At 32.5% G+C, this 112,303-nt stretch overlaps 3 protein-coding genes across 9 annotated transcripts; 1 reads left to right on the top strand and 2 right to left on the bottom strand.

Moving 5' to 3' along the window:
- Positions 1-5,551: 5,551 nt before the first annotated feature.
- Positions 5,552-11,842, bottom strand: LOC143225376 (T-cell immunomodulatory protein). Its single transcript, XM_076454659.1, has one exon. It carries the CDS (start codon positions 11,438-11,440, stop codon positions 9,596-9,598), a length of 1,845 nt encoding a protein of 614 aa, XP_076310774.1. The 5' UTR covers positions 11,441-11,842; the 3' UTR covers positions 5,552-9,595.
- Positions 11,843-17,264: 5,422 nt separating this feature from the next.
- msk (importin-7 msk) lies at positions 17,265-74,715 on the top strand. Of its 7 annotated transcripts, none has more exons than XR_013013820.1 (24): positions 17,265-17,484; positions 22,408-22,643; positions 22,983-23,141; positions 23,433-23,679; positions 29,473-29,567; positions 36,569-36,742; positions 40,446-40,491; positions 40,633-40,732; positions 41,809-42,002; positions 42,597-42,686; positions 44,762-44,927; positions 45,170-45,330; positions 46,209-46,398; positions 47,415-47,540; positions 49,099-49,196; positions 53,465-53,557; positions 54,211-54,294; positions 56,151-56,287; positions 59,182-59,327; positions 60,372-60,434; positions 62,623-62,859; positions 64,671-64,790; positions 71,132-71,196; positions 71,739-71,810. XR_013013820.1 is itself a non-coding variant. In XM_076454660.1 (23 exons), exons 1-23 carry the CDS (start codon positions 17,401-17,403, stop codon positions 72,754-72,756), a joined length of 3,135 nt encoding a protein of 1,044 aa, XP_076310775.1. In that variant the 5' UTR covers positions 17,265-17,400; the 3' UTR covers positions 72,757-74,715. The 7 variants fall into 7 exon arrangements, 4 of the variants coding, with proteins under 4 accessions (XP_076310775.1, XP_076310777.1, XP_076310776.1 ...); XR_013013819.1 differs by having other exon boundaries at positions 64,662-64,790; XR_013013818.1 differs by having other exon boundaries at positions 64,656-64,790.
- Positions 74,716-75,899: 1,184 nt separating this feature from the next.
- On the bottom strand, positions 75,900-106,167 carry LOC143225378 (ATP-dependent DNA helicase Q1-like). The gene is given in 13 exon segments (XM_076454664.1): positions 75,900-77,669; positions 78,816-79,082; positions 81,241-81,276; positions 81,279-81,334; positions 82,104-82,242; positions 83,140-83,406; positions 87,572-87,653; positions 90,803-90,969; positions 93,218-93,523; positions 94,110-94,289; positions 95,737-95,904; positions 100,810-100,876; positions 106,018-106,167. Coding segments are annotated over 12 exon segments (2,100 nt in total). The 5' UTR covers positions 100,820-100,876; positions 106,018-106,167; the 3' UTR covers positions 75,900-77,247.
- Positions 106,168-112,303: the final 6,136 nt, after the last annotated feature.

Genomic DNA, 112,303 nt, shown 5'->3' with positions numbered 1-112,303 from the left:
AAGGGCACTTTGAAATTATTTGACCACCTAAAATCACTTTTCATCTTATCATTATCGTCTGGACACATACCATTTTCTTGGAAGCATGCTAATATATTAATATTCCGTAAGGAAGGAAAGCCAGGCAATAGATCTAACAGCTACTGACCAATCAACTTGACCAGCTATGTAGGCAAAATTTTAGGACACATAATTAGTGACAGACTCCACATACTTGGAAATAACTTCTAAGGTGTCTGAAGAACAAAATGTGTTCAGGAACTTTAGACAAACAATTTACCATTTAGTCAAACTAACAAAAGAAATAATAAATAGCTTTAACAAAAGACTATACACTGTCGCCTGCTTTCTTGATATTAAGAAAACATTTGACACTGTATGGTACGATTGTCTACGGTTCCGTATGCATGAAATGGGACTATCGCGTGGAATTATTCGGTGGTTATCTAACGTTTTGGAAAACAGAAAATGCAGAATAAATGTAGAGGGAACCTTTTCTGAGTAATTTACTCCAAAAGATGACGTCCATCGAGGGGAGCCCTATATTCTTCATCATGTATGTAAACTATGCCACTGAAGGATCCTAATCATGGATTTTCCTCACAGTTTGCTGATGATGTGGCAGCCACAAACATACAACCACAATTAAATAGAATAAGTGAATACTGCCAAAAAATATAGAATCAAAATAAATACAGCAAAAACACAACTAGTCGTATTTACCAAACTGACAAAGCACAAAAAAGTACAGCCTGAATTATATATGAATGGAACATTACTTCAGACTGCCACGTCAACAAAATTTCTCGGTCTAACCTATGACTCAAAATTAACATGGAGTAACCACTTAAATGAATTTGAAAGTAAAGTCTGGCGAAGAACCAACGATGCTAGGAATCTAACTGGCAAGAACAACAGAACTTCAACAGGCAATATACTAAACATTTACAAAACATACATTAGACCAGTAATTGACTATGCAGCTCCAGCTTGGATTATTGTAAGTGACAAGATAATAAAAATCAAGCTACATGTTTGTTTGTTTTTGAATTTTGCGCAAAGTTACACAAAGGCTATCTGCGCTAGCCGTCCCTAATTTAGCAGTGTAAGACTAGAGGGAAGGCAGCTAGTCATCACCATCCACTGCCAACTCTTGGGCTACTCTTTTACCAACGAATAGTGGGATTGACCATCACTTTATAACGCCCCCACAGCTGAAAGGGTGAGCATGTTTGGTGCGATGGGGATTCGAACCCTCGACCCTCGGATTACGAGTCGAATGCCTTAACCCAGTTGGTCATGCCGGGCCTAAAAACCAAGCTACAAACAATACAAAACACACTTCTCACATCAGCATACAGAGTTCCCAGAACCACATCATCTAACTTCATACACAAATATACAAACATACCAACGACAGTAGATAGATTCCTACATGGTACAAAAACGTATTTCGATAAAAAAAAAAAGAATTATTTTGCGAACTAGATAGGTGTCGCATACATTATGAAGATAGTCCTAAACATCTCTCTCCATCAACATATATACTCTTCAAAAAAAAAAACAAACGCAAAAGGGATATTTTTTATTTTAAAGAGAAATATATGTAATAACGTTACAAGCTCAGAGTATGTGATGTTATACGTGTTAAGGCACTGATTGTCGGACCAAAATGACAATAAAAGTTGTGCACTTTGAAAACGGAGGAAAACAACGGCTTTTTCGCCAAGACGCATTCGTGTCTAATAAATTTGTTTGAGAGATCTGCATGTTCTGCAAGTGAAACATGCACAAAATCCCTATAAAAGTGACGGGTTCTCGGTTTCCATAGCTCAGTGTTAAGCCACCGACACGCAATACAGTTACGCCAAGACTGACTGAAGCACAACGCAACAACGCCATTGGTCGATTGGAGGCAGGCGAATCTCGATCAGATGTTGCCAGAGTTGTGAATGTCCACCCAAGCACCATCATGGGGCTGTGGAACCGTCACCAACAACATGAATCAACTCATGACCGTCCACAATCTGGCAGACCTCGTGTGACCACGCCCGCACAAGATCACTACATCCGGTTACGTCACCTTCGGGATAGGACCACCACTGCGACGTCTACTGCCTCAACCATACCAGGGCTGCGTAGGATTTCCGATCAGACCGTACGCAACCGTCGACGAGATTCTTAGGCCCCATGTGCAACCCATCATGGTGAACGTCAACGACGTTTTTCAACATGACAACGCCCGTCCTCACACAACCCGACTCACCACTGTCTTCTTGAGACACCACAACATCAACGTTCTTCCCTGGCCCTCCAGATCACCAGATTTAAACCCCATCGAACATCTTTGGGACGAGTTGGACCGACGTCTGCGACAGCGACAACCTCAACCGCAGACTCTATCTCAGCTTGCAGCAGCTTTGCAGGCTGAGTGGACAGCCATTCCACAGGATGTGATTCGTCATCTCATCGCTTCCATAGGCAGGAGATGCCAAGCAGTTATTGATGCTCACGGGGGGCATACTCGTTATTGACGTTAAACTTCAACTAGTGAGCGTGGACTTCGCCTTTGCAGACTTTGGATGTTCAGCAGTGAATGTGCAAAGTTTCACACATGTCACACAGAACTACCCGGAATAAACCTGTTAACAATATGTCTCAAATTTTGCCTTTTCCGTTTCTTTTTTTGAAGAGTATATTTTAAACACAAAAATAAATTTAAAAAATAAATAAAATAAATAAATATATATAAGTGAGAAAAAATGTCGTCATCAAACAAGACTTCCTACTGATAGGACAAATAATATCGATAAGTGTACGAAAACAGTACATGGACATTGCCCTGAAAAGGGTCGGAGTGAACTCGGACCACTCTGACCCTAAAGCAGTAGCCATACCAACTCATACTGAATGATTATGAAAGTGAAGGAAGGAGGAAGAGGTCATTCTTGTTGACAAGAAGCCCACTTGAAATAGAAAGGAAGAAGTCAAAACGTACTTGACAGAGAGAGGTGTATTAAATCTCAAATGCATGGGTTAGTCGGTTCAACGCAACTATGGTACGGCTTGTTTTATTGTATTACTAAAAGAAAGATACTCCTGTTTAAAACTGTTTGACATTAACATTCTATATAATTATTTAGCGTCTACCAAATAATATAGTTTATTTTCATGCGTAATACTTGTACGAAATTTCTTCGAAAATTTGAAGGAAACAATAAGAAATATTTATTTTTCTCCTAAGTTTCAGTTATTGTTATCTTTTGTTTTATAAACTATTAAATTCTATATAAGTTTTGATTGGCAAATACCTTACAGTTTTACTGTATTTAATATTGATGTCTAATAAAGGTAACACTAGCCGTTTCGTCATGAGCTCTTTCTGACCCTAAATCATGAACAAAAAACATGTACACAACTAGAAACTTTAATGTAATGGTTACGATTGTTATTTCGAGAAATATTTCTTTTTTCTCTTTAAAGTATTGTTATTATAGTTTACATCTGGTCATTTCATCACAATATCGTAAGCCTAGTCAACAAGAAGTGGTGCCATCTAATGGCTATATTTTGTATGAATAAGATAAACTATAAGTTTCTAATATTTATGCACTGTTTTCTTTTATCTTTACACGGTACGTCATGATCAAGATACTTTATTTATTCTTTAATTATATATGTGATTAGATAATGAATGAATCAGTATACGATAATTAAACAATGATTTCCCTCTACAATTCAGGTTTTGGATGAATATATAAACACATCAAACTCACATCTAACAAATATTTACTGAGTTTCTTATTACTCCTACATTTTAATCAGCTCCATCTTGTTCTAATATTTGTTTATATTACATAATGTTTAGCTATTGACAAATATTTATGTAAAGAAGCAGGTGTGGAACTACATAATTTGTAAGATACATGATACAAATAGTTATAACATTGTTTGGTTTCATAAAGTATAAACTTACCTTTCAGTATACTTATTTTTATTGCTAATTTGTTTAAGTAATTTGTAATTTCAGAGAACCGAATTATTTTTATATTGCACAACCACACTTAGTAAAGAACCGAGCTGTTTCTATACTGCAGTTGCATACCACAACCACATTTAGTGAGGAACCAACTTGTTTCTATGCTATAGTTATATACCACAACCACACCAAGAAAAGAACTGAGTTATTTCTATACTACAGTTATGAACAACAACCACACCAAGTAAAGAACTGAGTTGTTTCTATACTACAGTTATGAACAACAACCACACCAAGTAAAGAACTGAATTGTCTTTATATCTAGTCATTTACCTGCTGTTTTGTTATAACATCTCCTTTGACATATGTTCTTTCAAGCTAAATACACCAAATTTTGCAGAATGTAACCAATTCACTCATTTCATAGCCATACACATACACATGATCCACTGGGTGCTGTAGCTCTCAATAACAACCAAATATGTTTTATGTAGTAAACATTTGTATGTTTATGTGTTAGTGCATCTTATGGCTGTACTGTGTGATATTTATTCATGATTTTCTTCCCTATTATGTAAGGATTAATTTCATGGTTATATCATGCAGATCAGTAAATCCAGTGATAAAGGATGTAGTATTCTATGTTATATCACTGCTAAGAAGTTTACTTCTAAAGGTATCAAGGTTTCCATTTTGAAGGATCTTTACTTAAAGTGTTGTACATGTTGTTTGACAGTTGTTGTGTTAATGTTACTCCACGTTAAATGGTTTCAGTTAATGAAAGATTCTGCTTTAAATGCAGTATTTCTTGTAAGGTATAGGGTACTTCATTGTTGAAATGGTATTATTTCATGTATTTCTCTATTACATATTTAGATTTTTTATTTGTGTGGTTTGTCAGACAACCCTCTTCTAAAGTGGGTAGGTAATCTTATTTAAGGATTTTTTTCACATCTTTATCTGTTTATTTTTGTACTTTAATAAGAAAGTTTTTGTAGACTACCTCCTCTAAAGTGTGGGTACTTGAACCATGTCTTTATTTAGTAGTGTTGTTACTGGGTGAAGAGTTTTATTGAGTTACAAGTGACTTGCTTTCAACACACATAGACCACTCCCTTGTCATGGGGCTGGGTGCAGAATTGGCTTTCTATTTGTAGTTTACTGTTATACTTAAAACCAGGTTTGCCATGTATCACATGCCCACTCTAGTTTAAGGAAAAATAAACTCTTGAAACTGGAAATCCAAACGTTTTCAGCTAGTAAGCCTAACTGATTACTCTGAGGTGTATCCATGAGCCCTGAAGTACCACAATACCTTATACCATGAGCTGTAAAACACCACAATACCTTGTACCATGAGTTGTACAATACCACAACACCTTGTATCATGAGTTGTACAATATCACAATACCTGGTATCATGAGTTGTACAATATCACAATATCTGGTATCATGAGTTGTACAATATCACAATACCTTGTACCATGAGTTGTGAAACATCACAATACCTTGTACCATGAGTTGTGAAACACCACAATACCTTGTACCATGAATTGTGAAACACCAGAATACCTTGTATATATATCTGTAACTTAATTTGTTTCAAGTTAGTTTATTGTCAATATTTTCAAACTGTGAATACATAACAAAGCTCATGGTTTGAGCTGTTTACCAGATATAAAATGTTTGAACTTTATTTTACTTTTACAGGAATGAAGTCAACAAAATTTATTGTTCAAAATTCTAACTTTTATAGTTCACAGCTTTTCATTCATGACATCACTAGAAGTAAAACTCAAAACACAGAACATAAACCATGGAGAGATACAGCTGTAAATTATATGTTAAAAATGTGACAAATTTGTTTTACAGAAACAGTCAGTGTAAAGTTGTACCAAGTAATTTATCTTTAAATTAGTAATAAATTCCAGTTTTTAAAGTGACTGAGAGAGTTTAATAAAAATAATTATCTTGAAAAACTCTGACTACAACAAACCAATAAAATAAACACTGAATGTATTCACTCAAATGTGTTAAAAATGTTTTATAAGTTATCAATTTTTATATGAAACTCTAAATAAGACAAACTCACACAATATACGACTTAAAGTTGGATGAATATTAACTTATTATATGACACCTTCTGTTGACTAGCATAAAACCAGTTTTTAAATCACCATTAGCTGAAGAAAATTAGTGGATACAGGAGTTAACGAAATGACAATGATAACATTATGATACCCAAGAGCCATGTATAATTACATTAGCCAACTCACTATCTTAATATGTAACATCTCATGCTTAAACTTTATCTTATTAAATGCAATCTACAAGTCATGGGATCAAAACCTGGCCCAAAAAATGCACTTACTCTTTCAGCCATGTGTAATATTATAATGTGACACTCAATCTTATTATTAGTTGATAAAGACTAGCTTAAGACTTGGCAGTGAGTGCTGCCAAACAGAGCCTTTGCCATTGTCATCAGCTAAAAATCAGGGGCAACAGCAAACAGTCTTGGTAGCATTGCCATAACCACAACAAAGTTATAAATGGAACCATGGCATTAATAGATTAACTTTACTCTCAAGTATTTCAATTAAACATTCACTTTAAAAAGTGGAAGCCCAAGATATGGCATGAACAATAAATAGTCTAAGGCTACTTTAGAAATAAAAATACTGGAATACCAGAATATGACACTAGAAATAACCAAACTTTTACAAAATATACAGAAAGATTATAAAGAAACCCTTTACTAAAAATTTAATTGCCTAAAACCAATTTGTCCTAAAGAAAACTTCACCAGAAAAGATTAAGAATTAAGTTTTATTTTAATAAAAAAAAAGATTTAAACATGGTAGAGGACACTTTAAAACAGCATTCCACCTCAATAATTTATCTTGGACACTAGCATTTCTTTTATGTCTATGTTCTCTTTAGAGAAAACAATATTGGTAATTAGAATACATAGAAGTAAAAGGATATTTGTAAGGATTGGTGAATATATTGAGAACAGGTGGTAGCTTACATACAATACAACAGACAGATCCTGAATCATCCTATACCATATCAATTTGCCTCAGCCAATAATTTTTACAAAAATTTTAGTTGGAAGTTTCATTCATAATAAAACATATTCAGAATAAAACCAACAGGTTTTTTTGCTACATAATATTCCAATTAAAAAAATGTTTGTAATAGCCACTGCATATTCTCAAAATTTAATTTACTCTGAAGAAACATATACAAATACATGGCTGAAAAGTAACTGAACAGTCTGGTCCATTTCAGTAGTAATACAAACACCCTTCCCTAACTCATACAAAATTAAAGTTTAATTTCTAGGTTTAGAGAAGGTAACAGTTTCAAGCTAAGTAAACCATCCATGCTTTAATTGATAGATTTTTGTATTATAAGGATCTGTTTAAACTGTTACTTATTCATGTCTTCCACTGAAACATATCAGCATGTACAAAAATAATCAATTACAGTAAATCTTGAAAATGAAATAACTCAAAATAGAAAAAAAAACTTTTTTTTAAACATACAACTTAAAGAGAAAATAGAACACCATAAAATTACTTTCAACCTTCTCTTTAAACACAGACAAATATTACATGCATCTTGTCTGACACATTTAAGTTCCTTGTTTCATTCTGGTGCTTTAATTAACTGAAGTTTCTTCTTTTGAATGTACTATTACATACGTGATAATGTCTGAAATGCACCCTAGTTGGCAAGTTTCTGCTAAACAGTAATTTGTAGTAGTGAAAAGTTAAATAAAAATGGCACTTAACACACCTGCAATTAGAAATCCGTAAAGAATTAATTAAGAAGGATATTAAGAAAACAGTGTGTAGTTAAAAGTAATGTTATCACTTTAATAAGATGTGAAAACATGTCACTTAAATGTATTATTATCACTTTTATTGGATGTGAAAACATGTCAGTTAAATGTAATGTTATCACTTTTATTGGGTGTGAAAAAGTGCCAGTTAAATGTAATATTATCACTTTTATTAAGTGTGAAAACATCTCAATGAATACTCTCCATATAAGCTGCCCAAACAACCTTGTAATACGGTAGCCAGTCATGATGCATGTGAACCAACGTTATAAACCTGATAGTAATGGTAATAATGCATTTCTTATGATACATGCAGAGATATACACCCAGAGCTTGTTATTTACCTTACACTGAAGTCTTCCTTAATCAACTCTTATGTTTGATAACTTTCTTTATAAACCTGGCCATTCCAGTAGTGGCTGTTGGTCCTCATTTGACATCACTCTTAAAACTAATTTTCAAGCATCTTGAACACAACAGTTCATATAAGGATTAATAATTACCTGTGGTACTGTAACATCATCCATCACTTGGACATGGGGCAAACAAACTGCTAGAAATTCACCAATGAGCCTCTACATTTGTATCACACACCCTCTCATAAAATTAACAAATTACATCCTTATTAACCAATTCCCTGCAACTGGGACATATATTTTCCAGTGCAGTAAAAGGAATTACCAATATAAAATATTTTGTACCAAAATGATTATTTTACCATAATTAATATAAAGAGATTCTTAACTGAATTCTCTACAGTCATATGTTCCAAACTGAATTATACTCACATCTGATACTAAATATATCTATTTTTATACATATGATCCTTCAAAGTATCACAGCTGTGATATACACCACTTAACAGTTGAATAAAATAGTCATAAATTTCATAATATTCAAACCATAGCATACAAAAGTATTCAATAATAACTGTTTTTGTTTAATTGACTATGTTTATGTACTAAGCATTTCATTTATTTCACTGACTTCTAATTCAAAAAATATTTGTACTATAGATAAATGTTGAAATATAACACTGGTCCAATTTGTTCTTTTTTTTCTGTAAAACTTTGGAATAGTCATTTACACATATAATTTAGAATAACTACAGTACCATAGTATACTGGTATGTAATTCAATGGAAGTTAAACTAAAAACCTTTCTGAATTTATATGTGTACGATGGAACTCTGAATAATTTAAAATTTGTACACTGTCTCATATTGTATGTTCTAGTTATATATTTATGTAATCAATATCAAACTGTCTTATTATTGGTATCCACTTGTAATTAATTTTTCAATAATTCATATCACATAAGAGTGAATCAGAGCTATGTTTTGCATCCCTTGTTAGGCCTCTATTTGGATTTCATTCGTGAGCAACAAAGGGAGTGCACAGTCCACATATAACAGGGTCTGTTTTTTAATTGGTTAGGGCAGCAAGGGTTTGTTGTAAAAGTAAACTCGTGGTGGAAGGTTTGGTGTTTGATCTGTAATCTTTCTGTAAAAATACTCCATAGAAGAACCAATTTTAAAGCTGTTCTGCAGAACCTATCACATACTCAGTGAAAAACACCAAGTGAGCCAAAGTTGTCCAATATCCAGGGATATTTTTAAAACAAACTTAAAAAAAATTGGTACATTGCTATCACTGACTAGCATACACAACACAAGATGCCAACTCTATGATAGAAAATATCAAAGATAAATGGAACAAACGTGTTATGGTACTCTTAAAAATTACATAAAATTAAAAGAGCATAAATTTACATTGCATCAAAATGAAAACGGTGAGCTTCCTGCAACTTCTCACGCCTATCTTCTCTTTTCTCTTTCCAGTGTAGTGCACCGATGATTAAACCAATAAATCCACATGTTCCAAGAAGAGCTGCAAAAGTCAGAATGACTAGTCGGCTAGGGGTCACAAAAAGTTTGTTGGTCCACTTATCTGGCTTGTCTGGTGGATGTGGGATTACCACCATCTGTGAATTTGGAATAATTTGAGTCCATTCTCGCTTCTGTATGGCAAAATTTCTGTGTCCAGGAATTCCTACTGTTAGCTTGTCAATGAAGTTTGGGGTCTGTCCTAAGCCAAATACAACGTATGGAAGTTGTAATGAGAAATATGCTGACTGTGAAAGCTGTGATGCACTACTGACCTGTGGTGATCCGTTCGGTCGAGTGGTGTAATACTGAATCAGTGGACCGGGCTGGTTCGTTCCATAAGGCACACGTTCCCCAGGACAATCAACATAACAACGTCCAGTTAACACCAAAACTTTTATGAAATAGGCATCATAATCAAATGTGTTTTGCAATGCATATAATTTCCACAAACCTTCACTTTTCCCTGAAATGATCAAGTCCATAGTTCCATCTTCAAATATGTCATAAAAGGCTGGAAGTTGTGGATTAGGGATCTCACTTAGATCTCCCTGTTTCCAAATTATTTCTAATGTTCTTCCCAACAAACAACTAGAACAAGGAATATTACGTAGCACAACAGCCTGTCTGACTTCTTTACCTTCTGACTGTCTCTTTAGCACAGTCACAAAATCTGGAAAACCATCCATATCAAAGTCAGCAACTCTCAGAGTTAGAGGAAGTGTTAGATTATCAAAAGGAGCTACATCACCATTTGGTAAACTGTAGCTCCACTGTATTTCTCCCTGCTTCAATTCCTGTATCCAATATTGCCATTCGTCATTGTCATTCAACACCATAATACCTCCCGATTTACAAGATGGATCATGACATACCGGAACTACATGTTCTAATGACCCATCAAGATCAATATCAGTAAAAGATGACTGACCAAGCTTTGAAACGCTCTGTGGATTTGGTACAGACTTCCAGAAGCTAAAGTTTCCTTCTACAGAACTTATCCAGTATTCAAACATCTTCTGACCTGTTACCAATAAATCAGCTGCCTTGTCACTATTCAAGTCCAGAAATGCACATGAGTGTGGCATCCGTAATGGTTGATTGTGTGGACTGGGAGCTTCTTGCTGTGTAAAATTGCTGGAAACACTTCCAAGCCAATAGTACCTTCTTCCATCTTCTCCTTCTCCAAACATATCTGCAATCATATCGTTGTTAAAGTCCATGATCAGAGGTTGTCCTTTCATGGTAATCTTAATAGGTGTGTCACATTGTATGGAGTCAAAATTTCCCCACAACACTCTAATGCTAAGCTCTGGGTACAAGTCAGGAGTTTTAATTGTTATTAAAATATCCATTTTAGAATCTCCATTAAAATCAGCTGGCATAACACTTGTGATGATCCCTTCATCAACACTGCACACAATTCTTGACCTCCTCAAAAACGGTTTTATGGAATAAGAAATTAACACCTCGAAACTTTTACCATTATTACTAATAACAAATACATCAGTTAACTTGTCGGAATTGAAATCACCGTATGCTGCTAAAATTCCATAACGTTCACTTTCTGACTGGAACACGTCAGATGAAATATCTTTAAGACAGTTGACCTGGGGTTGAGTGTAAAAACTAACCATTATCACACTAAGTAAATTAATATGAAATAGTGCAAAATTTCGAAAAGTCAAGTCTTTTTGTTTACCTTGGACAAAACTGTTTTTCCACATTGCTAATGTGTTGATAGTAATGTAACGAGAGAAAACTTATTCCTATTGCTGTGGAAGTAGGCCTAGAAATGTTAAAGCTAACGTAAATATACTAAACTTCACCATTATTCCAAACATCAGCTACATCGTCACAGATAATTTAGGCAATACAGTTTCATTAGAAATTATACATTCTCACTTTTTTAGTTTACAAAAGCATTATGGTTTCAAACACTTCATTCAATGATTCAGACTGAACTCTCAAAATTGGTAGAAATCAACTGTTAATTTTTTACCAAAACGGTAACGGTGTATTATTTTTTAAATAATTATATTTTAACTAACAATACAAACAGTTCGTTTAACCTAATTATTACTTTATAATAAACCTATGAGTATGACAAATAAAGACGTTATTCTTAAACATAATTTGTTTATTAGTTCCTGTTTTCTAAAATAATATAATGCATTGTTGTTATGAGAAACAAAATGAAAAGTATATATTTAAATTAGAATGCACCTTTTTCCTCGTAAATTCTTAATTTCAAGCGAATATAATTAAAACTGTTGTTCATTATGCTCTCTATTCAATTTCTCTTTATACAAAATTCAGGTGAATATTTAAAACGCAAATTCATTGGAGGATTTCATTTCTGTTAAAACACATCCACAACTTTTATATATGATACTTACTATAACAATATATTTAAGTATTTTTGTTTGATTGGTCTGTTTTGAAATCTGCGTCAGCCGTCCCTAATTTAGCAATGTAAGACTAGAGTGAAGGCAGTTAGTCATCACCACTCACCGCCAACTCTTAGGCTACTCTTTTACCAACGAATAATGAGATTGATCGTCGCATTATAACGCCCCCAGGGTTGAAATGGCCAGCATATTTGGTGTGACGAGGATTCGAACCCGCGACCCTCAGATTACGAGCCGAGAGTCTTAACTACCTGGCCATGCCAGGCCATTTCTGTTTGAAGTTAAGCACAAAGTGCACAATGGCTATCTGTGCTCTGCTCACCAAGGATATCGAAACCCCATTTTATACATTATAAGTCTGAAGATATGCCGCTGTGCCATTGGGAGCATTTAAATATATAATGGCAGTGGTTAAAGTGAAATAAGGAGGTGGTTGACAATCCTTTATCCACCTGGTTATACCTTTTCGAAAAAAATCTCCTACCTAATACAACATTTTATTAACTCTATATTTAACTTTATGTGACAAGATAAAACGTTCGCCACGGTCATCGGTCCAATATTCACTCAATAGTGAACAGTAAGCCGCAGTTTTATTTATATTTTCGTATCTAATCGTATTCACCTCATCATCGTGCCTCTACAAAAAGCTACATTACACAGTTTATTTTAACCTTTTGTTTCATACAGCTAGGATAGTCTCTCCTCCGTAATTTTCTTAGACTGGGGATGTCCCCCCCTAGACCACAAATGCTTTAACTACTGTATGATGGTCATTCAAGAATTGGACGATAGCGGAAAAAATAAAGTCCAAGAAAACTTCTTCTCTTCTGTGTGTGTTTGTGTGTTTTATTATAGCAAAGCGACTTTGGGCTTACTACTGAGTCCACCGAGGGAATCGAATCTTTTCTTCTGAAGTCATCTTCTCGTTCACGTGTATTACAGACTTAAAACATGATTGTATTGTAAAAATAAAAACCAAAAAGCCGTTTTTCTACAAGGTAAGTATGAAACCTATTAGCTAAAGTGCTACTTAAAATTAATTTTCGACGAACTTTCAAAGAACATAGTTTACTTCTATCTAGGGGCGTAGATCCTGAGGGGATGGGTGGGATACATCCCCCCTTCATTTTAGGTAGAGGGTATGGTGCATACAATCATCCACCTCTACAAGTTGGTCCGTTGAATTGTTTTATTGCATCACAGGACTACAAATTGTGTGTTTGTTCTTGTGATTCTCGTGTTCTTAGCAATCGAATTACATAATTAGGCCTAGATGTAGGCTTTTTCAGCAGCCGAAATGTACATCTTTAATCTAGGCGTTCTTCTAAGCTTTTCGATCTAAGCGATAGTTCGTAAGTATCAGTCAGTAGGCTTAAGTATACAAGCAAGTATCGTGGCAACAAGATTACTCTGGGACTGCATGTTTACAGCTTTCAGGTTCACGTAATCAGAGATTACCAATTTGCAAATTGAACAGTCCATATAAGTAGTTGCAAAAATCATACCCCCCTCCCATCGGGTGTAAAACATCTACGCCCCTGCTTCTATCTCTTTAATCATAATCCTGTTTGTCTTCGTCGAGGGCCCGGCATGGCCAAGCGTGTTAAGGCGTGCGACTCGTAATCCGAGGGTCGCGGGTTCGCATCCCCGTCGCGCCAAACATGCTCGCCTTTTCAGCCGTGGGGGCGTTATAATGTTACGGTCAATCATGGTAAAAGAATAACCCAAGAGTTGGCGGTGGGTGGTGATGACTAGCTGCCTTCTATCTAGTCTTACATTGCTAAATTAGGGACGGCTAGCACAGATAGCCCTCGAGTAGCTTTGTACGAAATTAAAAAAAAAAGTCTTCGTCGAAGACGAGAAACTCCGACCGATGTACGAAAAACAGTGCCATCTATTTCGACAAAAATTCAAGCAAGCTATGTGGCGAATGGTAATGCTGAAGCAGATTTTGTTCACATGTAGTTATATACAAAAGTTTGGTTTTTATCATTTGATCACTTATAAATGTTATATTCTCTGTCCTGAAGGTTACAGTCGACCTTTTGGTTGTAGACATAGCGACACCTAACCACCATTTGTGTAGCTCACTACATGGCTTAGCTGACTCATTAAAATGTTGCCCAGACTTGTAGTGTATAGACCAATTTCACAGTGTTGTGTGATTCTGTATTACATACATCTTTTCTCAGAGATAAACAATTTATTACCAATTACTTTTTTAATTGTTTTCTATTCTTTGAAATGGAATTTAACGCTTTCTTTATCTATACCAGTGGTTCCCAACCAGGGGTGCGAGATAGCATTTGTTTTGGCCATTTATTTTTCTTAAATAAATAATTACTGTGAGGGGTGCGAGAACATATTAAATTTTTTTAGGGGTGCGGGGCATAAAAAGGGTTGGAAACCACTGATCTATATTATGGCTAATCAATGTTCATTTTTTGCACATACTGATATTTTCTTAACAAATATACAACTAAATACAAATATTTAAATAAATTTTTGTTTTGCCAGACCCACATTTTTAATTTTACTATATTTAAGCATGCTCGCCCTTTCAGCCGTGGCGGCGATATAATGTGACGGTCAATTCCATTATTCATTGGTAAAAGAGTAGCCCAAGTGTTTGCGGTGGATGATGATGACTAGCTGCCTAGCTAGCCAGATGACTAGCTAGCGCAGATATCCCTCATGTAGCTTTGCGCGAATTCAAACAAACAGTAAAAATAATATTTATTATACTAAAAACCAATCAAAGTAATATATGCAATATAACAATATATGAATATATTTAATAAGACGTTTTACTTAATATGAGAAATTGAAATTTTTGAAAGAATTACTATTTACTAATAAATAATTCATATTTCATTCACAGACTGAAGGTTTGAGCTTGAGCTAACAAGAGAGAATTAACCAGAAGATCGAAACTTATAAACCAAGTATCTGTAACACCGTTCTCAGGATGCGTGTACTACCTATGTTAATATTGGTCAGCCCCTTTGAAATATAAGGGAAGACGTAATATTGAAATATCATCTAAAGCACCACTGAAGGAAATTGGTACCACTACGCTTGCACAATGTGCACTATGACAGTTATATTCTTTACAGGTAGAACAGGTATTATCCTTTAGGGAATAACAAAGGCAGCAGGAAAAAAACGAGCTCAGTGCCTTTCTTGCCACATGTTATGTGAAACCTTCATATGTAGAGACGTAAAATGAAGTAAATTAAGGAAAATCTGTAATAAATGAAGAAAATAAAAATGCCTTGTATATTCATATGTCACACGTTGACCTCTGTTATACATGCAAATATCTAGTGTATACAATGTAATATGTATATTGTCGTTATGGAAGCCAAGCTAAATCAGTAATATAACCAGACAAGTTCGAATTTACTTGAGATAAATCCTGTTAACAACAGTGATTTTGGTTAAAATACTAATTATTAAGTAACAAAGCTGCGATAAATCTCCTGAATGACTGAATTGTGGTGGTGAATGAAGACATGAGACCAAATCAAATAATATATGAATATTCACAATCATCATTACAATAATCTTTACTTCATAGAATAAAACTTGCATATATATATAACAAAGAATAAACTCAGAATCACTAATGTCACATAAGCTATATTTTAATATTTAAGTTTAAATATTTGTTACTTAGAAAATACGTGATGACCTAAAAAAAGAAAACAATATAAACTCCAGGATTGGTAAGTAATGAGTGAATCCGTTCAGTGTCTCATAGACAGTAAGGGTCGATGTATTTGTGCTAGTAATTCTGGAATTCAGTTAAGTTGTGAGTGAGATAGGAGTATATTAGTTTTTGGGACTTTGTTAAACATTATTTTATAATTTGTATCTGAAATAAGGCCTATGAGTAAATGTTTTTCACTTATTGAAGAAATAAACCGATTCATTATAGTTACCTGGACTGGCATTATTTTTATCACATAATTCAAAAGATGTCGCTAATTAATACAGTATGGTCTACTGCTTAAGGTACTTGACTTGTAGTCTAAAGGTCGTGGATTGGAATTTCTGTCACCGAACGTGCCCTTCCTTTCAGTCATATGTATATTATAATGTTATAGTCAAGCACAATATTCCTTGGTTAAAGTACAATCCAAGAATTGGTGATGGGTAATGTTGTCTACTTGCCTTTCTTCTAGAGTACCACTGCTAAAGCAGTGAAGGCTAGCGCAGATAGCCCTTGTGTATCTTTGTGTGAAATTCAAATAAGTACAATAATAGGCACGTTAAAGTAACACTACAATATTACAATAAAGTATAAATGTATGGTACGTTAATCTAAGAAAAAGCAATAGAAAGGAAATATTTCTAAAGAGCTTGGTGAAAACAAAGTGAACGTGAAGTGTGTATTAAATCTCTTGAACGGCTGGTGACACTTATATCAAAGTTTCATTTTAATCAGAATAAAGCAGACAGTTGCCAAATAAACAAAATGTTTAAGAACCCATTGTCTTTTTTGTGACTTCAGTCAGACAAATAAATAGAAGATAACAAACAACGCTGTACTATTTCACTTAGTTTCGTTATCAGTACTTTTTACCAAACTTTCTCAATCATTGGAAGATTGTGAAACTTGTAGCCATAATATGTGTGTTTTCTTATAACAAAGCCACATCGGGCTATCTGCTGTGTTCGCCGAGGGGAATCGAACGCCTCATTTCGCTTTGTAAATATAAAGATTTAATGTTGTCATACCAGGGGACGATGGCCATTACAACATTTATTGTGTAGCAGAATATACACGGATTACATATTTCAATTACTTTGAAGAAACATAAAATATAATATAGTTTCTTCCCCCTTGCAATGCAATAACAGTGAAAATAATCCTACTATTATGAAATGGATTTGAAATCATTTGGATGCTGTAACAAATCAGGTATCATTTATCAGAACTTTAAACCCATATAACAGAATACCACACACATAATCTGTTTTTCTTTGATGATGGTACCAGTAAAAAATTTATAATTAAACTATATTTTACACATAAATATTGTTGTACAAAGTGAAGATTCACTTGTTTCTAACATTAGTATCAAATTTCATGACACGAAAAATTAAATCTACATTTTGATAATAAAAAAGTACTCTGGTGGATACACTGGGTAAAACGCCACGCATGCTCACATAGTCGTGATTGGCGCGGTCTGTCGTCACTTCTGTGACGACTTATTTGTAGTGTTAGTTAGTGTTACTTAATTACTAACTTTTTAAGCATCAAAATGGACACAGGTAAACTAATTGAATTGCTGAAAGGTACAATAGATCCTGTTCACCGAGAAGAAGCCGAAAAACAGCTGGATCAGGTTTGTATTTTGAAAAGTATTCCTGGCACGTTTTGTGATGGGAATGCGCCATATTTTTTGCCGGTGTTAACTTGCACGTATTAACATAACAAGAACGTGGAAATAAGGTTTAAGGATAATTTTTATGTGTCAGTAAACTCATTCTAATCTTCATTTTTCCTTGGTTGAATAGTCTTCTGATTTCTGCTGTGAAACTGACTGAAGTTATGTGTAATTTCAATGTGAATTGGTTTTTAGTTGTCCATTAAAACCCTTGTAATTGTACATTAGACTTGAAACAAAGATATACTGTAGAACTGTGACTAATAATCAACGTTCTTTATCAAGAAAGTTGAAAATGAAATGTTTCTGGTATATTGTAAAATGTTTCAATATCATCTGAAAGTTAAATTTAGTAATGTGAACTGCATATGTGTGTTAACACTGTTGTATCCCAGCTGGCTTGATGAGTCCTGGTATTCGGGTAAAGGCCCTGCTGGCATTGATTATAGCAGGTGTAATGTGATTGATATATTACAACGTATTTTCCTTTGCATCCTCAAGAAATCTTAGTAAAAGCTACACATCTTGTTTCCACATGTAGATATTACCAAGGATATTTTCAACAAGTGTGTACTGGTATTTTGCAAACTGATAAAATGTTATAAAATCTTTATTTACTTCGTATTATTTCAATAAAAAATTAACTTAAAATATGTGAGCAATTATCAGTGAAAGACTATTCGTTTAGGCCTAATCAGTAAGCAGCTCGTTTTAACGTTTAGAAACAAATTAACAAGTTTTTGAAGTTAATACTATTTCAATGTTAGAATAGTATTGTGTATTTTATGAAGATATGTAATTAATATTACAGAAGAAACACTAAAATTATGGAATGAATACTATTGGTGCCAATACATTCAATTTCATACCTTTGTTGTTGTTTTTTGTTTAATAAACACAAATCTTTCATTTGGAGCATAAAGGCACAATGTTCTTTTGGTGTAAACTTGTGTTAGCTTTTGAGACAACTTATCTGCCAGTTCATGGGTATTTTGGAGAAAGTTGAGGACATCATGTGGTAGATGAGTAAACAGTGGGCAAAGCTGTGGTAATAGTACTTCTACTTTCAGATGTAGTAAAGAGTTACTTGGAAGTTATTGGTCAGGCCATCTTGTATATTAAGAAATATTTTGGAGGGTTATAAAACAAGTTTAGCAGAATAATTCAGGGAAACATTAAATCCAACATAGATTCATCAAAGTTTGATCATGCCATTCTAATATGTTGTGATTTTTTGATTTGTTTCTTGTCTAGACATGTGGGGTGTTGACTTAGTATGCTAAGATTTAGAAGGAAAAAAGTGCCTCACAAAAGACCAGTTAAGGAAGTCATATGAATAATTGTTGGAAAAGGGGCATTTAATTGATTTGTAGTATTAGCAAATGGGAAGAGAAGTTTCTGAACTGGTGAAACTGTATCCTTGTTACTAGGAGTAGGAGTACCTCAGGGGTCATTGGTTGATTTCTTTTTCACATTTATATTAATGATATTGATAGGGTCATAAGAAATTAGTAAAATGATGACATTAAACTTTTGGTGTTACTGTATGACCTGTCATTTCAAAACAAAGAATGTTTGATAAATTGCTTTTAATAATGGTAAGCTATAGAGGTTGATGTCTCCAGCTATGAGATGGAGAAATTACAAATACTGTAGTTAATTTTAATAGTGGTCTAATGCTAGATTGTATGCTTAACTTTTTTCTTAAGTATTAATATTAACCCTTTTGCAACAGGCTTGGTATAATACAAGTTTGTCTATGTATTTACACAATAACGTTTGATACGGCAGGTATTATCTTCACAAAATTTGGTAAACTTTCAGTAAATATTACAAGCTTTTTGCATGCAAAAAATCAAATTTTTTTAATTAACTGTTTTTACTAAAGATTTGTTAGTGAAAATATGTTTTGTTACCAGTTTGAGTGCAAAGTGATTTCATGTTATGATAAAAACTATTTTTTGTCCCAAGAATCTTGAGTAGTATTTGCATAATCTCTAAAACCACCTAAATACATTTCAAACATTTGTTTTGACTAAAACTTTAAATTTTATTTTCAACTGTGGGGTCTGTCATTTAATCAAATTTGTAACCATCATAAAAATGAGGAATTATAAATTGTGTTTTTACAAGCCAGTATGACTATGTACACGAAAATACAAATGTTTACTCCAAGTTGCTTAAATCACATAATATTGTGTATATGTATGCATTTATTATTTTGTATTATAGTGATTATTCAGTCTTACCTAGCTAATATTACATAACTTGCATTTATGAGATGTACTTGCATATATTGCCATATACTGTACTACAGAACTGACTTTTAGTCTTGATTAAGTGATTGTGTCTTGGCTTTGTTTTTGTGGACTAGTATTTTGTAATGTATAATTACATTTATTATACATTATACAGGTATGTAGATTATTACTATTTAGAAATAAATTAAACTTATTTTTCTTAAAATATAGAACAATAAATAAAGAAGTAAAGGAAACAATTATCTCTTCTCACTAAAGTCTTTGAACTCAGTTGCTGCTGGACATAAGTTGCATATTTTTTTAGGTTTCATATATAGTTCAATAATAAAAAAAATCATGAATAGTTATATTTGTACCACAGAATTTTACTATAATTTATTAAGCTTACTAAGTTGTATTTAGATTTAAAAAAGTATGAAATTTAGGGCAGGCAAAAGACATACCTTGCATCCTTGAAATCTTGGTTTGAAAGAATATGTTTGCCTTTTAACAGATCAAAATGGCTGAGAAAACCACTAGGGTGACATTCTAAACTGTTGATTGGTTATTCACATATTGTATATTGAAGTAAGTGTATATAAGGGTCTGTTTCTGAAAATGGGAAGTTGAAACTTGAAAAACACTTCACCTAAACATGATCAAATACCAAATATTATTCTTAAAAGAGTTTCCAGTCTTCTATTAGAACATCTCACAAATATCATGAACATCTCATAAACAACTGGTTATTACCTGACACATGGAAAAAAGACATTATCACCATGATACCAAAGAAACAAACAGGACAAATCCTGATAACTTCTGACCCATCAATCTGTTGTCTTGGCAAACTGATGAAGAAAATCATTTCAAATCGACTCCACAATTTCTGTGAAATAAATAACATCCTACTCAAATCTCAAAATGCTTCCAGGAAAAACAGACAAACAATAGATCACCTCACATGACTCACTGAATCAATTTACAAAGCATTTAACAACAATCAGGTAACCATAGGTGTATTTTTAGACATTAAATTTAACAGTGTTTGGCATAATGCCATTAAGTATAAATTGACTCATCTGAAAATAAATCACATGGTTATTAAATGGATATCAAATTTCTTAACTGATAGAACAGACCAAGTAAAGGTCAATAAAACTTTATCAAAATCTTTCAATATAACTGCAGGAGTGCCCCAAGGATACAACACACTACAAAAAATCCAAGTACAACAAAATAAAATACTAACATCAGCAAACAGACTACCATCATACACACCTGTAAGCTATATACACCAAATCAGTAACTTACCAACTCTTATAAACAGGCTTACAGAAACATCATACAAATATTTAAAAGCAGAACACAGAAATCAACTAACTGCATCATTATGTAAATTAGCCAGTGCACCTACAAAATACATTTCACTATAACATATTTCAACAATCACAAATCACTCAACAAGAAACATAATCACAGACAAGGTAGATTCATGTTTATATTTATTTTTTCAGATTCGGGCACAGGACAGGTAAAACTTTCAGTGCCTGTCCTGTGAAAGTGGGTTTCCTCAGGGCACTCCCGTTTTCCCCCATATCCAAATCTCGGGCATTGGATCTTTAGATCTCAGGAAAGACTATTGTCCAGCCCTGAATCGGGACATTTTGCATTGATATTTACATTGACATCTGCTTGTCTGGCTCCGGCCTTGCCAACTTCTTCGGTGCCACCTTTGTTTTGCTCTTTCTCTCCTGACAGTTTTATAATGTCCCATCTTCACACCTCAAGCAAGTAAAAATTAAATACATGCAAAGTTTCAAGTACAGTTAAACAACATCTCACGTGAGGGTTTGAAGAGGAACCACAACGTTCCTGACCACCCCAGTGGGAGGGAGAATTCTTCAGACTTCTCTCTAAACTGAACCCCTGCTGCATTCATTTGGTTTGGTATGGAATGGGAAGTGGGACCACTGTATGATTCTGTACATTAGTGATATCTCAGCAAAATAAAAAGATACAAGGTCCTTGTTTTACATTCTAGCTAATTTTAGTTCCTAATTTGTACGAAACTATACAGTTAGTATTTTCACATCACAAACAATTTTAACTGGTGCTGTATTCATCATACCATGTGATATGCAAAAATCAGTATTTAGGTGTTTATAATATTAACTTTTAAATTAAGAAATTAATATCTAATACTATAATTTGTTATCAAATTTACAAATGTAAGTTCATAAAATAGTTATTCAGTTAAATTTTTAATACAAGTCAAACACAACATGGCCTTTGACTTGACAGTACAAAGGCTCACATTGGTAAGGTGAAAAATAAGGTACATATGTGAGCAAGTAATATCAGTATAAAGGTTTTTATTTTTAAGAGTTTGATTATGAATGGTTATTGGTTGAAAAAAATTTACATTTTTCAAGGAATGTTATTAGGAAGGTGCAGTAACAACAGAAGGATATGATTGTGTATTACTTTATTTCTCATCTTGTATAATTTTGTTTTCATATAAAATAAAAATATCTTAAAGTTGTTTTTTACTTTAATTTGATATGTAAAGTATTTAAATATTAATATAAAGAAAACATTGTAGTATTTTTCATTATTATAAATGTATTTAAATTTCCAGGCCCACAAGATTATTGGGTTTTGTTCTTCTCTTCTACAAGTGGTCATGATGAGTAATCTAGACATACCAGTTAGACAGGCAGGTGTTATTTATCTAAAGAATCTGGTTGCCCAACATTGGGCTGAGAAGGAACAGGAAGCCGGAAAGCTGATGGTGTTTACTCTTCATGAACAGGACAGGGCCACCATTAGAGATGCTATTGTTGATGCTGTGGTTCATGCTCCTGAACTATTGAGGTTAAACTCTTTTCATTACAGAAAATGAGGTTAAAAGTTAGACTCATAAAAATATTTTTCCAGTTAAGTTATAGATTATTTTTGCTCGTGTGTTGTATTATTTTCAATAAACTAATTTGTGTGAAGAAATGATATTTGAAGCATTGTCTTCTTGCAGGTGTACTTAAAGAATAGTGTCATCGTGGTAAAGATCCAGTAGTACAACTTTAAGAATTTTTATCTCATTAAACATAGTGTAAGAAGACAAATATTTGGATGTAAACAAGATTTTGAGTTAATTATATATATATTAATAGTTTTGTAAGCTAAGATTTAAAAAAAAATCTATTACCTTCCCAGAATTCAGTTGGCAGTGTGTGTGAACCATATTGTGAAACATGATTTTCCTCACCACTGGACAGGAATTGTAGATAAAATCTTGATCTATCTTCAGTCACCTGACACTTCTGGCTGGATGGGATCTCTTCTTTGCCTTCACCAACTAGTCAAGAATTTTGAGTGAGTTTTTTAATGGAGTTAAAACAGTAACAAAGACCATGTTGGACAAAACTTTGCAACTGAAAAAGAAAATATTGTGAGAGAAGTATGATATTGTTCTACTTTTAATTAGATGTTATTTTGTGTACATCTGTAGACTAGTTTGACACACAGCTTTTTTGTAATATCCATACCTAGAGCTTAAAACATACAAGTTATAATGACATTGCAAATGATGTAGAAGGAAACTGACATTTTCTTTCAGTTATAATAAACCCATGCAGTTTTCATTGGTAGAAATAAACTTTATAGATACAAGAAGCCAGAGGAACGGGTCCCACTAAATGAGGCCATGAACTTGCTGCTTCCCATGATGTATCAGAGAATAGTGCAGCTCTTGCCAGACCAGTCAGAAACATCAGTTTTGCTGCAGAAACAGATACTGAAGATTTTTCCCGCACTTGTGCAGTATTTCCTGCCTCTCGAGCTCATATCGAAGGAATCTTTTGCCCAGTGGATGGAAGTTTTTCGAGCTATCGTGGACCAGCCTGTCCCAGAGGTATAGCTGACTAAATAAAACAGACAATTTATGTTATAAATGGATTTCATAATATATTTAATGAATTCTACAACCTAAGTCAGTTTTAAAGTAAAGTAGGATAGAAGATTAGTGATTCAAACTCAAGTTTCATATTTAGTATACTGGTATTTATTTAATGTCTGATTTTCTGGGAGGGATGGTGGGACTTTAATAGTTCCACTGTTCAAAATATAAACCTGTGGCATACTAATGTTTAGTTGTATTAGTTTTAACATACCATAGCACTGTGGTACACTGATGTTCAGTTGTCTTAGTCAGTTGGTATTGCTAGTTTCAATGGTGTATACTTTTGACACATTTCTTTATTGTTGGCTGAACTCCAGTCATGTATTATGCTATGTATCACAAATTTTGTTCCTGGATAGTATGTGTTATTTCTTAATTTCTTATGTTCTAAAAGTACAGAAAATGGGCATTATTCCATTCAAATTTTGCTTTTGTAATCTGGATAACGAAATTTAGAAATTAACTTATTTTCTGTGTAAAAATGGACAAATTTTCACATTTTTATTTATATAAAGTTTGAATAAAACAACACATGAATTAAGATTTACATGTACTTATACTAAAGTTATACAAAAATGTTTAGAAGTGAGTAGTTTTTCGAGATTTGTGACTGTAATGTAAATCACTTTGACTTGTCAGCTCCTAAATATAGTCTCTCATTATGTTTTTGTCATAATTCCTTGCTAGCACCATTCAAAGTCTAGTATATCTTGGTGGAAGCACTCACCTTGGTCCTCTGAGTATGCTCCCATGTTCTCCTTGAATTTATCAAGATGAGTGTCAAGGATATGGACTTTCAGGGACATCTTGCAACCCATTTTGCCATAGTTATTCATCAGAGCCTCAACCAGTTCCACATAATTTTTGGCCTGTGATTGCCCAATAAGCCCTGAACCACTGCAACAAAGCTACCTCAAGCTTTTTTTCCCTTCCTACTTAGCTTTTTGGGGAATTCTATGCACTCCAGGATCTTCATTATTTGTGGTCCAACAAAGACACCAGCTTTGACTTTCTCCTCAGACAGCTTAGGGAAGAAGTCTTGAAGGTATTGAAGGCTGCAGACTCCTTATGAAGAGCTGTGACAAATTGTTTCATAAGACCCAATTTTATGTGCAATGGTGGGAACAACATCTGAAGGTCCACTAGTGGCTCACACATGACATTGTGCCTTCCCACAGAGAACTCGGGCCATTGTGGCCAGTGCTTCCTGTTGTAGTGTTGTGGTGTCCCTGCTGTCCCAAAGGCAAAGATAACAGGAAAACTTGATAAAGCCTCCTTGGAGACCCATTGGGAATGCTGCCATTTTGAAGTCTCCAGTAACCTCCCAGCCATACTCATAGTTCAAGGTTTCTAGCAAGGTCTTGATGCTGTTGTATTTCTCTTTGAGGTGCACCAAATGAGCCAGTGAAAGAGACAGATACTTATTCCTGTCATGGAGCAGCACATCTTTGAGATTTCTACAACATTCTAGAAAATTCTTGTAAGTTTGAGAAAATTCTCTATCAGCTACTCAGCACTGGTTGGGAACCCCTGCCATAGCCATTTGTGTTTCCTTGGGTCATACCATCACTGTTTGTTCTGTCTACCTGTTCCCTGATCTTGATGCTCTCATTGAACAGTTGCTGTCTCCCTTTTTCATCCTGAAGGACTTTAATGGATATCATCCTCTCTGGGGAAGTACTGATATCGATAGGAGGGGTCACTCTGTAGAGCATATGTTTTCTGATCACAACCTTTCTCTTTTCAGTACTGGTTCTTCTACTTATTTCCATGCACCTAGTCAGTCCTTTACTGCTATTGATTTCTCAATTTGCTCCACTTCATTATTCCCCCTTTTTTCATGGAGGGTTGACAATAATCCACGAGACAATGATCGTTGTCCTATAATTTTGAGAGAGATTGGCCATAGTTGATGCCACCTGACCTGCGTGCCTATGATCAGGCAAACTGGCCTTCTTTCACTGCTCTTGAAGACAACTGTGTGGCAGCAGTAACTGACTGTATTATACAGGCAGCTGCTCAATGTATTCCCAAAACCTTGATACATTTTCCACGATATCCTTGCCCATGGTGGAATCCTCCCTGCCACATGGCAAGGAAGACTGAAAAACAGGCCTGGGATACTTTTCGTAGGTATTCCATGCACTTGCACCATATTGCTTTCCAGCAGGCTTATGCACATGCTCAGTGGGTGTCAGAGCCAGAAGGAATCTTGGATAATGTTGACAACCAGCATATCTTCTACCAACAGTTCCAAAGTCATATGGGTCAAGATTCCAAAGGTCAGTGGGTAATATAATTCTGTCCCCCTCTCGATCTTGCTCTCTGATGGCCAGTAAGTAGCTGATACCCGAAGCATCACTGATACTCCAGGTGAAAGTTTTTACTGGATATCTAGCAGTTCCATTTTTTCTTCCACCCTCTAAGCCATCAAGACTTGGGCAGTGTGATTATCCCTTTCCAGCTGATTGTCTCTGTGACTGATCGTCCCTTTACACTGGTGGAACTTAAACTGGCAGTACATTGGTCAGACCTGATGTTGCACATTATGAAATGCTGCACCATCTTTCTCTTGTTTGTTTTTAACCATATCTGACAGGAGAATGTTTTTTCTGATGCCTGGCACCAGGGTATTATCCTACCTTTCTTCAAGCTTGGGATGGATCCCAAGATTCCTTCAAACTACTGTCTAACAGCTTTGATGAGCTGCCTCTGTAAGACCTAAGAGAGGATGGTTAATGTTCATCTTGTTTGGTTCCTTGATTCAAACAACCTTCTCTTGACCACCCAGTGTGGTTTCCGACAAGAGCTCTTCACCATGGACCACCACATTCGACTTGAAACAATAATCAGAGAATTTCTCAAACGAAAACATCTTGTATCAATATTCTTTGACATTGAAAAGGCTTATGATACAACATGGAGACCTACACGCATATGGATTATGTGGCCATTTGCCCATTTTTATTTTTTAATGACAGGTGATTCCAAGTTTGTGTGGGTTTGACACTTTCCCATTCTTTTTTACAGGAACTTGGAGTCCCTCAGGGCTGTGTTTTGAGTATTGCACATTTCAGTATAAAAATATTGCAAATGAACTCTATGCCGACGACTTTCACATCTCATGTCAGTTGTCAAATATGAGGTATATTGAGTGGCAGCTTCAGACTGCCTTCATTTGTTTACAGAAGTGGACCACAGCAAATGGCTTTAATTTCTCTCTCTGTAAAACAGTTTGCATGCACTTTTGCTGCTAATGGGGTATTTACCCTGATCCTGAACTCCATGCTGGTAAAGCTGTACTTCCTGTGGTCCCTGAGGCAAGGTTCTTGGGGCTTATCTTTGACTGTAAGCTTACCTTTATACTATGAGTCAGATGTATAAGAGCACTGAACATCCTCCATGTTCTCTCTTCCATCACTTGGGGAGTGAATCGATGTTCTATGCTAAAGATGTATCGTGCTCTTATGCAATCGAAACTTGAATATGGATCACTGGTCTATGGCTCTGCCAGACCATCGGCCTTAAAGATGCTAGACCCTATTCATCAAGGACTTCGGCTCTGCTCTAGGGCTTTCCACACTTCCCCAGTTCAGAGCTTATACATAGTCTCATGAGCCATCTTTGCACCTCTGCCGTTTGCAACTGTCTTTACTATATGCTTTGAAACTTCGTTCCTAACCAAAGCAACCCACCTGGGGTTGTGTTTTCCTTCCTCAGTGGGCCATACTTTTTCAGAACAAATGGTCTTCCATTGCTCCTTTTGGTTTTTGTATCTAGGTGCAGTTGGATGAATTGGGTATGTTCTTGGATAATATTGCTGTATCCACTGGTCAGCCCATCCCACCATGGCTTTTTACAGTACTCAAATGTGACCTATCTTTAAGTCATCTGAGAAAAGCAGACACTTCCAATTGGAAATACTGTCTGCTATTTGCTGAACATCTTTCGAACCATCCTTCCATTCCCATTTATACAGCTGGTTCGAAATCAGGTGACTGTGTGGGCTCTGCCATATTTTGTTGTGGTTTGGTAGTTGTGTATAGAATCCTCTCTACAGCTCCTGCTGAATAGTTCACTGCTGAACTGTATGTCATTTCTCTTGTTCTGGATTACATAGAAGCTAAGCAATACTCAAATTGCACTATTTATACTGACACTCTTAGTTCTCTACTGGCCCTGGAATTGCTTCACGTTAGTTCACACCCTGTTCTCACCAATATTCAAAACTGACTGGTCCATTTCTATTTAACATCCACTTCTATCTATTTTTTTCTGGATACCGGGCCACGTTGGTATTCACGGATTGAACTCGCTGACACCGCAGCTAAATCTATCTGCTCTGGCACTATCACTGCTGTACCTGTTCTATACATGGACTGTGGTCCTGTATTCAGGCTCAGCTCTGTTCCAGTTGGCAGTCGACTTGGAGTGAGCAACATGAAAACAAGCTTTTCCAAATAAAACCATCTATTGGAATTTGGCCATGTTATGTACCGTAAGGATCGGAATGAGGAAGTTATTCTAACTAGACTACACGTTGGTCACAGATTTTTAATTCATTGTTTTCTTTTATCTGGAACTAATGTATCAATGTGTTGTCTGTGTAACACTCAGGTCACAATAAACCACATTTTGTTGTGTTGGTATTGTTATGACTCTCAACAAGGGCACCATTTCAAATATGTTCTGTCCCAAGGTTTGTCCATAACATTAGACAATGTTATTGGTGATGGTGACACTGTCCACCTTGGAGATGTTTTTAGTTTTTTAAAAGACCATTAATAAAATTTTTAATGCTATTTAATTTTTTTAATTTATACATTAGACCTTTTCTTATGTGATTCCCTTTTAAGAATCAAAGTACATCTAGTTCAATTTGAAATTAGAAAATGGTTATAACATCAAATAACTCGAAACCAGAACTGGAAAGGCCAACTTCAGGTGACGGTGGTTTTTAAACTTACCTGTTAGTCTTTCTGACAAGTTATGATAATTACAATTGCTATAGACAGCCCTTTACAACTTGTATTACTGTTGTTTTTCTCTTACTGCTGTAGACTAGATGTAAAAATTGAAGTTAATGCTATTTGTTTTCAATTCAAAAATTAAACTTTGTTTTGTTTTACCTTAATTTCCTTTTATGAATTTTAATAATTTTGCTTTTAATTTTTCACTGGATGTTTGGTGCAGGTAGCCTAGTTGCTTTGTGCCATAAAACATGAAAAAATTAACTAACCAACCAGAATTGTATTTGTAGACTTGATATTGTCAAATTTGTAACACAGCCAGTTGTAGCTATCATGGTTGCTGTTGTTACTTAGATTGTACCATTACTGAATAACTTTTGATGGTTGGTTTGCAACATCTTAGTATATATCTCTAGATAATTATATTTTCATAACCTACACTGAATTTTGTCTTTCAAATATAGCACTGGGCTTAATGATGTTAAAAGTCTCAAAATTGGAATAATGTTTGAATGTATCACTTAATGGTTTTATTGCTTGCATATTTGTAGTATTAATGGAATAAATGTTGTCATAGAAATCATTCTGAGTTTTGTGGTGGATTAAACCAAAGAGAAAGTAGTCACTTGTATAATGTCATTGACAGTGAAAATATTCTGAACCGAGTTCTCCAGTCAGCATTTCTCCTTAACTGTGATTATGTTGGTTGTTTATTACAGAGACTTGTTTTAAATGAAATGATTGGTTATTATTGATGAAAGGAAGTTTTCTCTAGGCTACAAATCAAATTGATGATGACGAAAAACCAGATCTGCCATGGTGGAAGTGTAAAAAGTGGGCTATGCACATATTGTTTAGGGTTTTTGAAAGGTAAGTAATTTTGATCTGAATTTTTTTTCTCGCAATTTTCAGAGGTGCCAACCATTACGATTTGAGCGTAATTATTATGATTTTGGTGTGTAGATTACAACTATACATTCCTACAGACAAATTTTACGACTTGTTGCGACTCCCAAATCATTATATATTATATAGGCCAATACAATAAAGTGATAAATTGTTACTCCAGGACTTGAAAGGGGTGAAAAGAAAATTTCTAGTGAGATACAATTAAATTTTGATAATAAATAAGACATAGTCCAAATGGCTACTTGCGATAATCATGTTTGTGCTTAAAATAATAAAAAATATTTGTATCTCCGATGTCTTCCAATAGTTTGAGTGCAGTGCTTCTCCATACTGGGTACGTGGGAAAATCCATAGTTACGTTATAAGCGCTTGTTAGCCAATCAGCTCTTGCATAGATGGGTATTTTTCGTTTTCTAAGCAGCATAGAAATACCAATGAGATTGTTCACAAGATGGAAAAAAAGAGGCCTCGTTCACCAGCTTGTCTTGTTTCTGGCAAATCTAAAAGGACTAAAACTGTGAATCAAAAAAATTAGGAAAGAGTATAGTGCAAAATATCCAGTCATTGCATCGAAAGACATTGACAGTCATGCATTTTGTACAGTTTGTCACATCGATTGTTCTGTGGCGCATGGCGAGATAAACGATTGTTTCAGATATACAAAATCGGCATCTCACCCACAAAAGGCTGAGGCAAAGACAAAAACGATGCAGATAACATTTATGAGTAAGAATTCAGAATGTGAAACCATAAATGCAGAAGTGATGTTCATGCAATTAGTCATTGCTCATAATTTACCCCTAGCTGTAGCTGATCATGCAGGATATGTATTCAGAAAAATGTTCCCAGACTCTGATATTGCAAAAAATATGGCTGTGCTATAGCCAAAACTATAGCCATTGTACAAATGTTGGGTTGTGAAGATGACAGTGATTTCAAGCATACTTACTAAAGTGTTTACAGTTTAGCCACAGATGGATCCATCGACATGGATGACTCAAAACTGTATCCAGTGGTTGTTCGATATCTTGACCCTTTGCTTGGAAAAATTTTTTGTTCTCTTTTGACAATGGTGGAATGGAAAGAAAGTTCCATGGGAGAAAATATTTTCAAGCTTTTGGACCACAAACTGACAAAGAGGAAAATTCCATGGGAAAACTGTCTTAGTTTTTCTTCAGTGTTTCAGTTATGTTTGGTATAGGTAAAGGTGTGATGGGACACATCTCATGACGACAGCCTAGTATTTACTTCATGGGCTCTGCCTCTCACCTCATGAATATTGCTGCCCAGAAAGCTTCCAGAGAACTGTCCTGTTTCTGATATATTGATAGATATCTACTATTTTCTGGACAAAAGTGCAAGCAGAAAACAACTTTTCAAAGAGTTTCAAGGATTGTATGACAAAGAAACAAGAAAAATTCTACAACTTGTTAACACAAGATGGCTATCACTTGGGGTGTGCCTCAACAGAATGTTGGACATGTGGAAGCCATTGAAGAAGTATTTTCATTGTGAAAAGGAAAAACTAGATTCCAAAGGATGTAAATGTGCAGCTCAGTCAGGCAGCAAGACTTTAAAAGTCAGGATATCCTCTCAGCCACTCAGGGACACAAGACAATAGTCTCCGAAAGCAGACAAAGAAACATTTGATATAACTCAATATATGTTTAGGCAGTCTGACCTAAATCAAAGTTTTTATCAATGAAAAAAGAGAAGGAAACGAAAGCTAGCAAGGAAATAACCAAGAAAAGTTGTGTGCAGAGCAAGTTAGATAAGTTAACAGTTTTCTTGGACAACAAAATGAACTTGTTATTTTGTCTTTTTTCATTCTGCAATTCCTCTATTTGAGCAAGCCAATTTGATATTGCAAAGAGAAGAACCTTGCATACACATTATACATAGAACTCTGATTACACAAGTAAAAAATATACTTGTCAGATACATCAAACCAGAATATCTTGAAGGCAACATCACTGAACTTGACAACAATTGAAATCGCTGCCAAGGAATACATTTTTAAATATGAGAAGGACCTGGATCTGATCAGCTTCTACACCAGTGTCAAGAAATAGTGTTGTAGCTACAAATTACGTGATGAAACATTTCTCTCTAAATGATGAACTTCTGATTCATGCAGAGGTTGCTGATCCAAAACTGATAGTCAGCAAAGTTTTCTCTTCTCTATGCTTCTTCACAGACAGGTATCCTGTCCTTATCAATACACATGAGCACGACACTACTGACAAGTTGGAAGGGCAATATTTGAACTATCAAATTGATACTTTTTCAGAAACTGTCCTTCAGTTGAATGTTGACAAGTTTCTGGTTCAACTGTCTACAGTTAAGGATGGAAACGGCAACCAGAAGTATGACATTCTGTATAGGGTTATGCTTGGAATTCTTACGATATTCCATTCTAATGCTGACAGTGAAAGGATATTTAGTTTAGTGACTCAAAACAAAAGCAATTTCAGACCAAACTTGAGCACCTCAGTTTTGAGCAGTATTGTAACACACAAGATGTGTATGCAGTCAAATGGACAATGTTATAACTTCCAACCATCCAGAGACATTTTCATGAAAGCAAAGGCTGCAACAGCTGCAAAACTATTACAATAAGTGTCATAAACATGATATAAACTAGTCCTTACACAAAGGCTTTTTCTGCTTACTGTTTGTGCATGTTCAATGTTGTTTTACCAGTCTGTTTGTTACTCTGAATTAAAGACATAATTTCAAAAGAATTTTTTAATTTATTTATTAAATACACAAAATACAGTCATAAATGAGCAATCTAGAGCAGTAATAAATAATAATAGTTATAATAATATAATAATAAACAGCTTAGAGACATTGGTCAGGTCTAGTAGCCACAAATGATAAAGGGCTCTGTCTACCATCATTACACTCAGTCATTTGAAATAGTTGGCATTTCTGAATTTTGTAAAAAAAAAAAATAAAGTAAGCTTTTGAACTTAATGTTGATTTTTTTCTGTTGACACAAAAACTTTTGCAGTTTATTTTATATTAAAACAAAAAAAAAACAAAATATTATTACTCCTTTTAGTTAGTTGAAAGCTGTTAAAACTTTTAGGAAGGAAATCAAGCCATGTTCAATAGAACCATATATTACATGTGTTGATTGGATATTCAATATTTTTAACTAGTAAATAATCACATTATTATTCTTATTAATTGATAGATTTGTTAATTAAGATTTGTTAATCTTTGTGAACTCCAACTATGTTGCTCTTTTGTTACTGTTTTTATAAGCAGTTAAGGTGATTATCAGATAGCTTGTTTAAAATTTTTTCTGTCTGTAATTACTATTAATCTATTTCTATGTTAAGTCACACTGTATATAATTAAATGGCCAAACTTTGGCACCAGTTTTTTAATCGTATTCACCATTTTATAATTTACTGTGAAACTTAATTTGTTTTCAGCTTGATACTGGAATGTCTGTACTGTCACTGTTCAAATAAGGAGGACTTTGTGACAAGAAAAGTAAATAAAAGATAATGATTACAACTTAGTTACAACAGATGAGAATATTTTTAACTTATGATGGTTTTAGGTCTAGTGCTCTGGCCCTTGGGACTTAAGTTTAAGTGATAGCAAAACACTGCTAGGATAGAAGTATGTATGTGTGTGTGTGTGTGTGTAATGGTGGATGTAATGTGGTTAAAACTTTAATCATACTTGTATGGAAACAAGTATTGTTGTACATAACATGAGAGGTAAATAGAACAGGTGTGTATACTGCATTTTGGTTAGTTTGGATGCATATAAAAAATTGAAGATTAATACAGTGTATTCTTTCATGTACTTTTTATTTATGTAACTGATCCAGTACTAGTAAACATTTTGTTGATGTAACTGTGATCATGTACTATACTAGTAAACTTTTTTTGATGTAACTGTGATCTAGTACAATATTAATAAAACTTTTATTAGATGTAACTATTTTTTATTTATTGTTATAACAGTGATATTTGAGAAAGTGTAATTTTCTTTATAATTTTCTAGTTATAGTGTCTGTTTTTCATTAAAAAATTAATTTAATGTTTTTGGTAATGTTTATTAAGGTATTACCTCTCGGTGTGGATTCTCTATGCATGGTTCTGAGACCTTCCAGAGAAGGTTACGTTCTTTCGGTTTACCTCCTCTGGGAAATAAACGTTTGCTGTGTATTGCAACCCGTAAAGGGGGGAAGGATTTTGTGGAACTGATGATGTATACTATGAGATGCTGTGCCATCTCTTCTCTTGCTATCTTCTGGATGTTTTTAACTGGATCTGGCAGGAGAATGCTTTTCCTGTTGCTTGGCACCAGACTATTGTCCTGCCTTTTTTAAGCCTGCAAAAAATCCCCATATTTCTTCAAGCTACCATCTGATTGCTTTGATGAACTGTCTGGAAGATCTTAGTGAGGATGGTTTATGCTCATCTTTTTTGGTTCCTTTCATCCCACCCAGTGTGGGTGGTGCCTACGACATTGATCCATCATGGATCACCTGATTCAGCTTGAAACATCAATCAGGGAAGTCTTTTCAAGGAACAACATCTTGTTTCCATATGTTTTTACCTTGATAAATACTACATTGAGGTATGACATCCTGTGAGACTTCCTCTCTGATGTGTTGCTTGGCCCTGTACTCATTTTTGTTGAACATTTTTAATGTACTGGCAATTCCAAGCCATGTGGGTTTGACACTTTTCTGTTCTTTCCAATAGGAACTTGGAGTCCCTAAGGGCTGTGTTTTGAGTTTCACACTTTTCAGTAGAAAGATTAATGTTATCACTGAACAAGTCCCTCTCACTGTTGCAAACGGGCTCTATGTTGACAACTTTCATGTTCATCAGTCGTCAAACATGAGGTATATTGAGTGGCAGCTTCAGACTGCCCTTAATCATTTACTGAAGTGGACCACAGCAAATGGCTTTAACTTTTCTCTCTAAAACTGTTTGCATGCACTTTTGCTGCCAATTGGTTATTCACCCTGATCCTGAACTCCATGCTGGTAAAGCTGTGCTTCCTGTGGTCCTTGAGGCAAAGTTCTTGGGGCTTATCTTTGACTGTAAGCTGACCTTTATTCCACACATCAAGCAGCTATGTGTCAAGAGTACTAAGGCACTGATAATCTGTGTCCTCTCTTCAACCTCTTGGAGAGCAGATTGACATCCTATGCTAAAAATCTATTGTGCTCTTATTCAATCAAAACTGGACCATGAGTCTCTGGTCTGTGGCTCTGCCAGGACCTTGAAGGTGTTGGACCCTGTTTACTAGCAGGGGCTTTGGCTCTGCACAGTGACCTTCTGCACTTTTCCAGTCCAGAATTTGTACACTGAATCTCATGAACGTCCTTTATACTTTCACTATTTGCAACTGTCTTTACTGTATGCTTCAAAACTTCGATCTTTACCACATCATTCCACCTGGGATATTGTTTTCCTTTCTCAGTAGGCCATGCTTTTTCGGAAGAAACAGTCTGCCATTGTTTCTTTTAGCCTTCATATCCAGGTTCAGTTGGATTAAATGAGTCTGTCCTTGGATAACATAACTGTTACAACTTGTCACCTCATCCCACCATGGCATATTACCATCCCCAAATATAATCTTTCTTTGAGTCATCTGAATAAGACGGGTACCCCTGATTGGCAGTACCCCTTTCTATTTGCCAAACATCTTTTGAACCATCCTTCTATTACCATTTATACAGCTGGTTCAAAATCAGGTGACTGTGTGAGCTCTGCCGTGGTTTGTTGTGGTTTGGTGGTTGCGTGTAGAATCCCCTCTACAATTTCTGTGTTTACTGCTGAACTGTACGCCATTTCTCTTGCCCTGGATCACATAAAGCTAAGCAATACTCAAATTGCATTATTTATACTGATTCACTTGGTTCTCTATTGGCCCTGGAATTTCTTCCCATTGTTTCTCACCTTGTTCTTGTTGATATTCAAAACTGACTGGTTCATTTCTCTTTATCATCCATTTCTATTCAGTTGTGGATATTGGGTCGTGTTGGTTTCTGCAGGAATGAGCTTGTTAACACCATAACTAGTCTGTCTTATCTTGTGCTATCATGGCTGTGCCTGTCTCATATATGGTGTACAGTGTTGTAATGAAGGCTCAGCTCCTCGCCAATTCACAGTTGACTTGGAGTGGGTAATGTGGTAACAAACTATCCCAAATAAAACCTTCTTTCTTCCATAAGGATTGGAAGGAAGAATTTATCCTAGCTAGGCTTAAGCATTGGTCACATTTTTAATTCATTGCTTTCTTTTATATGGGACTGATGCACCAGTGCATGGTCTGTGTGACATTCAAGTCACAATAGCCCACATTTTACTGTTGTGCCATCATTACAACTGTGAGCAACTACACTATTTTAGATATATTTTTACTATAGGTTTTTCTCTGACATTGGACAGTGTTGTTGGAGATGGTGTCACTGTCCACCTCAGTTGTTTTTAGTTTGAGCCATTGGCTTTTTTAACTCTTAAGTTTTTAATTTAAAAATTGGGCTTTGTTTTATTTTAACATGATTCCTTTTTATGTATTTTATTTTTTTATATTTGTAATTTTTTACTAATTGTATATTGTAGCTAGCCTAGTTGCTTTGCACCAATAATGTCAACCAACCAACCATTAAAGAGTTTATTGGTCATATTATCTTTAGCAGTTAAATTGTATTCATCAAAGTCCAGTAGGTAATGTATGGTTCAGCTCTTACTGGTACCAGTTGGTAGTTACTTGGTACATACATTTCAAAACAGTTTGTGAAGAGCCATGTATTGTGTTAATGATTAGAAGCTCAGTTCACTTCTTCATTACAGATGAGTAAGTTATGTGTGTACTATGTAAGTATCTTTTTAATTAACTGTTGAGACCATTGTACAAATAAAGTGTAGTTTATAAATGAAGGATTTCTATCAGAAGTTTTTGTTCTTTCTCATTAGGTATGGGAGTCCAGAAACTGTAGCTAAAGATTACAGAGAGTTTGCAGATTATTACTTGAAAGCTTTTTCAGGTGGGATTATCGAGGTGCTGTTGAAAGTGCTGGACCAATATAGGAACAAAATTTACATGTCACCTCGAGTTCTCCAGCTGGCTTTGAACTACTTGAATCAAGCGTGAGTATTTCAATAAACAAACTTTCTTTATATGAAGAACCTAGTTGTGTAGTGTTAATGTCACTAGATGTATGCAGTCTTCAGCATTTCTAAGGTTCTTAATAAATTTCACCAATCACAAATTCTTGTTTTGATCCACTACTTTAAGCTACTGTAGGTTTGCTTGAAAGTTAAATTTTTCAGAGCAGTTGTAACTGATTTTTATCAGTCCTGAATGTCAGATTAACAAAAACACATACTGGAAGAGTAGACTTGAGCAAATAAAAAAAAACTTAAGTATGTTGCTTTCATAATTTTATTTGTATTTATTAAAGCTTTTGTTTTTAACATAATTTGTGTAAAGTCTTAATTTTTTGAAGTTTAGATGTGTATACTATAGTTTGAAGGCATTTTGTAAACTGTTTTTAATAGTAACAGCTTTCTAGCCATACATCATTTTAATCCTGTGTATGAATGGGGTCAGAATATAGATACCACTTTCTATGATTAGTGTTCAAAATTTAATGGAGATACATTATTATAAATACATGTCAATAATGTTGGCATCATAATACAGTTAATAAATCAAATTTTGTTATTATATGAGTTCTTAATTTAAAAAAATATTCAAAATAGTTACTCGGTGCTCAATCTTGTATGTCACATGACAAGTCCATGCTCTAGGTTATTTAGTTTGTACAATCTTTAAATAACAAAAACTAGAATAAAAAAAATAAGAACCTCCTACTGTAATTTCATTCTTTTTTAAGCTGTTTAGTTACTTAAGTGTGCAGGTCTTAGTTGTAACTACAGATTGTGAACAGTATAAATCTGATGGCTGTCTTTTTGCAGGAGGGAAACATAAATTTGTTATAAAATGTTGAAGTGTGTTTACTCAAGTCGTTGCTCCATGTTAGTGATCACTTAAACAAGGCTTTAGTTTCTGAATTGTCTGACTTATAGAGGTTGTTGCAAAGCCACACAGGGTTGACTGCATTAAAGTTATTTTGGGTCCTCATAACATTGTTATAGTCCATACTTAACATTGTGCATTTTTATAGCATAATTTACATTGTAAAATGTTTGGTTGTAAGGCTGGCATGACTGAAGGACACCACCTTTTCTTGTATGTTTTCTGTAATCCATCTGAGACTCTTTCCCTACATGTTTCAATAGTTTGATCATGTTGAAGTTTATAGGTGCTGCATCCATTGACTTCTGACTGGTTTATCTTCATTTTGTTTTCTAGATGCTTTAGTTATGCAATAGTTGAATGTAAGGTATAACTAGAAATTTTGTCTTGGTGAACTTGTATCTGGATGGCATCATTTCCAGATAGAAATAATTATTGTGTTGCATGCTGTTAGATAGCTTTTACTACTCTTTTATGGTGAATTCTAACCTGTTACGAGATGCTGCATTTCATTCACCATTGCTGTTGTATGACTTGTTGAAAGTCTGTTTGAATAATCCTGGTACCTCAAGTTGATACATGTTTCTTTGTTTTTCAGTGTTATTAAATAAAAGGGGGTATTTCCATTTTGTAAAATATAAATCTGAATACATCTTTATTACCCAAGTTACTTTACCTTTCTTTTAATACACTTGTGTTTTTTCAGATGAAAAATGTTTCATAATTTCATGTTGATTATGCAGTAAGCTGTTTTTTATTGTCTGTGGTGATAATGTTATTTGTTATGGTTACTGACAAAACGGTATCAAGCTTTATGTGATTGATCATTGAAAGTGTTGTATTTCTGTCAGTACTGATGCTAGAATTTTTTTTCATTACTTTGACTCTGTGTATTTATTGCATGTTTGATATTTCTCACTGGTAAATTTTTTCTTGTACATAAAATTTTAACTTTGTTCTTTGTTAGGAAATTTTAATGAATTTTGAAATCTGTGACCTTTTATTTTGTATGGAGTTATGATAAACATTAATTACAGATTAACTATGACTTGAACTAATGGTAACAAGTTTTACTTAATAATTCTCAAGTTCTTAATACTTTTTTGTTTCAGGTCTGTTAAGACTATTTAAAGCAAGTTTTTTTATATTTTAATGTTTAACTCTTTTGCAATGGATCAGGGTTCAAAGACCATGTCACCTTTGACTCGCAATCAAAATTTTATTGAATTATTTTATTAATTTCTATCAGTATGTTTGATATCAAATTGTAATTATAATTCAAACCTTAATGTCATATATGAGTTAATTTCTCAATTTAAAAGTAAATATTAAAATAACGCATCTAAATATAGATTTTAGTGAGTTGTGTGGTATGTTAAATGCAGCACTGTTTAAAATTAGATGTTTTTGATGTCAAAATGCCGAGTCTATAGTTTTGTACAAATTAGACACTCAAATTACTAATATTAAAAAGCTAGAATGTATCTTATTTTGCTGAGGTATGGCTTATGTACTGAATCAAACATGATGTCTCTGTTCAACTCTTTCCATTTTTCAAAACAGCCCTTAGTATACTCTTACTAAAATATGACATGTGAATAACCAATTGACAGCTTAGAATGCCCTCAGGATGGTGTTTCCTGCCATTTTAATTTTTGAAAAGGCTTCCACACTCTTAGTCCTAGGTTTCAGTGAAGTAGGTTGTCTTTAATCTGCTCAAAGTTTCATATTTTTTTAAATTGTGAAATAAACCATAGTAAGCTTTAAAATTATAGTGGAATTCTATGGTATCAGTGTAGTTATTTATGATTTTCTTGTTATTCAACTGTATATACAAAACCTTAAAAAAAAAATCCTCACAAAATTTTAAAAGGCCTTAGCAACCTATGCCCAGCAACAACTGAGTACAAAGGTTGTAGTAAGAATAAATAATATTTGTTTTGCTCTTGATTTATTGTTCTATATTTTAAGAAAAAATAAGTTTAATTTATTTCTAAATAGTAATAATCTATATACACATGTGTATAATAATTGAAATATTGCACAGTACTAGTCTAATAAAACACAGCCAAGAAATTCCCTACGACTAAAGACTAACAGCTTTATATTACTGGACAGGTGACTAGAATGCACATGTAATGCATCAATACAAGCAATGTAATGTTAGGTAGTCATGACTGGAAGTTCAATATTTTTATTATAAATGTGTGTTCGTATACAGCTCTGAGACTTCATCTACTTAGACTAAACACTTGCATTTTTGTGTTATAATATTTAGTCATTCTGGCACAAAAAAATAATTTATTTCCTCTTTTTTTATGATGGTTACAAATTTGGTCAAATGACACACCCCACATAGTTGAATATAGAAAATAAAATATAAAGTTTTAATGAAAACAAACATTTGAAATGTATTTGGGAGGTTTTAGATTATGCAAGTAATATCTGAGATTTTTAGATGAAGAATAATTGTTTTTAAGCATAACATGAAATCACTTTGCACTCAGATTAGTAACAAAACAATTTTCACAAATAAGCCTTTAGTAAAAATATTTCATTAAAAAATCATTTTTGTTATCAAAATATCTTTACTAAATGTCTACCAAATTTTTTGAATATGTATATGATGTAGTAAAAGTTACAGTGCAAGTACTTCATCTGTGCAAATGTGTAAACAAACTTGTGTATATTATACTAAGCCCAGAGTAAGAGGGTAAATTTCATGTTTTTTGTGCTTTCTTAACCTTAAATTGCAAAGTGTTTACTATAAAATATTGTAACTTTTTCAAAGATAATTTATTTTTTCTCCAGCGTTACCCACGCCTTCTCGTGGAAGTTTCTCAAGCCCCATATGATGGTATGCAAACTTTGTTATTTAAGAATAAAATGACAAATTACATTTATACTAGTAAGTGTGACATTGTATTAAAATAGTTATTTTTTAACACTGGGTTTACAACTAAAGAATGGTCATAGTTGAAGTTTTATATTTTAATAGGGAATTATTCAAGATATTATCTTCCAACTGATGTGTTACACTGATGAAGATGATGAGCTATGGAAAGCTGACCCTCAGGAGTACATTCGAATGAAATTTGGTATCTTATATTTTATTTGCTTTATATTCTGTTGTGTATAGTCTCATTGTGTGGTTATATATATTTGTCTAAAACATAAGGGGAGACACTTGAAATTGCTATGGTTCTCATTTACTAATATTTGAAAATTTATAATGCGCAGTGTAGTTTAATCTTTTGCTAAATAGTAAATGGACAGAGTATAACCTGGTAATTAGTCTGTCAGATTAGGAACTGAAAGATCGTGGGATTTAGACGTGCTGCCAAAGGTACTTCACACTTTGGGCTTTATAGGAGTGAAAACTTTTGTTGAGTCTAGACACTTTAGACATTAGATGTTGCTGTCTTTGTAGGAGTGAACAGTTTGATTGAATCTAGACACTTCAGACATTAGATGTTGCTTTCTGTCTGGTCTGCAGTTCAAAATTAATGATAAAGTCAAACTTGGACCATCCTAAGTTTAATATTTTTCTTGGAATCTTAATGTCCTTGTCTTTATAGTACAGAGAATGACTAGATGTTTATCATCTTTACTGAATCATCTTCAGTCTATATTATGCACTGGTACAAACTATCATATTTTACCCTTGCATACAGATCTCCACTTTCCTTCTATTTAACACATTGTGCACAGATGGTGATTAGACAAATATATAACTTTTTAGTTTATTCAAAAGTAAGGAATTTGATGTCACCAGTTATTTGGTTAATATTAGTATTACATAGTCTGTTTCATTAAAATGGTTGATATAAATTATTAACGTTTGGAGAAGATTGATTTTTAAGCAAAAGTTAACTTTTCAGTATTTTTGGAATTTATGGAATATATTTGTGTATACATATTTATTGCATTAATTATAAGGTTTTTAGAAATAAAATAATTTGTTGGAGTCTGGACAAGTGGATGATCTAATGGCTAGAGGTTAAAAACTATTTGATATTTTCAGGTGTATGTGAGGAGAGACTTTATAATTCTATTTGATTTGTATTTCCTGATGTGTTCAAGTAGAAACTGTTTGTCTGGTATTTTCAGGTGTATTTCAGGCCAAATTGATATTTATAGATGTATTTCAGGAGAAGTATTTGTCTATTTCCAGATGTATTTGAGGATTTCATCTCTCCTGTGATAGCAGCTCAAACTCTTTTCCATTCTGCTGTCAAAAAGCGAAAAGACATGTTACAGAAAGCCATGGGATTTGTTCTCTCTATTCTTACGAACCCCACTTCCAGTCCTCGGCAGAAAGATGGAGCCATGCATATGGTTGGGACAGTGGCAGACATCTTGTTAAAGGTGTAGTAGCACCTACCAGTAAACATACAACAATAATACATATTTACAATAATTTGTGTAAATTTAATGGATGGAGGTGTGTTAGGTAGCTTATTTGTATTAGGTCCAATTGAACCTAAGTTTTAAAATCTTAAATACAAGTTTCTAAGTTCCAGTTTTCATTGATTAAAATGGTGTTTATTGACAGCAACAAACTGTTTCATATGATACCTTCTGACTTTAAGTTTTTTCAAGGGCAGAACAATGCTGATTTCATGTATCTTAATTTGAGTTTTTAGTCTATATCTGTATTTGAGGAGATAAGTTTAGGTCAGCAAAGTGAAATTTAGAAGATACTAAAGAGAAAAAAAACACCAAAGAATAATCTATTATTTTTTTAAGCAAAGAAAATAATAACAGCACTTAATATTTTATATAAAAAAGTTCAGTGTCACTATATGCAGATTTATCAAAACCAGGATTTCTTATTGAATACTTGCTCTCTTGATGTTGGAGCTAAGTTAGCTGTGGCATTAATATTTTTTGAGATGTTAGTTTTGTTTCATATTATCAAAATATTTTTCTGATATGTAAAATATTTGTATTTTTGTCCAGAAAAAATTCTATAAAGATCAAATGGAGAACATGTTAGTGATGTATGTGTTTCCAGAATTTTCAAGTCCTCATGGCTACATGCGTGCTAGAGTAAGTAATATTATGAACCATTTCTGCATTTTGTACATAATTATTAATGTATAAATTCCTCTAAATAAACAGAAAATAGTTGTGTAAAGTAAATATATACAAGAAAACAGTGTGTTATAGCAACCTTTCAGGTGTAAGATAAACTTATGGGTATACAACAGTCTAATGTACTTCTACATTGTTACAATCATCTGGTTTTAATATAATCAACATCTTTATGTAGTTACAGTGAACATAAGTTTTCACATTACTTGTTGGCAGTCTTTCCCTTGTAGCTATTTTGTTTCATTAAATTGTTGCTGGTTTTCATATTAGCTTCCATATTTAACTCAGTGTTACATTTTTTAAAGCCTCATAAAGACATTTTGTTATTCTGTGAGACTGATTTATTATTACTATGTTATAGAAATCTTCAGTAATCTTTCATTATAAGAGACCTTCCTATTCTAAAAATAATGTAATAATATTTGATAACTTTTATATTATAATGTCTTAGTGGGTTTTTGGTAAATCAATGAATAGTGGACAAGCATCAACAAATTAAAGATTGGCTAGTTTCACTCCTGTCTGCAAGAGAAGTAATAGATGTCCCAGTAGTTATAGGCCCATTGGTCTTACATCAGTTGTGGGAAATTTTGGAAAGACTGATAAAATACACTTTGGAAAGTCATTTAATGAAGTTCAGAATCTTACTGGATAGTCAACATGGTTTCACTAAGGGAAAATGCTGCCTTACAAATATTTTGACAATCTTTGCAAAGGTTATTACTTATGTAGATGAGGGTAAGGATGTAGCTGGAGTTTTAAAAAAACATTTGAAAAAGTGCCATATAATAAGCTTGTGAAGAAACTTGTATCTAGGTGTAGGGGATAAGATAACTAATTGGATAGAAGAGTGGCTTGATGGAAGAAAATGGAGGGTTGTTATAATGGAGTTCTGTCAGACTATTAATCTTGCAAATGGGGTACCTCAGGGGTTCAGTCTTGGGATCTTTGTTCTTTTTTATTTCAGTCAGTGAAAAAAATGAAAGGATGGTTATTCAAATAGTTAAATGTACAGATTATATTAACGTCTTGGGTGATGCTGGCCAGGAAGAGGATGTTACTGATTTACAAACACATTTAGATCACTTAGTGAGTTGGACACATAGATAGCAGATGGCTTTTATTTATGATACATGCAAAATAATGCATGTTGGTTATCATAATTTGAATTAAATATAATTTTGATGAGAATAGCTTTAACAGTGTCATGAAAGAATATGATCTTGGTGTAATGGTTCATCAGTCTCAAGTTATCCAAGTAGTATGCTTTTACTTGTGGTATGGCAAATAGGAGTTTAAGTTGTATCTACAGAGATATTCAGTACAAGTCTAAAGAGGTTATTTTTTTTTAAATAAGGTACAAATGCCACATTTGGAATATTGTGTTCAACCTTGGGCTGTTTACCTAAGGAAAGACATTAAATTGTTGGAAAGGGCTCAGAGGACAAAATAAAATGGTACCTGGGATGAAAGGGTTGTCATATGAGGAGAGATTAAGATCTTTAATTGTTTTTTCTTGAAAAAGAGTTTGAGGAGATTGAAGTGTTCAAGATTGTAAAGGGAATAATGTTTGCATATTGTTATTGTATTACAGTAAGATATTCTGATTATCTTCATAGTGTTACAGTACTATAATAAGGTATTCTGGTTATCTTTATATTGTTACAGTATTATAGTAAGGTATTCTCGTTATCTTCTAATTGTTACAGTATTATAGTAAGGTATTCTCGTTATCTTCATATTGTTACAGTATTATAGTAAGGTATTCTCCATATTGTTATATTGTTACAGTATCATAGTAAGGTATTCTCGTTATTTTCATATTGCTACAGTATTATAGTAATATTTTTTGGTGGAAGTATGTACTGTTCTTGAATGTGAATTAGGAAATTAAGGAGTGAAAGAGAGAAAACAGCTTCATATCATGTTTGCATACAAGTAAGTATAATATAACAGAATTAACACATGATTGAATTGTATGTTTATCTTTGTTTACCATTTGTATATACAATTTTAATTTTCTGTACTAGGCTTGTTGGGTGCTTCACTACTTCAGTGAAATCAAGTTTAAAAATGAAACGAATCTCATCCAGGCCCTGAACATGACACAGAATTGTCTTCTTAATGACCAGGAACTTCCAGTCAAGGTGGAAGCTGCAATAGGACTTCAGACATTAATTACCAGTCAGGACAAAGGTCATGAATATGTTCCTGTTAATCAGGATTTTGTATAAAACTTAAGTAATACAACATCAGAACAGATATTTGCAAATATGTAACTTCTGACAGCAGTGATTTTTGTTTTCTCTAATTTACTGTTTCTCTGAGTTTAGCCACCTGTAGTGTAATAATGAAACTTTATTGTTCACTGCTTGGACTTTTTCTAATCATCTGACACTTAACCACAAGTAATTCTCAAGAGGATCTTTCTTTTACAGCCCAGAACATCATCAGACCTAACATTAAACCCATCACTCTGGAACTCCTCAAGGTGATAAGAGAGACAGAAAGTGACAATCTCACTAACGTCATGCAGAAGATAGTATGTATTTTTAGTGAAGAACTACTGCCAATTGCACTGGAGATGACCCAACATCTAGTAAGTTCTTGTACGTGATGAAACGTTTTCACTAATTCAAACAAATCTTAGTGGCATTTACTATTCAATATAGAACAGTTGAACTCATTCAGAAGGTCCTTGTCCAAACGTTTTTACTTACAAGGTAAGGGGTTACAGACATGTTTGTTATATATTGGGCGATACAAACATTTAGATGTTCTATTTAACAGACATTTTCTTAAATGTACTTTAACTTAGTTGATCTGTTAGAATAAAAGTGTTAATATCAAAGCTAATATTGATAATTACTTAATCTTATGTCTTTACAATCAGGTTTGTTACACTTGTTTCACAAATTTAATGTAAGACTAGACAATTTTGTTCTTTTCAAATTGTGTAATATAACATTGTTATTTTTGTTTATGCTGTTTAGAAAAGTTTCAAAAAGTATTTTTGTCCCTTGCATTAATTTTTAAGCAAGCTACTAATAATAATCCAGTAAGTGTTGCCTGGTTTCTCACACTGCTGGCAATGAAACTGTTCTTACTTGTGTAACTGTCAGATGTTAGTATTATTTCAAAATAACATCTACTCAGTATCTTCACAACTGATTCTTTTTTACATTTAGTTAGTGGTAATGACCCAATTTGTGTCTTGTAAAGTGATGATATTTCTATAGTGTGTTTACAGGAAATATTCTCTACCATGTCATTTATGTTTACAGGACTTGTGATGTTAAAATCTGGGTTTTAATTTTCCACTGTGGACAGTGTGAAGCTAGTATATTCCATAGCTTTGCACAATGAAATCTACAATAATTTTCTGATTGCTAGAATATCACTGAATGGTGTGATTCTTTAATTAGTAGAATATCTAGACTGGTTATTCTGTTCTGTAGTCTGGTTTTTTATCATTAGGCCCAGACTTTCACTCAAGTTATAGAGAATGGTACAGAAGACTCAGATGAAAGAGCAATTACAGCTATGGGTGTATTGAACACCATTGACACCATTCTATCGGTAATGGAAGACCAGAAAGAAGTCACTAAACAACTAGAACCTGTTGTCCTACATGTCATTGGTGTTATTCTCTCACAAGGAGTCTTGGGTCAGTTTGTTTTTTTTGGTACTTAAATTTCAGTATCTTAATTGCTTGGAATCTTAAATATTGAACATGTTAGTATTTCTAACTTATGGGAACCAATCCATTCAAATTAGCTGTAATATTGTTTTATATGTTAGGATTTATTATTATAGTTCATTGTTGGATTTTTTGTGGAAGTTTCAACTTTATGCTCATACCTTAATGTCTTTTATTTGATTCATATGAATAAATGAAAAGAAACTTTCTTACAAATGTCATAATTGGAAGAATTGGTAAGTGGAAAGAAACTCCAATACTGGGATGGCTTTCACTCTTGAATTAGCTTACCTGGTGTAGCGTGAGGTCCTCACCTCTAAGTTAGCTCAGTTAGTAAAGCAAAGGTTCTCAGTTCGGAGTTTCCTTTCACTTATCAGCATTTTCATTTAGAACAAAGTCTGTTAGATGTTTTTCTCTTTGATTGCCTTTTAGTATATATTAAGTTTGCATTAGAAATATTTAAAATAACCAACAGCTATTTGTAATAATTGTCTTTGAAGGATTATAGTGAGATGTGTGATACTAAGGTTTGTTATTGTAACCTATCACTGTATGTCCAGAATGCTTATGTTGTGGCACTGAGTACGAACATGAAACTGTAGTTATGTGGTGTTCAGTCTTACTGATAACAGAGAAATAGGTAGTAACATGGATCTAGTTTACAGAAGGCTTGCAAAGTTTCATTAAGATACAGTAAGTACTTTCATAGTTGGGTATCACCATGGTTGCATGGTGGTTATGAGGTGCTGCAAAATACATCTGTCTGTGGTGAAAGTGTTAAATGTAGATTTTTCACAGGTAAAGTTTTTAAAAATATTAATGTAATGTGAAGACTTGTTACTTTGGGTCAGTGTTAAATTCAGAACTTGTTTACCGTGGAAGTTTATTTTTTAATTAAACTCTAAATTTGTTGTGAAAATTTTTATAAAAAACTATTACAGAAGATTGTATTGCAGTTTGATAATATATTTTTTTACTTTCAGAATTTTACGAAGAAGCCATGTCATTGGTTTATAGCCTGACATGTAACTACATCTCATCAGACATGTGGAAAGTCTTTGAGATGATATACCATACGTTCCAGAAGAATGGATTTGACTATTTTACTGGTTGGTACTGAAAGTGTAAAATCACATTGTAAGAAGTGGTTTGAAAAGTAAATTTTGAGGGTATATGTACACATCAAGTTATTGTAACTGATCTGTCTAGGATGTAGTGACTTTTGGGGTTATGTGTACACATCAGATGATTGGAACTGGAGCATCTAATGCGATCTGTTAGAAATGTTAATTTTGAAACATAATCTTATTTTGAAAAATAAATGAATTTTGGTTATAATTTCTATTTTCTTGCTACAGCATAGCTACCATAAGAAGCCATGTCATTAATTTATAGCCTGGCATGTAACTGTCTCATCAGACATGTGGAAAGTCTTTGAGATGATATATCATACATTCCAGAAGAATGGATTTGTCTATTTTACTGGTTGGTATTGCAAGTGTAAAATCACATTGTAAGAAGTGGTTTGAAAACCAGATTTAAATAAAACAATCAAAGGGACGTGATGAAGTGATTCTTGATGACGAGAAACCCACTTGGAATAAAAAAACAAAAATGTGGTGAAGCAATTCTTGATCATGAGAAACCCTCTTGAAATAAAACAAAACAACGAAAGGGACATGGTGAAGTAATTCTTGACGATGAGAAACCCACATGAAATCTAAACAAATCTGTCTAGAATGTAGTTAGTTTTGAGGGTATATGTACACATCAAGTTATTGTAACTGATCTCTCTAGGATGTAGTTAGTTTTGAGGGTATATGTACATCAAGTTATTGTAACTGATCTGTCTAGGATGTAGTTAGTTTTGAGGGTGTATGTACATCAAGTTATTGTAACTGTTCTTTTTAGGATGCAGTTTTGAGGGTATATGTACACCAAGTTATTGTAACTGATCTGTCTAGGATGTAGTTTGTTTTGAGGGTATACGTACACCAAGTTATTTTAACTGATCTGTCTAGGATGTAGTTTGTTTTGAGGGTACATGCATACCAAGTTATTGTAACTGATTTGTCTAGGATGTAGTTTGTTTTGAGGGTACATGCACACCAAGTTATTGTAACTGATTTGTCTAGGATGTAGTCAGTTTTGAGGGTATGTGCACACATCAAGTTATTGTAATTGATCTCTTTAGGATGTAGTTAATTTCAAGGTTGTGTACCCATCAAGTAATTGTAACTGTGATCTGTCTAGAATGTAGTGAGTTTTAGGGTTACGTGTACACATCAGATGATTGGAACTGCAGAGCATCTAATGTGATCTGTTAGAAATGTTAATTTTGAAACACAATCTTATCCTGAAAAATAAATGAATTTTGGTTATAATTATTTTTTTGCCACAGCTACCATAAGTTTTTAAAAAAATGTCTGTCTCATCTTTAAAAAAATTATATCGAAATGAAGTTCATAGTTTAATTTTGTCACTTGTAATTATTGCAAGAATATAAGCACTGCAGAGATGTAAACAGTTTTGTTTTCATCCATCTGTGCTGTTAAGTTAATAATAATGTTTATTAATAAGTGTTTTATAAAGAACACTAAAGCACCAGACACTTCAGTTTTAAAGTGCTAGAAAGGTAATGTTTTAAAACTTTTTTTTTTGTTATAGACATGATGCCAGCATTACACAACTTTGTTACTGTCGACACTCCTGCATTTATTAGTAACCACAACCACCTTCTTGTAATATACGATATGTGCAAAACAGTAAGTATCATGGCAAGATGTTTTATATGTATTGTTAAACTTCGACATTAGACATGTATGAGGTATTATAAAGTAATTGTTGGTAGGTTTGAGTGAATTCTTGTTGCTTGCTATATGTACATCAAGCTTTAGACAGTTTATATTTGATTCTGATTAATTCTATCTTAACAGCAAGCTGAAATTTCTTTGATTTTGAGTTAAAGAATTAGTGGACAGCCAATCATATTATAGCATTTTTGTGTAAGGAAACAAAACTGTGTGTAACCTTCCAATTTTTTCAAAAAGAACTTCCAATATTGAGAACTTGTGAAATATGAATGATGAATCATTACTAAGTATGAAATTGTACAATTGGAGTCGTATAATATCTGGGGTAATGCCAACATTCTTGTGTTTCTGAGCAAATGTAGATGCCTGTGTACTGCTAATGTTCTTATGTTTCTGAACAAATGTAGATGCCGTTAGATTAAATTAAAATTATTATTCTTGAAGAGAAAATAGTGAACAGAGTGGATAAATGGGACAAAATAAAATTCCACTTGTAGATATCAAGCTAGGATTTGATAATATAACATGTCAACTCTCTTTGATAACATGTGTTAACTCTGATAATATGACGTATGTGTCAACTCTGTTTGAATTATTCTAATGAGAATTGTTTTCCACACCCACTTGTTCAAAACTGATGAATTTGCTCTCTCTCTGTGGGCACAACTGTATTGGCTAAGTTCATGACTCTAGATTGGGCTCTAATATGTTTTGTATATCTTCATGAAGTTATACAAGCTTACAATAAACATTAAGACTTTTTTTGGAAAAATGAAATGGGAATTTTTAATGAAATAAAACAAAACATGAACATGAGGCATTAAATGGTTCAGAATTTTTAAAATTCCACATTTAGTACAAAAACTGATTACATTGGAAATACGATACAATTTGTAATACACAAGTCAGTCATTTGAATATAAAAATGTAACGAGAGAATGAAAAGTATGAAGCACAGATGAAATGGTTAAGTTAAAGTAATTGAAATCAAAGATCTCTTGTAAAGACAGAAGAAAGGATTTTATGTATAACATTTCTTTTTGTTAAATGTTCACTTTTATATTTGGCTGCTGAAAGAAGTTGAGTTGGAGAGAAAAATTGGTTGTCCTGTTTCTATATTGTAATGGCAGAAGTGGAAGGGTTTGTAACCTTTCTTTTAGTTTTTATAGGTATGTCTGTATGTTTACATACTTGTACTTTAAGGTGTCATTTGGTTTTACCAATATAGGATGCTTTACAGTGTAAGTAGACAAGCTGTGAATTATGAATAATAGGCAAATGATCTTTGTAGAGGATTGAATTTTTAGTCTGAAATTAGGTTTAAAAATAACATTAAAGTCACTTTGGAGATAGTAAAAGTGACAATGTTTTCAACTGTCTTAAGAGAGCTTTGCTTCCCCAGTTACAGTAAGGGATGTTCGAGTTCAGTGGATATTTCACACGAGAAACATTTTGGTTGCAAATAAGTTATTTTCTCCAAGAAATACTTAGGATAGCTGATTTAAAAATAGATTACTTAACATGAAAAGTTGTAGATTCTGAAACATTTAATAAAGCTTTACATTATTACCATGGTTTACTTTATTTTTAGTGAAATATTTTCACTAAATATTTCTCCATTAATATATGGAGTTAAGGGTTAGGCTGCTCCAAGTACAAAGTAATTTTCTTGATAACATTAAAATTATACTTTTTTCATATGAAATTTCTCAGATTTCATTTACATAATCTCTAAAAGCTCTTAAATACATCTTGTTTTTTAGTTAATTTACCCATCTTCTGTTATTTTCTCAATCTTAATTTAACTGACATTTCATAAAAATATGAAATCAAAATTTTTTTTTTTCCAAAATGACTTCAGATCGTAACATGAAACTCCATCTGTTTATTGTCAGTAGCTTTAGCTCTTACCAGATGGATCAGAGGAAAGATCATGTCATTTTGACTTGCATTCAAAAGTTTATTGAACTACTGTTTTAGGAATTTATTTCCTTAAATTTATTATCAAACTGTAGGTTATAATCTCGTAATTTAAAATCAAATATTAAACAAATGCACCTGAACATTGGTTTTTGTGTGTTGCATGGTATGTTGAATGAGCCAGTGTGATATCAAAATGCTAAGTCTGTAGCTCTGTATGAATTACAAATTCGAATTACAGATATTGCTAAGCTAGGATATAAAATAAAAACCTTTTATCTTTTTTAATCGGGAAGCTATTGGTATATTTAGTGAATCAAATAATGCCCCTCACCTCTTTCCATTTTTCGAAACTGTATCTTATGTACATTTCTATATGTGACATGAATAATCAATCAGAAGCTCAAAATGTTCTCTAATTTTTCTACACAATTTTCAAATATGTATCCTATCCTTTTCAAAATAAACCTTTGAGCTAGTAAGTTAGGCCTTTAGTCTGTTCATCACAAATTGTTTTTTAGATACAAATACAGTTTAGTTATTAAAATTACAATGGAATTCTATGGCATCAGTGAAGTAATTTGATATTTCTGTTGTTCAAATGTATACCTAAAACCTGAAACATTTCATGTCCTCAGGATGTGAAATTTGGAAAGGCTTAGTAACCTAAGGCAAGCATCAAAGGTAGTAACTGAAATATAATTGTGTGCTACATGTATATATTTATTATTATATATACTTTAAGAAAAATAAATTAAAAACTTGTTTCTAAATAGTAATAATCTGTATACGAATTTAATGTATAATAATTGAAATGTGACTGTATATTACCAAATACAATTGAACTAAATCACAGCTAAGACAGGTCACTTTATAAAAACTGCAGGTCAGTTTTATATTATGATACAGTAAGATAAGTACATGTGTGCCATGTCATTGTAACTTTTGTATTGTTAGCCAGGCATGACTGAAAGGTCAGTATAATAAAAGTAATAAATCTGTACAGACTTATAATGTTATGAGATTTAAACTAGACTAAATATATGTTTTTGTTTTATTATCTGTGGTCATTCTAGAATAAAAACCAACATTTCTTAACAGTTTTTTTAACCATTTTAGAATAATAAAATAAAACCATGGGAAAAACAAGAAATAAAGTACTAACCTGGGTCTTCTTTCCTTCTTTGCTGTTGAACATACTTATTTATACTAATGGTATTTTATGTTCAATTATTTAATGCACCAGAGAATTCAGATCAGTAACATGCAAAAAGTAGACATTGTCCAATAAGTATCAATTTTCCTTTGCTTCTAATTATGTGATGAGGACGATTGGAGATTCAGCTAAGCTGATAAATGTGTTTCCCACAGGAATAAAGTTTGAACTGGAAGAGAAATAGACAGTTTTCTTTACAGAAAATAGTAATGTTATTTGTCATTTGATAGATTAAACCTTGACTTTCTATTGGTAATTTGTAAAAAGAATGTGATGGGTGGGTGTGGCAAAAGTGGTCTGATTTTTTTTAGTTTATTTTGATGATATTGAAGGCTATAAAAATTATGCTTGGTTGAACAATTATAACATTATAATGATTAATTTTTGGTGAATTTCATATTTCTTGGAGGAGTGAAAACTAAAATAGATATCTAGAGAGTAGATGTTAAAATTCTCATAACAGGTGTAATGGAGGATTTTGTTTTAATATTGTATTTTGAAACATAAAATTAAACTTGTATAACATTACAATATGAACTGATACCAAAATATTTGTATATTAAGATAATAATAGACTTCAATTACATTTTAAATGTAACTTAGTAAAACATAAGAAAAGAATGCCAGTATAGAAAGATTTAAGGTCCTAGTAGCAAAAAACTGTGCAATAGCTTTATCTGAAACTTGGGATCACATCTTACTTTGGATAGAATCTCATTTTTAATCCTAAAATAATTAACCGTGTATCATACATCGAGAGAAAATTATTCAAAAGGTGATGAAAATATGATTTTTAATTATTTGACTTTTTACTTTACTGTATTGAAGTCATTTTCAACTAGTTTATTTTATGAAGTAATATTACTAAATAAACAACATATGCAATGAAATAAATTGACAGATTAACATTTGTAACCATAAAATTTTTACAGTAATTTGCTTTATAAGAACCATAAATGGGCAAAACTGTTAGTTTCCATGTACAAAGTATATAGTTGTGTGACTATCTGTTTAAATGTTTTGATCTGACTATAAAAGAATCTGTGAAATTAGTAAAATGTTTACAGTACAAAGCAACTTGCAGGTGTTGACGGGCGATGCTTGCGAGGACGCTGAGTGCCATGCTGCAAAACTGCTGGAGGTGGTGATTCTTCAGTGTAAAGGCCAAATCGATCAGGTATGGATACAATGAATATATTTCTTGAAGCAGAGAAAAACCAATGCTCCTTTTGAACATTTGTTCTTCATGCTTAAGTACTTTCAAAGGGCACCAGGGCTCTGCACTTTCGACTCATATTCAGATGGTTGTGAGTCTGCTGTCCTTGAATGAGATAATTTACCCCACTTGTTCCAGTTTACAGAGCTGTATGATGGGTACATCAGCTGTTAGTTGATGTCTTGTACTTGGAGAATGACTCATAATTCTTATTGAGTTGTGAAACCAGAGTTTGAAAGCATGAGCCTTATATACCTTGTAAACATGTGGCAGAAATTTAATTTACTAACTCAATTTTATGTACCTTCAAGAAAAAATGTGGAAATTCTGGGTAAATTTTAGTCTAAATGACGTTTGAATATTTCATTAAAGTATATTCTTTTTAAAACAGTGTTTTCCTCGCTTTCAATGTATTGGATTTGAGCATCTCAACATCTGTTTTATTGATATTAGCTCAGTACAAAAAGTAGTGTAAAGAGTCTTGTATTTTGAAGCCCTTAAAACCTTTTCCATACTTATTCAGTTGTGTACGACTTTAAACTGTGTAAAATGTTAAGTTATTTTGAAACACAAAGGTTATGTTAAATGAAACATTGTTTAGTTCTATTTTATAGTGTATTCCTTCATTTGTGGAACTGGCTGTTAATAGACTTCTTCGTGAAGTAAAGACATCAGAACTGAGGACCATGTGTTTACAGGTAATTTTTTAGAAAGTAGACTGAATTTCAGACCTTCAGTTTATAGGTAAATTACTAGGTTTTTTAATAACTTTTTAAAACTTGTATTATATGCTATTTACTGTCTGTCTAGTAAAATAAATTTAGGGCTAAGAGTTTTCTTAATTTAACTTCTATATTAACCCTTTCTTGAACCAGTCATCTGATTTTTTTTTTTCCTTCTCACAGAGGAAATATTTAACTACACTTCATAAAACAGGAAAATCTTACTAAAACTAACTTAAGTTGTACATAGTTTTGGCATTAGAAAAATCATTATTTGCAGATTTTCCCATCATTTCTAGATTGGGAAATTTTAAAAATGCTGTTATAAAAAACTGTTTTAGAAAGACAAATCAGAATACTTGATTTTGTTTTAGAATTTAAAATGTTCTAAATGTTGATCAGAAAGATCCATTTCATATATTTAGTCAGTTCCAATTTAACTGATATTTATTTTGATACTTCAAGATTACAGTAGAATAACTTCTAATAAAAACTTGTAAAAACACAATAAAACTTTTAGTTTTATTGCTTGTATAAAGGCATTTTGCCAGTTTAGATAATATTTTTAGTGGAAATTTTGTCTAATAAATATACAGGTGGCCCAAAAGTATCTTTTTATTTTAAAATTTAATAATAAATGAACTAAAAAAATAAAACCATATAGTTTTCAATATCTTGTAATCCAAATCAGTGTATCTTATTGACACGTCTAACTGATATTCAATTTCAGTCTGCTTGCTGCAACATTTCCATAGTGATATTGTTTGCTATAAGTTTGTGATACATGATGCTCTTAGGAATAGAGTAGTTACATCTGGTGAAGTCTGAGGTCACAGAATTGGTCCACTAATATATTGCATGATAGCTGTTTAAGTTGGGCTACAAGATATCGAAAACTACATGGTTGTATTTCTTTATTATATTTGATAATAAGGAAGATAATTTTGAACTGTGCTTTTGTTTTTGTAAATTGTATGTACACAGTTTTGAATGCTGTAAGCTTTCAAATAATATTCAGTAGCTAAGGACTTGAGTCATAGGAATATATTACCTTTTTATTCCTACCTCTAAACTTAAATTCTTTACACAATAACATGTGCTAGGAGGAAAATTTTACTAAACTTTGAGGAATGAACATATCTAAAGAACCCTTTATAAAATTCACAGATCTGTGGTTTGTTCCTAACATTTTATGCTACATTTCATCATTCTTTTTTCAAACAAGCCAGATTTGGTCACTTTCCCACAAAACTGTACATTGTCTCATGCTGTATTATTCACATTGTATTCACACAGTTTGTCCAGTGGTAATTAAATGTTGGCTATAGTAATTTTGGAAGTAAAGTTTTATTAGTTATTGTTTTGCAAACACATTTGAGGTCACAGTGGAGTAAATATGACCCATTTAGCACCATAAAAGTTTAAACTATATTAAAATGTGAATGTACATGTTAAAATTTCTTAATGTTTAGTAGTGTGATATTTTAATCTTAAAATATACATTAATATAATAAAAATAAATTAATTAAGCTTAACGTTTTATTGTCTTGCATAGGAATTTTTAGGAATTGTTTCTTACAAAGTAAAATTGTATTTGTACAGAAAAACTTAAAATACTGAGTTTTCTTGTTCTGGATTTGTATTTCAACCTCTGCACTTAGAATCATTTATGGCTGATAAAGTGACCATTATTAACTGATATCTTTGAAAGTGGTCAATAGATTTTCATTTTCCTTAATTGCTGACACATTATAAAATTTTTGAATTATATTTTAAATTTGTTAGACTTTTAATTGAAATAAATTGAAAGTAATTATCTTATTATTTTATAGGTGGTGATATCAGCTCTGTACTATAACCCTTCTTTATTGATTGAGACACTAGAAAAAATTCAAGTACCAAACACTACAAGTTCAGTTACTGCACATTTCATTCAACAGTGGCTTCATGACACCCAGTACTTTATGGGGTAAGTACAGCCTAGTTTCTAGTGTACACACACTGTTCCTTAGTTGCTTTATGATGCACAGTATTACCATAAGTCATTCTTGAAACTCATTTTATGAAATTACTGCACTGTAATGATACACTTTACCAAAGCTGGTCCAGCAAACTGTTGTACTTTTGTCAAACTTTTTTGGTAGCAGTTTTGTTTTAGCAATATTTGTTTTTTTGTTATTGTAATACACATGTCTAAATCTGTATGAAATAAATGTTTTGTATTTGAAAGGAACTTTTGCACTAGGAAAATACATAATTTGAATACAGTGAGTTGTAGATGTCAAAGTCTGAACATTGAAAAAAAAATGAAATATGGGTCAAATATGAAACATTTGTCATACAGATTTAGACATATATATATATATCATGGTAACAAAACAAATACCACTAAAACAAAACTGGTATCAAAAAAGTTTGACGAAAGTACACCAGTGTATCCAAATATGGATATAAGGTATTCAGATTTCCATATATCCATATTTGGTTAGGCTTCCTGTAAACTATCATTAGCAGTGTGGGAGTCACATTGCTGACAGCTTATTTGACTTTTGTCACAAAATTTATATATAATTGTGAATAGCCACAAAGCATATGATTGTCAGGCTTATCTCATCAAACATTTTGATGTATTGGCTTTATTTTATACATAATCTAACATTAGTGTGTGGCAAATGGGGTGAGTGAGTTGTGGAAGACAGTCAAGTGTGATTAAAGAAATAGGTAAAGCACTGAAAAACAAGTTCAAGTTGGTAAAAATTCAAAATTGTTTGAGTGGATTGTTTATTTGTTTTTTGTTTAACGGTAAATTTATTTTTTATTCAAATACTTAAGTACATTTGAGGTGGGTTTATACTGACAGCTTCAGTTTCAACAAGTATCAATGTGTTCGATGTAATAACACTTGTGTAGGTGAAACAAAACACAGCAAAATCACTGCGGTCAAAGAACACAATAATCCTGTATTGCATATATACAAATCAAGCACAAGTAAACTTCCAGTTAACAGTAACAACTTTAAAATATGTAATAAGAACAGCATTAATAGAAGAAAAAATGAAAGAAGCATTCATTATTCATCAGATAAGTCTTTTACAGATAAAAAGTGATATTTTTAATCAAACATTTTTTTTCAAAGATTTGTCCAAAAGTATATTGTTTAGTTTTTGGTTTAGTTAAGTCTGTGTGCATTGTGATTTTGCTGTTAAAATTAAGAATACTTTCCTCATGTCAAAAATCTTATTTTCTTTGTGTCATCCCTAAAACCTCCTTAATCTTTTATATCTCTACCTTACCTCAAAATAGAATTACTCAGTTTAAATGACATTGTAACAAAAAAAACAAACTATATTGACCCTTTTTTCTTTCTGGAATAACTTCAAATTGTAACAAGAAACTGTTCATTTATCCTAAGTAGCTCTAAGTTTGTAATAGTATAATTGACAGTTATGTTTAAATTTTGTTTTTATTGCCCGTTGAACTGTGTCTAACTACCGTCAGCACTATAAACTGTAAATCACTCTGAGTACGTGCAGCTGACATTTTTATATCAAATTACATTATCCATGAGCCCCTACATGCAGCTCACATTATAATATCAAATTGCATTATCCATGAGCTGCTATGAGCTGCTCACACATGCTCTTCATACAACATTTTAATTACATTATTTTATCTAATTTAATCTTAAATAACCTAAAACGATCCTTATTTTTAAATTTTAATTGTTTATATAAATAAAGAATAAACATGAAATAGAATGTGTAATCTTTTTTTTTACTTGCCATTGATTGTCAAAAAGTTAACTCTGATGTTTTATGCTAATAATAGTGATACACTTAATTTTTATGTAATTAAATAATGCACCAAACAATATATTCTAATAACATGCAAAAATTTGATAAATTCTCTTTCCTCTCAAAATTTTCCTTAGTTTCTAACTATGCAGCAAGAGTTAATACACATTTGTCTAAGCTATTCATAACTTTCTCACGGGAACAATGTTGGTACTCTGAGTGATATTGCTATTTAACTTTTCAAAACATAAATGTATTTGATAGATGAAAACATTGACTTTCTACTGGTTGTTGGTAATATATAATTAAAAGTAAGAGAGGACTATTAGTGAATGTTTTTAAAGAAAGGATGTGACAGTGGGTGTGGCAAGAGGGATTTTATTTCAGTTTGGTTGCTATGTAACCAAACATATTTGAAGACTATAAAAAATATGATTTGCCTGAGCAATGACAATTTTATAATGAGTAATTTATATTGAATTTCATACTTTTTTTAAAGGATGGTGGATGAAATATGGAAGAAAAGATACCAAGAGAAAAGTGTCAAATGTGTTATGCTAGGGGAAACTCAGGATTTTTTAAAACCTATTGCCTTTTAAAAGTATGAACTTAACTTATACTATAAATTATGGATTATTAGCTACATTTTGCTACTGTTCTAATTGGTATAACATAAACCAAAAGTAATTAACTAACATTTTAAGCGTAAGACACTGAAACTGTCATGCAGTGAAGGATGCCTTTGGTGATAGGGTTAAAGATCTCATAAGTTGCTTTAACCATTTATTATATTGTTTCCTGTTATAGCCAAGAAACACCCAGCTGTCTGAGGTGCTTGTTGTTTCTTGTAATATATTTCAACGTTGTAGTAGACAGTACTGAGATTGGTACAGCTATTACTTGCACATTTTACTCACCAGAGGGAGCCTTGCACTTCTGGGTGATTTTGTTCAGTGTATTTATGTTGGGCATCAAACAGTATGTGTATGTGTAGTTACTTTTATACTTAATATTTAACTTAATTGTGGTAAGTGCAACTTTATAAATGAAGTTTCATTTTCTTTTCCAGATTACATGATCGCAAACTGTGTGTCCTCGGACTCTGTACATTAATGAATACATCCTCTCTACGTCCTCCCATCGTCAATCAGTGTGCTAATCAGATAATTCCATCTTTGCTTCAATTGTTTGAGGGTCTGAAGAAGGCATATGCTTGTAAGTATTCTGTGTTGTACATGACATCAGTGACTAGTGTTGTAACTAACAAGTTACATCATGAAAAGTTAATAATATGTATGAAAATTTCAATGTATTGGTATACCTTTCTTGTAGTATTTTCTTCTCAGTTTGTTGGAATGAAGAAATGTAAATTTTCAAATCAGTATTTCTCCTATTTGCACTTTTGCAACAGGTCATGGGTCAAAAACCATGTCATTATGTTCATTGACTTGGATCCAAAATTTTATTGAATTATTATTTAATGAATTTGTCAGTAAGTTTAGAATCAAATTGTAGATTATGATTCAAACTTCAATGTCATATATGAGTTATTTTGTTAATATAAAAGTAAATATTAAAAGAACACATTTAAATATAGAATTTAGTAAGTTGTGGTATGTTAAATGCAGCACTGTTTAAAATTAGATGTTTGTGATGTCAAAATACTAAGTATAGTTTTGTACAAATTAGGAACTAAAATTACTAATATTTACAAGCTGCAATATAAGAGAACCTTGTATTTTCTTATTCTACTGAAGTAAACATGATGGTCCTATTCTGTTTTTTGAAATGGTCCCTTATATACACTTACATGGACACGTGAATAACCAATGAACAGCTTAGAATGTTTCCAAAGTGGTTTTTCCAGCTATTTTAATCTGTTAAAAGGCTACCTACCACATTCTTTTAAACCAAGATTTCAAGAAGGTATTTTATAAAACAAAAATACATCTTAGTAACTAAGCTTAATAGATTGTAGTGATATCACTCTGATATCAGTGTGGTTATCTATGATTTTTTGGTTATTCAACTGTGTAAATGATACATACACCAAAAAGTTTTTCACATCCTGCAAGTGTGAAATTTCAAAATATCAAATCTTTATTAGCTGGTATTTATTGTCCTTCAACATCTTGTAGCTATCTGATGGTCATTGTGGACAAATCGTGCTGTAATACACATAATTAGCTTTTACTACCATTTTTGTCCTGTCTATATATATTGAGTTAGTTTTTTACACAAGTAATGTTCTTTCTTTAGATCGTGCTCAAGAAGAGGATGATTCTGATTCTGATTCTGACGATGAAGATGATTATGACCCTGGTTTGTGATATTTCTTGTTTCTCTAACAATATTTATTGTGTTTTTGCTTCATTGTAGAGCAAAAGCAAAAAACAGTTACAGTAATTTTTTTCCAGGAACAAATTTGCTATGAATGATATGTTGAACTTTGAATTTCTGCATTGGTTTCAAGTCCATTGATTTTAATTAGTCTTTTTATCAGAATTGCTGCTAATATGTGTAGAAAGAAAAATATAACTGAGTATTAACATAAGCCTGTTGGTTTATTGTTAATTGCTACTATATATTGGAAGAATGTTTGGTAATTTTTTTTAAATGTGTAGTTTTTGTGATTGTTTTATATAAGATTTTGACATGCACTGAACTGTTTACAAGTGACAGCATTTTCAAATATTGTCTTAAACAGTTTGCACCTTTTGTGTAGTACTAGTCATATTGTTTTCTACAAGTCACCTAATTATTTGGCATAAATACAAAATAAGTGTTTTTAGTCATATGAAGGTCAGAGGATCAAATAATCAGCAATAAAATAATTGAAAATATTAGGGGCACAAGACCAAGGCATGTTTGTTTTTTTACATTAAAACAGCAATTATTTTTGGAAACTGGTGACTTGATTTTACAGAAGCAAGTAGTGAATGAATATTAGTGTTTTTTAAAAATACAAAACAAACTATCACCCAGGAAGTACTGTTTTAATCGATGTACTTGTGCATGTTTTGTATTATTTAGTACAAAATATCGTAAGTATTCTGAATAAAGGTTTACTTGTTAACATTAATAAAAGTTTGAAACTAAACTGAGTCTCATATGATGTTGTGGTTAGAGCTCTTGTTCATTCTAGTTTCGGAGAATTATAATATCAATATCAGTCCCACTGTTGGTATAGAGCAGCCCAAGAGTTGACAGTTGGTGGTGTTAACTGGCTGCTCTCTTGTACCACTTAAGTTAGGGATGGCCAGCACAGATAGCTCTCGAATATTCTTCAGCAATGAAAACAAATTACAGTGGATGGAAAATAAAATACATAGGGTTTATAGGTGTTACTTTTTTTACTTGCTACACTTCACTTATCTTCAGGCTTAATTAACCTTTTCAACTTTGGTTAAAATATTGTAGTGTGTGCATGGAAAGAAAGAGAAAAACAATGTATATGGTGTCTCAGTACTTTGATTGTCAACTTTATTTATCCTATCACCAAATAGTCAGACGTCCACAATCTGTTAGAAAGAAGGAACTGTAAAAGTGTATATATTAATAGCTTTTAAACATCTGTGATGAGGTGGTGAACATCATTGTGGATTAAAATATATAATGTTAATAAATTACAAATACTTTCAAAAGTGAAGCATTTCGACAAAAATAAGTTCATAGCTTCAGTAAGACGATTTTATAGAAGTAAAGAGATCACAAAAAAAATGTTTCATTATAAAGAAAGAACAAAACTCTTAAAAGTTTTTAGAAATATTAGAATATTAGAAATTGTATATTTTTAAACTTGTCTACATTTTTATATATCTGTTTTCTAAATTAATAATGAACTGTTTTTTTAACTTTATTGTGATTGTTGTATGCACTAACTACTCAGTTAGGAGCTGTTGTGTAATCTTAAAGGTATATCTTGAATAAAAAAAATTGTCTGAATTTGATGTGTTAAGGATAACTTAAGTTTAATTCTTTTATACCGTCAGAAAAGCTTTTAATATGAAATTATAAAGGTTTTTCTTAACTATGCATACATTATGCATAATAAGCACAGTTTTAAAACTTGTGATGGAGGAATATTGTTAAAGAACCTTTAAGGTTTTTACTACATGTACACAAAATTAATTGTGAAATGTTTTCCTGGAAGAAGTGTTTGAGTTATAGAAAAATTATTTTCTATTGGAGTTAATAAGCAATAACTAATAATAATATTGGTTTATTTAATAAAAAAATATAATAATAAGGGTATAGTTAATAAACAATAAGTGGTAGTAATTAAATTGGTTCAGTTAATGACGAATGACTGGCAACAGTAATTAATGTTCATCTAGTTAATGTCGAATGACTGGCAACAGTAATTAATGTTCATCTAGTTAATGTCGAATGACTGGCAACAGTAATTAATGTTTATCTAGTTAATGTCGAATGACTGGCAACAGTAATTAATGTTGATTTAGTTAATGACGAATGGCTGGTAACAGTAATATTTACTTATTTAATGAAGAAGCACTAGAGAGTGATGAAGATGAAATTGATGATGAAGGAACAGACTACCTTGAAAGACTGGCAAGAAAAGCAAAAGCGAAATCTCCTTTTAACATCACATCTTCAACGATTGAGGATGATGATGATGACGATGATGAAGAAGGAGAAGAAACAGCATTAGAAAGTTACACAACTCCAATTGATGATGAGGATAATTTTATAGACGAATACGTAATCTTTAAAGATGTTATTTTAAGTATGTTTCAAAGTAACTTAACTAAGTGTTTAGTGTTTAAAAATTTTGAATGCTTTTTATGTTAGGAATTTTTATTTCAAATTTTGTTAAAGATTTTAAATTTTTTGTAAAACCCTCAACACAAACTGAGAACACAGATACGTGCACATACTAAGGTAAACTGAAATACTCCACCAGGAAGTTGGTCAATTTTTCTACTTGGTTCCTGCATGTACTGCTGTGTATAAAGGAACTGATTATTTTAGTATGAAATATTATAAACACTAGTAATGTACTCTAGCCTGAAATAGATCCTCTTGGTTTATATGATAGTTATATAAAGTAATTAAGTTGGACAGATTTTATATTTTCTCAACAACTACAGTGTATGTACAGTGGAACCCCTCTAAAGTAGCCACCTTCAGGACTGAGACAAACTGGCCTGATTATAGGGGTTGCACTGTACATAATTAGGGATTATGTAAAAAAAAGGGACTGTGATTGAATGACTGCTTTCAAGGGGTGACTGAATCTGAGGGGTGGGCCACTTAGAGGGGTTACACTGTAATACTTTCCCTTTGCTATCTTTAAATGAATGAAATTATTCAAGCATGCTAGTGGTGAATGTCTCATGTACCTATAAGTAATTTATGTCAGAATCTTTCAGCAGGAACTATGTAATCAAAGTAAAGTCTTCTAAATTACTTTTCAAAGTGAGTGTGAACTTTCATTTTATGTAGCTACAACAAGTAAGGGGCTTCTTGAAAATGAGTAAGTGTAATTTATCATTTGAACATAGATATATGAGATGTCTTAGAACTGTGCATTTGCACAAGTGCATTTAATCTGTTTTTGATTGCTAAATGAAGTTATAGAATCAGTCCATGACTATCAGTGAAAGCTATAACATAGTGTACACATTAGATTTTAACTCCTGCTGCCTAAAGAAAAAGTGCGCATTTAAAGTGTACATCTGCAGTTAATTAACTGTAGTTAAAGTAAGCCCTTCATATCCAGCATTAACAGAGTACATTGCAGTGCTGCTGTTATATTCGAGTCCCATGTCACTAACTCACAGAAGTTAGCCCATCAGTTCAGTTTTGGACACACATGCATGTCACAGGAAGTAAATTTTATTAAAGTTCTATCAAATGTGTAATGTTAATGGGGATTTTTTAAATCAGATTGTAATTTTCAGTTTAAAAGAAGTGAAACTGTAAAAACAACTGGCTTGTTACAAATAACATAAGCTAAAGATACATGGAGTAAGTAAAAAGAAATATGTCACAATATGCTTTTATTGTTAAACTTTGTTGTGTGAGATCTACAAATCCTTGAACACTAAATAAGTTATAGTTATAGTGCAGTACTTTTATTGTAGGTTAGAAATAGGTTTTCCTTGGAGAGAAAATTAAATTAATAGTCTCTTACAATGTCTGGCTTTCTACAGGGTGTTCAGAAAGTCACTGTGCACTTATATACTTATTAACAGACATGTTTTAATATAGAAAACAGGAGGTAAATATGAATGACAGTTATAAACTGTTGAAAGTGACCTCTGTTGGCATCAATACAGACCTGGATCCTTTTTATTGTTTCTAAACACTGCTCTCAATTGCTGGCTTGAAATAGACTGAATAAAATATGATTATAAAACTGCACAGTGACTTTCTGAACACCCTGTATAAGCTTTAACTTTCCCAGATTTTGCTTTAAAATCCTAAAAAAGCCCTTATTTTCTTTATATTCTATGTCATTTGAAACATCTTTAAGTCTGTTCATTAATTGTGGTTGAGGATTTTATTTACTGTTCAAAGATGTAGTACTTTCAGTCTCTCCAAAATTGTACCTTTGGTCAGCTGCAGTCATCATCCAGAGATCTGATGATTCAGAAAGTATGGTTTCACAATGTCAGCATTCTTCCAGACTTCTTTAAACTTGTTTGGTTGATGGTGAGTATGTCATGAAATCAACTATTTCTATCTTGAAGAGATATTTTTCCTCTTTTTAAATTTGACCATGAGTCAATAAATTATAGCACAGTGTGTTATCTTACCTGTAATAAGGTTTATTAATTGTTAATGACTGCTTAAAATTTGACTTGTTTGGTGAACTAATAAAGATATGCAGTTTGGTGGGGCTATGATGTTTGGACACATTGCTGATTATCAGATAGTGGATGCTTCAGAAATGTAGATACCAGATTCCTAAGTCAGAACTGCTGAATGTAACATTGGTGTGCCAGATGTGGATTAAACAGTTCAGAGCAATGTAAACAAAAAATTTTAAGGGTATGGCATTGAAAGGATTAGTACAGATTAATCCTTGAAATGTTCATGTCCACAGTTTCTGTATTGTCTAGTCTATTCCCTGTAACATTCATAATGTCCACAATTTCTGTATTTAGATCACAAACAAAGTATTGTCAAATTGTGGTTTTTGTAATCAAAACTGACTGCAAGTGGCAATCAGCTAATACTGACCTATAAACAGATTTGATATACTTCATCTATAAAAAAGGTTTTTCACATAAATAGGTTGTGCCAAATGTTGAAACCCATCCCTCAGCAAAGGATTTTAAAGAAGTATATCCTTCGTCTTAGAGGCATTTATAAAAGTTTGTCAAGTTTTCCCTGTTTATATTCGTCTTTTAACGTCATTTGACGGCAGGTCAGTAACTCCAGTTGAAAATCTGATGGAAGTTCCTTGATAATGCAGGCAAATGGATTTTGAAAGATTTTTAATGCTCTTACATTTTCATCAAGATATGAAATATGCTGTTAAAACTGTAGCTTCAGACTAGTGACAATGTGTTGAAGAAATTGGAAAGAAATGGAGAATTTGCTTCTTGGTTGTATTTTTCACAACAGGGAAAATGATTGAAGTTATTTATCACTAGCTAGGAGTGAAAGAAGGTTAATTTCTGTTAAAATTTTCACTGCAGAAAATATGTCGCATATAAGATTTAGAATCACCTTGCAATCTAAGATTGAACTCATTAAGATGTGTCTTTAAATCAGCCAAGAATGCCAATTTTCCCAACCATTCACTGTTTGCAAGAAGCTGCTGAGCATAATTTTTATCATTCAAAAGTATGTCAATCTCTATCCAAAGTTCAAACAAATCGTGAGATAACTTTACCACTATTAAGCCATCTTACAGCAGTGTGGTACAGCAAATTGCTATATTCAGCTTCTATTTTTTCCAAAAATGTTTGAAACTGGCGATGATTGAGTGCATGTGATTGGATAAAATTCACTGTTGATACAACTGGTTCTATCACACATGACAGATCTAAATGTTTTCCACAAAGTGCCTGCAGATGAATGGTGCAGTGAAACACTATTGGTTTTATACATCCCATACTTTGACAAGCTTTGTAGGCTTGTCCAACAAAACCTTTTCTTACACTACACATTTTTTCCACCATCAGTTGTAATACACTTTAGACGTTTCCAAACCAGATTGTACTTAGTCAGTGTTTTCTCCACCTCTTTGAAAATGTCTTCACCAGTAGTTCTTCCATGTATGCTGTTCACTGAAGCTAGTTCTTCTGTTGCTTCAAAGTTAGCATTAATTCCCTGAAAGAACAATAGCAAAAACAAATTCAGACACATCTGTTGATTCATCAAGAGCCAGAGAAAACCACTTGAAATCTTGTGCTTTATTGTTTAGTTGGCACAGGATGTTGTCTCCTATATCTTTGACTCTCCTAGTTACTGTTTTGCAGAAAGACTAATATTCCTGAATAAATGTATTTTTGTCTGGATGTACTTCTTCAGCTGTTGCTATCATACAAGATTTAATTCACCATCAGTAAATGGTTTTCCTTTCTTATCTAACAAGCTACTCTCAAACTAGCTTTAGTTGCAGCTTCATTGTTAGCATTTATCCTAGTGAAAAACAACTGTTGTGATAAAATACCCTGTTTCAAGGCTTCATATTTCTCATGACGTACCTTTCCTGTTAGAAGAGAATAGGTGAGATGAATTCTTTGTCTGGTAATGTCTACTTATGTTCCTTTAGCACTGCAGTAGCCTCACAGCATATTACACACAATACTTTGCTGTTTTTTCAGTTTCAAAATATTCCACCCTCCAATGTTCTTTAAAGAGTCGCTTTTACACCTTTTCTCTTGTGACATTATGAATGATGAATAACTGCAAGCATAAAGTAGATGTAAATTAGGAAAATTATTAAAGCAGTTTTGCAAAAGGTTCTTGAACTAAATTGACCACTTTAAAAACTAATGATTGAAAATGCTTCTTATCAAAAACAATAAGTTTCCTGTAGGAAATAATATATGAAATGGTCCACAACATTAAAAAAAATTGCAATCAAATAGTATTTTAAACTTACCAATACATGCAGCCAACGAAATTTTACAAGAGTACTTTGCACAGGTTATGGATGTTAAAAAAATTAAATATACTGTTTTTTTTATGGAGCAAAACCATAACACATGAAAAGTACGATGAAACTGCTGCTATAAGTCAGTCCACTGGCTAGCAACAAAATTAGTGCAGTTTTAGAAAAACCTACTCATTTACTAAAAATGTATGAACATGTCTAGTGTTGTGATATGATAACTGAGTGAATATTATGGTATAATATGAGATTGTTCCTAAATTTCTTTATTTTATTTTATTTTTATAAAACCTATGTCAGAACTCTTATTCAGCTAATAATATTGTTACTTACCTGTAAATAGTCCATGAACACATGAAAAAAGACGATATAACAGAGTTTGTTCGAGCAGTATCAACATGGACGAAATGTAGCAAACACTGAATGGGTTTAGTACTTGTTAACATGTCTGATGACACTTAGCTGCTTGTTTTGTCCTACTAGCAGCCTGGTATGCAGCTTACCACAGAAAACACTTTAGTTAGCATTTAATGGCGTAAAAATTGGTATATTCCATGTATGACATGGTATGCAGTGAAGGGTTAAAACAGTTTTAGCTATAAAACATTGATTCATTTGAGGCCACTGCAAAAAAAGACTTTTGCTCTATTTTTTGATATTGAATTTTATTGTTTGCTAACCAAAGATTGATAAGGAAGACAAAGAATTTTTATGTGCAACATCATATTAGTTTAAGTCAGCAGGACGAATTTGGCCCATGGGCTGTGGTTTGCCAACTCCTATACTATGCAGTGAAACTGGTTAAATATTCATTTGGATATTTCTACAATTGATTGTAGAGATGGCAAGTAGTGGAAATTGTTGATATAACAAGAGCAGTGGTGGTCAAATCAAAAGATGGAACTAGCTGAGTTAACAAGAATTGCTCTGGAAGGGTGCCTTCAAACAAAGAGACAGAAAATGCTCTTCATGAATATATTTCTTCAAGCATGTGTAATAGAGAAATGACCAGTTCATAGAGAACTTTTAAAGGATTTGAACTGTCTTCATGCACTCACTCAACCATGAAAAGAGGGTATAGAAAATAAGAACAATACAAAAAAATACAAGTAATGCTTGTGGTGAATAGAAGATATGTTCAGTCAATGTGGGATGTGCTAGAAAAGGTTGAGATAACACTGTAATGTACTGCATATTATAAAGGATTCAGTTAATGTATAATGTGCTAGATAAGGCTTAAATGACACTATAATGTACTGTGTATTATAAAGGACTCAATGTGCTAGAAAAGGTTGAGGTAATGCTAATGTACTGTGTATAATAAAGGATTCAGTTAATGTGCTAGATAAGGCTTAGATAACACTAATGTACTATGTATTATAAAGAATTCAGTTAATGTAGAATCTGCTAGAAAATGTTGAGATAACACTGTAGTGTACTGCATATTGTAAAGGATTGAGTTAATGTAGAATGTGCCAGCACAGGTTAAGATGACACTAATGTACTGTATATTATATAGGAATGAGTTAATGTATAATGTGCTAGATAAGACTTAGATGACACTGTAATGTACTGTAAGTTAAAAAGGATTCAGTTGATGTAGAATGCTATATAAAGCTTACATAACATAAAAATATGTTCTGTATTATAAAGGATTCAGTTAATGTGCTAGATAAGGTTGAGATAACACTATAATGTGCTGTATATTATAAAGAATTGTTAATGTAGACCAGGGGTGGGCAACGTATGACCAGCGGATAGCACAGTTGTGGCCAACTGGAGTGTAGGAATCAACTTTTTCCATCATTAATTTTTTTTATCAAATTTGGTAATCAGCAACTGCACTGCCTCATGTCATTGTTAATGTTGTGCACTTCATCTCTACCACAGACTCCACTCATATTGTAACTTTAGTTTGGTTCAGATGTTTGTTATAGTGTGTGCATTGTTTTGTATGCACTTCCAAACATATTTTTATTGTACTGCTTTCAAGTGTTTAAATATATTTTGTTTTTAATCCCATAATATGGATAAGTGGATAATTTGAAAATGAAATATTCCAGATAATGGCGAATACTCAGAAAATAAAGACAGTTTGATTGATTCTGACATTACTGTCGAAAAGAGGATGGCACGTGACTGGAAAAACATGAAATAGAATTTAATGAAAGTTGGGAATTGAAATTTGTAGTGATTGAAGCAAATAATAAGCCAGTATGTTTTATGTAACAAAGAGTTCAGGAATATTAAAGTATACAACTTTAGCAATTTTCACAACAAATTTGATAGAAAATATCATATGAAGGAAATTAGCTGTCTGAAAGCACCAATTCATGAACAAAAGGGCAGCCCAAAAATATTTTTATCATTGATAGAACTACTTATGTTAGTTAGCTATAAAGTAGCTTGGATTCTAGCTCAAAAAACTTAATTTTCTGATGCTGAACTAGTAAAAGAAATGTTGATTGTGGTCATTGAAACTCTGTTGGAGAATTATGATTGAAAAATAAAAGATATTCTTCAAAAGGTAAATAATTTGCAATTAAGTCGAACAATTGTCTGCAGAATGCTAGAGTTAGCGAAAGACGTAGAAAATCAGTTGCTTGAACAACTAAAAGACTGCATTTTTCTTTAGCACTAGATGAATCAACAGATGCTAATGACACTGCACAGTTGATATTTTGGGTTCAATATGCAACTTCAGAGCTTCAAGCAAGGGAAGAAATGTTTGGCCTTTGTGGTGTATGAGATTAAACGTGTGGGAGAAACATCTTTGAAAAATTTCTTGAAATATCAAAAAAAATTCAATGTGGATTTTAAAAAACTGGTTTCTGTCACAACAAACGGTGCTCCCACCACGACTGGAGATACTTACCCTGCAAAGTGTAGAACACATAAAAGATAAACAAAGATGTTCTCTCAGAGAGATGTGGCTCACTATCTTGATAAATGAGAGCCTTTCAAATTTAAAGATAGCAATTTAAAAATTATATTCCATGTTTGGATCTGCATGGGTAAGTGAGTCAACATATTCCACACCAGATTTTCTCAAATCTAGATACAGATCTTGGCTTACTGACATAAATTGAGGCAGAACTAAAGGTGCTCATTGAGCATAGATATTAAGCCAAATTTCATGAAACTTGATGAAAACCCCCATTAATTTTCACATTGAAGGTTAGTTGAAATGCAATTATTTTCATTAAACTAACTTTTTTTTTTAGTAGATGTGGCCACTATGAAAAATAAGTTGCCCACCCCTGATGTGGAATGTGCTAGAAAAGGTTGAGATAACACTATAATATACTGTATTATAAAGGATTCAGTTAATGTATAATGTGCAAGGTAAGGCTTAGATGACACACAAACATCTAAGGAAAGCTTTAGGATGATCAAGAAGAAATAGAAAAAACAAGATGATAAAAGTAATTAATTGTGGAGGAAAAGAAAATGAATTGGAAAAAAAATTGCAAGCAAGAAAGATAAAATTAGGTAAAACCAATAAGTTGTTGTCCCATAAGCCTAAACAACTGATTGAAAGTTTTCAGAAGCAAATGGTTGCCTGACCGCAACTATAAAAAAATTTGAATAATTAGTGGTTGAAGCTTGTCAAATAGTGAGTGAAGGAATCAACTACTAGGCTGGAGAAATGTACAAATTTTGGTGAAATTAGAAAGTTGGGTTCTCCAGAAAAGTGACACAGAATAGTGATAAATGAACCCAGAAATACGTTGTACAATGTAATTGAGAAATTAGAAGTATAGAAGTGAAATTACCAAAGAAAACTTGAATAATTCAATAAAGCGAGTGGTATTTTGAGATGTAATTAACATAATAGGAAGTGAAATATGAGTACAAGTTTTCATTTTTCATTGTTTCAGTTATAAAGTAATGACTAGTAGTAAGTAAATATATTTGTTTTCAGAAATATGTCATACTTGCTGAATTGTTGTGTTGGTCTTCATGATGACTGCTCAGTTCACCAAAGGGGTAATTTTATAAACATAATTCTTAGTTCATTAAGTAGGTAAGTAATATTTGTATCTAATTTATTATCAAATGTTACACTGACATCTAATACTGTTCCTAGTATTGTGGTTTAAAATTATTTTAAAAACATTCCCTCTAAAAGTTTCCATGATAAATTCCCAATTTCTCTGTGATGGTAGCTAGAAAGATTGTCATATAGTGTTTAATACAGAATAAAAAACAACTTAGATACTAAATATGTAGTTGCATATATTTAATAGTCTCTGTATTAATTGTTAATCCTATATATTCCAAAACATGTGCTTAATATTGAAATTCTGTGGGTATAATTGTTTTGCATGCAAATGTTTTTATCAAAATTGTAACTATAAAGCTTTATTCAAAACATTTTGGTAACTTCTGACATAAGGTTAAAGGTGAACAAGTTTGTATTTGTGAACTAGTTTTAAAGGACTGTTTGTCTATAGAAATTTCAACTGTGAAATATGAAACATTTTGATTCTCTAATGCATTTGATCAGTATATTTATATGTTGTCTCCAGATATAAAGCATGGAGACCCCCAGTGGTATGCCACACTGACGGCCAATCTCACAGCTGAACAACAGAAAGCTGTACAAGAGGTGTTTATTCTAGCAGATCAGAGGAGAGCAGCAGCAGGTACAGTATTATGGGAAATATGTATGTGTACACTGGTTGAATATAGGGTTTTTATTGTTTTGTATCAAGGTTTCTCAAACCCGTTTTTCTGACATCATGAATTAAATATTTTTACCCATGCTACGCTGATGAAAGAAATCCTTTTTGTGTAAAAATTTCAGTGAAGTTTTATTTCTTGCCTTGTTTGCAGTATCTTCTGGTAGATCAGTGTTAAGTTTACAGATTTGCAATACTTAAATCTGTGGTTTGATTCCTTGCAGTGGACAGAATGTTGATAGCGTAACGTGTATCCTATTTACAGTGATGCCCAGATATTTCCATTGTAAACAAGAATGTATTCTTTAGGTAATGTAATAACAGCAAGAAAAAATTACCTTTACGACTCAGCTGAGAGAGTGTTATGTACTATCTCTGAAGACGAAGCAAAGATGATAGGTCACTTAAATAAAAGTCCTCTTGTCTGGAGAGTAAAGGTTGTTTTTTCTAATTTTGTTATCAGTATGTTCGAATAACTCCAGTACACACACTACAAGCTAACTGTTGTTAGTTAGAGGTAGTGATTCATTTCAAATAAATCATTTCATGAACTTTTGTTTTTAATGTCTTAAAGTACTAGAACAAAACTTAAACTGAGATAAATGTCTGATTTTGAACCTGTAGTGTAAGTGGTACTTGTTTCTTAATTTCATTGATTTAAGTTTGTAAGTCAAAAGCAAAATGATTACACATGTACATTGTTATGGAAACAACTAGTGTAAATTGTACAGTGAATTCTGCATTTTATATTCATGGCTTTTTGTTTCTTCCAGAATCCAAACGGATTGAAAAGAGTGGAGGTTATGTATTTCAGAATCAGACGGTCCCAACATCATTTAATTTTGGTGGTACACCCCTCTCTTAAACATCATTAGAATTTAGTTTATTAAAGCAAATCTAGACAACTTTACCGAAACCTTCAAAAGAAAACTCTTTATACTTGTACCGTTTCTTTTTGAGCCAGTCAAACCTTGAAAAGATCTCATGGTAATATATATGGGGAAAAAAAAACTACCACCAACTAACCAACTTCATTGGTTTATTAATGTGTGGATCAACAGTAAGATTGTTAGTGAACCATTATTTTTAGAAATAATTTTACCTACCTTGGTCTGTTGTTTTTGTCTTAAAGATTGTTTCATTGTCATTTTGTAATGGTTAATTTTTCAGTGAATATCTAATGCCATTGTCTGTATGTTATTAACTAAGATATTTAGGAATGGGTAGAATTTAAACTTGTTACCTTGATGATGCAATTGTCATACAAGAGGTATTTGCAAGTGATGGGTATTGTCATTCATTATTGACTATTGGAAATGCCCATGTCTGAGGCTGATGGTTTAAAAAACTCATTAAAGAAGTTTCTTATCTGAGTAGGGTACTGTTTAGCAAAAGGCAGCTTCTAAGTAATATGAAAAGCAATTTTTCGGAAATCTACAATGATAGTGAGCTCTGTTTTAAAACTTCTACATTGTGTATCATGTTTAAGGCAATTATATTTAACACTTAAAAATAAATTTGATATTGTATGTATGGTTAACCAGTTTTAAAAGTAATCTTTACAGGAATAAGAAAAGTTACTTTGTGACACAATTAAAACCCATTTGTTGCTATATCCAACATCAGCTCATAAGAAACAAATGTGTTATGGGAACCTGAAATGTTTGTTTACTGTTAGTTTATTGAGAGAAGATAATTTTATTTAACATTATGTGTGAAGTCCCTAATTGTATTAACATTTTGCAAAACAAATACTATAAGTGACAATCATGTGATCTACATGATGAAATCTGTTAGACATCTCTGGTTAAAAACGTTTTGCAAAAGAGATAGGTTTTTACTTATTCAGTTTATTAATATATTTGTCATAACAGAACATAAAAAGTTGCAATGGAAGTATTGATACCCAGAACTTGTGATTCTTTTAGTATACTTTGAAATTCATATCTGGAGAGTTGTTTTGTGGTGATACCTGGTGCTAAAAAGGTTGTTCTAACTAAAATGCTTGGGTATAATTAAAGTAAGATGTAGAAAATGACAGGTTTTCTGAAAATAGTCTGTTTTGGCTTGTTATGAGCCTAGATATCATAACAACATAAGCACCACAGCAGATGCTGTAATAGTACAAACATTACTGGCAAAGCAGATTAGTGAGTGATGTATAGTTAAGGAAGCATATAGTTATAAAAGATTGAGGTAGACCAAACAATGTTACTAGAAAATTGACTTCCAAATATGATTTTCAGCATGTTTATCAAAGCAAGCTAATTAGTATGCAGTTTGTATTTGAGATATCAGAAACTGATAAATTATTTTGTTTCATTTTAATGTTAGGCCTTCAATACCTGTTTACTGTGGTAGTTATTCTGTATTTTTGTAAATGCTTTTCTCCATTTGTCTTTATTCTTAGCTTTCTAGAAAAGGCCTTAACCAGCCTGCAACAGCCTTTTCTCTCTTGAAAAACAAGTCAGTTTTCTTGTTGATAGTAACTTTCTTCCCACTGCATTATTTTTTGAAACCTTGTTTAAAACAACAGACTAATGATTAGGTAACTATCTTAAAACATTTAAGGATTGAGATATCTCAATCTAAGATTAATATGTATTTAAAACTACATTTGTAAAAAAAAAATTTTTTTAACTAAAAAATTTCTAAACTATAATTGGGAATCTACCATTACCAAAGTTTTCATGTTTAGAGTACTTGTATTATTGGTTGCAATGAAGTGCCTGCTGGACTTTAAAAATTTCAGACATTTGAAATGGTTGAGTTATATGTTTCACTGTAATAATGTTTCTTAACAGTAAAATGAATACAAACTGTATGTGTGATTTGTCTTCCTGTAAGTAATCCATAAAATATCCCAAGTTTATAAAGTAATACAGCCACAGCTTCCAGTTTTTCTGTAGATGAACATTCTAGTGATACTGTACATAGAGAAGTCATCAGATAACAAGTAATTAATTAAAGTCTGTCATTGGGTGGTTATAAAGTTTGAACAAAAATATTTAATATGAAATGGAAATACATAGGTATATACACATAAAGCATTTAATTACTTATGTATCACTTAAAGGGTTTTTATAATGTTCTTGTGGTTACAGTTCCAAATCTAGAATAAGGAGTAGAAACAGATAATTAATGAACATCTTACAACTATGATTTTTCATTATTTTCAACTAGAGCGTAATTGATTCAATGATAATGTCAGTTCTGTTTTCGTGGAACATTTTAAATCTTTTATCTCTTCTATTTAAAAAGTAGTTTATTAGACAAAGAAAGAATTAACCATCTACTCAATATTTAGCTTCATGCTGGTGATAAGGCCTATGATAACAGATAGAACTGGCATGTATTGTGGCCCTTAGAGGAAAAAGACTGGAATGTGCAAGTCAGTGATAACTTTTGTTGGGTACTGGAGTTTCACTGTACTAGACTGTTGGATTTGCCAAACCATAGTCCACGTACTGTTGGCCACAAATCCTTGTCTATTTGTGTCTGCAACTATTTCCACCATACAAATTGTCAGATTGTAATTTTGTATCAATACAATCAACTGGCTTCCTTGGAGTTTGTGCAGTTTAGAATTTCATCTGCTGGAAATGGCAGACCAATGCTATATCAACCTTTCATTCTGAACTGGCTGGAAGATCTAATTTCTGGGGAACTTGCTACCACTTGAAACTTTGATTTAGTGTACCAGTTTATGAATAATAAACAAAATCCTGCATTAATGTGGTCACTGTCAATATGCCTGATTAAATTTTTTCTTTTGTAAAATATAAAAACAGCTATAGCTGTTTTTCAACTACTCCAATTCTTTCCTGATTTCAGGGATGCAGGTGTAGGCCTAAACATTTAAGGCGTAATCAAGTGTTTATTACAATTTTCCTAATCTCTAGCTTTGAACCACATAACAAACATGCCACTAGCCAGCTAAAAATACTACACAAAATAATAAACATAACTGAGACATCTGTGTCTAGAAATTGAAAATGCAAACAAACCATGTATTAAACAATTTACTACCAAAATTCATGCACAGCTACAACAATAAAATATTGTTCTATCCAGTTATTTTGGAAACGTTTACATATCTATTGTGACTGTTTTACTTCTCTTCATATCTACTGTATTGTTAATATCTACTATGTTTTACTTCTCTTTAATTCTGCTATATTGTTAACAATATCTGTTGTCTATTTTATTCCAATCTTGTCCTATGCTGGGACAGCAGCGAGTTTACAGACTTATGATGCTAAATTCAATCGTTTAATTCCTCTTGTTGGCTTTGTTATAAGACAAACTCCATCCTCTGTTATTCTAAGGAAATATTGCATTTTCTTCAGGCTTATTACTTTGAAAATGCAAATTAAGACAAACCCTGCAATAACCTAATTGTATATAAACTATAAAGACAGAAATTTATGTAAATGATACTGGAATAAATGTAGATTTTTTGGTGATGAAAAGAGTAGAAAGCACAATAATTCATTAAAGTTGTAATTACACAGTGCAACTTAGATTGAAAACTATGCTGGAACACAGGTTCAACACACAAGGTACATATTTATTAAAAGTTATGATTTATGGAAAGAAACTTGTACTTAACCAGCACTGTAGCTTTCATTGGCATAATATACAGAAAGGAGAGGTGCCTCAATCTTTTTGAAGGACTAATAAATAATAACTTTTCAATCTATACCACAAATTAATACATTCTTAGTATAATTTAATTAAACAATACAGTTGTTTATGAAACTAATTCTTAAACATATTACAAGAGGTACTTAACTAAAGATGGTTCTTGTTATTACTGTTTTTAATATACAATATTTCTGGTGTATGTGCTGCTGGAAGTGAGCACTAATTAGAGTTGTTCACCTACTTTTAAAATCCTATACATGATACTTTAATTATAAAAAACACACTAGAATATGTGTAGAACATGTACCTGCCATCAGTCAGTGGTTCTGTGTGAGTAATCACTACCGATCACATTCCTGGACAACTTTATGAAGAAAAACATGTACAAGTTTCTGTCCTTATCAGTGATTCTCATATTATAGAAAACTTTAGGCATATACAAACGAACCAGTACATGCAGCAAAAATTTGTTTTGTAAGTTCAAACAGGTGTTACTTCTCAACTTACTGAGATTGTTGTTTTTCTTTGCCTATTAAAGAATGATAAGTAAACCATTGACTTCACTTGCTGTAGGAATTGTTAACTCAGAAGCTTAAAGCATGAACTATTAAAACCTGCAGCTCATTAAACAAACTTTTAACTACAGCTTACAGTATATTTAAGGTAGTGTGTAATCTCGTTAGTGGACGTTACAACCGAATCTATCTTATTATGAAGTGTCAGAATCATTTATAGTCATGACATCACCTTCACAGTCAAGAGCATGTGATAATAAAGATTCTGTTTTTGTCATCAGCAATGAACTGCTAAGACTAGTTTGTAAAATTTTATCTTCTTTCCCACTGGCATCATTTACTTGATGTGTTTCTCTTGTTTTTAATTTCTTATGATTTATGACTTCTGTACTTCTCTTCTTTCTTTTTGGCTCATGAGAACTTTTTAAAATATGCTGGTCTCTAAAGATGTCAGGGTGGTCCTTCAGTTGTCTTGGTTTTGACATCTTCCTGTTAGAAGGTCCACAGTCTCCTGCATCTTTCTCAACTTTATGTACAAAATAATCATGACCTTTTCTTGTTGGTAAACAAAAATAAATCGAATGGTCACTATTATTACAAATGGCAGCTTTTGGCCCTGAAAGAGAATGAATGAAGACATGCATTAAATATTTACATTTTTACATCTGTGTCTTACTTTCTGTTATTGTCACTAGAAATTAGTAGATACCCAATAAACAACAAAAAATCATAGTTTACATCATTGAATTTTTCACAAAACTATTTGGCAGTTACCTGCGTAAGTCAACTTGGACACAGTACATGATAGACTAGACAGAAGGAAGCTAGACAGTATTACCCATCAGCTCTTTACCACCAAATAGCAAGGTTGACTCTCACATTATAATACTCCCATGATTGAAAAAGACAGATTGCATGTTGAGCCAGACCAAATAATAAGTGACTGTTTTGTCATTCTAATTTTATTACAATATTAAGTCATGATATTTTTTACCACAACAAGAAGTTAAGTTTAATAAGAATTTTCATGTTTGATGAAGTTCACAAATTTTCAATTTGTTCTTTAAAACAGTATTAGTTAACCTGTTAACTAATATAAACACAGTAACTGTACATACTGAAATATACATAAAGGGCAATTGAAAACCTTATCTTGATAACAACTCACAGACTGTTTTGGTTTTTATCACTTCAAGAACTTTATACACTGAAATCAACTTGTAACACTTTTAAGCCTCAACCAGTACTATTAAGATAATCTAAGAAGGTACACTTCACAGTGGAACAATACAATAAGTAATTCGTAATGCAAATCAGTGAAGTAAACCTTCTTACAAACATTATTATAAAGCTAATGAGCTTAAAGAAACCGTGCTACTTGGTTGAGCCTCTCTTTTACTAATAATAATGTCTGCTTTCACATTAACAATTCAATACTGTAATAATAAATACACATTTGAGTCTTGTTACACTCATTATATGATAGATTAACATTATGAACATACAGTTTCATATTTCTATGCACGAAAGAAGACTGGACAGTATGTAGTCTTGGATAAAACATTGCATATATTAGTGAAAGGTCTTAGCTTCAAAATCTAGTCCTGGAATTGATTTTCACTTACTTGCTTTTTTGATTGTAATGAAATTGTTTTTCTACCTTAAAAATATTAAATACTTAATTACAAAAATAGTCTTTTGAGGATTTCATTTTCAGGATATAAATATTAAATCCATTATTTCTATACAGTTAATAACATACCCTTGTTAATATAGCTGATGGTTGTAAATGGATTAAAATGGAATTCCTCTTTCAAATACCCTTCTATAAGCAAGAAGACAAGAATAAGCTCACAGTTATCACGCTGGTGAGCCGTTGCTTTGAGATGTGGAGGGCGAAGTTTTGGAGGCCCCTTCTTTTGCCAAATTTCAATCAGTTTATTAGCAGTAAGCCTTTCTTTCATTTGAGATGCATGATCAATGATCGTGTAGAGCACCTTACAATCACGTGTTAGTTCTAGCCTTGCTCCTATTTAAAAATAAAAAATAAATAACTAACACTAGAAAACTAGAATTACACTAGCAAACGCCAATTGTTTATTCTGAATAACTTAAATCTCATAAAAGTATACATCTGTTTCTACTTAAATTATATTGCCCTTTGAATCATGTTTCAATTAATATTCTCACCATAAAATTTGTAAATCAACTGTTACCCTATCAAATTGCTCAATGCATGGGCTACTCCACAAGCTGATTCTGAGTGTACCTTGTAAAGAATTCTTATCATTATTTTATCTTATCTAACCTAAAACGTTTAATTTCTAAAATTTTAGTTACTTTAATAACATTAAATAAACAATACAGATGTAAAATAACAAATGAAGTACTCACCAATTGAATTGTTGGTGACACTTAATCCTACTTTTTTATACCAATGGTACTACTGCACTAAATATTTTTTCTTTAATCAAATAATGCACCAAAGAACACAGAATAATAACATGCAAAAACCAAACACTGTCCCATAATTATTGTAATTTGTCTGGCAACAAGAGCCTTTGAAAATTTAGCTTAGCTTGTTGATGCTTTTCCCATAAAGTTTTAACTGGTAGCAAAATAGACAATCCTCTGTACAGAAAACAACATGGTATGTCATATAATGTTAAAACCTTGGCTTTCTGCTGATTATAAAAAATATATATTATTAAGATGCAGAATACTATTAGCACTTTGTGAAAGATGGGGTGTGAGAGGTAGGTGTGCAAAGAGAGATCTGATTTTATATTTGATGGATCTATAACTAAATAAAATCGACAATAAAAATTATGCGTTGTCTGAGCAATGAAGACATTATTGTGAGTAATTTCATTAAATTTTGTATTTTATAGAGTGGTAGTAAATAAATTGGAAAAGAGAGGATAACTTGATTGCACGTGTAACAATTCCCACACTAAGGAAAATTGAGGTTCTTATAAAATTAAGAACTCAAAACTTGGATTATCAGCTACATTTATTTATATACCATGATAAGATAGTGTTTAAGCAATTTTGAATGTAACCATGTATAACCCCTGACACATACAAAATGATGCCCATTCTGAAAAGAGTTAACACATCCATTTTTTACATTATCCTTAGTATTATTAATATTTTCTTTCTTCAATGTCTAGAAATAATCTCTGATTTTCAGAATGCATGTTTTAAAAGGTATGGGAAGTAGAAAAGGTAAATATACTATATTTCTATTTTTCTACATTATTAAAAGTTTTAGTTACTTTGAAGAAAATAAAAAATTGATGAATTATTTAAATGTTCATGAGGAATTACAGTTTATACTGATTTTCTTGCAGATAAATATAAAAATATGCATGTAATAATCAACTTGTAAAGCTTCCGGTATACTTAGTATCTGAAATACTGAGTACAACAAATACCAAAGGTTCTGGACTTAATAACAAAAAACTTGTGAAATAACAATATTTACAACATACATGAAACTGGTCCAAGTCAGTTGGTGGCAGAAAATAGTGGCTCACCTTCCTCCACTGCCTTACCAAGGAGTGGATCTCTGCAACTCTCTCAGTTAGAGAAAAAGTGAAACAGAAGTAAACAGGTTGACCCTGAGCACCCTCTGACATCTCGTACAAGTGCAACAACTGAAACAAATCTGCAAGTCCCTCATTGGACTTTTCCATCACAAAAAGTTGTACATCCATAACATAACTAGTAATTTCCATCATATAACACAGATGAAAAGAAACTAACATAAACTTATCATGGTTTCTTAAAGGCATGTTTTTGCAGAGTCTACTCTGTGCCTTCAAAACGCTCTCACAAAAGGTTTTGATTGCTCAAGTTTACATGAAGCCTGGAGTTAGAGACTGAGATAGACTGGAAATATATTTTCATTACAAACTCACAAAATAATAGAGGAGTTAAAGATGTTGGTTTTAAAATTACTGAGCATTTATTCAAAACTCAAGTGGCATAAAAACTCTTCTACTTGATAACTAATAAACATTTTATCATTGTTGTTTGTTTTTATCAAACCCCATCATAAAGTAATCCTAAAACTCCTACAGTTTTTCTGTTGCATAATTTTTTACTCTTTTCCTAGTAGTAATGGTGATATATATATATTATATTACTAGTAACACAATGTTAGAAACATTTCTAGACTTTACCTGCTCTATCCATTTCACAGTTATCACACATATTTGACAGTGACTCTTGTCCCACTCTTCTCCAAAATGATGAGCTATCAGGGTTCGTCTACACCTGAAGAGAGTTTCACGTGATAAACACGAAGGAAAGACTTCATAATCACAACCATTTTGAAGATTAGAGAATTTATCTTTTATTTAATTAAACAAACTGTGAAAATTAAGACATTACACAATATGTTAGATTTACTATCTTAGCAAACTGTGGCAATTAGAACAAGGTTTAGTTGACACACAACACATGGCAATTTGAACAAGGTTCAGGTGACACAAGAAACATGGCAATTAGAACAAGGTTCAGGTGACACAAGAAACATGGCTATTAGAACAAGGTTCAGGTGACACAAGAAACATGGCTATTAGAACAAGGTTCAGGTGACACAAGAAACATGGCTATTAGAACAAGGTTCAGGTGTCACAAGAAACATGGCTATTAGAACAAGGTTCAGGTGTCACAAGAAACATGGCTATTAGAACAAGGTTCAGGTGTCACAAGAAACATGGCTATTAGAACAAGGTTCAGGTGTCACAAGAAACATGGCTATTAGAACAAGGTTCAGGTGTCACAAGAAACATGGCTATTAGAACAAGTTTCAGGTGTCACAAGAAACATGGCTATTAGAACAAGGTTCAGGTGTCACAAGAAACATGGCTATTAGAACAAGGTTCAGGTGACACAAGAAACATGGAAATTCCAACAGGCATAAACACTGAAATACATTCATAATATCTTCCATGGAAAGTAACATTACAACATACAATATTACCAAGAGTCCTTTTTTTAGAAACAATCTTTTTTAACATAATGCATATTTGGAACCTACCTCTGGACTTCCAAACAGTAAGCTACCATAGCATACAGATTTTCTAATCCAGTACGTTCAGTGAACACCATAGTGCTTTGTCGAAATATGTCAGCAGCTCTGAAGAGTAAGATGCAATAGGCAGGAGTATCATCACGTCCTTCAGACAGAACAACAATCCCACATTTAACTTTTTAAAATAGTAACACACATATATATATATATATAATCTGACTTTTTACAGTTGACACATTTGTAGAAATTTCATTTTCTCTTTATTTCCATTAGAAACATGCTGGTTATGCAAATTACAATTCAAAATCTCATAAAAAATAGGAAAATGAGTAGAAAAGGTGAACAATTCTTGATGATGAGAAACCTACTTGAAATAAAAATGCATCTCAGAACAGCTGGTGTGGGTATTAACACTTTTATTGATGTTAACCTAAAGATGCCCTAGGAAGGTCAAAGTGTTCTCTACAGATCACTAAAAGTGTTAATACCCATACAGGCCGTTCTGAGATATATTAAAAAGTGAACGATTTAAGCAACTTTTAAACTTGAAAAAAATTTTAGTTCCTGTGTAGTACTACAACAAAAAAGAGAAATTATTTTAAAAAATCATATTAAAGATAATTTATAACCCAACACTATACTATGAACATTTGTAAAACACAAGTTAAAGTTGTATGTTTTTATTTAGAGAAGTATTTTTTGTTTCACAAATTTTGTTCAATGGTACTCTAGTTTTATCTGTTTATCAACAACTAAGAGAACTGAACTTCACAACATATAAATGTAAGCATGTTTAGCAACAGTTTTTGATCCTGCAACTCAATGACCACAAGTCAGGCTCCCTAAACACCATGCTATGTTAAGCTTATTTAAAAGGTTAGGAGAGATAAATACAATATTCATACCTCAACTCAAACAAAAGCATTTCACAATTCATTTAAAAACTAAATTACTAAAGATAAAAAGAAATACTTTATACCAACATGAAAACAACATCAACATGAATGGTCTAAAATAAACCACATCTAGGACTTCACCGTACCAGCTCGTCCACTTTCCTGATAGTAGTTCTCCAGTGACTTGGGCAGAGAATGATGTATAACAAACGAGACATCAGGTTTGTCTATTCCCATCCCAAAGGCTACTGTTGCCACAACTACTTGGGTTTTGTTGGACACCCAGCTCTCATGGACATAACTTCTTGACTTAGAATCTAGTTGTGCATGATAACTGAGGGCCTTTATGCCTCGTCCAGACAAGGCTGATGTAACTTCTTCAGCTTCTTTGATAGAGAAACAGTAGATGATTCCTAGCAACAGAGTTATTTATTGGTACACATAACACACTGTATGAACAACTGTTCTCTGCAAACAACATATTATCAGTTGTTACATAATATTTACTTGTACACATTACACACTGTACATACAATCTGAACCTATGCTCTCAGACTACAACTTTATCTTATCAATTCCTGCATCTGTATTATTTACTGGTAAATGTAATACATCTCTTACAACAACAACTTTATTTTATAAATTATTTACTGGCAGACATAACACCTCTCATACTACAACAACTTTATCTTATCAGTTCCTACACATGTATTATTTACTGTCAAATGTAATACATCTCTGACTGCTGACAACTTTATTTTATGAATAATTTACATATGAATTATTTACTATAACACATTTCTTACTATAACAACTTCATCTTATCAATTCCTACACATGTATTATTTACTGAAACACATAACACATTTCTTACAACAACTTTATTTTATCAATTCCAACCCATGTATTATTTACTGGTAGACATAACACATTTTTTACTACAACAACTTTATTTTATCAATTCCTACACATGTATTATTTACTGGTAGACATAACACATTTCTTACTACAACAAGTTTATTTTATCAATTCCTACACATGTATTATTAACTGGTAAACATAACACATTTTTTGCTACAACAACTTTAGGACAATCATATATATTTATCCTTTGATGTTAATTAACTGTTGTATATTTGCTTAACTTTAATATCTAAATGGTGGCAATTATACTTTTAGAATGAAATACTCAAGACCTTTAAGTCCTAAATATAAATATCATATACACTGTTGGCCAAAATCTTAAGGCCAATGAACATAAAGAAAAAATATGCATTTTCCATTGTTAAACTCAACCACTTATTTGAGTAGAGCTTTAAAAGATGACAATAAGAAAAGAAAAAATAAAAAGAAAAAATTTTTTTAGCATTTAATAGGGAAAACGTGAACACTATGAAATTCGTCTAAATACTAGCTGGTCAAAAGTGTAAGACCATACTGAAACGAAGTGTTAATCAGTAAACATGTAACCTATTTAGTCATTTGTGTTCAAGCATTAGCGCTGTCAACATCTCCCACAGACATCTCTTGTGTTACATTGGGTAAAAACATGGCAAAGGCTAAAACATTGACAGAGTTTGAATGTGGCAGAATGGTCGAGCTGCAAAAGCAAGGTCTCTCTCAACGTGCCATCGCTGGTGATATTGGGCGTAGTAAAACTGCTGTTGCAAATTTCTTAAAAGACCCTGAGGGATACGGAATGAGAATTTCAAGTGGTTGGCCCAAGAAAATTTTGCCAGCGTTGAGCAGGAGGATTCGAGAGGTTGTCCGGCAAGACATCAACCGATCGTTGAACCAGATTAAGGCCCTTACAGATGCAGAATCCAGCTCAAGAACAATAAGCTCCTTTAAACTTTGCTGAAAAGCACCAAACATGGAACATAGAAAAGTGGACGAAGGTTTTGTTCTCTGATGAGAAAGAATTTAACCGGGATGGTCAAGATGGCTTCCAACGTTACTGGCACAATAAGGATATCTCACAGAAGAAATTTTCTACACAACACAGTGGAGGAGGTTTCATCATGATTTGGGGTGATTTCTCCTTCCATGGAACAATGGAGCTTCAGGTTATACAGGGGTGTCAAACAACAGTTGGCTACATTGGCATGTTGGAGAGAGCCTCCTTATTCACTGAAGGCTGGATCTTTCAACAGGACAATGCTGCAATCCACAATGCCCGCAGGATAAAGGAATTTTTCATGGCAAATAATGCAATTCTTTTGGACCATCCAGCGTGTTTGTCTAAACTGAACCCCATTGAAAATGTTTGGGGGTGGATGGCAAGGGAGGTCCATAGAAATGGACATCAATTCCAAACAGTGCTTGATCTTTGTGAAGCCATCTTCACTACTTCAAATAACATTCTAGCCAGCCTTCTGCAAATGCTTATAACGACCATACCAAATTAAATGTTTGCAGTCATTCGCAATGACGGCCATGCAACTCACTACTGAGACCTCTTGTTGGACATTTCCTACCCTGTTTAGGACTTCTTTTTGGTATGGTCTTAAACCTTTGACCAGCTAGTATTTAGGCTAATTTGATAGTGTTCACATTTTCCCTATTAAATGCTACAACAGTTTTTTTATTTTTATTTTCCCTTTTCTTATTTTCATCTTTCAAAGCTCTACTCAAATAAGTGGTTGAGTCTAACAATGCAAAATGCATGTTTTTTCTTTATGTTCATTGGCCTTAAGATTTTAGCCAGCAGCGTATAACCAACAAGTGGAAATACCTTACAGCAAGTAAAGTAAGAACATTCATTACACAAAATAAAACTTAATAAAATGGTATAAATAATGTTTCATGAAGATAAAATTGTTTTATTACTTATTGGATAGTTTTTTGCTCAGTCAAAAATTTCCAAGAAATGAAAGGTAACTTTATGACAGTTAACATAAAATGCTCTAATATGACATCCATTCTATGAGGCATTTCTAAATCTATAACCCCTGTCTAGTGACACAGCAATAAATCTGAAGGGTAATAATATTAAAAATTGTGTTTCAATACCTGTGGTGGGAATAGCATAGACAACCACTTATTTAGTTCTGTGCTTAACAACATAAAATAATTCTGTAAAGACAAATTCTTACAACACAACCATTTTAAACAGTCACTGCAAGTCATTCTTACTTCATAATATAGAAGTTTAGTTTTATTAAAGACTTAGGTGGCTATTATGTTTCTAATTTGTTACAAAATATGGAAAATAGTCTTCACCTTCCAAAAAAACCGAAATACTTCACATTTAAAAGAAACCACACAATAAAAGTATTTGAAGAAGCATAAAAAGAATCACGGTTGTTTAGTGCTCTAGAAAAATTTTCAGATATTCTTTAAAATGAATCATGTATTCCATGTAACAAAAACTCTAGAAGTGTTGTTTCTTAAAACACTCATCTTACTTAATGCAAAGAGGAACAGCCATTACTATACATGATTTTTCACAAAAAATAAAACTTTTTTCTTCTATAATCAATCATACATACCTCCCTCGTGAGAAGGCTGTCAAACAATTATATTATTCGTTTTCTTTTATTCAATTCTCTACAAATATAATAATTCCTTTTTTTCCTCATAATTTCATGCACTTTTAGAGGACTGGCACATTATATTAAACTGATTGACAATGTAAAATTGTGATAACATCATTCAACATACAGTCAAACTGTAACAAACCTACATATTCATACTGTTTCTAAGTAATGTAATGTAATCTATTTATGTTGAAGGTATGCAACATCCCTTGTCAATGTAAAATATTCATTCAATCAGATAATAAAGAAATGTTTAAATTGAGAATTTATAATTTTTAAAACAATGATATCCCTTGTATTTAATGTAAAGTATGAATCAATTTGAAACACCAAGAAACCCACCCCCAAGAAAAATCTAACCAACAATGAATCATAGCTGTTAAGCAAAGTGCCATGTATTGTAACAACTACAAATGTCAATGTCAAATGCCATCCACCTGTCCAGGCAACAGCACATAAAATAAGAAAGAGGATCTTAATATGGAAAGTAACATAATTCAGATGTATATAAGTTACTTCCATTAAATATTCATTTAACTGTTCTACACTTCAAGCAACTACAAAATGAAACAGATGTTCACACTCTTTCATATGAAGACGTAACAGACAAGATGAAAGTAGCAGAAACTATGAATTTCTGTACAACTGCAGAATTGAAATGAGCACATGATAATCGTCATTTTTGTAAACTAAGTGGATTATTGAAAGCAAAGAGGGAAGAGTGTTGTGCTTTGTATATGACAAATTTATGGCACGTCGTTTTCAAAAATGGAAACTACAATGAAAGATAGAGCATGGCTAGACATAGACTGTAACAATGTGATGGGATCATAAAATAATTTTCAGACAGTGTACTTAAAGGGCAATTTATTAACTTTCATAAAATAAATAAATATCACCAGAATTACACTAATTAAATTACTTAAAATCTCAGAAACAGTAACATTATTGTTTTGAAAAATAGGCTGTCAAATAAAACAATTCATATAACAGGAAACTAGCCAAGAAAGCCATTTATTTTTCCAATAATCAATCTTACCTGATCGATTGAAAAATCTTTTTGTGATAATGTTTTCTAACTGGTCTATTGATTTCTCTTGGCTATTTGCTTTGGCAATAACCTAAATAAAAATAATTTCCTGATTACTTCAGGACCATAAATAGAAAAATAAGAGGAAAACATGTACTATATATAATTGTATAGTCAGAATAAATGTTATCTTAGTTCAGGTGGAGAGAGAACTGGTGTCTTTCTTCTCATAAAACCTGGTTTGTACTTTTTCCAGTGCTACAAATTCCTGCATTAGTATGACACATAGCTATGTAATTTTCACATGAATTTATTGGTATACAATTTGGTCAGAGTGTTCTTGGTATTATGGACAGACAAAGATACGAAAAAAAGAAAGGTGCAGTTAATCAACATATCTACAAGAAAATGCAAAGGGTAAACTAGATATAAAATCCTTAAGTGAAAACATTCCTAGAAAGTTAAAAAAAATTGCAAAAAGAAACAAAGAAAAACAAATGACAGTAACATTTTGTTGTTTACAAAAACACACCTGTAAGTTCGTAATCAAGCATCAAAATTCTAAGTAACTAATATATGTTTCATTTAGAATATAGTTCACTTTGTAACTATAACTAATTTTTACTACCAATCATACAGTAGCTTCATTTCACTCTTTATAGACTACTTACATAAAACACTATAATAATATATACAATATGCAGTTGTACTAAAGACACAGGTGTTGCATGTCAAGTGTATGTTAGAATCCCCTCAATCAAACCCCATGAACCTCCCCCTGTAAGAGGAGGGATCTTATCATCACTCAAGATTTCATCAGGATTAGCCAATATTTAACACTTGTACTACACATGTATAATTTGTAACTGTGCACAAAATTAGAATTTTTAAATGCTAAAAATGAATTAATTTTTTCATAAATACATATAATAATATACATATAATGGTGAATTTTATGTAAAAGTATTTAACTTGTGTGGAGAAGACACAACAAACTCAGTTCAAAGAAGGTTAAATGTTGTCGTAAGGATGTCAACAATCTGTAGTTGTTACAAACTTGGTTTAAAGAAGGTTAAATGTTGTCATAAGGATGTCAACAATCTGTAGTTGCTACAAACTTGGTTTGTAGGTTAAATGTTGTAGTAAGGGTGTCAATGTATGGTTGTTACAAGCGTGGATTGAATGAGGTCAACTGTTGTAGCAAGGGTGTCAACAATGTGTGTGGTTGTTACAATCTTGGATCAAAAGAAGTCAACTGTTGTAGCAAGCATGTCAACAACATGTGGTTGTTACAATCTTGGATTGAAGGAGGTCAACTGTTGTAGCAAGGGTGTCAAAATATCCTCTTCAAAATAACCAATGAGGAACATTAACAGAGTAACACTTAATTAAGGTAATTGTGGTATAATACAAATACCAGGTGTACTAAATGTATTTACCACAGAATTGAAAGTTTTGTTACTTGTTATATTTTGATGCTAGTACAGTGTAATAACATGTTTAATGAACAATATTAAGTTTGGGAAATGTTACATATATGTGCATTATAGTTATTAACCAGCTGTTAAAAATCTTTTCACTGAAATGTTTAAAAAATAACATTATGAAAGGACGAATTTATCACACCACTGTATGACTGTTAATATGACATCATCAGAACCAGAAGTCTATGTGAACATCCAAAACCCTGCTTACAAATGACTAAATTCACACTACTGATGGAAGAAACAGAAACTAAAATGCAAGATGTTAGAATCGACATCACTTTATATGTTTATGTTAACATGTTTAACTGTTTACATCCATTACATTTGTTGGCCTGAAAACAGAATGAAGAATAATGACCAACATTTCACTTTGTGTAACCCTATATGAAGGATTATTGAGTTAAAGAAAATATAAATTATCTGTCCAATGGCAGAAAAGTTCATTCTATTTTAATTTGTTAGTATAAAGTGACTTTTATTACCTGTTGGGGTCCCCTGTATTAGCAAATATGGAAACCTTCTGTTTATTTTTATAATCCCTCAAATGTACCACTAAGAGCTAGCTAGACCTATGTGATACTTTTATATCCTTTGTAATAGCTGTTTTAATAAGGAGAGAAACTATTTCTAATTTCTAAAATAATAAGTTTGACCCTAAATGCAGTCGACACACCTAGAAAAATGCATGTACATGTTACATATGGTACATCTCTATGACATTAGAAACACGTGTGAAGAGCAAACACACATTATGTGCAGTAGAACTCTATGAAACTAAACATACATGTTACACGGGTCGTAGAGATCTACAAAAGTACACATATGTTACACGTGTCATAGAGATGTACGAAAGTACACATATGTTACCAATGTTGTAGAGATCTACGAAAGTGCACATACATGTTACATGTGTCGTATAGATCTACGAAATTAAACATTATGTGCAGTAGAACTCTATGAAACTAAACATATATGTTACATGTGGTAGAGCTGTATTAAAGTACACATACATGTTACATGTATCATAGAGACCTATGAAAGTAATACATGTTGCATGTGTGATAGAGCTCTGTAAAAGTAAACATTATGTGTAGTAGAACTCTATAAAAGTAAACATACAAGTTACATGTGGTAGAACTCTATGAAAGTACACATACACATTATGTGTATGGTACAGCTCTATGAAAGTACATGTACACATTATGTGTATGGTACAGCTGTACGACAAAAAATTAACTAGATTTCTCATCAGGTTTTACATGATATAATCATTGTATCTGATAATAAATGTAGATAATAACAATAAATAGTAAACCTACAGTACATTCTAGAAAATCAGAAATACATTATTTGGTTAATTTAAATTTAAAATCATTCATTACTGAGAAACATTAAGTGAAACGAACCACTTCAGGTGTATTTATATTATTTCACGTTTAATAACATCTAATATACATGAAGAATGATAATAAGCACAAAGTTACATAATGAGCTATTTGTGCTGCTAGGTTCACAAGTTCCTTATTTTTTGTATTGTAAGCACTCTAAGTTACTGCTAAGCCTCTCGATAAATACAACTGAAGAAGTTAAAAGTACAAGTGGATCAAAAGACAGATGAATAGTGATTTCTTAACACAAAACCTATGACACTACTATACATTTCAGGATTCTATTCATAACATCATTAGCAATAGTTTTGTCTCACATTCCATGTAATAAATTTATCGAAATAGAAAAGTATTTGCTGTTTTACCTCATATTTTAAGTTTGGCCTATTGTATGATGCTTTGAGAACAAGACATCCACCAATATTCAACATCTTCTGGACGTCACTAACTACTTTAGATGTGGCAGTAGCTGTAAGACCAAGGATTGGTACTTTGGGAAACTGTCTTTTCATGACACCTAGAAATTTGTAGTCTGGAACAAGTAGTAAGCTGAATGATTAAACAGTATGGAACAAATGTTTAACCTAAATAGTATGGAGTAAGTTAAATTGAGTGGTTAAACAGTATGGAACAAACGTTTAACTTAAATAGTATGGAATAAGTTAAATTGGTTAAATGGGTTACCTAAAGTTCACATTTACCTAAAGTTCACATTTACACTAAAGACCCTCACCAAGGTCTCATGTATAGGCTACCTAAAGCTTACATTTACCCTTCAGGCTACCCAGATCTCATGTAAGTTACCTTACATTTACTAAAGACCCTCACCAAGGTCTCAAAGACCCCTCACTCAGGTCTCATGTATAGGCTACCTAAAGCTTACATTTACACTAAAGACCCTCACTCAGGTCTCATGTATAGGCTACCTAAAGTTTACATTTACACTAAAGACTCTCACCCAGGTCTCATGTATGGGTTACTTAAAGTTTACATTTACACTAAAGATTCTCACCCACATCTAATGGTTGAGTCACTTAAGGTTTACATTTACCCATCAGACTCTCACCCAGGTCTCATGTATGGGTTACCTAAAGTTTACATTTACCCTAACATGAACCCCTAACTTTGAATAATAACACAGCTTTACAATATTTCTGTTCTGAATATATATATAATTTTGTTTCATTATCTTATCATTTATTTATCTGACTGTCTTTTAATTTATTCATCCTTTTATTCTGTATTTTAATTACTTTATAAAATATTTAAATTTTATAATCTGTACCTAATAACATACCATATTCTAGATAACATGGAATATGTATATTCTGAAACATTAAAAATTTAAATTTGTGAACATCTGTTGTTGCTGCCATTGTTCTGTCATTCATCATTAAACTTCAATTCTCATCAAATGAATCTGTTGCAGTATGAACACATCAGAAACACTAGCTCTTATCATCCTTAATCAGTACTAAATTGTTTTAACTTGGTAGTTACAGCTACAAATATATAACATTTACATACAAGAAACACTAGACATAACCAACCTTAATGTAGTGATAAATTGTTTAGTTTAAACTTTGTTGTTACAGCTACAAATACACTGCATTCAAACATGAGAAAGAAGCAAGGCACTCTACACAGCTGACTGTATCAATCTGTATGTACATAAAAATTAATCTTGAAGCATTTGTAACTTTTAAATAAACAGAATAAAAGTACATGTATTAAATGAATCAGCAAGGCATAACTAAAAGACACCAGTGCATTGAACCTATTATGTCCAGATTATTGACTGAAAATTTGTACTTCATAATGAATTAAGTGTATATACAATCATTACCTTATGTTATAAAGTGGTATATAATATGGGGTATCAAAGAATGACATCTGATTTTATGTCATTTTTCTCACTACTTGCCATGAGTGAGTGTCTGGAAACTAGCATGTTAAAACACTGCATGTCAGAACAAACTTGTCTTGTAAATAGTTTATCAAATTGTTTGTACAGGTCTTGTGCTTAAAATCATTTCTACAGTTAGTCTAAAGATTTAATGGTGTGGTATTTATTTGTCTCATCTGTGAAGTGTGTGTTTTAGTTATTGCATAAGTATTAATATAGAAAACACACCAAAAAGTTCAGTATAAAGGAGTTTATAATTTATAATCAATACCAATGGCTAAATAAGCTGTAAAAATATCAATATAAAATTTATTTAGTTTGCGTTACTTTGATATAAATAAATTACAATACATTAAAATAAATGTGTAAGTATATATTTCTGGGGATTGTTAACTTAGATTTATAAAAAATATTACAATGATAATATTTTTACATTATATATATTTTTTAACTGTAAATATTAAAGTTTCTGTATGGAGGTTACATACTTTATCTTCTCCTTTGGAAAGTTTCTATTAATTGAATACTTGAATGCCTCATAACTTAATTTGTTGTAATACCTGAAAAACATTAGTACGTGTTATCTATATCTTTATTAGTTTCTTACAAATTACCTGGTCTAAAGTCACGTGTACTATCTATAACTTTCAGTTATTCCTAGATTACCTGGTCTAAAGTCACGTACACTATCTATAACTTTCAGTTATTCCTAGATTACCTGGTCTAAAGTCATGTACACTATCTATAACTTTCAGTTATTCCTAGATTACCTGGTCTAAAGTCACGTACACTATCTATAACTTTCAGTTATTCCTAGATTACCTGGTCTAAAGTCACGTACACTATCTATAACTTTCAGTTATTCCTAGATTACCTGGTCTAAAGTCATGTCCCCACTGTGAACAACAATGCACTTCATCAATAGCCAGCCTAGTAAATCTTCCCATTTCATAAACTTTCTCCAACAGAGACATGAACCTTTTACTCTTGGCTAACTTTTCTGGTGTCACATAAAGGAGACAGAGATCAGAATTTTTATCTTTCATAGCATTCTGAACTTTATTGACCTCTTCTTTAGAACAGCCAGTATTCAGTGCAGCTGCAGAAATCTTTAAAGCTGTGAGAGCCATGAGTTGGTCTTCCATAAGAGACACTAGTGGACTGACTACTATACTAATTCCTGTGTTGACAGAATGATATTTGAATTATTAAAAATAAATAAAAACAGGTGAGAAAACACTTATTATTTCTTACAGATAATTATGATAACATAGAAGTGTCCCAAACAATAATCATGGCACTTGTGACATTTAATTAAGAAAACATTTCCTTGCAACAAACTGATGGACTGCAGTTGGCTTTTTAAACATAAATGTGATAAACATATACACAGTACATTATTAAGTATATTTGAGCTACTCCTAATTTACGACATTTTAACTTAAATATCTACATGAAAACAGTCCTACAGAACTCAAAGTAAACATTTTTAAAAAGTACATATACACACATGCAACTTTATATTTGTAATAATACACTCAGACCTTAAAATTTTCACATTTTATTATAATGGACTTCAAAGGACTTAATAAACCTCAACTTAGAATATCAAAGATGACAGGATCTAGAACTAAAGAACACACAAACTCAAACACATGAACTCTAAATAGATAACTTGTTTGCCAGCCATTAAAAGATGTCAGAATAGCAAACCACTGAAGAATAAGATGACTGTAGAAACAGAAACAGGTAACTAGAATAAATACCTGTATATATCAGTGCTGGAAGCTGATAGCAGAGACTTTTACCTCCACCTGTTGGCATAATAAGAATACAGTCCTGACCACTCAATGTTGCATTCATCGCTTCCAGCTGTAACGGCCGAAATGTTTTCAGCTTGAAGACATCATGCATTGTCAGTTCTAACTTTTTCGACCATGGATAATCTAAGAAACGAAAAAATTAGTAGAAAAAGCTATTAATGCCATCACTGAAACCTAAATGATCATATCTTCAATGATAAAGAATTATATTTTTTTTAAATAATATATATTTTGTTTTTACAAAGAATTAATTAACAACATTTACTTTAACATGATTTTTATAATTAACTTTTATATAGTGTACAATTATGTGTGTAACTTTATTAACAGATTGTAAAAACAACAGAAAATGAAGTTTTTCTTTCTAGAAGTATGATACTGGTGAAACTTTTCTTCCTCAGTATTAAAACTTGTTCATGTTAACACAAATTAAAACTGCCAAATCTGTACAACACTAAGTTGTAACATACAATACTACCATGTTTTCAACACATTAAACTGTAGATTTTAAAACTAACATGTAACATATACAATACTTATCATGTTTTCAGCACATTAAACTGTAAACTTTAAAACTAATGTGCAACTCATACAATACTTACCAATTTTACAAAAACTTAAACTGTATTTTTTAAAACTAATTGGTAACTCATAAATGCTTCACTATCTTTCAATGATTTAGCTCTAAGGTTAAACCACATTAGTAACTCATACAATACTCTGGTAACTTTAAGTAATTGAAATGTTAATTTTAAAAATAATTTGCAACCCAAGCACTACATAAACAGTTTTTAAGCTTTAACGTGTAACTTTCTAATAAGAAAACAAACAAAATATATGTGAAACACTTATATAATATTAAACAGTAAAACTATCAGTGTCTTTTAATATACAACTTCTATACAGTGAACCAGTAACAATCACTGAACACACTGTACAAAACTGTAGGTAAAAAGTGCAGTAAATTAGCTTACAGAATCCAACATACTAAATAAATGAATAAGACAATGTTCCAGTCAACCTACACATTTTATTGTTTCCTTTTAAAATTTGTTTTGCAATTACATAATAAAACTTATCTTAACTGATGCATATTTGGTTACTTATTACTAGAAATTCACTAAATTTCCCCAGTTAAATCTAGAAAGAAGTTACCTTCATAAATGTGGGATGTTTCAATAAAATTATATTAGCATGTACAATTCCAAATAGTTTACAACTTTTATGTCTAGTTTTTGATAAATGTAAAATCTTGGAAATTCATATTAATTCTTATCTATTCACAGAAATTAGTACAATGCTTTGTATGTGGCAATTATAAAGAAATGTTTACCTGTTCTATATTTTAATGGAGTTAGCTTTTGTTTTGAAAACTTTACATACTGTACCTTTCCCATACCTTCACAGAGAATACAGATTATTCAATAGTAATATAATAGAGTTTATATCTATTTCTGTTGCTTTGGAAATTGAGATATAAAACAGCAACAACTGAATGAGACAGTCACATAGTCCTTGTGATAAACATTGTAACTTAATTTAAATACAGTGAATCATTATTACAACTAACCTGTATGTTTCCAGTTGATGTTGGCTAACTCTGCAGATGCTTCCTGTTCCAGCTGAATCTTCAACTGATTTCTTCTTTCTTTCAAAGTATTCTGTTTCTGAAGAAGACATTGTACCTCTTGGTTTATTTTAAATATTTCTTTTTCCACAGCAGCAAGTTGCTCTTTGACTACAGAAGGATTAAAGACCAAAGGAAACCAGCTTTGTAAGAAGGTATACATTTTCTAAACAGAGATTACAACATGTTAACAGTACTAGTTATAGTAAACAAACTAACTAAATCCATGCCTTTACAACTTCCTACTTTGTAAATTAAACTGAGTTAATCTTAGAACAATGTGGATATCAAACCCAAAATTTAGAAGATCCATTTGATTGTTTCCTATCAATATTGATTTTATAGGTACTATAGTAAACTAAGTTCTAGTGAAGAATTTTCAGTTTATAAAGTATGTTCTTTAAATAATTACAATACAAAATGTTTGGATATTGTAAAAATTGTTTATTCTGCTGTCTTTACTTTTAAATGTAAAAGACAGTTACAAATTACTGATATTTTTGTAATAACCCCTAGTATCTATTTGTTTAAACTCACAGTCCTTTACTGCTGGGTCAGTTCAAACACTATATTTATGGCCAATTTTTTGTATATCAAGTGGAGGAGTCATTTGTTATGTTTTATGAAATGGTAAAGTGTCCAAAAACATTTTTAATTTGGTACTTAAAAGAGTTAAATGGTAACATATATGTGTAGTTCTTTCTACGTGTTATCTGAAAGAAAAAACACCTGCGTTAGTCTCACAACAGTTTGAGAACCAAAATAAACAGTTGACTTTTATTCAAGGATTTTCATTTAAATAAACATTTGAAGAAAAGTCTGAAAAATAAAAGTTACATTTTCATAAATTATAAAGGCATTTCCAATAATACTCACCTCCCCTCACACTGATAGCTATCACTCAACTGCCAGGGTTTTCTTCCTTTGCCCTTAGATCTACGCATTGGTCTGATTTTTTCTAGCTTGCTCCAGTCTTTTACATTTCACTTAATTACACTATGTAACAAAATTTTTACTTTTTCTTGTTCCTGGGCAGAAAATGTTATTTCCCAATTGCTTATGCCTAAAGTAAATGGAAAAGACCTATTTTCTCTTCAAACTTTGCTTTTGTGACTGGAAGCTTATAACAAAAACATGATGGGAGACTATATTTCAGGGCTGATACGTGAAAGTGATTTATATTACACTCACAAATCTCGAAAAACTACTCACTTCTAAACATTTTTGTTCATTTTTATATAACTTTAGTATAAATACATGTAAATCTTGATTCAAATGTTGTTTTATTCAGACCTTATGTAAATGAAAATGTGCAAGCTTGCCCGTTTTTGCACAGAAAATAGGTTAATTTCTAAATTTCATTATCCAGGTCCCAAAATCAAAGTTTCAAGGGAATAATGGCCATTTTCTGTACTTTTACAACATAAGCAATTAAAAAATAGCACATACTATCCAGGAACAAAATTTGTGTTATATAGTGTTACCATTGGCATACTGGTCTAATGCACTCTCTCCACCCATATCAATGCACCCTCAATCTATTACAATACTGTACATAAGCACTTCACTCAGGTAATGTTATTACTTTTTTGAAACTGACTTTAGTTGACCAGATGTTAGTATGAGTAAAGATGGGAGAGTGTTAGCAGAGGTAAGTATTGCTGGAAATAAATTTTTAATTTAGGAAAATATTAACTTCAACAAATACATACTTACCTTTTTCATGTAAAGGCAACAAAAACTTCAGAAAAAATATTTAATTACTTGTATCCAACATTTCGACTTACACCTTTATCAAAGGTCTATGAACATCACTAAACTGATTTTAAATGACAGTTAATGAAAACAAATACAGCTACAAAAATGTAACAGAAAACTGTACATGATACATGTATAGTTGAACAGTTTTGACTCATTTTTAACAGAAATAGAGAAAATGATATTAATAACATAAAACTAGATCAAATGAAAATGATAAAATTAATAATGATATCAAAGGAGACAGGAATTGTGCCTATTAATGAAAAGGCATCTGTGCTGAATCAAAAGTGATTCATTTTATTTTCTGTCAAGAAAATCATGACAAATTTCTAAAACTTGAATGTAAAAGGTGTCCCATTGATTATGTTAAGTAATAGTCAGTAGTAGTTTCTTTTTTGTCTAGATTTTCATGTGTTCTTTGAAATGATCATGTATCGGACAACTGAATTCACTTGCAGTGTTTCAAGCGTGCAGGATTTCTCTAAGTCATTCACTTTTTTTAATTTACATGTATTTTCATTATTAAAACCTGAAGAAGTGAGTATATTCTTCAGTTTTCTACCACATTTTTATATTTAAACCAGATCTTTTAATCACTTGATGAAGGTAAGTAGTCAAAGGTTCATACAGAAAGGATGTAATCCATAAAACAGTGTCCTGATGTGGTACTTTCTTTTTATGTTTGTTAATATCTTGTGAATCAAAACTGTGAAATGTCTTAATAATGTAATTATATAGATAGTCTTTGAACAACAATAGGTTTCGAAATTTGATTATGACTTGTGTCTTAATATCCACAGTATTGGAGATCCACAGTGTTCTCAATTCTATTAAGTTGACCAATAATGGCACCTTGCTTGGTAGCTGGTGGATAATGCAAGGAAATTGATCCCTGGACCACAGTGTCACAAGTCCACAAACTCACCACTCTCTCACAGACAGACTGAAAAGCTAATAGACTAAAAGAAGGTGGAGGAAAAAAATGAATCTAAGTTCTCTCTAGAATGTCAAGAATCACCCCAACTTCAGTCTCAGATGAACACATTGCAAATATAGCCAAACTGGTGGGGATAAAACAAAGGCTAGGAGAACAAGTACCACCCTCATTGTTGAATTAAGCTGTCACAGTAGACTTTTTGTGTCTGAACTAACACATAACAGTCATTAAGAAGATTAGAAATGCAACACAAGCATACTGAAATGGTTGAAAGTTCTAACATGCTGATGTAAGATGTTGCTTCTTAATCCATAACCAGAATGACTCAGCATTCTAATCCTTGAGAGAGGTATTTGAAAAGACAAAGGTAAGAAGGATACACTATCTTGATAATGGACCTGAAGTCACGTATCACTGAGAAGAAAGTTCTTATTGAACACAACATAATGGGACATGCCACAGAGGAATGTCAATGATGGTAAGTGTGGAAGACAGAAGAACATGAACACAAGATACCAAGGCTTGCAACAACAAAAATGATAACTGATGTGATCTCTAAATCATACTGATCCAAAATCCCAGATGAACCAAATACTGTGTTGGTACTAAATGGGATTTGTAGATAAAGATGATGTGCCCAATAGATGTGGTCACAAGTGTGTGCAAGAATGGAAAAAGGATCAGAAAAAGTTAATCATCTATATAAAAGTAAAACTCAATGTCAATGTATTGGGAAAAGTATCAAACACTTTGACTATTCAACAGAAAATGCATAAAGCTGAGGCAAGGAATTTATAAATCATTCCTTGATGGCAAAAAATGATGTGATAATGGATGAAGAGAGATAGGAAGATAAACATCCTGTATATCCACCTTTATCATCCAATGGTCATGATAAATAAACTTACATAATGACCTCATGTTTTCCAATTTGAAATGAGCTGTATATTAATCGTTTTCCAATATCTCAGCTTCTTATAGAAAACAATGGAAGTAAAAATGTAGAGAAAGGAGATCTGAGACTTCGTCACCTGGAAGTTCTAAGCAAACTGGGTCAGAAGAAATAGGAAACTAAAACAGAAGAGGAAAGTGAAAGTTATAACCAAACAGAAGGATCTATCAAAGTACAAAAATTTCTGAGCCAAGAGCCCCACAGATAAAGAAATGATCAAAGATTATTCCACAAAAGTTCACATGAATAAATTGTTAGAAATATAAGAGCCAATGAACAAGTATGTCAAGAATACCCACCTTGCCTAATTTGATATTTGGTCATTCAAAGGGTCAAACGGTATGAGTAAATGTTGCAAACATCATCTGAGAAGTAGACTCTGTAGGTAAGGCAAGAGGGAAATTAGTACTTGCTTATAATCTTGAAAATCAAAGACAACCAGAAGTAAACTGAGATGCAAGAGTCTTAATGTACTCCTGCTAAGTTCTCCTTTAAAGAGAACCAATTCAGGTGAAATATCTGCAAATACAAAGTAAAGCAAGAAAACAACTCTTCAAAGTCAACTGAAATTACAGGGATTAAAAAAAAAAAGAGTGCCTTTTAACACAGCACTATGGGTTAGTATCAGAGGAACATAAAAGACCCACGAATCAGAAGAACAAGAATAACTAATAATTGTGCAGAAGAAGGAAGTCTCAAAGCAAGATAAATTATAGCAAATAAAGCATAAAACTGATAATGAGTTAAAGTAAAAACAACTAATCTTGGGGTCAATAACTTAAACAGTAATATCAAGTCTATTAACATTTTAATAGTTTCTAAAATCATGAGTAATATTCCAACTTTCGAGAAGTGGTGGTTAGAAATGGAGACTTAAGTAATGAATCATCTAATATGATTCTAGCACTCTCAGATGTAAGAAACATAGTTTCAAGATTTAGAATAAAACAGACCTGAGAAAAAAAAAAGTATAAATCTTCCTGCACACTAGAGACAAACAGTAATCTCCAAATAAGATGTACAAATTTTAGTATTTATGAAAATATTTGCACCAAAGTTAATGTTAACTTTGAAATTCATTGCAACCTGAACAGCATCATTTTCAACATGTAAACCTGATTGTACGTCTTTCTCATGCAAGTACAATACATCATGTGGAAAGAGGGAGAGCAGAAAACTCTGGGCAAGTTGATGTATGCTGTGCATTGTGTAAAAGATGCTCAGAACTCAAACAAAATGTTTGTGGACAACACACAATCTTCCAGACTAGGAAAGGATTTTCACATTTCAACGATAAGTGAATTATATGTGACAGTGCCAAATACTTTCAACAAAAAAACATATTAACTAAGACATTTCTACTTACCTGAACCCATCTATAGTTACTTACTCCAGTGTCATACCAGAATACTTCGAAGCCACTCAATTGAAATCTGTACAAAATACAAGAATCAACCACATAATTACAACAATTTGACTTTATTAAATTCATCGTTACCAGTAGACAATAAATAAAAACATCAGATAATTATGTTCACAATTTGTAACTGTCAAAACTAAAGTTTTCATTGATTGACAACTTTCAATGGTTAGTTTTATTTTCTACTTAAAATTTCTCTCATATCCTCCCAGAAAACTATCCACAGATTGGGAACTGCTGAATTACATTACACTTTACACCAGCCTCAGAAACTTTCCTTCATCCTAAGTCACCATATATTATTCAGTACATACAAACAGATTCTCTTCAAATTATGCAATAAGGAACACAACTGATGATATGTTTATTCGAAACAAAACCTGAGTTTAAATATAGCCATTTGATATGTTAAATGGGTTATAGAATCTATTTCAGAAATCTGTAATTCACCTAAAATGTTTAAATAAATAAACCATGTTTGCATTACACATCCATTAATACTTACAGAAAGTATAAAGTTCATAATAACAAACCATCTTACTTTAAGTGAACCATGAAGATAATAACAAAACTTAGTCTTCTTCTTCAGGTTGTTTTTAATTTGTATAGACACACAAATATATATATATAAATCTGACAATAAGTTTTATGTAAAGCATATACAAACAGTAATTTTTTAATAGTGATAAACAAACCAATAGCTGAACAAGGACAAAATATATTTTTATTACAGAGATAATCTTATTAAATGAAAAGATGTATCCAACTGAAAACTAACAGCTGACCAAGATGGCTGAATCTGTGTCACTTTTCCTGCAAAGAACATTGTATCACTTGCCTGTACACATTCTAAATAACAGTAGTTTAAACAAGTTATTAAAACCAATCAGAGACAGCACACAGTTTACTAAAGCTTCACTCATCATATTACTTTTCTATATTTGGAAAAAAAAAAAATTCCTAAAGACAACAGTGTTACTGTAGTAGTTCAGTATAGTAAATAGTCAAATAAATATTAACTTCCAATCAGAGCAAGCTACCAACCTAGGCAAGACTTAAAATCAACTCACTTATCAGTATAACTAATTATGTGTACTTTTTCTACATTGTTGCTAAAGATAAAAATGACATTGTTTCATCATTCAGGTTCCTAAACTGCTAACAATACTTTCAAGCACAAACCCAATAAATATTTATGAAGTTTGACCATCTTAGAAGATTTAGGTTAGCCCTAAATCCATTTGTCAAAAATGTAAAACAAACTCTGTAATAATGTGTCTTAGAATGACTGGTATGGTTATTAACACTTTTACCAAAGTAAAGCAGAGAACAATGTTTCAACCTTCTTAGGTCATCCTCAGGTTAACAAAGAGAGTTTGCAACTAACTTTTGCCAGGCACATATCTCAGAGATGAGAAGTGCCCTCGTCCCTAAGACATGCATCCGTCAGCAATCAGTTGCAAACTCTCTTTTTGTTAACCTGAAGATTACCTAAGAAAATTGAAACGTCATTCTCTGCTTTATTTTTGGTAAAAGTGTCAATACTCATATCAGCCGTCCTGAGATACATTTTACTTCAACTAGATTTCTCATCATCATGAATCTCTGTAATAAATGTATTACAATAAAAATGTTCTAACCATTAATAAAGCCAGGAGATTAATGGCATCTGTTAATCAATCAATCATTGGGCTCATTAATCGATTATTCTCCACACAACCTATCAGAGACACTGTGATTAGTAATATTACACTATTTGTCTATCTAGATATTCATATAAATAGTTTTTGAGTCAGCTGTGCATATTAATCAGTCTTACATTGGTTTCCATTCCTTACTTGTCCACATTAATAGACAGATATGCCCAGAAAGTTTAAAATTTTCACCCAAATATAGTTTTATTTTCAAACAGTGGTACAGTAGCCTGAAATTACCATAAGAAGTTAAATAATTTTAATAAAAATCAAACTGTAATCTTTGTAACTGCTGCATTTCAAGTGCCTATGAGGCTTCTGTAATAAGATGCATGTTACTGTTTATCTATACCATTTCCAGATGTTATTAGATCAAATTTTAAAGAAAATTTAAAAATGTTATTTTTAAAAGTTAAAGAGGCTGATTGATAACATATTAATAAAAGTTGGTCTTTCAAGATACAATGTGCAATGAGTTTCATCAAAAAATTCAAAGTAACAACGACAGCACAAGTAAAAACTGTGTGCTCTTCAAACTTCCCTGGTCACAGATAACTACTTAATTAAATGACCCATTGTTCATTGGCAAATGATTGGCCTGAGAGCTGCTGGTCATAATTGGAAACAGTGGCAGGTACCCTCAACTCAAAAACAAATATTAAGCCCCATCCAACCCAAAGAGCACATAGCTAGTGGAAATAACAATCAAATATGAGGCTCTAAAATCACTATGGTATGTCATCCCCTAATAGAAGCAACTTGAATTTGTCCAAAAAATTGCAATGAGAAAACTTAAGATCAATATTTTATTTACTTGGAGTTGTAATAATCAAATAAAGTAATAAGAAGAAACACAAATTTCCATCAATTAATTACTTTAATGAATCGTGAAGGCAACAGGTTGGTCAAATTTCAATTAATCAAAAAATAGTAAAGAGAAATCTTAAGATCAATATTTTAATTACTTGGAATAATTAAAGATAGTAGCCTGATGATGTCTTTACTAGTGAAATCATAGTCATAATAAATGTCAAATATCTGCATGTCTTTACTAGTGAAACCACAGTCATAATAAATGTCAAATATCTGCGTGTCTTTACTAGTGAAATCAGACATAATAAACGTGAAACATCTAACTGCCTTTGTTTTTATAAGTTATGGAACTGATATCAGATCTGCATAAGACATCTGATATGAAATCTACATGAGAATACACCTGAAATTTTTGTCCCACAAGTGAGTGATAACTTGTTTTGGGTACAGGATTTTAAGTTTTATAAGGTTCAACTTTCCACACTTAGTTTGGATTAATATGACATTGTATCAAACACCTAGAGAAATTAATGAAAAGACGTTTTAATTTACCAGTACTTTCTGTTTCACAACAAAAAACTTGATGGATTCAGTATTTACTATTGATCTAACAGACATTGTATATTCAGGGGAACATCTTAGAACAGGGTCAAAGGATTAGTTTAATAGAACCACAGAAAAACATGCCAGAGAATGCAGTGCAAAAAAACAATCTTTCAATGACACATAAAACATATAAGAGAAGACAATGCAAATGACAATATCTTCCAAAGTCACATAGAACTTCACATCTGATTTGAATGTCGAGAATCAAACAAGCCCATTATAGAATGCAACATACGAGCAGGGAAGTAGGTTTACCAATGTTTAATAGTTGTTATGGCTCTTAACTGTGAGGTTGCATAATGTTATTAATGCTGGTCCTTTTAAATGGTCAACAAAATGGTTTACTGTTCACTCTAAATTGTTTTGAACTCACACTAATATCCCTCAAAGTCCATTAGTTTATGTTATTAAACTGGTCAGGTAAATTCTGGTACTTGATGTAATAGATGGAGAAATCTAGAAAGGTCCTGCATGTCACACACAGATGACACAGCAGCACTGTAATAAGTGTCGACCAAACTGGTTCTCCAATGTATATTTAATGATGTCCAACGTTCGAATTCTTGAAGTGGAAAAAGAGTTCTAGCTTTTTTTCCTTTTTCCGATTATTTTTCCCCAATATTTTATTCTGTCATAAATTTCTTTTTTTTACTTCATCAATTTTGTCCCTACAGCCTTTTTTATACTTCATTCTTTTTGTTGTAATCCTTCTGTACATCTCTAATAACTTCAATTATCCTGTCTTTAATCAGATATATTTTTGCTTTTGATTCTTTATTCAATAATTACTTCTCTTTCTTTTAACTCTCCTCTTAAATTCCCGTTTCTTACCTCCTGATGTATTTCTAATCTACTATTTATTTCCTCTTGGTCTTCTTTCCATTACTTCATCATCTCTATTAGTTTCATTATCCCTTGTTGCTCATATTGTCATCACTAAAATAATACCACTTCTGACACTTGTATTGTATTCTTGTTTGGATTCTTCTAGATAATTTGATAAAAATAATGCCATTTCTTCAAACCATATTCTGAAGACAATAAGACAAAAGTTTATAGTGAAGAAAGACATGATCTGAACTATTTAATATAACAGTAGCAAAGGCTGTAAACTAAAGGATTTACAAGAAAAAGTTACTCCAAAGTAAAGGATGGGTTACACTTTTTTACTTTTTTTGGGAGGTATGGATACAGGAAGAGCACTGAAAGATCATTGGTACACATCCTTCCTATACATCATATTTATAACATGTTTAGTTTTTATTTTTCTGTTTTCATATTAATAATAGTACAAATTTAATAATAATACTAGTATAACATATAGGTTATGGACATGGGTTCATTTAGTCCTTCAAGTCTGTCTTTGCACACTCACAATTTAGAGAAAAGCAAAAACTAAAGCATAGTATCTTAAATTTTTCAACGAATTATGGATTGCCCCTTTTAAAATTCTTGTAAAACTGCTAATCTCATCCGATTCCATAAATGAAAGCCTGTTAGAAGAATAACACTAGCTTGAACATACAATAACTCATATGTATTACTTTGCACTTACTATGCAACAAAAGTTCATTTTCTAAACATTTTTTTCCATCCTACAAATTTATTCAAGTTTTTCGTTAGTAACGGTAATGTACTATTAAAGGTAAGATATAAATACTTATAGTGTCTCAACTTTGAAAACTATACATCTAAAAATAATCAACAGTTTAATATTACAGATATGAGAAAAGTTTAATTGATATTAGGGTTAATTAACAGCGACACATTCTGGTTAATTACATGTAGTCTATAAATTTAAAATAATAATAATTACAATATTATTAATTATACTTCATAGGCTCTCCGGCCCCGGTACTAACGTATCGATACAGGCCTCTCCAACGCGCTGGAGCTCAGTTTCTTATCCTTGTGTGTTTAATCATTACGTTTCAGCACAAGCTAAAAACAAGAGACCAGTTAATTATCTATATAAAAAAAAAAAACATGATTATAATTGTAATGCTATTTTCTCTTTTAATTAAATGTATTGGAAAGATACCTGATAACACCACTTCCAAAAACAAAAACTGTCACATGGATGATTTGTCCTCCAGAGGGTGTTCTATTTATTTATGTAAAGGCACCGAAACAAATATAATTTTGACATCGCTCGCTCCTTTACGTTTGTGCTAAGGCTATCTTAGGACATTAAAAATTGCTTCCTTTATATGCAATTGTAAAAACTGTCCATAAAAACTGAAAAACACAAAATGTAAATCCAGAAATTCACATGTAAACCGCATGGACTTAATGAACCTCCATACCAGTTTCGGTAAAGATCCATCCGCACCCTCCGAAGTTGTAAAATAGGCATACAACATACATTACATTTATATAGATTCTAATAACCTATGAGAGTTTGTTTTGAATTTCGCACAAAGCTACTCGAGAGCTACCTGCGCTAGCCGTCCCTAATTTAGCAGTGTAAGACTAGAGGGAAGGCAGCTAGTAATCACCACCCACCGCTATCTCTTGGGCTACTCTTTTACCAACAAATATTGGGATTGACCGTAACATTATAACGCCCCCACGGCTGAAAGGGCGAGCATGTTTGGCGCGACGGGGATGCGATCACGCAACTCTCGGATTACGAGTCGAATGCCTTAACCCACCTGGCCATGCCGATCCACCTATGAGAAAAAGCAAAGTAGCACATTTTAAATACGTCAACCATACCTATTATATGCAGAGATGACGATGCCTTTCATCTAATATCAGGGTATCCTCAAACTAGTTGGGGTACGACAGATACAGCAAAGGTCTAGGCAATATACATATATATTATTAGTTTTCAGGACCAAGCAATAGCTCTTAGAGTGTGGATCAGATTAATTAAATATTATCACTTTTATTTAAGTTAAAGTTAAGTTGTTGTTTTTTGTTTCCATTAAAACTAGAAAAGTTAAGATATTTTCAAACACAAAATAGATTTTACCTCGCAAGTGCTTGGCATGGCTTGATGATTAGGGCACTTAACTCGCAATCTACGAAGACTGAGTTGAAATCCCCTTACCCTAATATGGACTGGTAATTAGGGCACTTGACCCTCGCAGTCTCGAATCTCGTTACGAAACATAGAAGGATGTCGTTTCTGTTAAAACACATTCATAACTTTTAAATACAATACTAGTAATAACAATATACTTAGATACTAGCTGGAGTACTCATTCTTTGGACTGAAGTTATGTAAATTCATGATTAATGAAAGGTTATCTAAGAACAGGAAAAGTTTCTTTCTTTATGTGTACTTGTAAGAAAAAAAAACTGCAATATTGTATGGATTTCAGCATAGATCCAACATACCTTCTCGCCCAAGTTGGTGAAGTTCTATTTACAGGGTGCGAAGAAGTGGTAAAAGACGCAAAATGCAAAATTGAAAAAACTTTATGTACCTCTGCATGGACGTAATGAACCTCCATTACAAATGTGGTGAAGATCCATCCATACCCTGTGAAGTAGTTACATGGACATACAACAGACAGTGATATTATATTTATACAGTCAACAATACAACTTAAACGACAAAAAAAAAGCTCTCTTTCGTCATTTCCCGACAGATGACACCTTCTTGAGGTTTTATCTGTTATTTTACGTCATTGTGGTTTAGGAATCTATGACAGAATTACTTTCTTTTCTGTTTTACCTCTGTGTCATACCATCTATTTTACTTTCCCAGTCTTTGTTGAGAGCGTTTAATATAATTACATTTTTTTATTGAAGTGTAACTTGCGACTGTTAAATGGAATTTCATTACCCTTTCTTCCGACTGGTCAGGTACGTATTGTATATTTAATTTGAACATTCTCAAGACAAAATTTACTCAAGCTTTCAAGGAAGACAGTTGATCTTTGATCTGAGAAAGCAAAGATTCACTTTAGGAGTCCCATCTTTGTTTTATATTGTTCATATTCTGATGGTTTGTCTTTTAACATAACTTTTTTTTAGGAAATAGCATACCACTTAAAATATCACTTATTTTAAAATATTTTCCTTCTTGTTTACTTCAATCGATAGTGCTTCATTCATATTCTGACTTCAAAACCATATATTGTCTGCACTGTTTTACTTGCAACGAATTATTTGATGTGTTCTGTATATGAGGTCCACGAACCTTTCGTTCTTTTGGAGGTTAAGTAACTGCTCGCAAGTATAACCTTTAATAATAGAGATGACTACGACTAAGTAAACGTTTGTGTTCTGATCAGGAGTTAGTCTGGAGCAAACAGCAAGAGGCGAGTTCTGATAGTTTATTTATTCTTGACCTTTTCTGGTGGTGGTGAAAGAACTGTGGAAATCTGAGAGAGAGAGAGAAAAACAGGAAAAACTGCGGTAAATTTAGTAAAAATATTTGAAACCCTGTGTTCAAGAGAAGGGTCAGCAATTCTTGTTGTTATCAACAGGATAGGCGAGACTTCTGATGCAGAAATACAACTGAAATGTAAAACTACTCTCTTTCATTGAAGTCTTAACAGCCTTGAGGCCTAATGTCAAAACTTTCACACGTGAATTAGAACCCAACAGTTGTCTCCCTATTTAATACATGAATGTAAAAATATTTTAAAAAATAATGAAGTTATCACCAGTATGTATAGGAAATCACATTCTCTCACTATGTGTAAGATCTAGCCACAATCTATCACAGGAAATATTCTCCTACTTTATATACATTGATCGTATTATAATACACCCACAAACAAGACTTACCAATCGAACTACTTAAAGATCACAGATAGGGTTTATACTAAACTTCAAAACCATAGAAAACATATAAACCCTTGACCATAGAAAATAGTATGTCAGCTCTAACCTTTCACCTATCAACAATATTAAGTATATCACATTTGTTTCATTCCCTTTTCTGCCAATAATTGCTAATGAAATTGCTAGCCTATTTAATAATTTGAGAACTGATGTAAAAACTGTATTCAAACCTTCGCATTAGATCAACACCTTACTACCTAACGTGAAATAACACCTACTTAACGAAAAACAAGGTATATATAGTATTTCATGTGAATGTGGAAATAAGGGCAAACATCACGTCACTTATAAATAAGACGCAAAGAACACAAAGGTCACATATGTAGTGGTGAATTCCACATGTCCACTTTAAATCATCAATATAACACAGGCCATAAAATACTTTGGGGTAAATTTCTCCTCCTACACCAACCAAAAACTTAAAAAGAAAGAGACTTTGGAAACTATAGAAATCACCAAAGTAAGTGATCTCTCACTAAACCATGGTGATGGCACTAGCAACATCAGCTGTACTTGGAAAGATCAGTTACTCTTCATACCCTTGACCTTTACTTACATCCTATCACCTGTTAACACCATTTCCATCACTTTTAATCTGCGTGTCTTTTGTCTCTGTTATGATATATATTCTGTCACCCGTTGACATCATTTCCGTTATTTAACCCAAGTGCCTTTGTAATAATATACGTAAAATTATGTATTGCTAACCACAAATCATACCTATAGAAACATGTAGTATGTTCCATCACCAGTAAAACCGTTGTTTGTTGACCTATTACTTAAGTAGCATGTGGTTCAGAAAACTGTTAACTGATCGCATTTCAAACTAGCTTTATTTTTTAGTTTGTTTGTTTTTTAATTTCGCGCAAAGCTATACGAGGGCTATCTGCGCTGGCCGTCCTTAATTTAGCAGTGTAAGACTAGAGGGAGGGCAGCTAGTCATCACCACCCACTGCCAGCTCTTGGGCTACTCTTTACCAACGAATATTGGGATTGATCGTAACATTATAACGCCTCCACACCTAAAAGGGCGAGCATGTTTGATGCGACTGGGATTCAAACCCGCGACCCTCAGATTACGAGTCGAATGCCTTAACCCACCTGGCCTTGCCGAGCATTTATTTCTTAGTTGTTTTCCTAAGTAATTAATATCTGTTACCACTCTGGGAAAATATTGCTTAATACGACATGTTATGTAAAGACTTTGGCAACTATCCTTCAACAGTTGTTGTTGATGTCTAGAGGTCACGGTCCCAACTATATTTCAATAAGAACAACCAGTCACGTAGGTAGCGCACATTGCTTGAAAAAATTGTGAAGATTCTTGAAAGCTAAGAAACGTGGCACTTTATCAGTGTAAAACTTTACCTTTGATAATACACTCTGGTCTCAAACTGTATTTCATTTTAAATGGTCTTATACAAAATCCTACTTGAACACACTGAAAAAGGATCAGAATAACTTCACCGCCCAACACGTTATGAATTATCAGGCAAACACACACACAACACACTGTTTGTATTCCATCGCGTAACAAAGATAATGCATTCCGTGTTGAGACACTTAACTTTATTTAGCGCAGATCCAGTCGTTACGTTTCACCATTGCTCCGTAATTGATAGCTCGATTTAATCTCCAGTTGTCAATTGGGCCTAACTAGTTTTACTTAAATACACTACATACGCATGGTCCATCTTGGATGTTATCCCGCCGTCATTTCCTGTTGTTTTTTTTGTCCAGTCTAACTAGGCGATTATCATTGCATCACAATCTAATTTAATTTTGGCTTCAGGACGAGTCTAAGTTGAGGGAAGATTTTGGTTTGTTTTGTTTTGAATTTTACGCAAAGCGACAAGAGGACTATCTGCGATAGTCGTCCCTAATTTAGCAGTGTAAGACTAGAGGGGGCAGCTAGTCATCACCACCCACCGCCAACTCTTGAGCTACCCTTTTACCAACGAATAGTTGGATTGACCGTAACATTATAACGTCCCCACGGCTGAAGAGGCAAGCATGTTTGGTGTGACGGGGATTCAAACCCGTGACTCTCAGATTACGAGTCGCACGTCTTAACCCACCATGTCAGGCCCTTTCATTAAAGAACCATACTCACTCAAGAACATAAACCACTTTAAATATTCGAATAATTTTGGGGCATGGTATTTAGGGCGCTCAACTCGTAACCTGAGGGTGGTGAGTCGAGCATCCTAACCGGGCCGATAACAACAACAACAAAATACTGAGTTATTTCGGTTTAAAATTATCCATCTCCTATGGAAATAGAGATAACCGGGGGTGCTCAGAAAGATGAACTTTCTCTTTGCCCAACTCTTGATTTGAGAGTTTGATCGACCCGAAAAAAAATTTTAGAAAAAAATAACTATTAAAAAATTGTGCTGATACAAATGCTACTAACATCGTGATAGTAAGCAAGCTAACATAAGCGAAAAACCGACCACGTGCACCCGATCTGCGTGAATATCACAAAATCAAAGGCCAATATATGACTTAGGGTCATTCAAGGCGGCGTGAATCTATAAATCCGATTGGGGAAACGGGAGAACCCCGAGAAAACCCATTTTCACTTCCCAGACCAATTTATTTGGGAAGTGCCTGAGAAAGGGCCGATAAGGGAAGGTCACAGCTGATAAATGTTACGTATTTTACTTTCTTAAGAGTATGTATTTCTAACCTACAAAATTCTTGAGTGTTTTAATTTTTGAAACATTATAAATCCAGTTGAGATTCATTATTCAAAATTTTAGCCTCAGTTGAAAAGGTTGGCTGGTCAAGGAACTTGTCTACTATGTTATAATGTTTGTTCTTGTGTTTGAACTGCACGTGATGTGGCGTTTTCTTTTTCTTAGTATATTATAGATATTTTTTGCTACTAGTCATCCTATGATAAAACAGTAAGTAAAAAAGAAAAAAAAGAGTATTACTGGCTGTTGTATGTTCACGTAACAACTTCACAGGGTGTGGATGAATCTTTACCAAAATTGGTACGGAGATTTTTCATTATGTCAATGTGGGGTACACACGAATTTTCAGTTTTGCATTTTGTGGGCGTTTTTTTATCACTACTTTGCCCCCATATTGATGGATCTTCATTAAATTTGCTATGAAGATTTGTTGGGTCTGTGTAAAAATACCTACAAATTTGCAGTTTCATTTTACGTTTTGCAGTTTTATGGAAGCTTTTTTTTTTTACAATTACGTATAAGGGAAGCAACTTTTCATGACCTAACATAACTTCCATCAAGGGTAGGGATACTCAAATTTATATTTAATAATGTGTTTCAGTCATTTGTTTTTCTCTTACAGCAATATTTCCCATGGTGTATGGTGCACCCCCAGGCGGTACAAGCAGTTAGGGTAGTACAATAATGAAAAATGAAGTGTTTTAGTATATATTTTTAACATCGAAAATAATTAGTAATTACTCCATCTGAATGTTATGTCCCATAACTTAACTCACTTTTAATTCTTTTAAAAACAAGGGGGGCACAAGAAACAGTATTTAT

This window comes from Tachypleus tridentatus, chromosome 9 (genome assembly GCF_004210375.1).
Source record: "Tachypleus tridentatus isolate NWPU-2018 chromosome 9, ASM421037v1, whole genome shotgun sequence".
Lineage (NCBI taxonomy): Eukaryota > Metazoa > Arthropoda > Merostomata > Xiphosura > Limulidae > Tachypleus > Tachypleus tridentatus.
The sequence above is the reverse complement of the archived record's forward strand: the minus strand, read 5'-3'. Positions and strand labels throughout refer to the sequence as shown.

What these genes read in the sequence shown, in the direction of transcription:
- LOC143225376 (XM_076454659.1), bottom strand. Translation starts at nt 11,440, where the DNA reads ATGTGGAAAAACAGTTTTGTCCAAGGTAAACAAAAAGACTTGACTTTT.
- msk (XM_076454660.1), top strand. Translation starts at nt 17,401, where the DNA reads ATGGACACAGGTAAACTAATTGAATTGCTGAAAGGTACAATAGATCCT. An exon ending in TTCTCAAGCCCCATATGATG is followed by an intron (nt 40,492 to 40,632) that starts GTATGCAAACTT and finishes ATATTTTAATAG; the next exon opens with GGAATTATTCAAGATATTAT. An exon ending in TGGAGATGACCCAACATCTA is followed by an intron (nt 45,331 to 46,208) that starts GTAAGTTCTTGT and finishes TTTTATCATTAG; the next exon opens with GCCCAGACTTTCACTCAAGT.